The sequence below is a fragment of the Mchenga conophoros genome, linkage group LG15, assembly GCF_057382185.1.
Source record: "Mchenga conophoros isolate Kocher_MC1m ecotype Shallow Benthic linkage group LG15, M_conophoros_male_GT1.1, whole genome shotgun sequence".
In the NCBI taxonomy this organism is placed as follows: Eukaryota; Metazoa; Chordata; class Actinopteri; order Cichliformes; family Cichlidae; genus Mchenga; species Mchenga conophoros.
Window position 1 is genome coordinate 40,791,426 of NC_140540.1, and position 117,250 is coordinate 40,908,675.

General features: G+C 41.2%; 6 protein-coding genes across 14 annotated transcripts; 4 read left to right on the forward strand and 2 right to left on the reverse strand.

Annotated features, from left to right (window-relative positions):
- Positions 1-2,696: 2,696 nt before the first annotated feature.
- Positions 2,697-18,457, reverse strand: sgta (small glutamine rich tetratricopeptide repeat co-chaperone alpha). Of its 3 annotated transcripts, none has more exons than XM_085247057.1 (12): positions 18,318-18,457; positions 16,303-16,486; positions 9,932-10,035; positions 9,437-9,527; positions 7,634-7,733; positions 7,177-7,281; positions 5,872-6,007; positions 5,727-5,789; positions 4,631-4,668; positions 4,388-4,552; positions 4,177-4,300; positions 2,697-3,208 (listed from the first exon to the last, which is right to left on the reverse strand). In XM_085247057.1, exons 2-11 carry the CDS (start codon positions 16,400-16,402, stop codon positions 4,189-4,191), a joined length of 1,014 nt encoding a protein of 337 aa, XP_085103183.1. In that variant the 5' UTR covers positions 16,403-16,486; positions 18,318-18,457; the 3' UTR covers positions 2,697-3,208; positions 4,177-4,188. The 3 variants fall into 3 exon arrangements, with proteins under 3 accessions (XP_085103183.1, XP_085103184.1, XP_085103185.1); XM_085247058.1 differs by having other exon boundaries at positions 18,398-18,454; XM_085247059.1 differs by lacking the exons at positions 16,303-16,486; positions 18,318-18,457 and adding an exon at positions 10,192-10,370.
- Positions 18,458-19,558: 1,101 nt separating this feature from the next.
- On the forward strand, positions 19,559-27,983 carry reep6 (receptor accessory protein 6). Of its 5 annotated transcripts, none has more exons than XR_014888475.1 (8): positions 19,559-19,762; positions 23,083-23,176; positions 23,734-23,872; positions 24,087-24,255; positions 24,344-24,486; positions 24,960-25,040; positions 26,095-26,117; positions 26,565-27,983. XR_014888475.1 is itself a non-coding variant. In XM_085245990.1 (8 exons), exons 1-6 carry the CDS (start codon positions 19,630-19,632, stop codon positions 25,030-25,032), a joined length of 693 nt encoding a protein of 230 aa, XP_085102116.1. In that variant the 5' UTR covers positions 19,559-19,629; the 3' UTR covers positions 25,033-25,040; positions 26,095-26,117; positions 26,565-27,983. The 5 variants fall into 5 exon arrangements, 4 of the variants coding, with proteins under 4 accessions (XP_085102116.1, XP_085102115.1, XP_085102117.1 ...); XM_085245990.1 differs by having other exon boundaries at positions 25,018-25,040; XM_085245989.1 differs by lacking the exon at positions 24,960-25,040.
- An 854-nt stretch (positions 27,984-28,837) lies between these two features.
- Positions 28,838-31,187, forward strand: lg15h19orf25 (linkage group 15 C19orf25 homolog). Its single transcript, XM_085245993.1, has 3 exons — positions 28,838-29,051; positions 29,581-29,765; positions 30,573-31,187. Exons 2-3 carry the CDS (start codon positions 29,624-29,626, stop codon positions 30,752-30,754), a joined length of 324 nt encoding a protein of 107 aa, XP_085102119.1. The 5' UTR covers positions 28,838-29,051; positions 29,581-29,623; the 3' UTR covers positions 30,755-31,187.
- A 614-nt stretch (positions 31,188-31,801) lies between these two features.
- On the reverse strand, positions 31,802-74,261 carry apc2 (APC regulator of WNT signaling pathway 2). 2 transcript variants are annotated; one of them, XM_085245994.1, is made up of 14 exons: positions 73,996-74,261; positions 62,784-62,945; positions 55,282-55,372; positions 53,515-53,869; positions 52,992-53,100; positions 52,736-52,849; positions 51,819-51,893; positions 43,771-43,869; positions 43,222-43,627; positions 42,811-42,909; positions 42,024-42,163; positions 41,519-41,713; positions 41,114-41,328; positions 31,802-40,513 (listed from the first exon to the last, which is right to left on the reverse strand). In XM_085245994.1, the coding sequence occupies exons 2-14, from the start codon at positions 62,922-62,924 to the stop codon at positions 35,002-35,004; spliced, it is 7,551 nt and encodes a 2,516-aa protein (XP_085102120.1). In that variant the 5' UTR covers positions 62,925-62,945; positions 73,996-74,261; the 3' UTR covers positions 31,802-35,001. The 2 variants fall into 2 exon arrangements, with proteins under 2 accessions (XP_085102120.1, XP_085102121.1); XM_085245995.1 differs by lacking the exons at positions 62,784-62,945; positions 73,996-74,261 and adding an exon at positions 57,430-57,493.
- LOC146558947 (uncharacterized) lies at positions 48,033-51,369 on the forward strand. The gene is made up of 5 exons (XM_085245996.1): positions 48,033-48,365; positions 48,945-49,752; positions 50,000-50,156; positions 50,260-50,297; positions 50,631-51,369. The coding sequence occupies exons 2-5, from the start codon at positions 49,029-49,031 to the stop codon at positions 51,188-51,190; spliced, it is 1,479 nt and encodes a 492-aa protein (XP_085102122.1). The 5' UTR covers positions 48,033-48,365; positions 48,945-49,028; the 3' UTR covers positions 51,191-51,369.
- Positions 74,262-79,228: 4,967 nt separating the features above from the next.
- On the forward strand, positions 79,229-93,946 carry diras1a (DIRAS family, GTP-binding RAS-like 1a). 2 transcript variants are annotated; one of them, XM_085246840.1, is made up of 4 exons: positions 79,229-79,448; positions 88,024-88,208; positions 88,719-88,889; positions 89,165-93,946. In XM_085246840.1, exons 2-4 carry the CDS (start codon positions 88,071-88,073, stop codon positions 89,453-89,455), a joined length of 600 nt encoding a protein of 199 aa, XP_085102966.1. In that variant the 5' UTR covers positions 79,229-79,448; positions 88,024-88,070; the 3' UTR covers positions 89,456-93,946. The 2 variants fall into 2 exon arrangements, with proteins under 2 accessions (XP_085102966.1, XP_085102967.1); XM_085246841.1 differs by lacking the exon at positions 79,229-79,448 and adding an exon at positions 79,655-79,795.
- The last annotated feature ends 23,304 nt before the right edge of the window (positions 93,947-117,250 follow it).

Consider the following 117,250-nt stretch of genomic DNA (forward strand, 5'->3'; position numbering starts at 1 on the left):
TCTCTTTGGTTGCAAGCGGTTCCACGAGTACATGTACGGGCGACATGTGACCATTGAGTCGGACCACAAGCCACTCGAGTCCATACTCAAAAAACCACTAGCATCAGCACCACCACGGCTACAGAGGATGATAATACAGCTGCAAAAGTACGACATCAGCATCATCCACAAGCCAGGGAAAGACATCCCGGTAGCCGACACGCTCTCCCGGAAATCCATAGAGTTTCACGACAAATCACTATGTGACGGGATGGATGCGCAGATCCACTCAGTCCTCAGCAACATGCCTGTCAGTGATCAGAGACTCTCAGAGATAAGAAACGAAACAGCCCAAGATCCTCAGCTCAACAGCCTGAGACGGACCACATTGAGTGGATGGCCAGATAAAAGGTCTCAATGTCCGCCTGACATTCAGGAGTTTTGGAACCACAGGGATGAGATCTCACTGATAGACGGGATCATGTTTAAAGGAGAGAAAATGATCATCCCAAAAAGGCTTAGAAAGGACATGATAGATCGGATTCATTCCAGCCATATGGGCATAGAAAAGAGCAAAAACAGAGCCAGAGACCTTCTGTTTTGGCCAGGCATGGGAAAGCAGATTGAGGAAGCAGTCGGAGCCTGCAGCACATGCCAGGAGAGACAAGCTGCTAACCCCAAGGAACCCCTGTTGTCACATGCAATACCAGAATGACCGTGGCAGGTCATAGCCACCGATCTGTTCACTTGGAACTCGGAAGACTACATCATCATGGTAGATTACTACAGTAGATTCTTCGAGTTGGAAAGACTGCACAGCTGCACTGCAGAAGCAGTGAACCACAAACTAAAGTCAGCCATGGCTAGGCATGGTATTCCAGAGTCGGTGATTAGTGATAACGGTCCGTGCTATGCTTCGAGTAAGTTTCAACAGTTCGCAAAGTCATGGAGTTTCACCCACACCACTACTAGTCCCCATTACCCACAGAGCAATGGTCTAGCCGAGAAAACAGTCCAGACAGCAAAGAAACTTCTGGACAAGGCCAAAGCGGAACATAAGGATCCCTACTTGAGCCTATTAGAATACCGGAACACCCCCGTGGACAACTTAAAGTCGCCTGCACAACTACTCATGAGCCGGAGACTTCGCTCCATCCTCCCTGCAACACCAAAACAGCTGGAACCCCAAGTAGTTTGCCAGCAAACAGTGCGTGAGAGGAGAGAGGTCTGCCAGCAGACTTATTTCAACAGAGCCGCCCGACCTCTGCCTCAACTATATCCTGGCACACCGGTCCGGTTCCGGCAAAAAGACGGTTCCTGGAAACCAGCTGTGGTCACAAGTTGTGCCGACACGTCCAGAAGCTACAACATAACCACAGATACAGGACAAGTTTACCGGCGTAACCGCCGACACCCCCGCGAAAGCAGGAACAGCGTAGGAGGTGAGGAGTTCATTCAACCTACAGGCATCAGCGATAACAGCTCTGTGGTATCTCAGCCCCCTGATAAAGACATTACAACACCTGGATACACGACTCGTTATGGGCGTGTTACCAAACCAAGACAGGTCTTGGACCTGTAATATTGTAAAGGGTGCAGGCGGATCGCTGCCCTAGAAAAAAAAAAAAAGGCTGTTTATGTTTGTTGTTCCAATGATGTCACTAAATGCATCTCTTTATTATGTTTGTGATATAGCCAGTATTGAGTCGAATGCTATGTTATCAATGGATGTGCTCAGGATGTTATTCCTGTAATTTCAGTTGCCTTAGAAATTTTACAAGCCTGAGTTGTGTTTTTTTTTAAGAAGGGAGATGTAGCATGTTGACCTATGTTTGTATCAGCCACTAGATGGCACTGTGTCGCTGCAATGTGTGTAATTCACTGGCGAGCAAGAAGCTTCAGGGCAAGGGAAAAGAATAAGAAATAAAGTGGAAGCGGAGCAGAGATCAGTGTGTGCGTGCAGTTAATAAGAAGCTCGGTATACATACAAAAACAACACATCCTGGAGAGGATAAAGAGCTGGTCCAGTGTTCCGCGACCAGGACAAAAACCACATTGTTCCCCCTGTATCCGAGGTTCGACTAGCGGACGAACTCTCCTTTCCAGCACCCTGGCATAGACTTTCCCAGGGAGGCTGAGGAGTGTGATTCCCCTGTAGTTGGAACACACCCTCCGGTCCCCTTTCTTAAAGATGGGGACCACCACCCCGGTCTGCCAGTCCACAGGTACTGCCCCTGATCTCCACGCAACATTGCAGAGGCGTGTCAACCAGGACAGCCCTACACCGTCCAGAGCCTTCAGGAACTCGGGGCGGACCTCATCAACACCAGGGGCTCTGCCACCAAGGAGTTGTTTAACTGCCTCAGTGACCTCGCCCCCGGAAATTGGCGGGTCATTCCTCTCATCCCCAGACTCTGCTTCCTCCTCGGAAGACGTGTCAGTGGGATTAAGGAGGTCCTCGAAGTATTCCTTCCACCGCCTGACAATTTTCTCAGTCGACGTCAGCAGCGCTCCGCCAGCACTATACACAGTGCAGGTAGAGCACCGCTTTCCCCTCCTGAGACGTCTGACGGTTTGCCAGAATCTCTTCTTATTTTAAATTAAATTAAATCAACACTACAACTCGGAGCAGCTATAAGAAGAGACTTCACTGAAGAAGAGGAGCTGCATTAGTTTTGCTGGTTGTAAATAGATAACCACACTTTGGAGGAAAAGAGTAAAATGTTGAGATGGTCTTTTTATTTAAACTGTGTTCAAACAGCCTCCCTGGTGCCTCCTCAGAGCTTCGTGTGACCGAGGAGTCATTAGTTCATTTACACTAAATTAACCCTGACACTCATCCTCACACACATACACACTCATACTCTGACACACCCATCAAAAACAACAAAAATGCATTTACAGGTACACTGTGTAGTTTCTAGAGGATAAGACTTTCCAGGTTTCTACAGTTGCTTAACATCTGGTGTCCAATATCCTATCAGAACTTCTCTGATTATTCTGCATTTGATCTAAAAACCACACAGTTGCAGGAAGTGGGTGGAGTTTTCGGTGACGTGCCTCCTGAAAGACAAGGGAGGACTCGCTTGCGCTCTCTCTCTCATGCAGGAATTAATCAGCGATGGAAAAACAGAACTTCTTTCGAGTCCTCCGAGTTATTATGATCCAGATCAGAAAGAAAAACAGGTCAGACAGTGCGTGCTCCTCCTCCTCCATAAACCCGTCCCACCTGAAATAAATAAGGAAACAAAAATATAAACCCTGCCAAAAGGAGAATCAATAAAGTCACAGCTCCACATTACAGCATGAAATTATGAACATCTTCATGTCTTGAAGAACACATTTTTTGTACTTGAGTGTAAAAGTCTTACACGATCAATATGGTCACGCTGTATTTTCAATTATTAGTTTTTCTGTATCTATGAGGACTCACCTAAACACAGGCTATCGGGGCAGAGATGTATATTTTAACTGAATGTTTTTACAGCTGAAGGTGAAAAATATGTAGAATCCCTTTTATCTCATAGATCAGTGTGCTATAGTGCATATGACTTTTTAAATTCCAGCTTTCAGTGTCCTCCTCCTCCTCAGTATGTTTGCTGTTACAGGCAGATATTCAAAACTTCGCTCTGAGTTCGAGGTGAAGGCACTGCTAGATTTGCCTAAACATTGTGACCAACGCTGAGGCCTCACAGGAGGCCGTCAGCTCTCCAGCAAATTTGCTCTGTATTGTGATCAGTGATCACTGACATGATAAAAAAACCATTTACAGGAAATAATGACAATGATTATGGTTCAGTTTCATGTGTACAGACACAAGCTAAGTTTAAGCTACTGCTCTAAGTTTGTGCTAAGAACAAACTTTAAGATTGTAAATATGCGCAGGAGTTCAGCGAATAGCAGTTATTACCAGGAACAATAGTGGATACATTAACATTACATTAAACTTTGATGTCTTTGTTGCTGTGGTTCCATTTTTATGATAGTTGCCAAAAACGCAAAGAAAGGAAAATAAATCTTACATCACACAGACTGTAATTAAATAACTTCACTGTCTGAGCTTTTCTACGTTGCATGAACTATGCAATCATGCATGACTGGTTGTGACACCATCCGGATGAAGCTCATCTCATACACTGTGGATGAAGAACAGCAGTAAGACCTGTGGTGTGTTAAACTGAATTAGTGTGTATTTACTCTATGCGAGGGTCACGGCTGCTCCTCATTCCCAGAGCTGGGTGTCTGATTGCGCATTTGACTCCTCAGCTGTTCGATGAGTTCAGGGTTCTGCTGCTGCATCTGCTGAGCGAATTGCTGCCCTCTGCAGAAGCAAACAGAAAGGCAAAATCACCTGTTATTCATTGACACCACCAGCTTTAAAATACAGTCCCTGTGCTCTGGTACGTACGCCTGGATCAGTCTTGATAAATCTCCAGGTGCTGCAGCACTAGGAGCTGCTGGTGCAGCACTAGGAGCTGCTGGTGCAGCCCCAGGAGGCGGGGCTGCACCTCCTCCCCCTCCAGCGCCCCCACCTCCCAGTCCACCATACGCTCCAGACATCATCCCGGACATCCTGGAAGATAGGACAGGAAGTTAACTCTGAAAAACCACAGAGGAAGAATGGATTTCAGATGAAGTGAGACAGACTTACAGCTGCTGAACCTGAGGGTTGTTCATCAGAGACGAGGCCTGCAAAGAGACAAGAGTAGGATGGAAAAATTTACCGAGTAGAAACAGAAACTGTAAATACCTAAATTAAAAATAATGAGTTCTCACTGTCTATGTAAGCTGCAATTTAATCACTGTTCAAATGTGTCTGTGGTTTTTTCTGGTCATTTCTGAAATTCTACACTTCTTTAAAGGAGTGTCTTGTAATTAAGAGAAAATAAAAAACATTACTATACCAATGCTATGCGTGGCTGTTGAGTCAACAGAACTCATTATGTTGCTGTGTGCATGTATCTTTTAGAAATTAGTATCCAAGTGAGTTTTACCTACCAAAACTGACAAGACACACACCAGCATTATATGTGCTGTATGGACTAATAGGCATGTTACAGTTTCTGCATCTGAAAGGTCGTTAGATTCTGACGAGGATGCAAATTTGGCCATCATACAGATTTGTGATTTACTATTGAAAATAACCAAATAGCAATAGCATGTGAATGCTATCAAAACCAGATTTTTTCTAGCATTTACAGGAGCAAGCAAGATAAGGTTAGCCACCTACACCGCACCGACATGTTTACTGTCAATTAGGAAAGTTAGCCGATAACGTATTTTGCCAAAATCAGGAGACCTCATTGACTCAAAGAACTATATTGCATGAAACGGGATTCGATTTTGTGTCAGCAGAAAGACAAACAAAGAGCTCAGGTTGGAGTTTGTGTGGCTTCCATGAACTGAGCTTGGCTTCACTGCCCAAAACTGGCTTTCTTTCTGCTAAAGTAAGCCACACTGATAATGTGGTACCCAATGCAGCATGTTGCTGGCTAACCTTCACTTGCTTGTTTATTATCAAAATAATTTCTGAAGTCACATGACTTTGTGCTTTTGTATATTAGAGGCAAACTCTTAGAATGTGGTCTCATCATTTGTACGATGGTTCGATGCAACAGAAAAGGTGATTTAAAGGAAACCGAAACAAGAAAATTAGCTGTGAGCTCTGACGAGAGCAACTGGTTCTGATGGCTGCCAAAACTCCGTGACCGCTTAGAAATGTTACAGGCCAAACACTCAGATCTCACCATGTTCATGAAGCCGGGGTTACTCAGCAAACCAGCTAGATCGACTCCGCCCAGCCCTGCAGTCTGAGAGAACAGAGACAGGTTCACGTAAACACAGTGCTGTCGGGAAGTCGGAAATTTGATCCCTCATCCTGCCTCTTCTCACCGGACTGGACGTGTCCATCTTCTCCTCTGCGATCTTCAGATTGGTTTTGTAGGTGTCGTTATCTGGGTCGAGCTCCAAAGCCTTCTTATAGTAACTGACTGCTTCTGTGTGTTTGTTGAGGCTGGCCAGAGCCAAACTGAAACACAAGACGACAAGTCAGGGCCAGAGACAGCTGAAAACAGAACGCAAGGAGCTTCCAGCTTTTCATTCTTCATGCTCTAATGCTGCATGTTTGTCTACTTAAACAACTGCAAACTCCTGTATAACTGGTTAAAAATAAATAAATAAATAATGTAAAAACTTTGTGGAAATAACTTTGTGCTGGCTGACTTTGGTTTTACGGCTGCAGTCAGCACTGACCTTCATTTTCAGTAAATCTGCCACTTGTGTTTAATAACTGACAGTTTTCTTCCAAAGGCAGTGAAAACACTTCATAAATATCGTAAAACAAGATTTGTTTATTTGACCAGCTTCACAAAATCCAAAGATATTCAGCTTCAGCACAGAGCTTCATTTATGAAAACTGCAAACTTTACTTGTTCCTAAAATACTTTTACAAAGGCAGAGTATAAATACTCATCATCTTAAGAAAACACAATTTTTATATTTTATTTTACTATTCAACAGATAAATCCTGAGATCTGAAGGAGCCAAACACTGTGAAAGCTTTCTTTTCTGATGCTCCAAAGTCACTTATTAAGAAAATAAAAGTTATAGGAAAATTTTTAAGTTGGATCTCTTTGTGGAATCCATTTGTTCGAAGAACCTGGTTTCATTTACGTTCTTTTATCCCCAGTCTGTCTGATTTTAAAGGACATAGAGACAACAATCCTCTGATGAGCCTTTGTTGCTAATTCGTCTGTTAAAAATAAACGTGTATATGTAATGGAGAAAACTACAGCCGTGATGCAACAGTGTCCAGGGTGCAGATCAGAATCAGAAATAGTTTATTAATCCCGAAGGAAATTATAGGTTACAGCAGGCAGCAGGCTAATGGCACATGCGCACTTACAAAGGAACCCTCTGACCAAACTTTACACAAACATGTCAAAGAGTAGGCTGATAGGAAAAAAAAACACCAAGATTTGCTATTAGCTCGGGTCCACACCAGCAGGTGGCGCTGTGAGACGCATCCTTGGTGTAAAAGGAAAGCTCCTCTCTGCTGCCTAAGAATAAAGAAATGCCTTCCTGCAGTTTCCTCTCTGATAAACACAGGACATTTTTTCTACATGTGAGATGTTTTTGATGTCAATGTGAAATCGCTTCACGGCAACAATGAAAGACAAAGAGAAGATGCTGTCATACCCCATCCGCCCATAAGCTTTGCTATAGTTGGGGTCGATGCTGATGGCTCGTTCACAGTCCTGCACGGCTCCTGCGTAGTTCCCCAGCTTACTGTAAGCTGCAGCTCTGCACAAAAAACACACAAAAACTAACTGCTTCACGTGAACGTCAACAATCTGAACACAGCAAAACAACTGCAACAGAGAATTTGCATAAAACAAACATAAACAGCACCAAAAAAATCGTTTCTAACAATATTGTCATGTGACAAGATGTGAAGAATTTGTTTTCTTAAAGGACCAAACTTAAAGGTTTTATGTAACAAGGTATGTAAAAATATCTAAAGTGACAAAACAAGTGAAAACACATGAAAAGTGTTTGTTCTTTTGTTTCTGGTTCATCATCAAATACAATTTTACTGTTTTTAAAATAAAATGAACAACAAATATTTAGTGATGCTGAGGAAATGCTGACCGACCTGTTGCAGTAGTAGACAGCGTTCTGAGGGTTGATGGCGATTGCCTTCGAGTAAAACTCAACAGCAGCTGCAAAGTTGTCCACCTTCATCTGGTCGTTGCCTCCAGTCGAGAAAACAGAAAAGAACAAAAACACCCCACTCACCTGAGCACTGTGCAATAAACTTTATACAGCAAAGTCACTCTAATGTCATCTCTCACTTGCTGTCCTTGCTATCATTAGCATTAATTATTATTACACAATATTTATTCCATTCATTTGGCATCACTGATTTTTCCTAGTATTTTGCTGTGTAGAGATACTAATGCTATAGTATCATGTGAAACATAGACTTTTATATTTACTTTTAAATGTTATCTTTAACTTTCTCTATTTCACTTTTTTTAAGCTATTTATTTGACTTTATTTTTTACAGACACTTTTTATGATTTTTTTTTTACCTTATTAAGTAAAGTTTTTGTCACATTACCCTTTATTTTACTGAGCTACTCTACTATAAGCTTAATTTTTTTATTTTAATTGCATTTATTGTTTTGGCTGCTGGAATCTCCCAACTTCATTTTAATCCTCTAAGTGATGACGTGATGAATCCTGCTTCCAGGTCCAAACTGCTCCGTGTTTATTAAGGCTGTTGTGTTTTTAACATGTTTTAATACTTTGTACCTTGTTCTAATCTCAACAAGCCCATAAAAACAGTCAGTGATCACTGTCGGCCTCTCTCGGTTTTAATCATCACTGTTCATTTTACAGCTCAGTGTTTAAACCCTTACGATGTAACTGCAGCCCAGCAGCAGTATATGAATGACTAACCTCGTATTGTGGATGGATTATCTCAGTTGTTCTCCTGCTGAAGTTTGGTCCGTTTACAGCATCCTGCCATGCGACTGCATTTGTCCCTAACTATCAGGAACCCTCAGGTTAACTTTTATCGAGTGGAAAAAAGTTAGCGTTCATCCTCCAGCTTCACTGTGTTTATGCTAACATAGTTGTGTGGCTAGTGATCACGTAGCACATCATTATATAGCAGCTAGCCCAACTTCAGTAACCCTACAAACGTCACTGCTGTTTAATTTTCTGTCTTCATTTATGTTGGAAGTGACAGCAGAGCTGTACGTTTGAATTTATTCATAAATCTCTCAGTCAGAACATGCTATATCATGCTTAGGTGGAAGCTAGCGAGCTAACTTCCTGCTAACTTCTAACTCTGTTAAATGTAATAAATCCTGTTTTCATGGATGCCTGGATGTTAAACTTCATTGTTACACCTGGTAAAGCAGCAACGCTGATCATTTTATTAAGGATGAAAGAATTTAGACAGTTTTTAACTCTCAGTGATGCTGCAGTGTTCGTTTGACTTTATAACCTGCAGCAGAGTTTGGGCCTGACACAGCTGATGTCTGACGTAAAGACCAGATAACAATAAATACATGTCCTCTTATTTCTATACTGAGGATAGATGATTAGACAGAAGTCAGCACTTTAGCTTTCATCATTAACCTGCCTTGAGGCCACTGTTGTTGCCTGCTTACATCAACAGTACTGCATTTGTGCTTGAGTAAATTATCACGTAACTTTACTTCTGACTGCTGTATTTCCAGTTAATGTATCTGCTCTGCCTCTGTGAGTCTCTGTTATAGAGTGTCAGGAAAACCAAGGGTTACTTCCTACAGCTTTCCAAAAACCTGATTCAAGGAGCTGCAGGTTCATTTGCATCATCTCTTCCTTGTACCAGCTTAACCCTACAAATGAACACAAAGACAAACTAGCTGCTCTAGATAACGTGTTCACACCAGCCTGGACTCACCGTCACTTTTGAGTCTTTCAGCCTCTGCTTTCTGTTCCTCTGTTGGGGAGTTTGGGGTGGAGTTGTTGTTGACCTGCGACTGAGCTGAATACTGTCAAACAAACAAACACTGGGTTAAATGAGACTTCCTGTAAAACAAACAGACAGACGGACTCTTCAGGTGTGCAAGATCACAGAGAAACACTTAAAAAAAAATGCTCATGTAAAATTAACATCTGGTGCAACCTGCACTAAGGCCAGTGCTCCATTTAAACGTTTAAAGAATGGCATTTGGATCTTCACCAGTATGTAATAGCTTACTTTGCCTTTTGTAAGCCACAGCAAATAATACTGATATTTATTATGCATTTCGTTTCAGCTCTGGCTTTGGAAGAACAGTGAAATTAACTCAGACTTGCTGCAGGACATTGATGCAAAGGCCAAAATGTTCAGACTTGTCATCTCTGCAATACAAAACAAACCGTTTGGAAAGTTGCAAGGGTCTTCTGCGTTTACCTTTGCTGTAGCGGAGGTAAAGATCTCCGGTAACGTCATGGGGACCGCGAGACTCTGGTCATCGGTGGAAACCTCAAACGCCGTCTCCAAACACTGAACAGCAACTGAAAAACAATAAGATCATGTCAACAACAAGGTGGTTCTAAAAGATAAAATAAAAGAGCCACACAAAAGGAAGAACGATTCAATCTGTCGTGATCTTTCAACTACTCCAAGATGTGGAATCAGAAACATCCCTGTGTGTCCTGAGGTCTTCTCACCTGTTGGGGAGTTGGATCAGGTGTTGGGGGAGGATAACAAACAGTCTGGGAGCCCGTATGGCCAGGTTTACTACTGCAAACTTGGTTCTGGTGTAAAAGTATTGTTGATATTTACTGCGAGAGCACAATGGGACAATGGGAATGGGAACTGAGGTTTGTTGTGACTGACCCTGTTGCACATCTATTTCTGGAAGTTCAGAGAGGAGAGTATTTAAGTCAAGCACACAAACTGATTTACTAAAAATTGCATGTCTTATTTTTTGCAATTGATAATGAACTGACTGACAGTGTTTAAAAAGAAAGCACAACTTTTGTAAATCACCTGTAAAAATAAACACACCTATGAGTGCTATTTGGAAATTGTGCTCACATGGCATCTTGCCCAATTTAGTACATCTGGCCCACAGTGAGGTATTCTCTTAGAGCATCTGGCAGAGCCTGAGGTCCTTTTCCATCCTCTGAGGGGAAACGTGGATTAACTGAGGTCACAGAGTTAGTTAAAAAACTATTTTGTGACTGGACTTTATGCAGATGTTGTTTGTCTTGAGCTCTTCGGGTGTTGTGAGGGTTTCCTGGTTGACACGTCGATAAAATGATCCAACTGTTTCAGAGGCACACTTGAGGACAGCGACTCTGGAATAGCCAGATATGGTGGTAAAACATTCCGTGGCATAAATGCCTTTCCCTCTCTGAAGCCTTTATTATACTTTGTGTCTAGAAGTCCACTATGGTTTGCTTAGGTCAGAGTGATATAAATTTTGTCAACAGATATTTGCAGCTGTCTTGTGTCCACAACAGAGCATCATAAGAGAATGTCTATGCCAGAGTAACGGAGGAGCCATTAGGTGAACCTCAAATTCAGGAGAAACAATCAGGTTTTCATACTGATTGAGGCGTATTGGACCAACTCTTTATCCTCTCAAGGACACTTTGAAGTGATGGTTTACTCATCTAGACACCATTTGTTTTGTTTTTCTCGAGAAAGTATTCAACGGCATCCATGTAGTGTTATAGCACGTGTTACATGTGCTATGTAGAGCTGAGCAATATAAGATTTTTTCATATCACGATATGTTTTTTTCATTTCAGGCGATAACGATATCTATCATGATATCAGCCAAATAACTATATTTGTAAGATTTAAATGTGCCGTTGCTCACAAGTAAAATGTGAAATAATCAGCAGCTTGTTTTTATTTAAATATTTATTTCCCATAATAAGTTCAACAGGGTAGATGTACTTAAGGAACATGAGACTTTTTCAGATAAATAAAGGCAAATATTATAAACTACACTAAAGGCAGCCGCTAAAGCGTTTAAGTTTCAAAATAGAACAAACGAAACAGACTAAATTGTCAATTCCACTTAGAAACAAAATATTAATTCTACAAATAAATCTTAGTTTGTTTTACAGAAGAACAGACAAAACTGACTAACTTTTGTCAATATCAAATAAACTGAGAACTAAAAGGAAATTCTCAATCTCTCCTTGTTGCATAGCTGAGCTTTTCAAACAGTTTTAACAGTTACTTTAGTCTGACAAAAGCCGAATGACGAATTAGCGCTTCCAGTCAGAGACTGAGGCTACGTCCACACGTACACGGGTATTTTTGAAAACGGAGATTTTCCGTTTTCGTTTTAAAAAATAATCCCGTCCACACATAAAGGCAGAAATGAAGGAAAACACTGCTATGAACATGCCAAAGCAGCAGGTGGCGCTAGATTCCTAACCGTACAGAAATGTTGGCCAATCAGAAGTCTAGAAGCCTCGGTGGGAAAAAGTAAACAAAGCTGGGGCATAGAAGCAGAACCGAGTCGTATGTGTGGAGGGACAGTAACTGTGTGTATATGTAAGCATTTAAACACTGCAGAGAGTAGAATTAACAGTATTGTAGAAATTCATTTCACCGAAACAATAACGTGGCGCACAGTGTGACGCATGCACCAGTTTATTGTATTTCCAGACTTGCTTTCGGCACATTTACAGTGCACGCTACTCTGTTTTTTGTCAGACTTGAAATAGCCGAAATACCTTCACACTACGGAACTTCTATGGCTCTTCCGTTCGACAATCTCTCCGGCGTTGGAACCATCATCTGTTTTCTCTTCGGTCACGCTCGGTTGATTTCTCTAGTCGGCACACTCATTTCCTCCATTATGCGCTGGCTGCTTCCCAAACAAATACACATGTGCGGCTTGGCACTTGTGCTGTACCTAACAAGTCACGCGACGTGACGCTGCGGCTGTGATTGGTTCGGCTCTGCGCTACTGAATTTGGATTGGCTGACCTTTTTTTTTTTTTTAAAGAGGACAAGAGCGGCGAGGTCTATTGCGATAGTTTAATTTCTCTATCGAGTAAAAGTTATATCGCGATACATATCGTTATCGTTCTATCGCCCAGCTCTAGTGCTATGTGAGCTATTTGGTCTCTATCAGGCTACCAGGCACAAGTTTTGAATTAGTGATGGCAATGCAAACTGCCAACCTGCCCTATGTCACAGATTCTATTAATAATCTTTGTGGACAACACAGAGCAACAGCATTCAGCAGGTGAAGGGTGTCAGGTTCAGTGGTCTCTTTGCTCCTTGTTGATTTATTACAATTCAGTTTTATTTCTACAGCACACACAACAGATGTCTTAAGACACCGTATAGTGTGAAATAAAAACAGAACACAAAGAACAAAAAAATTAGAGAGTTTACAAAAGTTAGTGACATGCAATATAAGGACGCTGGGAGTGAAAAGAGGGGGGGAAGAGGATGATGAAGAAGTGCCAGTATCTAAAGGCTCTGGCTGCTATAGTAATGAATAGTTTTTAGGTCAAGATTTCTATTCAAAGACTGATCTAATGTGCACTCTTTGCTGGGCAGAAGTACAGAGACTTGTGTTAAAAAAGTGAAACAAAAGTGAAGTACTGATTAAATTTCACTCAAGTAAAAGTGAAAAAGTACAGGCTCTGAAATGTACTTCAGAGTAAACAGTAGCTCTTTTCTACTTGCTGTTTTTGCCCAAAGCTAAGTAAACCTGTGCTGATCCTTGTAATGACACAATAACAGTATAGTCAGGAGATAAAGTGAAATTTGGCAGATGGGTAAACCTGTAAGCCATCCTTTCTGTGACTTAATACTGATCATAAACAAAATAACTGTTGTGCACCAGCCCAACACAGTGCTTTACAGCACAGCAAGCTAACTTGTTTATCCTGCATTAAACGGCAGGATTTTATGCAACATGCATTCATAGACACGATGCATTCGTGCATCACGTGCATCAAGTGCTTTGAGGGTCTCGTAAAGCACTATATAAATGCAATGCATCATTATTATGTCTATTTTGCAGGAATGTTACACATAAGCTTCACATAAATATATAGTATTTGATTAAAAAATCAAGACATTACATGTACAGTGGGGCAAAAAAGTATTTAGTCAGCCACCGATTGTGCAAGTTCCCCCACCTAAAATGATGACAGAGGTCAGTAATTTGCACCAGAGGTACACTTCAACTGTGAGAGACAGAATGTGAAAAAAAAATCCATGAATCCACATGGTAGGATTTGTAAAGAATTTATTGGTAAATCAGGGTGGAAAATAAGTATTTGGTCAATAACAAAAATACAACTCAATACTTTGTAACATAACCTTTGTTGGCAATAACAGAGGTCAAACGTTTACTATAGGTCTTTACCAGGTTTGCACACACAGTAGCTGGTATTTTGGCCCATTCCTCCATGCAGATCTTCTCGAGAGCAGTGATGTTTTGGGGCTGTCGCCGAGCAACACGGACTTTCAACTCCCGCCACAGATTTCCTATGGGGTTGAGGTCTGGAGACTGGCTAGGCCACTCCAGGACTTTCAAATGCTTCTTACGGAGCCACTCCTTTGTTGCCCGGGCGGTGTGTTTTGGATCATTGTCATGTTGGAAGACCCAGCCTCGTTTCATCTTCAAAGTTCTCACTGATGGAAGGAGGTTTTGGCTCAAAATCTCACGATACATGGCCCCATTCATTCTGTCCTTAACACGGATCAGTCGTCCTGTCCCCTTGGCAGAAAAACAGCCCCATAGCATGATGTTTCCACCCCCATGCTTCACAGTAGGTATGGTGTTCTTGGGATGCAACTCAGTATTCTTCTTCCTCCAAACACGACGAGTTGAGTTTATACCAAAAAGTTCTACTTTGGTTTCATCTGACCACATGACATTCTCCCAATCCTCTGCTGTATCATCCATGTGCTCTCTGGCAAACTTCAGACGGGCCTGGACATGCACTGGCTTCAGCAGCGGAACACGTCTGGCACTGCGGGATTTGATTCCCTGCCGTTGTAGTGTGTTACTGATGGTGACCTTTGTTACTTTGGTCCCAGCTCTCTGCAGGTCATTCACCAGGTCCCCCCGTGTGGTTCTGGGATCTTTGCTCACCGTTCTCATGATCATTTTGACCCCACGGGATGAGATCTTGCGTGGAGCCCCAGATCGAGGGAGATTATCAGTGGTCTTGTATGTCTTCCATTTTCTGATGATTGCTCCCACAGTTGATTTTTTCACACCAAGCTGCTTGCCTATTGTAGATTCACTCTTCCCAGTCTGGTGCAGGTCTACAATACTTTTCCTGGTGTCCTTCGAAAGCTCTTTGGTCTTGGCCATGGCGGAGTTTGGAGTCTGACTGTTTGAGGCTGTGGACAGGTGTCTTTTATACAGATGATGAGTTCAAACAGGTGCCATTCATACAGGTAACGAGTGGGGGACAGAAAAGCTTCTTACAGAAGACGTTACAGGTCTGTGAGAGCCAGAGATTTTCCTTGTTTGAGGTGACCAAATACTTATTTTCCACCCTGATTTACCAATAAATTCTTTACAAATCCTACCATGTGGATTCATGGATTTTTTTTCACATTCTGTCTCTCACAGTTGAAGTGTACCTCTGGTGCAAATTACTGACCTCTGTCATCATTTTAAGTGGGGGAACTTGCACAATCGGTGGCTGACTAAATACTTTTTTGCCCCACTGTAGCTTTTATATCCAGCTTGTCAATTAGTATCAGTTTGTCAGCGGGCAGTCCTTACCTTCAAAGATAACCCCTCTTCCTCCTCTACTGTCCTGTTTCTCCTACATCTTTCTCTATCTCTGACTCAAGTTATCTCTCATTCTTTTCTCTCCCTGAGAAATACAGCAGCTGGACCTTTAGCTAGCAAACACACTCCATGACAAACTGCACAAGAACAGTTTGTGTGTTTACTGATGATTGTTGAGCAATTACAGAAACGCTGCATTTGAAAATAGCTGCTACTTAACATGTTATTCCCTGTATGCTCGCTCCTCTTAGGGATATCTGCACCAAGAACACCACTGGATTGTTCTGCTCCACTTAGCTCTATAAACAAAGCCTCTTTCATTTCTTTGTACATGATACAACCTGGTGATGGATACACCAATAGGACTGTCTTTTATGTGCTACTGGTCCCAACTGGGCTACTTGGCTCAAATCCGTCTGATGTTTGAAGGCACAGACTAACGTCTTAAACCCAAAGTAACAAACCCATTTGGTAAATTTAAGCGGTAAAAAATATAAGATTATGTGTAAAAATGTAGACAGTCAAAGTAAAAATTTGTCATAAAAAACAATACTCAAGTAAAGTACAGATACCTAAAAATGAGTTACTCTGCTTAATTTTGAAGTATTTGTACTTCTGTTTCCTCTGCTGCTCCTCCAACCCAGACTCAGACATATGAAGCCAGGCTATGTGTGCTGCTGTATATATGTTGTGGAAAGAAATATTGAAGTGAACTTTTTTTTAGTGCTGTAGCTGACTCAGTCAGAAGATCTGCTGGCATAACAGTCAGTGATGATTTTGACCAAGATCACAGTCAAATGGAGTCACAGGAAGTTTGAGCTTTTGTAATAAAAACAAATATAATAATAATAATAATAATTCCATTCATTATGATATCCCTGGTCCGTGGTTATAAGACACTACGACACACGGCAGCAAACCACACAAACTCTGAACATCATACTTATTCCCCATGAGAAAGTTTAAGTGTGCATTCTGAGTCAGGAGAGAAATGAACTGAGCAGCTTCATGTTCTTCTTCTTCATGTCTGAGGACTCACCTTCGAGACTCTCCTGAGCATCTGAAGACAGAGTCCCTGACTGGAGCTGGTCATGGAGGAACTGGATGATGGAGAAAGCGAGGCGTTTGTTGTCTGTCATGGCGGCAGAGGTGCTGCGTCTCTGTGCTCACTGAGGGAGAGACACCCTGCAACTAAAACCTTGTTTCCAATAAGAACCGGAACCCTGTAAATGTACATAATGCATGCAATGAAATCCAAATCATTTAAATACCGCTTAAGCATTATATGAAAATAGTGCAGTGCATTTGTTCATTAAAAAGAATATGTGCCAACTTTGAATTTGATGTGAGCAACATATTTCAGCAAAGTTTCAATATGTACTACATAACCTCTTCTTTTAACAACACTAAGAGGAGATCAGAGGGTAAGCACATAGCATATCAGTAATGTGTTCTGAGCCTAAAGCCAGAGTTTTCAAGCTTACGAGTGTGGCTAACTTTAGTTGACTATAGGAATTTATGTTAAACACCTTACACGGTACGGACCAAACCAGAAATGTTGCCGTGCCGGCGTATTTACACTATAAAAACCAGTCTGTTTTCAAAACTGTGCTGCCTGCAGGCCTAAGGGTCACAGGAAAAGGTTTCCAGCCTTTTGCCCTCATGACATTTCTGCTAGCTCTCTAACTCTTTCTATCTCACAAACTGCAGACCCCATCTTTAATTCTGAAATACTCAGCATCAGTAATGCCCTTTTTTACACCTCATTAGGTCAGTAATTAACCTCATTAGCTGTCAGATATTGCAGACGTGTTTGATTTTTTTTAAATCACATCACTCTCTATATGTAGACATGCAGCATGTATTTATATGCATGCATACATTTTGTTATATTTATTACTTTCTTTGGTATCAACCAGGATTGAGTACTAACTTTGATGTACTTTGATCACACCTGCTTATTTTGAATTTGATCTCTGCAGCATGAAGGAATGCCTTTATTGTCATTGCACAAACTTCTTTGTTTCAGCCTCTGCTATATTGCTGTTTTGAGGGGGGCGTAGAGTTTAGTTGTCTGGGTATTCTGCCAGATAATGCTATTAATGATACATTAACACCTTGTATCAACAGTGATTAATGCTCGTCAGGGACATGGAAGTACCTTCTTTCCACCACACCATATGTTTAGCCACCCCCTTTGGTATTAGCATGGAGAATGTTCTAGCAACTCCAGCACTGTGTGAGCAGAGCTAACGTTAAACACCTCTGAACATAAAACCATTACACAAACAGAACAGCTGATGCGGGCTGATAAAGGAGATCTGTCTGTCGTGTTTTAAACTGCTCAAATCAGTGAAGTTTATGAGGAGTCACCGCAGACACAGTGACTCAAGATCTCTGGCTAATTTCTAGCTTGGCGTGCTAGCATACCAGTTAGGACAACTACAAATCAGCACACATCTACGGTTTATTTGGCTCTTGAGGGTATACGTTACGTTTTAAAATGGGTTTCCTGGAACTGCTATGACAAAGCTCGCAGTCTAACGCTATTACTATAATCGGTACTGAATTAGGTGGTTATGCTGTATTGGTGAAACCCTGAAAACTTAAGACTACAACTGACTCGTCGGACACGAATTTATCTCCTTTGAAGTTAACAAGCAGCTGGTTTATCTTCAGACTGAGCATGACTCGAAATGGAAAGAATGTGTCAACAAAAAGACGAAGCTGAAGCTAAAATGCTTGTATTTAGTCAACCCGTGTTACTTTCTGTATGCAACACAGGCCGGATTTGACAGATGATTTCGAGAGTTAAAGATATGTCTTTAAGTTTTCCTCTATTACACCTGAGGGTCGCTCTAGATTCTAGAAGAAAGACCACGATGTACTGCAAGAGATTTGAAAGGAGCGTGACGTGTTCGTCAAACCATAGCGGCACGATGCTAACGGGTGGCTAGCTGATCATTTTCCTTTGAGTACATAGGCGCTGCTTTATAAATAAACCTTCCACGCTGCCAAAGCGAGGCTGACAATACAGCTAAGCGTTTCTCCTACCTGTCGTCTCCGAGTTTCAGATGCGAATCAGTCCTAAAAAAGAGAATTTACGTTGCTTAGCTTCTTTGAGGAACACTCACTCAGTTCGTTCATAAGCTTGTCGCAGAATGATGTCATCATGCGAGGATGCAGTTGAGGGGTCGTAATATTTTTAGCGACCTTACTCACTGCCACTGCATTATTATTATTATTTTAATTAATTATTTATATTAAATTGAACAAGTCTGGCAGAACACACAACTGTGAAATAATAGAAAAATAATAATAAAAAAAAACAATACACTGAGGGTCCTGGGCCATTCTGAAGGAAGCTTAAATTTCCGTCGTTCTTACGCATCTTTACGGACACTAAAATTTGTACCTGACAGGGGCGCCTCCAGAATTCTTTCATAGGGGTGGCCATATGGGGACCACTAAAAATATCAGGGTGGCACGCAAAAAATAGAATTTCTCCTTTTATTATGCTGTTATCAAATATAGGTCACTTGACAGAAAAAAAAAATCCCCCCAAAAGAGAGAAAGTAAAGAATTTTATCCAGTAGACTCGCTCATTTTTCAGGAAGTGATGCCTCCAACTGGTGAGGCATCCTTTTTCTTTGTTTCATTCTTCTTTATTATTATTATTGATATAAAGCTGGCCATTTTCACATGACAGTCACTTTCAAACTTTTTTAGAACTGCATTTTTTTTTAAAGGAATAGAAATGGAGGTGCTCCAAATATGCAAGAACAAAATGTCCCTCAAAGTGAGAAGAGTCAATTTTAAATCAGGTAACTATTTCATTTGTTTTTATTTTTGATATATGGAAAACTGACATGCATAAAGGAATAATGCCACATTTTTACCAGGAAAGGTTAGTTAGTTTTCTTGAAAAACATCAGGTAAGAGTATTAAATTCCCTTCAAACCTTTGTCATGGATCATATATACAGAAACCCATGTTTATTATTATGTTATCATGTTTATTATGCTTTTACACTTAAATAGTTGTTATGTGTGCTTTGGGCTTTATTCTTTTTACAATAGACTTTTGTCACTCCTCTCTGAAGTATTTTGAATTGTTCTAAACTGCACTAAAGTGTTGTGTAGCTGTGTAAAGCCTAGCTGATAATCCTGTATATAGCTTCTTCACTTTTTACTCTGTCTTTAATAAATGAAAAATATTTATAAAAAGAACTTCTCAACACCTCCTTGCGTGCTCCTCCTCCTCATTATAGCAGATTGTGGTTGTCAGAGGATTAAACTTGGCCCCGGACTCACCGCAGGCTGTTGTCCTCCGACTTCTCTGCTGTCTGAGGACCAGATTGAGGACAATGGGCCTGCTGAATATTATCAGCTCTATCAAAGACCGAGCTGAAAAGTTTCTAAATGAGAAAAATGTGGTGACGGATATTCTGGGGAAAATGGAGGAGAAAACTGGGATCAAGAAGAAGGTCATTGCTCTTGGTACGTGTGATTTAATCTTCTAGAATTATTTTTTCCCAACTTGCTGCTTTGTGTAGTAGCACATGGCTAATTCTGGATCATTCTGCTCTCGTTCTAGATGTAGTTGGTTTGTATAAAGCTTGTTGCAGGCCAGTGGAAACCTGAAGAGGATTCAGTTAATCCTCCTGTGATCAGCTACCGTCCACAACAGGAAGCTGGGAATGTTCAGGAGGTTTTCTGCTTCGTTTATTCTGCAGTTAATCCTCTGCACTGATAAATATTTTGTCATACTGAACTCAGATAAACTGGCTCTGCGGCCCTCGGGGTTTTAGCATCGTTAAGCTCCTGGTTTTGTGGCAGTGCCTGCTTCATTGTGTCCAGTTCCTTGATAGGACATGTATCACCCTGAGCTGAAAGCTGAAAGTCTTCTGTTTAGTACTTTCTCTGACTAAGCAGTGATGGGCAGAAGTCTCCTTATCTTCTTATGTTTTAGTTCCTGGATCAACTATGTTAGCAGCTTTAAAGGACTGGTTTTACCCCAGTTTGATGCTGGTCCTACGCAGAGCTTACGTGTAACTTTTTGCCTGCTGCACAGAAGACCAGTCATAAAATATCTGTGTAGGCTTCATACCAGGAGTCCTTCACTCTGAATGGGTAAATATCTACAAACACTAATGTGGTTCAGTGAAACCTGCGGGAGTCTCAAAGCTTTCTGCAGCTGTAACCTTGAATAACTCTCTCTCTTGGGGAAGACAAGATAACTCTTTATTGTTATTGCACAGTCATACGTGGCTCAATAGTACAATGAAATTGGAAAAACTGAAACTGGGACTAGTATCTTGTGTGGAACTAAAGCTGTATTTTAACACCTTTAATTAAATTCTCTGTCACAGTTTGGTTTAGACAAAAAACCCCAAACAAATTCTGAAAGGACACCAGATGTTTGAGGTACCACGATAACTGGCTAATGATCAAAGCCAGTCATTGTTTACAATGATACATTATTTCATAAGCATAAAGGGCACTTTAAACAATGACAGGTGATATAAGAGAATTATAACTGCTTAGAAACAATCAAAAGAATAATCGTACCCACACTGGCAGCTCATCCAGTTTCACACGTTTGCAGCAACAAATGGAGAATCTTTTAAAAGAAACTTTGTTACAGCAAAATACACAAGACTTCACTTGTGACGTCAGATTTTATAGATTTTAAAATGTTTTCACAAATTTAGCAAAACAAAGCTAAACAACAAAAACAACAACAACAAAAAACTCCAAAAAACCCCCCAAATAATCCCCCAAAAACAAATCCTAACCTTCTCCCCATCGACAGATTTTTGGTAATCTTTTGGGTATCAAGAGGGTAACAGAAGCTGAGGTTGTTAACAGGATTCTTTCTTTTGACTTTATTATACATCTTTACTGTCAGTTGTTTCCTAGACCATGTGGTCCCTAACATGGTCACAACATGTTAGCCATTTAGATGGAGGCCTGTTAATTATTTTTAGTCCTGTGTGGACATCACAAACTAATACAGATCCAAATATCCTTCTTGATCCTGGGACCCAATTCCTTTGGTGGAAGGTTGAAACTTCCGGCCTTGGAAGAGTTACACAGACTCTCAGACTGTTCTTCATATTTAATTATTTTGGGATTTATTGTCTTGTTGGGTTTCTGGTTTCAGGAATTTTAATTAGTTTGCACCATGTTACTTCATCTTCATTTCTAAAGGGCAAATCATCCAAATTAGCAAACTAAAAATGGGGTGACTGGAGCTCAGGTGGTAGAGCAGGTCACCTACTAACTGGAAGGTGTTTCAATCCCAGTCTGCTCCAGTCTGCATGCCAAATATCCTTGGGCAAGATATTAACCCCGTGTTGCTCTCCGATGCATGGATGGGAGTATGAATGTGTGTGAATGTTAGACAGTAAGCGCTTAGAAACAGCTACGAACAAAGTGCTTGTGTGAATGTATAAGTTGTGTAAAGCACTCTGAGTGCTCAAACAGAGTAGAAAAGTGCTATATAAGAACCAGTCCATTCACCATAAAAATGGCTTTTCCCTCTCAAACCGCTGCTGATTGATATATTTCCATCCAGCTTTGACAAAGAAAACCTCTGTGGCTTCAGGAGTTCATTGTTTGGCTCGAAATAAAAAACGTTTCTGCCATAAAATCTTAAAGGCAAAACCTCAGTGTGTCCATACTTGATTTGTCTACGGTCAGTTCAGTAAAGGTTATTCAAACATCACAGCAGTGTGTTCAGTGTTAACAGAAAATGGGAAGAGAACAACCACGTTGCTCTACTTCTGCCTTTCCTGCTGAATTTCTAAAGCTGTTGCACATTATATTGTTTTATAAATATGTCGACATTTTTACAAGAAAGTTTTGTTGTTTTCTAAAAATAGATCCAGATCAAACAGCGTATTTTGTTGGTAGTGTTAAAAGGGCTCTCAGGTCCGTGTGAACACAGTGATCCAGTGAGCAGGGAACAGCAGTGTATTGAGAGCACGTTGATGCTGGTGCAGTGGATTTGTAGCACATTAAGCAGGACATGATGTCAGCGTGGTGCCTGGTGCTCGCTGTCTCCCGCTCTGAGCCTTGACGTTAAAGCTGATTATCCACAGAGACAGGCAGCAGAGCAGCGCCGCCTCCATGTGTGAACAGCAACATAAGCTGATCAGAGGTAGGACACTTTTTTACAGTACTTCCTGTCTGTCTGGCTGTCAGCCAATCAGTGAAATTTTGCTTGTTGTTCAGATTTGTTTTGATATTTGGCTGAATCGCCCACACTGTTGGCCTGTGAGCTCTGCACTCTGTGCAGAGAATATACCTTGTTATTCCTGTCTTACATGGATAACGAAACAGGTTTTACTTCCTGTTCATGATGGACATCACCTTTCTTCATTGTAAGTTATGGAAGGCTATGAAATATATGGAAATGTACATTTAGGTGGAACCACAGATCGCAATGCTGCCTCTTAGCAAGAAGAAGTCCTGAGTTTGAATCCAGTCTGGTGCCTTTCTGTGGGGAGCATGTTTCACCTGTGTTTACACGAGTTCTCTCTGGACATTCCAGCTTCCTCTCATAGTCCAAACACATGTTCATTGGATATGAAATCAAATTATGTAATGCTATGGCCCTGTTCTTTTGCCCACGTCTACATTGCTGGTCAGTAAGAAGTCTTTTGCAGGAAACACTTTCTTCTGCATGATTTTGGTTCCAAATTGGTCGAGTCTGTGCTAAACTGGCTGTTTTTTGCAATGCAGTCTAATGAAATAGACTATATTAATAAATAGCAGCAGTACATAGAAAACAAAACATCTGTGTCTTCATCCAGGTGCCGTCTCGCTGACCGGACTCTACCTGGTGTACGGATATGGTGCCTCCCTCCTCTGCAACCTGATTGGTTTTGTTTATCCAGCTTATTATTCGTAAGTTTTTATTTTTAATTTTTTCTTTTTTCTTTTCCTCGTTGTGGTAGGAAGTCATTGTCATACTCAGTGGATCCATGTGGCAGTCTCAGTATAACAACTGTGCCTACAATACACTGAGTTTTCTTGGTATTATTATCTTTTTGTGACATTTTTGGCATACAGCGATCTTTTCCACAGTATATATTTAATGATATTTGGACATTTTATGCATTTATATAAAGACATTTTACTACATTTGGAGACATTTCAAAAAATAATTTTATTAGAGATGTTCAGACATTAATGTCATTAAGCTTAAGGATGTTGTCTGGTGTGTATTCTGGTTTTGCCCTTGAAGAAGCACAACTGATAAAGATGACTTTGTCTGGATAATTTTGACATCATTGAAATTGTGACTGATTTCACTGTTAAAGTTTATGATATTTATATCTGTAATACGGTTCAGTGACTAAAGCAAATAGTCGTGTTACTGGTGCAGAGGCACAGAAGTCTTTATCATATTTGAAGGATCAACATGTTTCTCAGCTCTTTTACAATACTCCAACTTTGTGCAGAGTCAAAGCCATCGAAAGCCCGTGCAAAGAAGATGACACAAAATGGTTGACCTACTGGGTGGTGTACGGTGTCTTCAGTCTGGGCGAGTTCTTCTCTGATATTTTCCTCTACTGGTTCCCATTTTACTACGCTTTTAAGGTGAGATGACATGTAGCAAGCAATGATACATGCTAGACCCCTTTTTGGAGCATACCCTAAAGAACAAAATGCTTCTTTTAGGACGAAATATAGAAACAATATTGCATTTATATCCACTACTACCTTTTTTGAAGGGCTATGACCGTCATACTAGAATTGAGATCAGGTAAAAGGTTTCAGTGACTCCAGTAATCTCCTTCTTATGTGGTTCCAGTGTCTCTTCTTACTATGGTGCATGGCACCAATGTCCTGGAATGGCTCACAGATTATCTACAACAAAGTGGTTCGGCCTGTCTTCCTTCGCCATGAGGCCACAGTGGACAACATGGTCAGCGACCTCGGTGGGAAGGCCATGAGTGCTGCCGAGAACCTCACCAGAGAAGGTAAAACTGGCCCAGGACCACCGCTAGGGCCTTTTACAGAAGATTTAAATATGTACGTACTTCCTCTCTCGCTCTTCTCCCTCCTTAGTCCTGACCACTCTGGTGAAGAATAAAGCCATGATCATACCATCGCCACCTGTTGCTCAGTCTGAAGCTAAAAGTTTACCAAGTACATCAGGAGAAACATCCACAGCTAAAGTTGGTCCATCAGAGATGAACGAAGAAAGAAGAGTATGTAAAATACACGTTTTCACCCTTTACTCAGTCCGTTCACTTTGAATTATATCAGTGAAAGCAGCTCAGGAAACTTGCAGTCTGCTGGTTTATGTCCTCTCTATAAGCTGCTGAGTGATGTGTTCTCACTCAGAAAGCCTTGTAGCATCTCTCTTTACTGTCAGTAACCCAGCTGGGAAAACTGATCAGCAGTCCCTTCAATATAGAATCCCACTAACACTGTTTATGTAGCGGATCAGTACTTGGAGTTCAAGAATTGTTTAGATCAAGTGGCTCTGATGAAAGCTGATTTGTTTCTATAAAAGTTGTCCACATAACTTACAGAAATCCACGGTTATTAATGACACCTGTGGCTGTTAAGTGGACTCCAGTTATGATTTTGTTGCTTGTGTTTGGCTAAAGTGGACTCACAGTTGATGCTGGAACAGACCTGTCCTTCATTTACATCAAGTGTTTATGTGTTCATATAGGAGATGAGGAATAAACTCTGACCTGTTGCTAATACAGCTATCTTGTTACCTGTTCCAGCCTTTCCTGGGTTAACCAGTTTGGTAAGTCAGCTGGTTAAGTGTTAAAAAAGTAGCACAGTGTTGTACAGACAGTGAATGTGGTGTGAAGCATGTAGACCAGCAGTGCTTTTAATGGTCTGAAGCTAAAACAGACAGGATACTTTATCCTAGGTGTGAAGACCTGAACTGACCTTCTAATATTCCCTCCTCAACTTTACCTGCAGCTCTTAGTGGTCCAGAAGAAACAGAAGCACTAGAAAATGATCTGCTTAGTAGTTTTCAACATTGGGTCAGAGTAAAGATCAGGACCAGAGGGTGAACTAAAGGCCCAGTATGAGATAAATATGTTTAGAAAATCTAAATTACTATTATTATTATTATTTTATCTGAAAGTGAGTAAGTCCAGAATTACAGTCTTGCTGCAGCTCTCCTTCCACACTACCTACACCAAAGCAGAACATGTGGGTTGGATGTGTATCAACATACCATGGTGGCAGAAACTTTACGCACACTCATCATTGGCATCGTTTGCATGAATCTCGTGGTATTTTGGGCTTTTCAAGATTTCTTTGAATTGTTCCTCTTCCCACGGTGGAATAACTGTACACCTTGCATGTTTAAAAAAAACAACAAGAACTGGATGCACTTTGAACTGATTTTGGATTTTCTCTAGTCCACACAGTCACATACCCCCACTAATGTTTGGTTAAATGTCCATTATCTAGTTGCACCTGGACCAGACACTTCTGGTATCCATCAGCAAGCTTTGAGCAGATATTTAACCACTCTTCTTGGCAGAATTGTTAGAGTTTATTTGTGTTTCAGTTGTGTTCATGTTTGTATTCTTCTGACCATCTGTGGATTAGTGAAAAACATTAAAATGTCCCAAACCAAGTACCCATGACATTCATGCCCATGATGAGTGTGCGTAAACTTCTGACCACAACTGTACATTCAGAGATTAATTTAAGTATTCAAATTAATCCATGAGGTTGTTTTAGGAACCCCCCCCCCCAAATAATTCACTTTTCACTTCCCATTTTAATGTTTTTTGTTTCTAACCTTTGGTTGTGTCTGTTATATGTCTGCTCATCAGGATGAACTCAGTGTAGACTGATGGTAAGTTACTCACAATAACAAATCAAAGTAATACAGAGGTGATAAATAACTTTCTTTCTAAAATATTTTCTGAAAGTCAAACTTCACATCCAGATATTTGTGTTCTGTTCAAACAGTTTCTACAACTGAGCTGGAGAGTAAAAAGTTAGCTTGAGGGGAGGTGGGGGATTAAATACGTCCTGTAATTGAATTCAATCAGTTTTTTTAACTATTAAAGGAGATGAACATGAAAAGGAAGCAAACAAACACTCAGTTACTTTAAATAACCAAGTAACAGGATTTAGTTTGTGTGTTGAAAACACGCCATAATAAATACATTCTATGTCTATGCTTCTTATTAACGTAATAATTATGGTAGGATTTTACTTTACAAATTAAAAAAAGAAGCAGGAAATCACAATCCGGTAAAATAATAAATGAGACTGTGTTTCTTTGCTGTTTATTCAGTTCTTTAGATAGCAGCAGAGGAAGAGGAGGAGCCTTGGTGAGGAAGAAAAGGAGGGAAAGAGGGTTTTTCCTCATCATCCTGACAGATTTCAACAGGATTGTTACCTCTGTCAAAGAGACTGATTTCCTTTTTTTAAAAATCATGTTGTAGTTGTGCAGCAGGACATTGTGAAAAGATCTTTTTACTTCTTTGTTTCAAGATTTCTGGGAACAATTCTTTTCTTCTTCTTTTTTTTAAGTTATTAAATCTTTTCTATGCAAACCTCCTGAATCTGGATTATAAATAACTCACAGAAGCTGTATTGTTGCCCTGGATTTTACTTGTTTCTACTGTCCTGATTCAGATAGAAGACCCAGAATCTAAATGTCTGCTAAAGTAAATCAAGCTCACATCCACACTTCATAAGAATAAGTCAAAAGTTCACCTTACATTTAAAGATTCTTTATGAAATAAAATTAAGTGTTGGTTTTGTTATAGGCTGGTCTGACCTAAGTTTGTGGGGATTCTACTTTTGCAGCATAACTATGGGACTGCTAGCTGGCTGGACTGTTTAACTGAGTCTGTCAAAGTCTTTGCAGATGTGATCATTTATTTTCAGACCCGGGCAGCTAAAGACTTTTTCCATCATCTGCACTTAAATTTTTCCAAATACTTGAATGAACTGGCTTCAGCAGAAATGATTTCTGTTTTGTCTTATTTGCAGGATCTACTGTTTAGCACAACGCTTGCCGCACTGCTTTTTTTGGTGCCCAAGGATTCCAATTATTTCTCTTCGTGACTCGCTCTGCCCTCTGACTAGTTTGACTTTATTTTTTTTTATTTTTTTTACTAGTTTGACTTTAGATGAGTAGCTTCTTTATTCTTCTCATAGAATAAATGACAATTTTTTTGTGTTGCCAGGGAGATCTGTTATTTAGGTGTATCATGAGCATAACAAGGCAAAAATGGACAGTACTCTAGTAATCAGAAGGTCATAGTCACATTCTTTGGGTGCAAAGAAATACGTCATGTGTTCCTGGATAATACTGTATAATCACAGTAAACAGGTGTACTAGAGTAGTAGACCTGTTCCTATTTGAGATGAATGAGATAAATGAATGCTTTTGTGCTATTGTGAGCTAAGCAGAGTCATGGAGCTGGAAATGAGATCCACTTTACATGAGAACTGTGCAGAATAATTCAATTTTCACTCTTCAGCTAAACGGCTTCTTTAATGTGTTCACATGTTTGCACATTGTTGTGATAGACTGTGACATGCTTACCTGATGGAGTTTGCACTTGACCTTTTTTTTTTTTTTTATCATTTGTTATGTAAGTAGTTGCACACTTGACTTTGTAACAGCAGCAGTTGGCTCTGTACTTGGCTTTGCATGTTTCTCCTGTTCGTACAGTAAAATCTAACCTCACTGTGTCACACATGCTTTAGTTTATTGCACCTTCTGTTTTTATTTTTGAAATATTGCCCACATATTGTTTCTATGTGCATTACTGCCACCTTCTGGTACATTACATCCTGGAAACAAAGACAAATTACATACAGTACTTTAAGATAAAAAACAAACATTCAGGGTTTCCTATGAAAGTCTTTACAAATATCTGAAAATCTTGCCCATCCCTGCTAATGATGACAGTAAGATCATCGTTTTCTTAACACAACTCTCCTCACCAGCTCCTACCAAGCATGCAGGAAAAACTATAAAAACTCTTTGCAAACTAGCAGATTTACTGATTCGTCTTCTATCAAAAGAAAATGAATGTGCAACAGTTTAAACAGTTTCTGACATTTTTCAGCAAATGTACTGAACAACTGCTGGTTTGGTTAATATTCATATATAATTATTGCACATGTATGAAGGTGAACAACATGAGAACTCCTTCCCAGTGAAGCTAAAATATGTCCATCCCGTCATGGTTGGATTCCTCATTTAGGAGGTTGCATGTCAGGAGGTACTGTTCCAGTCATAAGAGAATACATGTTACCGGCATTTTTTTTAAAGCAAACTGTGAGCAAAGCCAAATGGGAAATGCTACACCTGAACTGAAGTGATTTTATTATTCAAGCTCTGATTCTTGATCTGATCTTCTCTTCAGTTCACTTTTTTCTCCACACAAGTCTGTTTGAATCGTGTATTGTTACGTTATTTTCAAATTCATTCTTAAAAGGACAATTTCAAAGGCTTTAATGACTTGCTGGAAAATGTTTGTGACAGAGAATTAATTTTACATACAATTTATGGTGAATCCGGCATCAAAATTCAGAAGAAGAGTTTTTAGCTTCTGACTTGTCATGTGACGCGTCCGACGTGCTGACGTGGCAGGCGGCGTACTGACGTGCGTAGGTTTAAGTTTGTTTGCTAATGTTAGCCGTATTATCAGCAGAATTAGCTTGTTTTTTTTGTGCTCCTTAGTCCGGGTTAACGAACAGTGAAGACGGGGAACGACTGTCGAGACGCACTGCAAGGTTTCACCAGCCAGGACAAACTCTGGTAAGTGCTGTGCATCAGCTACGCCTAATGCAGCCGAACCCTTATTTCATAGATTCAGAAATAATATAGAACCTCTATCCAGCTAAAATAAATGCATGTGTCGTAGTTAAAAATACTTCTCAGCAATTTTCAGAATTTTTTCCAAAATTCGGCTTCAAAATATTCCACCGGTTAATTACAGTTTTATTTTTTTTTTCTACATTTAGCTGCAAATCGTTTTTACAGTGATTAGGCTAGCCGCTAGCATTGCTGTGTTCGGCTCTATAAAGAGAAAGGAATGGATGAAGTTCATAAAGTACACTCTTATGATTTAGATAATTCTTGAATGACTTGCTTTAAGCCGACTTGGCGAAGAAGAACGCAGCAGTTTGGAAATATATTTAAAACGCTTTTTATTTTGCGAAAGATCCTCCACTTTTTTTCTAAATGGAGCTTAAAGACAAACAGTAATAGTTTGGTGATAAAATTGCTGTTGAACACGAGAAGCAGATTTGGACCTCATTAAATAAACTCTGTTACCCGGGGTCAGGTTTGTGTTGCATGCAAGCAGCTGGAGTTCAAACTGTAGGAGAATGAATATTGGCTCTAAAAGTAAGAAGCGGATGGTGCTGCCCAGCCGTCCTGAGCCCCCGACCGTGGACCAGATCCTGGAAGACCTCGACAGAGCTGCTCCTGATGACCCGATCTTCAGCATCCTAGAAAAGACTGGACAAGGTGACTCCACAAGGACGTGTATAGGGTGGGGATGATAGTGAGTGGCAACTTTTAAAACTGGGAGCACTGGGAAGGAGAGACAGAGAAAGAGCAAGTTTGGGATCTTTCATTAAAGCAGCATGTCAGAAGCCACAGTCACTTTTGTCACGACTGATGATGAATATAAGGGGCAGAAATTGTCATTTCACTGGCCATTGTAAGTAGCTTCTTGGTCAGGAAAAAACCCACAAAGTAAACCATTTTATATTATTTTTGAATAGTTCAGCATATTTGAAGTAGGGTGGTGTGATGTTGTCATCTACTCTTTTGTGTTTGAATCCATTTTAGTGATTTAAACTATAATCTCCAAGTCAAGCAATGTGGTTTGACGGGGTGCCACTTTGGCTCGGTGGGCGAGCAGGCAGCCACATGCACTTGCTGGGTTTGACAACAAAACACAATGGGAGTGATTTTGGGGAGACAATAACGTGATGTAATGGCTGCAAAAGTGACAGAAAGCAGTACATGCACAGGATTGGACTGAAACGTGCTAAAAGGAAGTTCATCTTTGAGGCAGAAAAAGATACAGCTAATTGCATGACTCCTAATAATGTAGAAACACATTTACTGTTAGTTTAGTCATGTTACTCTCTCCCCCAGTGTTCAAGGTCTGTTAGTGTGTTTTTGTAGTGTTTTTCTAAGGTGCCGTGTATTTGACCTCTCAGGGACACTGTAGATTTCTTGCTTCAAACTTCATCCGACGCTGCTGCTTTATAGCAGATATATAAACTGATCGAAATCTCAAGGTTTACTCTGTTTCCTCCTCAGACGTGCCCCGTGCCGCAGACAGCGAGGTGGAGCTACGGTTCCAGAAGTGTCGTCGATATCTGGAGCTGAACAAGGAGCTGCAGGAGGCTCGGGACCGGCTGGTGCAGCAGAGGGTAGAGCTGAAAGCAGCAGGAGAGCAGGCAGACAGAGAGGTGGAAGAAATCAGAAGTCAACAGCTCTGATTTGACCTTCCCTGTTGGACAGACTCTCCTTGTCATTCGTGGTCTGGCTCGGTTTCACTGAAGTCTTCTCAAACTCACTGACTCGGCACAAACCTGCGCTGGTGCCACTGCGTCAGGCGCACAGCACTAGCTGACCTCTAACCCTAGAGCAGAAGTACATGATTTTGTATACCTAAGGATTGTTGGAGATCAAGACTACTTCACAATAAGTCTGATGCTGAGCAAAGCTTTAAATGTGAAGCAACATGAAGAGTTTGATGTCAATCATTACTAAATTATAATTAGTATAGTTAATGTCTGTCATGTAGCAGTTTAATATTTCACATTTTTCCAGTTGTATGTTAACTCAGATTGAAATAAATGTTGATGTAATGGATCAAGCAAAAGTGCCAGATTACATATTGTAAAGGGGAAAATAAAATGATCAGAGTTGTTTGGTTAATCGGTATCTTAAAGAAAGCACCTTGTCTTAAGAATTGTTGCCCAAATTACATTTACTGCCAGTTTGTTGTTTCTACGGGTTCCTGTAGGTCATTAAGGCTTTAATTCAAAATCAAGAAAAAGAAGGCCGTAAACCCCCCCCCCCCCCCCCCCCCCCCAAATAAAGTAAAAAAAAAAAATTAATGGTTGTATTTAGAGATGATGTATGTTTGACATTTGACTTTGAAAGTCATTTTTTATGAAGAAGCTGTTGTTTGAATATCATTTGCTCAGAGTTATTTTTTATAAAACGCATTAAGCTTTTAATCATCTTTGGAAAATTGCTGCTTTTCACAGTGTAACCATACTTTTTTAATACATAGTTTGGGAGATTTTGTTTACAAGTTACATTTTGTATGCAATAAAACTGCCATCAGAAGAGGGCAGCACTTTACCAGAACATTTTAGTGTTGGGTCCAAATAAAGTGAAATCCGTATAAGAAAGCTCCTACCGGCTATAAAGACACACTAACCAGTGAAACCTGACATTTGCTCAAAGCAAATTACTACTTGTTACGACTCCGGCGGTGTGGACACCCCTGACTGGACAGAACGTCGACACAGCTGTTTAAGGAAACACATCACTTTTTATTGAATGAAGACATTTAAAATGACATACGTCTGTTTTGCACGTTACCATGATACCTCTGGAGCCTTGTTCATGCTCACGATGCTTCGACCAAGTTCACAGTTAGGTTCAGACCTGCATTAAACTTGTCTCCAGTCACGCATAAACAAGGCACCAGCAGAGACTCAGATGGTATTTGTCTCCCTGCTCATCTTGTTCACACACCATTCAGTCTGGATGGGGCTGCTAATGTGATTCTGCACCCTAAATCTGTCTTTTGAGTGTCAAACACTCAGCTAGTTTCCTCTCAGGTCTACAGTTACAAGCTCAAAAGGTTTTCACTGGATGTTCAGAAATATTTTAATCATTATGTTTGAATATTTTTCCCTGGTTAGGAAAGCTCAGATCAGATTTCTTTTTTTAACCGATTTATTATTGATTAATATTCTACTTATTTACTCAATTACTTGTTAGGTCTACATCATAAAAGAGTGAAAAATATCAAATGAAGATTAAATGTTATGTCAGAACAGGTAATTTTTTTTACATCTTATTGATGTGACTTTTCTTCCTTTGCTTTTTCATGGGGAATATGTCAAGCTAAGGATTTAACAGGTTATTTGATTTTTCTGGTTTGCTAAGTGATAAAGTAGCAAACAGCTGCACCTCTTAACTGCTCTCCTAACAGTTTAAAAGACTAAAACACTGTGACTTTCTCAGCTTTGTTGAACCACACTACTGTAATCATGTGCGCAGTGTTCTGCAGATGTTTTCAGTTACTTCTTCCAGAGCTTTGCACAAAATCCAATCGTGTTTGACACTCAAGAGATAGATTTCTGTAGTGAATCACTTTTAAAACTTTAAATTGGTGTTGGGACTTGAAAGGATTGCATTCGGAAGCTTCTTGGGTTTTATTGAAACATGCTTTGAGAACACAGTAAGGAATTATGTTTTTTTAAATTACCGGCCCCCTTAACGTAGACTAACTTTCATCCCATTCAGCTCAGCGGGCACACATGAAAGAGTGATGGTACAATTACAGAGAATATTCATCGTCTTTGTATTTTCCACCTATCACTACTTTTACAGCAATACAGTTAAGCGGATATTAACACATTATAAAGACTTCCAGAAGATGACTTCTGTGAGAACGCACGTCTGTCCACTCAAAGCCCGACCATCAGTGAAGTAGCAAACAGTACCTGAATCTAGTAGCAAACACAACGTCAGAGGCATGGAGTCGCTTTGCTCATCTATGCTGACAGCTTATATCTTTATAGGTTTTTGCAGCACAACAATACAGATGGCAGGTAACGCTGTTGTCGGGCTTTGGAGAGTATATTAACACTGAATATTATTCAGTGTCCACAATGTTAACAGGTGTGTGTATACAGTCAGTGAATATATTAGCATGCTGTCAGGGAGCGACACCAAGGCTCTTCTACCCACCACGGAGCTGTAGTATATCTGCATATTTACAATACTGATTAAGACACATTAAGAGAACTGGAAAGAGTGAAATCGTTCAGAATCTGCTGATGCTTTCTGTGGAAGATGCTGTAATATTTCTGCATGTTTGGGTCATTGCAATTTTCAAATGACAGAGTAGAACTGTTTTATGGAAATGCTCAATTTAAACTGCTATAATTCATTGCTGTAGAGTAAAAGTTTTGTATAGCAATATACATTCAGACATTCACTAAACACATGTGCAATCTGACTCGACAGCTGCGGCATGATGTCTGCTTTTATGATGCTAATAGATTGTCAGAAAGGTGTTAATGGTATTGTTCACTGTCAAGGTCATAATGGATAGTTCTTATATTTTGCCCCTCTAAGCGAATGGACAAAATGTTAGGAAGATTAACCAACATTTCACTTGAAATAAACATAATTATCACCTTTGTGTTAATGTAAAAAAAAATCCGAAAATGTGTGGTATAGCTGTTGTGCAAGACTGGACAAAAATATGTTTGGTGTGAACAAGAAGTTCTGAGAATAGGACCAAGAAAATCATTTCGATTTACACTTCTGACTTTCTGTCCAAGCTCATCTTTTTGGGCATGTCCAGATAGCGTCTAATGTGGCTTTATTTGAATGATTATGTGGAAGTCCTGTCCTCGTGCACTTGGTGAGAACATTCAGTGGAAATGACTTGAAATGTTGTGCATCAAAAAGCAGGACTTTTAGAGAGATCTAAAAATGATGACCATGAATGTGAGACTGACCAATTGTAAATCAGGAAAGGTTTGTGAATTCTTTTTGGACCTTTTTAAAAGTAACTTTTTGATCACACCTTGTATATTCATGTTGTCGAGTAAGCACGCCCAAAACCTCAACATATTCATTTTCACTTTCATTTTGGTATCCAGATTTTTCAGTTTTGTACTAGTTACATTTTTATCATTTAACGCATTACAAAGGATGCCTTTGAAAAGACAACAATGCGTTGAGTTTTCAAAAAACATCCACAAAGTGTATACACACATCAGGAAATTAATAAAATAGGAAAATTCACAGAAATACAAGTGTAATATTGATCGAGAACAGCGATTTGGGGGAAAAAAGTGCATTTGAGCAACTGGTTTCCTCGGAAATGTGGAAAACCTACTGGGCTCTGTATGTAACAGGAAAGGCTAACATCATATTCAGCTGAGCATGGAAGGAGGACTCCAAGCGATGATGTATTTATGTAAAAAATACTTTACATGTTAGTGTATTTATGTCAGTAAGAGTCTGTCAACAGTCTGCCACAGTTTGAACCTTTTTATGTAGAAGTCCAACCAAGTGATCATTCAAAAGTTTGCATAATATTGGTCTTTTTAATCGATTGTGTCCAAGAGACTGATGATATACGTGCTGAAATTTCTAATTTCTACTAGGCAATGATTATTCTACAAATACAAAAAAAAGGAGTACAAAAATGCACGTTCTCTTCATGTGAGATTTTCCTTAGAAGTGCAATAACTGACAGTTATTGGTGGTTTGTTCAGGTCAAACTTGCCTCAATGCATACATCCAACTTTGTATGAATGGTAGAAGGAAGCCATAATCAATTGCTCAGAGAAAAACTTTGATTCCAGTGAATGGTTTAAATAAGGGTCAATACCCGAGGTATGGGGACCAGCACACTCCTCATCTGTCCATCTGAGTGCTGGGTCATCTGTATCAACCAATAATCCACCAAATACCCCATGGCTCACTTTTTCCCCCCTGACTTCTCAATTATTGTCCCTACTTGGTTCCGGCTGTCTTGTAGACAGCATGTCATGGGGCTGGGGATGTAATTAAATGGAGTGACTCGTGCAGCCTTGCTTGGGGATCCCTGTCGGAAAGTCACAACTCCACCCATGTGGCTATCTGCTGTTCCAGTGGAGATGGTGCTCCTCAGAGAGCCTTCGGAATCTCCTTCCTGGAGGTTACTCCCAGAGGTGGCACTAATCTTTCTGAGGAGGGCCAGTCTTGCTACTTCCTCAGAGATCACTGGAGCTGTTTCGACTGTAGGTGAGGTACTTGAGTTGGTCTTGTTATTTGATAAATCTTCTGTCTGGACGGTTGCATCACTTGTCTTGCGGGATGCAAGTAGAATGGTTGGCAGTTTTCCTGGAAGAGCTGGTGGCTTTGGCTTTTCTCCATCAGGAGAAGGCACCAGAGGTAATGCATTTGCTGGCAGAGTACTCTTCAAGATTTGAGGTACATCTTCATCCCTGATCCTCCTCCAGGTAACTCCATCTTTTAGACGAGATGCGGACCTCTGCCCTTTCTTCTTGGTATCATCCTCACTCTTCGCTCTTCCACTTGAATCAGATGAAGAGGAGCGGAGGGAAGAACGACTGGTCACTCGGCTCAGTATGTTTATGCTTGGTGATGAGGCATGACGTTTAAAGGTGTCCTTGTCTTGCTGCTGCCTGAGTCCAGAAAGTCTTCCAGGTCCATTTCGCTGAGCCACCCTGCAGGGGCTTTCAGAGCTTGTTCTCCTAGCTGAGCGTCTTGAAGATAGGTCCCTTTCACTGGATGTTGCTCTTGATAGAGTTGCTGTCTGCTTGTGAAGGCCGGTGTTTGGCCTCTGGATTTGTTGTTTTTGATCTGGATCTTTTACTTGCACCCTTCTTGGGGGTTGCACAGCAGCCTTAAGTTCCTGACATCGGGATGAGCACAAGAAGACAGCTGAAGCTCCAGGAACTGCTCTGCGAGGTGATCCATTCTGAGATCCTGGTGTATTGCGAGCAGAGCTGTCACGTCTCAACATGGTCTTTGATTCCTTAATGAAAGTTAGCTGTCTCAAGAATCCATTGCGATCAGACTCACTGCCACTTGAATGGACAGAAGTCATCCTAACGAGATCAAACCGATTTGCTGGTACCACCCTTTTCCCATTGACCTGATTTGTTTGTCTACCAGTTGTTTGGTTTGTTACCAGTGGGGACAATGGTCTGGGTTGCCTGACAGAATTTTGCATGAAAGGAATTCGGACAGGAGACTTTTGAGTTTTAGGTGGTGGGGATTTCTCATTTTGATTCACAACAGGAGAGCGTCCTTTTCTTTCAGGAGGACTAGTAGCTGGTGGGCTACTAGCTGGTGTAGCATTCTTTTTCTGGATGGATTTGTTAGTCTGAGCTGGAGAAGTTATCTTCTTCTGTGACTGTTTGGATGGTGTTGAGCTCTGCGATGATCCAGAAGATGAACTTTTTGGTATTCTTGGAGGTGGGGTAGAGCTCCTCTTTGGCAAAGACAGTTCCATATCCTGGGGGTGGCCTAGCCGGTGAAGGCTCTTTGATCTGTGCTGCGCTAGGTTTGGATTCTTTGGAGCATCTGTTTTGGTTGGTACTTTTCTGGGAGGTGGTCTTTGTGATGGAGCCGTCTCTTTTTTCGGTGTATAAATCACTGTCCTGCCTCTGAAAACCACTGGTAAGTTTGGAACTGGCTTGCGCTGTGCAAAGTCTAAAGGTTTATTTGCCTTTTTGTCCTTAGCAAACTTTCTTTCTTTGGGTGTAAAGCTGGATGTTGACATGAATGACAGGACCGACTCAGTCTCTTCAGAGGACGGGTCTTGAGACTTTGAAGCTTGTAGTCCAGTGACCACACAGTTAGCACCTTCTTGTATGGCTCTCCATTCAACACTATTGAGGTCTGACTCTTTATCCCATGCCATGTCATCACTATCTATTTCCTCATCCACGTCCCACCCACCAGAAACCTTGTGTTTTTGTTTTTGAGTATTTTCTGCTTTCTTTTTCCTGGCAGCCAACTTCCTTCTCTGTTTGGGCATGGCAGATGTTATGCACTTTTGAAGGAGATCGTCCTCTGAATCCATGCTGACAGAGCTTGGCGAGCTTTGCTCTTCGTATTGGCAGTGAATGTTCACTGGCTTTGTTTGCTGTACTATGTTCACTGCTTTATTGTGTCTGTTCTTGTACCATATTTGTTGGGCTTTTGATTTATGATCATCATATTCAGCATCACTCAGTGAACTGAGAGAGGAGCTGAGTGAATAACAAGCCATTGATTCATCTTTTATCAGATTCTGTTTTATCCTGTGAAACCCTCTGGACTTTGCTTGGGAATTATCTGACCGGCCAATATTTGTCATGCTTCGGGAAAGATTGCTTTTGCATGGTTCTCTGAAATGTTTTCGATTCATGACCTCATTGTCATTGTCATAGAAGCTGTTGCTGTCCTCTGAAGACAATGTTGGTTGTCGGTACATTTTATTTCCTTTTTGTGAACCCATATTGATGTTACTTTCTGTGTTTTGCTTAATGACAGGCAGTTCCAGTTTTCTGATGGGGCCTTGATCTTGTCTCCTTCTTTGTTGTTTAGGAGACTGTTCACGATTTTTTTGGTTTGCCACTCTATCAGCTACCTCTTTGCTCTGCATCAGCACCTTCTGAGTGGGAACGACATGTCTGGTTGTTCTGCTCATTTGTATCTCAGGTGAGTAGTTCATCCGGTTGGGTTTGTGGAAATGTGAGAATATTCGCAAGTCTTCAATCCTCTTTGCCTCATCGTTCTGTTTGTTCATCCCTTTAGCTGTGCAGTCTTTAGCCCCCCTCTCCCTCACTGGATATTGCAGTGTTTCATCACTCAAAGATGTCGTGCTTGAGAAGTTGACAGGTGTTCCTTCTGCTGAATCAGTAAAAGATGAATCATCAAATTTTAAGTCTTTTTGAGGGATGACAATTCTTCTCCCGGGACACATTTGGGTTTTGCCATTTGGGAGCATCATGTAAACTGGAAGATGAATTGGTTTTCGGCCCTGGGAGTTCAGAATATGAGGAGGGATCGTGGTCATCAGGCAAGGTTTTACTTTTCTCAACTTTGATGGCATTGCTGAGTTGATGCATTCCTTTAAGATTTCTATGTCATCATCTGAATTGCCCTCACTGTATCGCTCCCCATTGTCATGTCCTTGCTCATCCTCCTCAGGGTTGTCGTTTTGCTGGAGCAGGGGAGTTAATTTGAGCTCTACATCTTTCTGTATGTAGTGCTCGTGTAGAGGTAGAGCACTTAAACTGGAAGCACAAGAGAAGTTCTCGGTGGGTTTTTCCACAGTAAAGTAGATCATTGTGTCCAAATCAGGAGGAAGGTTAAACCTCTCCTTAGAGTCTGCAATCTCCATGAACTTCCGCAGACTGCTTTCCCATTGCCCTGCTATTCCTGTCATCTGTGTTTCTGGCCCATTGGGCTCAACACAACATGGAGTTTTACTTCGACTGGGAGGCATGGTTTGCCCTGGGCTATCAGGAAGATCACTTGGGCTTATTGTTCCATCAATCATTTCACTGCATGGATCACTCTGAATTGAGCTGGCAATGGAAGGAGACTCAAAGCTACCCAGTGAACTGACCGAGCTACAGCGACTCATTACCAGGGGTGTCTCATGGATGTAGTTCTCAGATGAACTAGAAGGTGATCGGTCTTCAAGTATGGCAGGTGAAGCTCCTCTTAGGAACACTTTTTCCCTTTTGGCTGGACAGGGGATCTCAATGGGATTTGTCTCTTTGCTTGGGAAGGTTTTTGAATCAGTCATTAGCAGTTGACTGTCACTCAGATCCTCCAAGGTTTCATCCTCTTCAACTCTCTTCACTATTTCTCCATCTTCCACTTCAATTATTTCTAATGATGAGTCACTTTCCAGTTCATTTTCACTTTGCCCATCCAGAGCTCCATCGCCTGAGGAGAGGGAGGACAGCGAGCTACAGCGAGAGAAGCAGATTGGGGTATTTTCCACAGAATATTTCTGGACTGTCTCCATCGTTCCGATGGTTGGGCTTCGGGTTGAAGTGATTGGAGAAAATTTTGCAATACTCCCTCCTGTCATCACAGTAGGTACCCATGCTTGCCGCCTCATTGCTTGGGCAGCCTGGACATTGATAGCAGTCTTTGCTACACCAAATTTGGCTACACTCTGAATGAGAGGGACCTGTTGATAAGTAGGAGAAAGTTTTATTGAAGTCATGCTGACATCAGAGGACACTTTAGTGGATGCACTAACTGGTGTTTGTACAGGTGGATCTTGGTTCTTTTCTGTGTTTGCATTGCTGAGCTCTAGAACTTTTACATTTTTGTTTTCAGCAGAATCTCTCTCTGGAATTTCTTGCTGGCTACTCTCAATCAGGGCAGCAGGTCCTACATTAATATACTCTTGATGGGCCACTTTCAGGTCGAGCTGATTGGGTCGTTGCTGTTGCATCATTAGAGCTTTTGGTGAAGGGCGCATCTGGTCTTTGCTTCCGCAGTATCCATCACTGGTGCTGCCGCTGTTCAGACTATCTGTTGATACACTAGTATGGGCAGTTTTGAGACGCAAGAGGGCATGGGCTCTGCTGAGCCGCTCCCTGTGGGCTAAGCTGCTTGTATCAGAGAGACGGCAGGGGGAACATGACTTTGCCCGGGCTTCATTGAGTTCATCCAGTCCATAAGGCCAGTCTGCCAGGTGGTCCTCAGAGCTTAGGCTTAAACTGTCCTCTGAGGATGTGTGCATGGTGATGTCCTCCACTAACCTGTCAATCTTGGCAACTGTGTTGGTGATCTTTTCTGCTAGCTTCTCTGCAGCAGCAGAGACCACATCATCAGGAGAAGCATGTTTCTTCTCGACAGTCTGAGGCGGGTCTACATCTCGCTCAGGCTCACTATCCCTCTTGCGAAGCTGGTTTTGCAGGAGGTTAGAGTTGGTGAGAAACATGGACAGCATGGAGAAACTCCCAGTGTCCAGGCTACTTGAGATGTTTGGAGCCTCATCATCATCAAAACAACCGGAATCAGATGCGTAATCCTTTGCCAAACTCTCGATGTAACGTAGTGGCTTGTTGAGGGTCAGGTGTTTGGGGCTCTGTTTCTCAAGGGTATCAAAGGTTTCTGCGAGATGTTTGGCATCCAACTCTGCCTCCAGAGCTTTCTGCTTCCTCATGTAGAGTGAGGGCATGCAAGACCCGGGGGATACAACCGCAGTGTCCTTATATTTAAGCGGTCGATTGGTTAGGAGGTTCCTTAAAGCTGCAGCGCTGCCCATGGCTATCATCTTGTGCTTGGAGTGGATAAGATTGCGCAGCATGCTAACTGCCCCGAGGTCCCACAGCAGCTCCTGGTCTTTTGGGCTTCTGGCCGAAAGGTTCCAAAGAGTCCCGCAGGCGTTGCTTACTATGGTCAGGCTGTGGGAGCGCAGGTGCTGCAGCAGAGTCTGGAGGCAGTTGTGGTCCCTGAGGATTTGCCTGCGAAGAAAGAAAGAATGTAGAAGGCACTTTAATAACTTTGCTATATACAACTGAAAAATCCCTCTTTTGTAGTTGTAGGTTTTTATGTTTAGTTCAGATTATGTTATTTTATACTACTGTATGGTTTCTGATCATATATCTGGTGAACATCACATTGTATCTCCTTTCTAATGCATCAACGTAATGTAATACAACAATGTCTGAATAAAATCTGATACTTTTTTCTACAAATGTCTCCAAATTTATTTTAATATAATACAGGAATAGGAGGAAGGGATCTAAAAAAAACAGTGAATAGAAATCGAATTACAATAGAGCCCCGTTTTTAGGGGAAAATCTGCATAATTTATTAATATCCTGTTGCTGCGGCTTCTGTGCCAGCTCCTCTGTGACATCATACAGATCCACGAATAAAAAAAGTGTTAACCTGAGCACTGAGAGCAGTCTGAAGTCTAAGCAATTAGCTCACTGGGATTACTTGTACATATGCTCATGTTTAAAGTTTTTACATGAAACGTTTATCATGAACATGGATGGAAATAATTGTTGTCTGGGAACGTTAGATGAGGGTGAAACCTCTGAGTCTCATGAGCACACCTATAGTCTTCTCGTGTGGCAACCAGACTGGACACATTTCGAAGGATTCCTCCGCCGCTCTCGATGATGGCAAGTGAGTTGGTCTGACAGCGATACGTCAGTGTGCTGACCAGGAAGCCCAAAGCGCCATCCACCGAACAGATTGCTACCTTGTTGTCAATACTGTGAGCGGACAGGTTCCACAGAGCGCTCAGAAGACTCTTCAACGTTGACTCCTGCAGAACCAAAAAACACAAAAACAGGTTTCTTAGGTATGACAAGGAAAATGGTAAAAAACAAAAAGAAAAAAGCTTAAACTTTAAAAGTTGTAATAAATTCTGTTTCATTCTGTTCCTCCAGATTATTCTCTATGATCTTCCAAAATAAAAGCTTCTCCTTCTCTGGGGGGAGATTTGTTTTCATTACCTTGGTGGCCTGCAGCGCGCAGGTCATCAGTGCAGACACACAGCCGATGTCTCGGAGGACTTTCTTACTGCTGATGTCAGCCCTCCAGGACAAGTTCCTCAGGATACTGGAGACCACCTGATGGAGCTCCTCACTGTCGGAGGCCAGCTGGGCCACCAAAGCCTGGAGACAGCTCTTCTTCGAACACAGAGTGGCCTGCAGGAGTAAAATGAATGTATTACTGTAGTGGATCAGTAAAAAGGGCTGAGCCAGATTTAAATGATGCTACTGTCAAAGTAAAGCAAGTAAAAATGATCAGAGAAAATAATAAATTAAAAAGAAAATTTAAGATTTATTTATTTATTGTGTTGACAGCGAAACTATCTGTCCTGATCAGACTTCTGTTGGGACTTTTAAATTAAAGTGATCATTCTGAAAAAGGCAGATTAAGGGAGTGCAGGTGTGAGTGGGGTGCTGCTATTGTTGCACTGCTGTCAGTTAACCTCCTCACAGTGCCTTTCTGTACCTTGTTGACGACATCCCCGAAGGTGAGATTGGTCAAAGCCATCCCTGCATAGCGACGCAAAGCCATGTTGATGGGGTCGTTCTGCATGCCGTACATTTCCTGGTCCAGGTGGATCAGATCTGCCACCACCTGCAGACCGCCTGAAAGAAATAAAAAACAAACTCATGTGAAAATACCGAAACACATACTACAAATCAAAGCTCTGTTGTAGCAAAGATAAACCAAAGTATTTTTAAACTTGATACTTTACTGGAGTCATTCCCAAACTTTGGCCCAAATTCAAATCTTAAATTCTTCCAAAACTCCTTCTAACCTTTACTTTGTCTTAACGTCTTTTATTACTTTTGCCACGCGACAGCCACTGCTCTACTGTGACTCCCCCAATGATGAGACATAAAACAGAATTTATATTCCATGGCTTTATTAAATATGTTTGCTATTTAAAATATAAATATTTTGTGGTAATTGTAAAATAAATTCCAAAATTGAATAATAAAAAAATCATAGGGGGTCATATGTTGAGTTTCTCTCTGTATGTATTATTGTAGGGTCTACCTTACAATATAAAGCGCCCTGAGGTGACTGTTGTTGTGATTTGGTGCTGTATAAATAAAATTGAATTAAATTGAATTGAAATAGCTGAAAAACACATTAAAAATAAAACAGATCAAATATCAAATCTATGCATTACAGGAAATAACTGATACTTTCACTGTATAAGTGCAATCGGGCATAAAAACGAAAGCGTCAAAGAAACTGCAAACTGGTCCTTTGGTGTCAAACAAACCTAATTCGTTCATGGCTCGTCGAAACTCCTCTTCGAAGGAGAGCTTCATGATGGCGCACATGGCCTGACAGATTTGAGGGTCCACGGGTTCAGGGATATCTGTGGAGAAAAACAAGATGTTTAACTTAATCCACATAAGTTTGCGTTATTTTGAACATGTCGTTTTGGTTTCATCAGATTTACTGGAACTTGGATCACTGGTGGTTTTGTCTGTATCTATAGATTTATAGATTTTTGTCCTCTACTGTAGGATACAACTAATGTAACATGTAAGTTTGTTTATCTTTAACTGTACAAAAGATGGATGTAGGTGTTGTGATGTCACCCACCAGTTAGTGAACCCCGTTATGTTTTTTTGCTCGGGTTCTGATGTTCAGGTTTTTTTTGTTTGTTTTTTTAAACATGGCTCACCTGTGGTTCTGGTTCCCCCTGGTGAAGGTGTCCCGGCGTGGCTCTCGATCCAGTCCCAGCCACTGTCGCAGTAGGTCCGGATCTGCTCCAGCATGTGCAGGACCTTCATCTCCCGGCGGGCTTGGCCCTCATCCTGCTGTGAGTAAATGATGTTGTGGAGGGCAGCGCTTGCTCTGGACCTGGCCTCACGGCTGCAGCCTGTTGTGGTACCACCCGCTGCTGTCTCACCAGGACCGCTGCCTCCGTCCGGGCCTTCATGCAGAATCTGGACCAGAAGGGGGACGCAGCCAGACTTTCTCATGGCAATGCAGCTGTCCTGAGAGCTGGAGAGAGCCAGTAGAGTCCGGGACATCTCCTCCTTATCTCTGTTAGCCAGCATGGAGAGCAACCAGAAGACCATCTCCACCTGCGGAGGAAACATCAGTAACGATCTTATCCACTTCCACCAGCCATAGTTACAAACTATACAATGACAGGGTACGCTTTTGTAAGTTTCACTCTATAAGTACAATGTTGTAGACATTAATTGAGTTTTTGGTGTGTTGTTACCTTGCTACCACCGTCTGCAGCTTCTGTTCCTGCTGCTGTGGCTGATGATGAGCTGCTGTTCTCTGGTTCTCCAGCAGGGGGCTTCTCGGCACCAGAGAGCTGCACACAGAAAGACAGAAGAAGAAAAATGCATAAAGATGGTATCTTTGACCTACTTCTAGTCTGATCTCCACCTTTCGCATATACAGCTATACTTTTTGATTTTTTAAATTAATTTCCTTTATCATTATTTAGAAAAAATAAATTATATTTTCAGTTCAGTTTTATTTTTATCATTAACATTATGGGAGATGTTTACCTCAAACAAACCTGTTCAGAACAGGTACTACAATAAACATGGAAGCAGGTGATAAATCTGCAGGTGATAATTTCACATTTTTATTCATGTACAGTAAATATTTGTATACATTTAATTTTAATTTAAGTTATTTATAATAATCATCTTGGTGTGGACACATTGATCGTTGTTTCATATGAAGAAAAATTTGTCTCAAAAATGTTACAAATGCGTTTGGTATGATCCACAAATGTACACAAAGATTCATAAGTGCGTGTTTCAATTCACACAAAAATATAAAGCAATATGAACACATGTAAAACTATTTTACAAATGCATATACCCAAACCTGAATAAATGCTGATCATTTATAATTTATAAATTCATCTTCACAAGTCAGATAATTTTTTCTTTCAAAATGTTTTCTGTGCATACAAATGTCTAAAAAGGTAAAATCCCTCTTGCTCACTTACAGAACCTTAACAACGTGTGCACGAATCGCCTGATATGCACAAATCACATCACATCCCCATGTGGGGTTTTGAGACAAAGTTCACGCTGTCAACAGATCCACAAGTGAAAGCTTCTGTAAAACTGAGACATCTGGGCTTTATCTGTTTTCCTGCGTTTTTCCAAATAAAGCGAGTGTGTCTTCTAAATAAATAGAGCAACTCGTCACCCCTCTTCTTGGAAAAATACATTTACCAATTACAGGCACACGGTGGGCTGTAAATGTTAATATATGGTTTAAATAAGCTGCTGACACATGCTGATGTGTTCAGGATTAGTCATTAGGCTAACATGAATGTTATAATAAGAAAAGCCATTTGTGTAAGACCCTGCTATTCAAACCTCGTGTTTATGTGGAGCAGCCAAGCTGTATGACATGGAGGTTGGCCTTAAAGGAGGAGGAGCTAAAACAGCTGGTTTCAGACAGGGAATGAACTGAAGGGCTGCAGTAAGCTCAGTAGAGCTAAATAAGGATTATTTTGAACCTTGAATCATGCAAAGCTACTCTAGTAGAGTCCAAGAATTAAAAGATTTGCAAGACAGAGATGAGCAGAATGGGCTGAATATCGGCCAGTGTATCAATGTCAAACTCTATTATTAATGCTCTACGAACCGATTAAAATATTCTACACATCTGCAGAATTTATAGTGAGATTTCTTAGGAAACACTAGACAGAGGACATGTGGATGATGTAGGATCTTTGATGTCTTTACTGTGAAATGTTCATTTAAGAGCCCGTATCACAATCTTCTTGCATCCATTTGTTCTAATTTCTTTGTGAGGACCTTTATTTCCTAAGAGCTTCCCCTAAACCAGAGCATGAACCCTAAAACCAGGTCTGACCCTTCACACCTGAGTCCGCTGAAGGTCTGTCCAGCAGTGAAAACCAGACCCTCCTCACCAGGTCTAAACCTCACACTGGTCCTCACACAGATAGACATCCACTCACAAACACACAGCTTCATTTGGATTCACAGACTGAAACCTTCAGAGACTCCCATCAAAGACCCCCCCCTTTCATCCCATCACCATGGTAACGCCTAGGGGTGTGATGTGTGAGCCAAAGACTGTCTACAGACAAAGAGGTGTGTGTGTGTGTGTGTGTGTGTGTGTGTGTGTGTGTGTGTGTGTGTGTTAATCTCTTTTTTCCTCCTGAATATTTTTCCGTCCTCCAGTTGGACAGACTGAATCTTTGGCTCGGATCCAAACATCCTCCAACACGAGCAGCTGCAACGTGACGAGAAAATGGCGGACAGCATGCGGCGGAGATAAAACATGATCACTTTCATTCACTATGAGGGAGGACGACCACCTCTAGCAAGACTAAAACACATAAACACTCAAACACTATTTTGAAACCTTTCAGCCTTAGACCGGCCATCCAGGTGCTGCACAATCATCCACAGAGTCAGAGACTGTGAGATAGGCTACTGCCACCATCAGGTCACGCTGAGCTTTTGCCACAAGAATCTTATTAAAGACGCCTCTCAGAACATTTTTATGGACTGCTCTTTCTGTAATCTTTTTATCATCTGTTTTTAATCCCCTGTAAAGTTATAAATCCTTTTAAAAAGACATTCATGTTTCAAATTTGTGAGCAACACAAAATAAATTCCTTCTGTCTCTACTGTTGTCATGGAGACAGATATCTTTAAACCTGGATAAATAAAACCAGGACAGATCCTGAATCCCAAAGCAGGAGAAGAGCTGGAGCTGTTGTAATTTGGGTGAATTGACCCTTTTAATGAGGTGATATTTGTTAGTACTGTCTGGCATCCACGTATCCATTTCTGTGGTCTCATTATTCTCAGAGGGAGGCAGAGCAGAGAAAAGAAGCACTGATTCGCTCTCTTTATCTCAGACACACTTGCTCAGTGCCAACCCTGCAGCTTGGCAACAGCCAATCGTAACGCAGCTCTGAGCTACATAAAAAAACAGGTTTCTCTGCACAGCAACGAGTGGAAGCTGAAGAGCAGGAGAGTGGAGCTGCTTAAAATCTGTTCTGTCTGTTTTTATTTTTTCTTCACTCTCTGATGCATTTTAAGAAATAACACTTTCTCATAGGAGCCACAAATGAAAGGTTTTCACCTAATTGACACACAGCTGGCAGATCACTGATAAACTGATGGGTCTACAGAGTTTTTCAAATAAGTTCAGGTTTGCTGCAATCACCAACAATCCTTCTTTATAAAGCTGAATTTCTTTACTCATATAATTTTTTATACATTTTTCTAGTGTCAGAAAAAAGTAAAATCAAATCAAAAGGTCCCGAGTTTGTTGTTATAAAGAACCATTAAACGAACAAGTATTTACATTTCAGATAGATATAAGCAGTATCTGCTGGGCTGAAAAATCAGTTAAAATCACCAGCGTGAGCTTGCAGAACCCAGCAGGCAGGACATAGGATCAGCTTTTTGAGTCACTCATTTGGCAGAAGGCTCAGTCCATCTGGACCAATACCTCACAAAAACAGTTTCTTTCCATCTGCAGTTGGAAAGAACTTTTAATTAACATGTTACACTTATATGCACTTATTTTTTAATAATTTTGCACATTGGACACACTTTGAGGTCCAGGCAGCGCCTTCGATTAGCTGATGCCAGCCATAGTGGACAGCTAGCATCTACAGCTGCTTGTGTCAGCATCCAGGTGTGAATAAGAGGCAACACCTCGAATCAAGTTTAAGCCTTAGTCTCATTTAAACAGGTGACTTATTTTTAAAAAACATTATCCCTGGTACAGTTGCTAAGATGGAAAGTTTAGCTGCAGAGACCAAAACTGGCTGTAAATGTGTTTATTTCTGCTGTAAAGTTGGTCATTCTAAAAATGCGTGTTTTTGAGGATTAACTTCCTTTTCAAAGCCGCCACATGCAGCCATTAGAGGAACTGCAGCCTTCCACTCTTAATCTGTGGCTTCTTTTTCCAGCTCTGGAGGCTAATGCTCAGTAAACATGAGCTATCCCATTTTTTAAAAATGCAAAAGTAAGTAATGAAAATTAATATGCAAAATGCTTAGCATCATAAATATAAGATGCCAGGATTTAGTTTTATTGGGAAAAATATAACTGCTACATCTCACTTCACATCTGACCAAATACTAACACTTGACTGATAAATCATTTTTGTTTCGGTTTAGCTGTAAAGCTGCACTGACTGACCTTTATCAGAAATGAGTTTAAAGCACCTTTGAGATACAAACAGTTTTTGCTCAGTTATTGAACTGAATATCTAATTTCTGGGATTTTCTTATGGAGCACTTGGTTCCACATCAAAGACTGTTTATGTGTGAAGAAAGAAAGTCTGGGAAGAAACATTGTTATTGCTTTTTGTATTGCACCCAATGGTCTGCTGTCAAACATTTGTTGTGCATAAGAATGCCGACCAGTTGTGCAGGTAAAATAATAATAATAATATTTTAAATTTCAGGCCATGTTACTGGACTGGACTGCTGTGTACATTGATGGTCAGTGGTAGTCCAACATGTAGTTTCTGCTTCAGGGCACCGGACCATGTGACTACAGCCATGCAACTGAACTTGACTTCATATTTCGTCACAGCAGAAGCAAAGTGGAAGCACTCCCCACAGCCAACCAATCGTCTGCTCTGCAGTAAGGTGAAAACATGGAGACAAACTGGTTGAACCAGAAACCAGTTCAGAAATGCAAGAAAACCAGAGGGAGACACAGATTTACAGCAGAGACAGAGTGTGTGTCTGTGTATGTGTGTGTGTGTGTGTGAGGCCTTGGTGTTTTGTTTTCAAATCTTTTCGTGGTTCGCAAATGAAAAAAGAAGAAACGTGAAGCAGATGTGAGTATTTCAATGAGACGCTGTTGTTAAGAGTAGATTATTGGATTAACTCCTAACAAGCCTAAACATGACCTGAGATTTACCAACTACGTATGAACGCGCTTTCTGTTTCTGTGAAATCTGGATTCAGAAAATCATATGATTCAAGTATTTCTTTAAAAGGACCGAATCAGCTGTTTAGACAGGAAATGGTCGTATTTTTAAATGCAGCAGACTGAATATTAATATCTGTCATTCAGAGCTCAGGAGAAATTTACCAGTTACTTTCTTTCTGTCCAGAAGAAACATTTTAGTTCCTGAAAAATTTTTAGAGAACATGTATTTTGTTATTTGTCATTGTTTAGCTAGAATTGGGTTAGAGAGGAAGTAGTCTGAGCAAACTACCCCGGGTTCCCCTTTCACCAGACCAGAAGGGATTTAGAATCCTTACTTTGACCTGGAAAATCTCCCTTTGGAGGCATCCAGATGGCATCCTGGTCAGACACTTGAAGAGCCCTGCTGTCTCCTTAAAATCCTTTTATTAGCAGTGCTACAGTCAGAAATCAAATTTATCATTTCCACACATGTCTGTTCGTACAGGTGATCCCCACAGCCTAAATATCAATATCTTAAAGATTGCTGTGAACACGTCACAAGGATTAAAGAGTTTCACAGAACAACAAAATGAGCCACAGTGAAAAACCTTCAGAGCAACAGGATGAGACAGAGACTGACATACACGAGGACGACAAACTTCACCTAGAGGACTGTAACGGTAAAGATGATCAGGCGAGAGATTTACTCAAGACGAGTCAGACGGAGAAAAGGTCGGTCAGCCCGCTCACTCTTTTCAAAGAGGACTTGAGCCAGTTCAAGGAAGGACTGTTGAAAGTGTTCAAGGACAAAGACACAAATCCTAAAACAACACAGCCACCAGAAAAGCCGACCAGCACGCTGACTCTGCTCAAAGAGGACTTGAATCATTTCAAAGAAGACATCTCCAGCATCTTCAGAATCGGCCTTTCAAAGGAACATGAAGACAAAGATGGTGCTGCAAAGCTAGATTCCTCCAACGCTGTCAAGATAAAAGCCACTAAAGCTGAAAGAAGTGACGAGTCCCTCCTGAATCTGTTCAAGAGAAGTAATCTTTCAAAGATTACCCCCAAAACAAACGATCGTCAGGAAGTTAGGAAGACACTCCCAGTAAAGGCAGAGGAACAAACGGATAATGGATTTACCAACAAAAACCCAATTAGCACCGAGGAAACTAATAACAATACGACGGAGAGGCTGAACGACTCAGGCGACAGCAAGCTGGATGCAAATGTTTCCCAGGAGGTAACTGAGAGGAGGAAGGCTTCCTCTGAAACACAACAGAGCCAGGAGGCGATGCATGCATCAGAGAAAGGTGCGTCCTGCTTTAAAAAACCCACACATGTTTACAGTCAAACTCTACCACAGCTTCTGGTTTTTATTATTTTGTCATATTCATATGTGTGTTTGTGCGTCTGATGAAAATTGAAGGTAAATTAAATTTTTTTTTCTTCATTCAGCTTCAAATGAATCAAATCTGCTGAAGTTGTTTAAACAATTAGATCAAACAGATGGATCGAAATCTTCATTTGATTATTTTTCTATTCATTTATTTTCTTCAGTTGATCAGTTAAGTGAGAACGGGAAGGGGGGACATGACTCGTCAGCGCCGTCAGGAGAGGAAGAGGAAGAAGATGAACCTTCAGAAACAGTTCAGTGTCCTTTGATGTCTAGGCTCACTTTGATCGCTGTGGGAAACACCGACAAAGCAGACCTCAAGTGAGCCAAACCATTTCAAACATTCGATCTCCAAATAGATGTAATTGCAACGCTGATCAGATGTTACATGTTTTTTATGCTGTGACTGTTTCTGGTCTTTTAGGGAGTTGCCAGGAGGACACCTGTGGGCACTGAAAAACTGTAATTGTACCTCTGCTTCTTTAATGTCTCTGTGTCTTTAAAGGCCACTTTAAAACCCTTTGATTTCCAATACCTTAATTTTTCTATAAAATCTCCTGGTAATGTTCTCCCTGAAAAATAGTTTCAATCTAGCTGTGAGATTTTGGGATATTTGACAGGGTGGTATCGCAGCCTATAATCATTAAGTACTGACTCTAATTTCCTTCAAGAAAAAACACTTTTTAAAGTAAAGACCATTAAATGTAATTACTCATTCTGAGAATGGCTGTTCATGAGGTGGTCATGTCCCAAGCTCAGTCCCGGGCTAATCAGCTTCTCCTGTTTCACCTTCAGTTGCCCACTACCTGACCCTTGACCCCAACACTGCCAACTCTGAGATCCTTCTAACTGACAGTAACAGGAAGGCAACTCGTGTCTGGTCAGACCATCAATACTCGGAGCATCCGGAGCGGTTTGAGTTCTGTCCTCAGGTCCTGTGCAGGGAGGGACTGCTCGACAAGGTGTACTGGGAGGTGGAGTGGAGAGGTGGTGCTGACATCGGTGTCACCTACAACAACATCTCTAGAGATGGAGACACAGTGAACTGCCTGCTGGGACACAACGAGCGTTCCTGGACTGTGGAGTGCGCAGAGGGAAGCTACACTCCGTGTCACAACAGAAAGAGGTTAAAGTCGCTCTCACCTGAGAACTTCACCCACAGAATTGGTATCTATCTAAACTGGCCTGCAGGCGCTCTGTCCTTCTACTGCGTCTCTCAGGACATGATGGTCCACCTCCACACTTTCAGCTGCGCCTTTACTGAGCCACTGTACCCGGGGTTCTGGGTGTGGGCATACAACGGCTCAGTGTCTCTCTGTCATGTGGAGTTGGAGTGGGAACATGCACTAAAGTGACAACAGGACGACCCCAGGATACCCAAATGAGACTTTGCTCATGGCTGAGAGCATCATGTGGAGTTATTCATCAGTGTTACTCATTGTTGGAGCAATGCAGTCTACCTCCATGCTGTAGGAGAACTTCTGAGGGCAAATTTTCAGGGGAGTGGGACCATGGGGCGGGGCTTCAGAGGTAGATTGGGGGCGGGGTTTCAGAAGTTGGACAACGCAGTGAGAGCAGTGATGCAAAAACTATACCCACAGCTTTGCAAATAACACGTTATGTGATGAAACATCAAACTACATCGATATAAACACGACTTCCTTATTCTGTCTGAATTCATGCTGATATCGTTTCAAAAATCACGACACTGGATCACAGCAATCATGAATACTAACCTTTCCTGCTTTTTTCTAGCAACAGATTTTTACACATTTCTGCTGTTGGTCACCCACAAGAAAAAAATCCACCAGCATCAGACACCAGAAGCCTCAGCTGACCAATCACAGCTCTTATAGTCGCCATGTGACATCTCTGCATCCAATTAAAACGTCTACAGAATTCATCACTAACACATTTAATGCACAAATATCCTGTGGATTCACACACTGCTGTGTGTGTGTTAGAGTGTACAGTATATCTGACCTGCAGCTGGCTCTCCTGACTCCCTCGGGCCTCCTGCAGCTCTTTCTCCAGCTGCTCTAGACGAGCAACACGCTTCTGCAACACACACACAGACACACACATTTCAGATGCATCCAGATGTGTTTTTTCCACCAGCAGTTGTCGCTGACACAGCTCATGGGCAGAAATCTCTAGTCGCTGTAGTTTATAATCTAATTATTCTGACATGTCATCATGAATACCGGGACTGATGACTCAAGCTGTGGATTTGCACTTTATTCACGGCCATTTTGTTCCCACGACGAACCCTCTGCGTGGATTAGGGTTCTCACGATAATTCACTTCAGTTATATTACTGTGATATCCAGGGTTAAAAAAGAAAGTAACAACGTTGGCTATTGCATGGCTCATCAAGAGTTACATTTGACATGGGGTTTCTGAGAGATTTGCCTACTATAATATACCCGTTCACAGCAGCTGTTTAAATTCATGGAGGCTTTGACTTTGCTTCATTACACATGTGAACTGTTTGTGATGTGGACGCTAACACAGGTGGGAAAGCAGCTGACTGCCTACTAGGCCTCACATCCACTTGCTGGCAGTTACTGAAGTTGACCTGTTTGCCGTATTCGTACTGTTGATGACACATTTCAGTGCAGTTATGTGACAGATAATCGGACACACTGTGAGGTTAATTATACTAATAAAGATGTGTGAGAAATTCTGGTGGTTACTTAGGACTGACTGGCAGGTGTGTGTTTGTGTGATGAACCTACACGTTTGGGCCAAACTCAGACAGCACTAGCTAGTTTATCCAAACATGACCTACAGCGGTGGCCAAACTTCAGAAACGGACTTCATAAAACTATGGAAATGTCAATGTCCAGTGTTTGGCTTCTTTCAGTTGTTATTAAGGAAACTGAGTTGATCAAACTCACCTGCGTCCTGTGAACCACCTCATCACTGGTGCCGAAGCGTTCCTCCATCACAGACCGGATCTTCTGAGCATCGAACTCCAGCTTCTGCCGGATCATGTCTATCTGTAGTGAAAACTGTAGCAGCAGAAACACACCGAGGTCAGAGGTCAAAGGTTTCTCTGATTACTGGACAAAATAACAAGTCCATGTATGAGTAAAAACACCCAAAGCTTGCATTTCTGTGGTTATATCCTTTATTATATCAATAAACTCTCACCGTGTCAATGCGTGGCAGCTGGGCCAGTTTCTGTGACAGCTCCTCAAGCTGGCTGAAGAACCAGCAGCGCTCCCTCTCTTCTCGGTCAATTTCCCCCAGCAGGAGGTCCCTGTAGATAGTTGTAACCGTTATTATTATATCATAACCATACATCATAACACTGACAGGCTAAAACCTGATTAGCATCAAGTAAGGCGGAGCTTATTGCCATTCGTTTGGTGGCTACATCAGATGAAAAGCTCTTCATCTTAACTACCATGGAACAAGTTACATTAGCCTGCAGGTCTAATTTCCTTTTAGAAAAAGTTTTTTTTTTGGACATTTCACAATTAAACACTACTTATATTGTGTTATTATACATTTCACTATTTAAAATCTTAAAGAATTGCTGATTAATCAGCTCTCTCACACGTTGTGTCATCTGTAAACTCAGATGAAGGCTCTGGGTGAACTTGACTGTACCAGTCCCATGTGACCTCCCACCCTGAGGTGCCTCAGTTAATATTTATGGAAATCAGCTTACCTCTCCTTGCACAGCTCGTCCAGGTGATGGTCAATCACTCGTCCGTCTGCTCCAGTGATCATAGCTATTTTGGGCGGGGCTCCATCCAGGAAGTGATGCGGCAGGATGACAGCGGCAGTCTTCCCGGCAGACACTGTGCTTTGACAGGATGCCGATCGGTGAGGACTCCTACCTCTGCTTACTGCGGCCATCGAGGAGGAGGAGGAGCACGAGGACGGGGCCAGAGCTAGGTGATCATCTAGTTCTGCACCTCCGCCAACACCTGGCCCCGCCCCTCCTAGGCTGCCTGTCAGCAGCCTCAGGTTATGAGGTTGATGTTTGAGTTCGTAGTAATTGGTGAGGTCCATGTGGAGTTCTGAGGGAGGAGGAGGAGGAGGTGAAGGAGGGTCAAGAGCCATCAGATCAACAACTCAGGCTCTACTTTTAAATCTGGTTTATTTAAAATTGGAATTTCTGCCTATGATGTAACAGCAGCCCCGGGATATTCAGCGTTTGATTTTAGAATTACAGCCACTATCTTTTATTCGTCAATAATACTCTTCAGCATATTTATACTCACATTTTTTGCAATATTTCTGCATAAAATTATTTTGTTAAAGGACTTATACTGTGTTTAATCCATTAAGTGTCCGCACTGACAGAGGCGAGGCTCAGGGCAGCTGTGGCTACAATGTAGCTGCCATCACCAGTGTGTGGATGACTGGATGTGTAAAGCGCTTTGGGGTCCTTAGGGACTAGTAAAGCACTACATAAATACAGGCCATTTACATCTGGTCATTTCTATGCAGGTGATAGGCTTGTCTTCATTTTGCTTATTGTGATCTAAAATTATATTTAAGGAAAAAAAACAACAAACATCTCCACTTTTTTCAGACTTTAACAGCAAATCTCTGTTTTTTCTTTGGATGTTTTGGTGTTTAAATGCTAAATTTCTGTGACTCATAAAACGTGTAAACAAAAATATTCTGTCATTAGCAACAATCTATTTTTTATTTAAATGCTCTGTCATAAAATCTGTCATCTGTCTGTCCCCGGCTGGCTTTCACTGGTTACCAGTACCATAAATAATACTAAAACACTCTATTTTTTAACTGGACCACCACTTTTAAGTTTGTATGGTTACATTTGAAGTAAAGTTGTCTAAATTCAGCATTAATGCAGCTAAACTGTTGGTTTTATGTTTATTAATTAGACTGATTTAATTTCAGTTGTGTAGCTGAGTTGACAGACAGCTGAAGTCTATAAACACATCTGTCAGCTGGAAATGAACAAATTCCTGTCCAGACAAAGTAATTGACAATAACTGGCTATTTAACTGAATGAGGCCTGGCTTGCTGGAGCCAATCAGATTAGCTGAATGAGTCAATCTGCTTTCTCTGTAAGTGATGATTAGTCTCACTGGAGGCTCTGAGCTCTGAGCTTCACACACCAGCAGAGTCAGGTAGGTGCAACCGGGACAGAAATTAGAAGGAAAATTACAACAATTAAGGGGGAAATGTAGTCTCCAGATGTACAGTGACTAAACAGACAGTTATAACCTTCTCTCACTGTGATTTTAAAGCAAATTATTGTCAACATAAACCATTTTTTCTAAATCCAGAAAAAAGGGACGAGCAAATCTGAACCTGGTTCTCAAATCGTAATGTTGTTGAGTATGAGGGGAACTTTCTGGGGGTGAACATCCCAAGTTCCTTAAATGGTTCCTAGAAAATGGTCCTCAGGCAGAAACAATCCTCAAATTACAAAAAAGTCAAGCCAGATTTCGACCTTTAAGCTGGTGCAGCACGTCGCTCCTTCCAGACGATGCCAGGGTCCCTGCCTCCTGTTCCAGCTTACTCTGCAGTTGTTTCAGCACCTCCTAAGAAGAAAACAACATGAATGTATCTGGGTGAAACTCCACAAAAGACATTTCCAGGTCAAAAGGTCACTTCCTTGTCAGGGGCTGGGTCTGAGACCCAGTGTTTTGTGTTATCATTCATCTTTGATTTCATCGTGGTTTATCTCTGCTAGTGTTTTGGTTTCCTTTTTGTATTTCTAACTAGTATTTCTTGATTTCTAGTCTTTAGGTTGTGTTTCTGTGCCTCCCCTGTGTTCGGTGTTTCTACTCTGTGCCTTCCTGTCCCACGTTTCAGGTCTCTTGTCTTCCTTGTCATCCTTGCCCCTGTGTTTGTGTGTTTCCTGTTTTACTTTGAAAGTCTGTGTATTCTGCTTTGCTTCCTTTGTCTTGTTATGTCAGATTAGCTCCAGCTGTGCCTCCCCAGGTGTTTCCACTTCCCTCATTATAAACCCTTGTGTGTATTTAAGTCCTCTGTCTCCTTCTCTTCATGTCAGGTTGTCTGTTGTCTTCATGTCAAGTCATGCTCACAGAGTCTTGTTTTCTGCTGTCGTACTTGTGTTTGGATTATTTCACAGTCATGTTTTTGGATGTTCCTGTTCAGTTTCATGTTGTCTCTTGTCCTCATTTTCATGGTTAGTTTTATTTTTCCAGTTTAGGTTTTAGTTAAGTTCTTTGTTTTGTCTCGCCTTGTTTGGCTATTTGTTCATCAGCCTAAATAAACGTCTTGCTTTTTATTATACTTAGTTTCCTCTCCTCAGCTTCGCAAACACTTCCCTCCTGATCTCGTTCTTCTTGGTCTCATCTACTAAAAAAATACACTCGCTACAGTAAAGTGATTAATTGTAACATTGAGTGGTGAGTGTTTTTAAATGAGTGTTAGATGTAATAATTCCTATGCTGGATTTGTATTTAAGGTCAATATAAAACTTCCATAGTGAAATTGCCCATTTAACCTCCTAGGACCTGGCGTCCACATATGTGGAAATTTTGCTCTACAAGGGCCTGATATCCACTTACGAGGACATTATACTGCCTCTATTTTATCAAAATTTAAAACGAATATCCTCAATTAAGCAGTAAAGTATCTTATATATAATAACATAAGCCTTTTGGGGTCCTTCTGTGAGGCGTATTATTGTTGGTCTTGTAGCCTGTAAGGTATATTTGATTTAAAGCGGATTTGATAACAACAAAGAAGCTTCAAACATCACGGAGAAGTCATTTTCCCTCATTTTTAAAGTCCGGTTTTATTCCCACTTTATTCTGTGACCTACTTCTGGAAACTGAAAGAACTGACTAACCCTTTTTTGTGTTTTTGTTGTTGAAGTATACATTAAAACACACTTTCATTACAAACTTGTATTTTAAACGTATTTGTGTCATTTTGGTATTCATATAGATTGAGCTGTGCACACAGAGAAACATGTCTTCTGTGTTTCTCTGTATGAATTAAAGCTTATATTCAAAATCCAGCAAATCCCACTTACATGGACGTTGTTTTTGCATATTCCAGGAACGTGGAGACAAATGAATGAAATCCGCACAGTGCGAGCAGTGCAGGGATTTTTGTGGTATTAAAAACATTTTCTCTTACAGTCTAGAAAGATTATCCTCCGTGTACAAGCAGGAGCGATTAGTCTCAGTGAAAGCTCTGTTTTTCTTCTGCAGTTGACAAAGACTTGGTTTCCCACCAAAATAAATAAAACTCAGCTATTGAATCTCATGAGATCTGTGGTTAAACCACCATGAAGTTACTACTTACAGGTATTAAACTGAATATATTAAAATGACTGCAGTATAAACATTAGTTGCTACATGACACACAGAAATATCTGATGACTGTTAGTGATTTTTTTCAAACTAACCAGACAAAATGATTTTTTGATTTATCTTCATTTTTATCCTGACTGATGAGATTAATAAACATAAAAAGATAATAATCCCTAAAAGCAGCAGACAAAACGTCACCTCATCACTGATAGAGATAAAAAGCAGAATAAAAAGCAGTCCTTCCTTCTCATCAGCTAGTTGTAATCTATCAGTTTGGATATTAAAGGTGTTTTTATCAGTCGACTTACCTGCTACAGGTGAACTTGGTGCAGCAGTGAACTCTGTGTGTATGTCTGCTCTCTCCGTTCTCTGTCCTGGTTCTGACTAAAACCTGCTGATCTCTGCCTCATAATCTAGCTGCTCTCAGCATCTGGACACGTGAGTCAGTGCGTACATGTGTACATGAACATGTGTGTCTGTGTGCCTGCAGCTGATGGGATTTACATCCAGCAGCCTTTGAGTCTTGGCCTGATTCACAGCCTTCTCGCTCTCAGTGTGAATTTATTCATTATTCTGACATAGAAATAGCTGATTTGATTAAGATGTCTTATTACGGGCTATAAAATTCAAAAATATGAAAGAGAATCTGAATTTAAAGGTTTATTTTTTAACATCAGGATTAGCAGTTTGAACAAATAATCCTAAAATAATCTTAATATGAAATCAACAAGCTTAAGAAGAGTACACGTGACCCTGGAACCATGTTATGGACATTTTATGTTCAGCCCAGCTGGTTACTGACATGTCAGATTTTTTATTCTGTTTCGGTGTGCAACTTTGCCAAAACAATGTGGGACTCTGTAGTGACATGTTTAGCCGCATGTTCTCCTTAAATTGCTGGCTGTCTGAGTGGTGTCCCAGAAACGATGTGGGGTTCATAGATAATTGGCAAACCTTCTGGAGGAAACCTGGTCTTGTTAGGAGAGACGGCATCCATCCCACTTTGGATGGAGCAGCTCTCATTTCTAGAAATATGGACAAATTTATTAAACCCCCCAAAATATGACTATCCAGAGTTGGGACCAGGAAGCAGAGTTGCAGTCTTACACACCTCTCTGTAGCTTCTCTCCTCCTGCTACCCCCCCAAAACCCCATCTCCACAGAGACTGTGTCAGCTCCCATCCATCCATCCATTCGCTTCCGCATATCCTTTTCAGGGTCGCGGGGGGCGCTGGAGCCTATCCCAGCTGTCATAGGGCGAAAGGCGGGGTACACCCTGGACAGGTCGCCAGTCTGTCGCAGGGCTAACACATAGGGACAGACAACCATTCACACTCACACCTAGTGGCAATTTGGATTATCCAATTAACCTATCCCCACTAGCTGCATGTCTTTGGATGGTGGGAGGAAGCCGGAGTACCCGGAGGGAACCCACGCAAACATGCAAACTCCACACAGAAAGACCCCGGCCTGATGGTGGAATTGAACTCAGGACCTTCTTACTGTGCGGCAACAGTGCTAACCACCGTGCCACCGTGCTGTGTCAGCTCCCAAGAAGACAAAAAACAAACTAAAAACCATCAACAAACAACTTAAACATAAACAATCACAAAGAAAGAACAATACAGTATCCACATCTGAACCAAAGAGTAACACAGTGAAATGTGGATTATTAAATATTATGTCTCTCTCCTCGAAGTCTCTGTTAGTACATGACTTAATAATTGATCAACAAATTGATTTACTCTGCCTTACAGAAACCTGGTTGCAGCAGGAGGATTATGTTAGTTTAAATGAATCAACACCCCCGAGTCATTCTAACTACCAGAAACCTCGAAGCACAGGCCGAGGGGGAGGTGTGGCAGCAATTTTTCACACCAGCCTATTAATTAATGAAAGACCCAGACAGACTTAATTCATTTGAAAGCCTGATGCTTAACATTGTCCACCCCAGCTGTAAAACTCAGAAACCAGTCTTACTTGTTATCATCTATCGTCCACCTGGGCCTTACACAGAGTTTCTGTCTGATTTCTCAGACTTTTTATCTGATTTAGTTCTCGGCTCAGATAAAATAATTATTGTGGGTGATTTTAACATCCATGTAGATGCTAAAAATGACAGCCTCAACATGGCATTTAATCTGTTATTAGACTCAATTGACTTCTGTCAAAATGTAAAAGAACCCACCCACCACTTTAATCACACTCTAGATCTCGTTTTAACATATGGCATAGAAACTGAACATTTAACAGTGGTTCCTGAAAACCCTCTCCTGTCTGATCATTTCCTGATAACATTTACATTTACAATAATTGATTACACAGCGGTGGAGAGTAGACTTTATCACAGTAGATGTCTTTCTGAAAGCGCTGTAACTAAGTTTAAGAATATAATCCACCTACTGTTATCATCTTCAATGCCCTGTACCAACATAGAGCAGAGCAGCTATCTGAACACTACTCCAACAGAGGTCGATTATCTTGTTAATAATTTTACCTCCTCACTACGTACGACTCTGGATACTGTAGCTCCGGTGAAAACTAAGGTCTCTAATCAGAAGTACCTGACTCCGTGGTATAATTCTCAAACACGTACCCTAAAGCAGATGACTCGTAAGCTGGAGAGGAAATGGCGTGTCACAAATTTAGAGGATCATCATTTAGCCTGGAGAAATAGTTTGCTGCTTTATAAGAAAGCCCTCCGCAAAGCCAGAACATCTTACTATTCATCACTGATTGAAGAAAATAAGAACAACCCCAGGTTTCTCTTCAGCTCTGTAGCCAGGCTGACAAACAGTCAGAGCTCTGTTGAGCCAACCATCCCTTTAACATTAACTAGTAATGACTTCATGAACTTCTTCACAAATAAAATTTTTATCATTAGAGAAAAAATTACCAATAATCATCCCACAGATGTAATATTATCTACAGCTACTCTTAGTACCATTGATGTTAAGTTTGACTCTTTTTCTCTAATTGATCTTTCTGAGTTAACTTCAATAATTACTTCCTCCAAACCATCAACGTGTCTTTTAGACCCCATTCCTACAAAACTGCTCAAAGAAGTCCTGCCATTAATTAATGCTTCAATCTTAAATATGATCAACCTATCTCTAATAATCAGCTATGCACCACAGGCCTTCAAGCTGGCTGTAGTTAAACCTTTACTCAAAAAGCCATCTCTAGACCCAGCAGTCTTAGCTAATTATAGGCCAATCTCCAACCTTCCTTTCATATCAAACATCCTTGAAAGAGTAGTTGTCAAACAGCTAACAGATCATCTGCAGAGGAATGGCTTATTTGAAGAGTTTCAGTCAGGTTCCAGAGCTCATCACAGCACAGAAACAGCTTTAGTGAAGGTTACAAATGATCTTCTTATGGCCTCTGACAGTGGACTCATCTCTGTGCTTGTCCTGCTAGACCTCAGTGCAGCGTTCGATACTGTCGACCATAATATCCTATTAGAGCGATTAGAACATGCTGTAGGTATTACAGGTACTGCACTGCAGTGGTTTGTATCATATCTATCTAATAGACTCCAGTTTGTGCATGTAAATGGAGAGTCCTCTTCACAGACTGAGGTTAATTATGGAGTTCCACAGGGTTCAGTGCTAGGACCAATTCTGTTTACATTATACATGCTTCCCCTAGGCAGTATCATTAGAAGACATAGCATACATTTTCACTGCTATGCAGATGACACCCAACTCTATCTATGAAGCCAAGTAACACACACCACTTAGTTAAACTGCAGGACCTGGATGGCCGCTAACTTTCTGCTTCTTAATTCAGATCAAACTGAGGTTATTGTACTCGGCCCTGAAAATCTTAGAAATATGGTATCTAACCAGATTCTTACTCTGGATGGCATTACCTTGGCCTCCAGTAACACTGTGAGGAACCTTGGAGTCATTTTTGACCAGGACACGTCCTTCAACGCACATATTAAACAAATATGTAAGACTGCGTTCTTCCATTTGCGCAACATCTCTAAAATTAGAAATATCCTGTCTCAGAGTGACGCTGAGAAACTAGTTCATGCATTTATTACTTCCAGGCTGGACGACTGTAATTCATTATTATCAGGAAGTCCTAAAAACTCACTGAAAAGCCTTCAGCTGATCCAAAATGCTGCAGCAAGAGTCCTGACAGGGACTAGAAAGAGAGAGCAGATTTCTCCTGTTTTGGCTTCCCTTCATTGGCTTCCTGTTAAATCCAGAATTCAAAATCCTGCTCCTCACATACAAGGTCTTAAATAATCAGGCCCCATCTTATCTTAATGACCTTGTAGTACCATATCACCCTATTAGAGCACTTCGCTCTCGCTCTGCAGGCCTACTTGTTGTTCCTAGAGTATTTAAAAGTAGAATGGGAGGCAGAGCCTTCAGTTTTCAGGCCCCTCTTCTGTGGAACCAGCTTCCAGTTTGGATTCAGGAGACAGACACTATCTCTACTTTCAAGATTAGGCTTCAAACTTTCCTTTTTGCTAAAGCATATAGTTAGGGCTGGACCAGGTGACCCTGAATCCTCCCTTAGTTATGCTGCAATAGACGTAGACTGCTGGGGATTCCCATGATGCATTGAGTTTTTCCTTTCCAGTCACCTTTCTCACTCACTATGTGTTAACAGACCTCTCTGCATTGAATCATATCTGTTATTAACCTCTGTCTCTCTTCCACAGCATGTCTTTATCCTGTCTTCCTTCTCTCACCCCAACCAATCACAGCAGATGGCCCCGCCCCTCCCTGAGCCTGGTTCTGCCGGAGGTTTCTTCCTGTTAAAAGGGAGTTTTTCCTTCCCACTGTCGCCAAAGTGCTTGCTCATAGGGGGTCATATGACTGTTGGGTTTTTCTCTGTATCTATTATTGTACAATCTACTGTGCAATATAAAGCACATTGAGGCGACTTTTGTTGTGATTTGGCGCTGTATAAATAAAATTGAATTGAATTGTTTGTGTGTGTTGTGCTAGGGCAGACCAGTTCATGCATGGCTCGGGACTTTGTTTCAACCACATTATTATTGTGATAAATCTTAAAATCAAACTCATTAAAAATATTAGATATAGTTTAGCAAGTTTAACTCTGTAATTTCATTATTAAATATAAGTTTACAGTAAAGAATTATTTAGCAATAAACGGAGGAATATGAAATTAGGTGGAACCACAGATAAAAGATAAAAGACAAAACCACCTTAAAGTCACCAGCTGGTGAGGGAAGTCTTATTTTTATAAATCTCCACTTGGGCATTATAACAATCACCATGTTGCCTGTTTGGAAATAGACATGAAGAGCAACGGGAATATTTGACATGGCAGCACCCTGTCGATCCAAAAACACCCTACATCATCTCCTGCTTTATGGTCTTTGTTTACTCTAGCATAATTCATTTTATGTTAAAATTTTTGAAACCATAAACTCAGCTGGTAAGTGTTTAATGAGGTCACACATTATTTCAGTAGTATGTTTGTTTCCTGTAGTTCTTCAGCACAATCAGACTTCTTTTACAGCCAGAGGAGTCGCCCCCTGCTGGCCATTAAAACGAGAAAAGTTTCAGACACTTCCTGCTCTGCCTTGACTTTAACTACGCCCATCATTTATATGCAATTTACGGGTGGAACCAGCGGCTGCAGAGAGGCTCGAAGTGCTTCGATCGTCACTGACCTTCATGCCGAATGTCTCGGTCTCAAGCTTGGACAGGTGGTTTGAATTATCCTCCAGCTCCCTCCTCAGGTGGGAGTTCTCCTTTCGGAGCGCCTCCACCTGGTGGGCCAGCTGGTCGTAGGAAGCCACGGTGTTGGCCATCTTCACACTCTGCAGCGCCTCCTGCAGGAACACACACACATAAGAGGATGGTTAAAAGCTGGAGGCAGGTCTGATGACATCACACAGGCAGCAACTACCTGAAGCTGAACGGGAGGAGTGTGTGAAAGTATGAGTGATAGGTAACTTTGCTTCCTCGCCTCCTCCGGGCAGGACGCTCTTGTTAGATAACATATTATCTAAGTTCTCCTCGGGCTTTTTCCCCTTTCCAGTCAGCTGATCCTGAAACAGCCCGAGCTTCAAATTTTCCACTCAGTCACGTCTCATATTTCTGCATTAGACTTCCGCAGTACTCTTCACAACTGTGTCGCACATAAAACAACCACGTCTCCTAAAAACGGCCTCAAACTCAATTATGTGCAGCTACAAATATCTCATTAAGGAAACATCATTTTTTTACATTTTCTTTTTGATTTTTAAAAAAATGATGTTTAGCACTTTTGAGTTAAAAGATTTAAATCTTTCGCTTCAACAATAATGATTTTCAAGCGGTACAAATAAAGCAAAATGCGTTTGTTTGACTTAAGGGTGTAATTTTCAGTACCTAGAAATAATTACTGGTTCTTTTACTTAAAATGCAAATTTCATTTAAGAATACCTTTTTTTAAAGTACCAATTTAACGTAGTGACTTTAGAGGTAAAGAAAAAACTATATTTCCCATTCTCACACTTCTGTTATTATAAAGTGTCAGAACTGCATTATTTATAAGACAAGAGAAGATAATATATATTGCTGCAGTAACACAAAGGCCAAAAAATAAACATAACCTTTGAACAAATTGCTGAAATAACATAGAGTAGTCTGATGAAATAGATTTATATATTTACATCTCAATGAAAAAGGTTAATTTAGTAATAAAATATATATTAAAAAGTTAGATACAGAAAAACAGTAAACGGGCTCTGTGTTTTCTTTTACTGTACCTACACTTTAAGTATGGGTAGGAACTGGTATTAAACATTAATGCCAGTATTTCAAGAAGCTACATTCATAAAAACATTGAGATGTGTGACATGTAAGTGTGCGCACACGTCACTGAAACATCTAAGTTTGAATATTAGGTTAACAAAGGTCTTAAAGGTAGCCTGATATCAGCTCCAACTGCAGGAACACACAAAGAAGAACAGAGGAGTGTTTGGTGACGCAACACAGATAACAAATAAATTGAATAAAAATAAATCGTATTTGAAAGGCACAGATGCCTGAGTGCTTTGAGCTGAGCCCAAGCCTGAGTTTTGTGATCTGCTTCATAAAAATAACCATTTCAGCGACAAATCGGTGCATAAATATTCATCAAAATTCAGGAAATCAAGCTTCTCAAAATTTCCCATGGGAGACCACTGTTTAAAATGTCAGGGGTTTGGGAAAGACAATTACGAGAGTTGTGCATCATGAACACATTTGTGCACAACGCATAGTTAAAATGATGAAGAAACAAATGTTAAAACCAGATGAATGCATGAATGTCACACTGAGGCGTGACAGTTAGGGTCAGAGCTGCACATGCTCAGTGTGGTTTTTAGTCCAAACCAGGGTGTGACCTTCACTGCAGAGAAGTGGCAAACAGAGACGCACACTGCCGTTTGTTTGTGCTGTGTTGTGAATAAACTGACGCTACTGTCCTGCGTCTGGTTCCTATTCAGATGTTTTCAAGGATTTTCTTTTGTCAGGTTTCTGTCCAGCTCAGCAAATGTGGAGTCAGTGCACCAAATGTCACTCCTGCATTCATTATGAGAGGCTGACCTCCTCTTCTCCTCTACTCTCCCTCCTCTGCCTCTCAGGGGATTGTGGGTAAGAGCTGCAGGTCTGAGAGAGGCAGCATGATCCAGATTTTATTAGATGTGATCTCGTGTTACAGGAAGATTGCAGAGGACTGAGGCTCTGTACCACCCTTTGATTTGATCATGGACCGCATGTGCTGCACTTTGCTTTTTTTATCAATTTATTCACAAAGTAATAACTGTACATTTGGCGAATGGCAGCTTTCACTCTGCTGGTTTTATTAGTGGATGGAATAACAGACAACGGGCTCCTCAAAAGAGAGACACCTCAAATCTGTTAATAATCATTTGTCTCCAAGAAAAGATAGTTTCAGTCAGTTTAGTCGGCAGGGCAGTACATTAGCTTCACCCATGGAGCACAGAAATGCTCATTGTCTCTGACAGTGATGAATGACTCAGCATCCTAATCCAATAAATCTCTCTAAATCCATCTGAGAGCTGAACTCTTGAAGAGTAGCAGAAGCAGCAAAAACCATCATTCTGGTCCTTCATTTAGTTTTTACGAAAAACTTTCTGCTGTAGGAGGCCACAAAGACATCTACAAATCATTACTAAGTAACATACAAATAATATGATAGAAGTTCAGTCACTAAAAAGGTGAATTTTAGCGAGTGACCTAAACCTACCCACATATTATTTGTCTGACATTTCCATTAAGGGAATTAAAGATAATCCAGAGGTCCTTTTCAAAGTACTGCAGCCGAGGTGAAGCACAGCAGCCAGCTGGCCACACCCGCCAGTGTCATCACCCAGCTTTCCATCAAACCTCACGTTATGCCATAAAAAATTTCAATGGGTTAAAAATTATACCCACTGTAAAGTTGGTATAATGGTCACAAAGAAGGAAATTTAGCACTAGGCTATAAACATTTTTTTTCTTTAAATTTGGACATTTTGCGAGTCTCTGGGAATTTACTCGCTGTTGGACACGGCCTCAAGTAGCCATTAGATGAACTACAGTTTTTGGCACTTATACTGACCTATGCTGACAATCGGTGCTGCCATAAGTTGATATCACTCTGATGAACTCCATTAATGTCCATCATCACAACAAGCAAAGCCCAGGTCCGGATCACTCTTTGGGTGTGTTACCTATTTGGATACTGAAACCACTGCACATAGTAATAACTTCAATAACACGCTATAAAAGGAGCTTATTATTATTATTAAATGTCAAAACAAACAAACAAAACAAATCTGTTTGAAAGGAGGCTATTTTGAATCCAAGACGTCACACTTTGTGCTGTTCCTTGATTACTTTGGTTTCTTTGAGTGGAGACATTCAAATTATTGTAACTACACTATCACTAATATTCAATTTGTCACACACAGAGTTTGCCCACAAAAACAAACCAATACAGGTCGTAAGTATAGCAGTCTAAATGTGTGTGAAGGTCCCCAGACAGTACAGACCTCAGCTAGTGTGTGTGTGTGTGTGTGTGTGTGTGTGTGTGTGTGTGTTTCCCCATCAAAGTCCTCGCATATATGGTTATTCCCTTTAACAGGGTAACATGCTCATCTTCACCCCCCTCATTACCATGGTGACAGATTTGCATGGAGCGATGGCTCTTTCTGCCTCCCTTTTCATCTCACACACACACACACACACGCACACACGCACACACGCACACACACACACACACACACACACACACACACACACACACACACACACACAGACACGCACTGCCGCAGTCAGTGCAAAGCACTGACTGCAGAAAGAGCTGCTCTGGAGAGGCAGGCCAATCATACAGAGAGTTAACGAGCGCTAACGGACCCCCTGTTAAAGGTACTGTTGCTATGGAAACAACTGATTCGATGCATGTGACCCCAATATGAGTCGACTGCATGAGATGAGAAAGGATGAAATAATCACAGTGAGTAGACAAACCTTTATTAAAAATACAACTAAACCAACAAAAAACTAAACAAACACCTCCGCCAGTAAACCTTAAACCATCACTGCAATGCCAACGCGCACACACACACACACACACACACACACACACACACACACTAATCCAGTCTTGCTGGATTCGAGGAGAAGGCTGAAAGTCATTAACCTTCACAGAGGCCTGACAGGACTGATGATTGACTCGGAGAGAGAGAGATGCTAAAAGAAAATCCTGTGTCAGCATTTAGACCGCAAGAGAGGAAACAGAAGGAAAGGAGGAAGAAAGAAAGGACGTTTAAGAAAGACCAGTGAGAAAGACACAGAGTAAAGAAAGGAAAGATCAATGACGAATGAAAGACAATGGGAAAATCTAAAAGTCAAAGTCAACCAACCACGTGGTTTAAAAGCAAACACCGAATGATGGGAAATGAGAAACAAAAAGCTTAAAATTAAGCAAAACAGAAAGAAAGAAATACACAGTGAAAAAAATTACTAGAAAGACAAAAGGCAGAAAGAAAAAACACAGAGTAAGAAAGAATGGAAGGATAAAGGAAAAAGAATAAAAACTAAAAACGATCAAATAACAAACAAACGCTGAAACCTGCTGACATGGTAAAAGCTGCAGCTCAAAAACACATGAATGAATTCAGATGTACGTCATAAATCTTCAGCATTTAAAGATTTCCAAACTGAGCCACTTCTGTCTTCACAACACCTGGAGGTGACTGAATGTGACAAAATGTTGCTGATTTTTTATGCTGCACGTAGGAGAGTGCAACATTACGAACACCAGCTGTCCCATTTTCTACAGAGGAAGCGTGTTTGTTAGCTTGTTTCAGTCTAAACAGCTGAAACAAAATAAATCATGTTGGTTTAATAATACAATCTGGTGCTGATTGAATATGCAACATAAAGTAGTTTTAAACCCGCAGAAAAACACTGACAGGATGCTGGCTCCATTTTCCTCCTCTTTCTTTCACCCTTTCTTTCATGCCTGGAGGATGCGGTTGCCACAGTAACCAGACAGTCCCAGAGGAGACAGAGATGTAGGGAGATGGAGGATGGGAGGATATGGGGGTGGAGCAGGTGGCAGGATTGATCGACTCTCACTTTGTTCACGAATATAAAAATAAAGCAGGTTACAAACCTCGAACTGGGACTTCATGAATAAAAACACATTTTACATCCAAGTGGGTCAAACTCACAGAGGGGAGATTTCTGCACAGAAAGTCTCATTGTTATATATTTACTTGAAATATATTTTACTGTGAAACACTGAAAACGAGTGCTGTTCAGGCCTCTTCAACCCTGATTATGTCTTTTTGATTAACTGTAGATACTTGATGCAAGAAACTGTTGGTTCTTTGTTTTAAATATATTATAAAAAGAGTTCTACATAAACTCATAAAAACACTAATAATAATAAGCCTTGCAGTAGTGCTTGTTGTGATTTGGTAAATAACAGATGACTGCAGTGATCGTTGTGTACGCAGCTCAATATCAGTCAAAACAATGACTGAGCTGCACTGATGCAGGTACTGGAGGCTGTGTATGCAGTGCATGATGTTAGTGTACATACTGTGCACCTGTTTAATGACAACAATGAGCTACAGCTAGCTCTTAAATACCTTCATGTTATGTTACTTATGTGTTATGCTAGTGCGCTATCATATGATTTAGTCCTATTGATCGCTTGATATAGTTTGATATATTTTTATGATTAATTAATTAATGACTCAACTGGATCTCAATTTAAAAATGTACCATTAGGTTATGAATATTAGAAAGTTATGTTGACACTGAAGGAATCACTGTTATCAAAAGTTCACCAGGCGAGGCACAGAGAAAGTTTAATAGATAAGAAGAAAAAAATTTATTTTTTATGTCTCTACCATAAAGGGAAGGATGTTTATCAAGTCCTAACAGCTACTAACTGTTAATAAAATGCTGCTCTGACCGGTTGATCAGCTTCAGGTTTGTCACGTGAGGCCTGGAGGAGGAACAGATGGATGGATGATGGATGAAAATTTTGCTCCAGCAAAGCGAGCGCCTCTTTATTAACCACAACAATCAGATACTTCCTGTCAGCAACACCAAACAGCTCTGCTGCTGCTGTTGTTGATGAAATGTGAGACTGAATGGTGGAGGCTGCTACGGAAGAATAAGCGTGAGAGTGAAAAGCATGGAAGCAGATGCTGATCGAAGAGGTGATTGATTTGATGACATAACAGTGAAGCAGTCAGTACAAACAGCTGCTCCTGTTGTGATGAGCAGACTCAGCGACAGGACGAGAGGACGTGTCAGCGAGCAATAACGCAGAAACACGTTCCTCCATCTTTGTTTTATGCTGCAGAAGTCGACCTCCTACAAATGACCTACATTCTCATGCAGGTGAAGCAAATACAGCAACGCAAAACCAGCTGAATGATGCAGCAAATAAATCTGCAGCACTGTTGATTAATCACATTTTTATGAATCTACTTTCATCTGAGCTCAATTTATTTGCGCATTTTGATAAAATTCTTCTTTTGGCTTTTCGTCCTTTTTCTCAAACTGCAAGAACATCTGGAATGCCATGAATCCAACGCTCAATCACAAAAAGTTCCCTCACTGAGAGCAAATAGCAGCAACAGCTTCAATCCCAAACAGATGATGGAATGAAGGTCAAAGGTCAGAGGTGACAGACTAAACTGATGCCCAGTCTGACAGAAAACACTAACCCCTACATAGCATAAGCTCCTCCTCCAACTTTCCAGCTCAGAGATCTGTCTGCGAGTCTCGCTGAGTCCGAGAAACAACGTTGCCAGAGGTCAGATGACCTTTTCCTCTGATTCAAGGAGGAAAATCAACAGAAATATGACAGAACGAAGAGGAAACAGACTGGACGTCAGCGCATGTGCACTGTGCTCATCAATAACAGTTTTGAGTGACTGTCTGAGAGCATATTTAAAGTAAACAGATAAAATCAGCTCTTCACTTTGAGCAAACCAGCTGATCAGCTCACTGATTTCCTTCCTTTGATGCTGGTTTCCCACAGAAAATTATTTTGTCCCATTATTATGCAGGGATGCTGCCGTTTCATTAGACTTTTCTTTTGATTTGAAGTGGCAGGCGGCAAACCAGAAGTGGGAATAACCCTGTCATGTGACCTACAGGGTTACAAGCATAATGACTCTGAAAGGCGTTTCAGGCTAAAGGCCGTTCAGAATGATCAAACAAGATTATTCAAAAACAGCAATATGCAGTTATTTTGCTATTCACATGTAAAAATGAAAAATAGATGACTTTGGTGGAGGACACAGGCTCACCCGGCCTGGACCAGCAGTGTTTTTGACCACACAGCCCGTCTCACAAGGACGACTGCAGGAAGTCAGCGAGTGCAGGAGGGGAGTCTAGATGACAGTCGCAGCAGACTCTCAGGCCGCAGGCAGCCACGCGGCGAGTGACAAAGAGCTGGAGCTGACATCCAACTGTTGTGTACTACAGAGAGCGCAGCGGGAAGAGACCACGATGCAGAGTCAAAAACAACGAGTAATACTCCGTCCATAGGTCACCGTGGCTTGAGCTGAACTAGACTGTGAGCGACTTTGAGCTTTCAGGCAGGGGCGAAAAAGCATTACTGTAATCATTATAATTAATCATTTGAAGTCAAAAGTCGAATTAGAGCTCAGCTCAAATTCTGGATATGAAATCTGTTTCCTTATAAGATCTTCAGCCCCTTTTTGCCACCTCTGTCTCTTTCTTGTCTGACAGTTATAGATCTGAAATGGATCTTTTTTATTATCTTAATCTTAATAGATTGTTTAATAAGAGTGTTCAGCCTTCCATAACACTTTGGTCTTTAGTTGGTTCATTGTCTTTTAAACTAGTTCACTAAAATAAAATAAAACCCCTCATTTTGTGCATCCTGGGATTTGTAAAACCGTGAAAACAGAGTTCAGCATTTCACTGTAACTTGATGTGCAGCAGAGGCTTCCAGTACGTTTTCTCCTGGTTTATCGGTGTGTTACCTAACACAAACACTGTCATACCCACAACACATGAGGAGCCACTGGTGCAACACTTGGGTAACATAACAGGGGTTTCGTGCACTATAGCTCTGTTTTTGTGTCTTTTAAAGCCTCTGTTTATTTCCTGTAAATGAAAGCTCGATGTTTGTTTCCACTTTTTGGTTGGGGCCCGTGAGCTCGGATATTATGATGAGGACTTTATGATAATCTCTGCGTTCTGTTGTCTTACGTACAATTGGAGGAAAATATTTGGAAACAAATCAGAATTAAGAACATTAAAAAAAGAAAAGGTTCACACAGATTGTGAGACATCAGACTGCGTCTCCTCCTACAGAAGACTGAATGAGACTGACTACATCAACACTCGTGTATTTTGGACCGCTGTCTCTGTCTGCAGTGGTCCTTCTGTCTTTCTTAGTTTTCAGTGTTTTTCATATATTTGTTTATCTATTGATATCTGATCTATTATCTATTTCTGCTTGTATTTTCTGTCTGACTCTGACTCTCAGTCTCTAAACCGGGGGCATCATTGACCCGCTGAGGCTTCTTCACTAATCCTTCTATGCTTATTAAAAAAAGCTTCAGAATGGTCCTTTAAATGCAAACTGACAGCTTTGTTTTGTTATTTTCTGTATTTGAGCTACTTCAAAGTTTTCTTTATTCTCTTTATGTATTCATTTTTTACTGTGAAGGGTGTTTCTGAGCAAACAGAGATGTGAGACAGCAGAGGAGCTGCTGGGAGCCACACCCTCCATCTGTGCCAGCAGCCTCCATCACACTCACTATAACAAAGCTTCAGATCACCAGGAAAAGACGTCTACATACAGAACAAATCCCAGAAAACTGAAGGTACTGTCTCTGTTTCTCATGTGATCAGTCAAACCACTAAAGGGCAATAGCCCCACAGTTTCTCTCACATTATTCTCAATAATGTCTGTGAAGGTTCGCAGTCATCATGGTCGCTGTAGTCTAAGGAACTTGGAAAGAAAAGCGTCTGGACTTCTTTAAGTTTCTCTGAAGACGTTAAGAGAGAAGAAAATGATTCAAAATCCTGTAGAGCACAGCACAGAAATCTTATTAAGCTTGGGGTTTAACTGAGAGCAGTCATGCGCCTTTGTTAGGGTCTCAACAGAACCGTGGGCTGGCTTAAAAAACAACTTGAGTTTTGCTGTGATTTAATCAAAGGAAATATTTTTATGATGAAGGATTTGAAATTATTCATACAGTCAAAGCAGCTACTGAGGATGAGATTTTTACAATAGCTCTCATCATGTAATCCAGGTCTCTCTGATGATGAGGCTGGACACTGGAGAAGCAGAGCAGCTCCTGCAATCATCGCTGTAGAAGGATCACCGCACTGACAGCAGAGATTTATCTGTAAATGTAGAATAAATCCCGCCAGCAGTTTAATACTCACACAATACGTTTCTTAATTTTTTATTTGGTTGTTGTTATTCCTCATTATTCATCCAAAAGTTATAGACCCTCTTAAGCTCTGACCCACTACTGCACTTTGTACGCTTGGACTGATTACCACATGGGCAAATGGCCACATACCCAGCACCCTGCAGCCAGTGGAAGCCCACGACAGTTGTTGTATTTCAAATATTTGCATAAAGGGATTTTTGTTTGAATGTTTTCTAAATTGAACAATCTAAGGATTACGACAGAGGTCTAATATTAACTGTTACGGTGATAGTCGTGGAGCATTCAAGGACTACCTGAGACAAGGAAAGTGAGCTGCATCCTCTGACGTACGTGGAGGAAAACAATTCTTAACTGTGGATTAAATTTTGCTAACACATACAGGTGAGACTGCTTAACGAGTATTGTACTGTACATGGTGAATAAAGGACGTAACAATAATTTAACAGGACAAAATGTAAGTATTACATGTTGTAATTGTGAGCTACCTCACATTTTCCTCTACAACTCTGTGCTTGGTACAAATACCAGACACCCTGTTTACAGAGTAGGCAGGTGGGCCTGTGGCAGGTTTGTGTTCAGGCTCGTGATAAACCGTGATCTCCTTTGTCCTTCCAGGGACACAGATATATACTATTCACTATCTCGATCGGTCTCCTCTTACTTACTGACCTACATCTGCCAAAACAGTATTGTCCCTAACGGTACCTTATTCTTATTCTTTCTATGTGTACATAAAGCTGCAAAGAATGTGGAACAATTACTTCTTCTGATGTTTGAACTTTCATTACATTTGATGTTTCTTATGTTTTTATACTGATTTTATATAATTTGCTATGTGTAATTTTAATAAATGTTAAAGGTCGTAAATACAACTCTGATTAAATGTCCGGCCTAAATTCACACGACAGCATTAAGGTGCCATGAAAGTACCTTTTTTTGCACCTTTTTTCATTCCTTTCAGAATTCTTTCCTGTATATTTCCTGTGAAATATTTTCCCTGAAATGCAAAACTTTCATTCAGTTTTATTAAGAAAAATAGCTCTGCTTTCACTCTTCTTTCTAAGGAAAGTTTAGGTGCTTTATTTATCAGAGCCTGGGCCTATTGATGCTCCCCTTTGCCCAATCCAGCTTGTTCAGTAATCCTGGACCCTCCCCTACACCACACAACAGAAAATACAAACCTACAGCAGCTGCACCCTTCATGTTCACCTTCTGCAGGCCTAATCAATGCAATAAATCATTCAGGAGCATGGCCTGCTTTTCTTCACCAATTCACAGATTATGCATGTGCATTAAAAGGAGCATATATGAAAAACAACCAACATAAAACTTCGATCTGACAGACATAAAAGCAGAAGCAGAGCAGCTCCAGAGGAACAATCACCACCACGCATTTTCTTAAAATCAGCACATTTCAATCACGATGAAGACAAACAATAAACAGAGAAACGCTGAAGAAAGCTGCGACAGCTCCAGCAGAATAAATGAATATTTAACAGAGTGGGGTGATGCATCCTTAACCAGTGAACCCAGTGAAACCAGCGCATACTGGGGGAGACTGCAGGAGACCTTCAAGGCCCAAAATGATCACCCAACTTAAAAAAACACCTCACAGTAAATTTCCATGTGACTTTCAGCTGAATGAATATCCATAGAGGATTTTCGATTTGATTTTTTGTTTTTACGATAAAACAGATATTTTTTCTACAGGACGCTTTCTTGTTATTCTTGAATCTGACCTCCTTTTTAGCTGCTGCTTCTCTGACGACATCTATGATTCATCAGCTCCTCCATCCTCCGCCATCCATCTGCATGCATGAAGGAGAAAATACAGCCCTCCCTTCCCTTCCCAACCCCATCACCTAATACCCCGCATGAATGATGGATGAAATGAAAACAGGGTGGAGGAAAACAAGAACATTAAAAATCCGACTCAAACCTGAAATCTCCGCCGCAGCTTTTAAAATCCGGACACATCAGCCTCCTCCCGTCTGACCTGCGCTCATCGGCGAGTCTCTTTATGTCTTTATCCGCTGCGTTTAGGAAGAGAACCACATCGAGTCGGACCGAACCGGACCGGGAGAGGACAGGAGGGTCGGTACGGTCGGAAAAAGCCAGATTATAAGGGAATGAGGGGTGAGATGGAAGCGACAAACCGAGGAGCGGTCGGTCCTTACCTCATGACTCTGAGACTCCGAGCAGAGCTGAAGATCACAGAGAGAAGAGAGAGAGGGAGAGAGGGGGGGGGAGGAGACAGAGTCGGGGGGGGGGGGGGGGGAGTTATATGGAAATAGAAAAAGGTTTTGTTAAAGACCGCTGAACTCAGTACAAAAGCAAATCATCCTTTTAAAGTTATCCTCACTGTTTACGCACAAATGAACAGACGCATCAGTCTGAGAGGGACACATGAATCACACCTCATTAAATGTGGCTAAAAACAGAGAAAGCTCAGATGATATTCAAATGCATGTGGAATAAAAAATATAAAGTCAAAGCAGTGAGACGGGATCCTTAAGGTGAAGACAAACACATTACATAAAAAAGGAATATCTTTTCATTCACTGTTTGAATCACAGCTGATTTCTATATAAGTTTCCACTGTGTAAAGTTTTTGTGCTTTAAAGATTTAGTTTGATTGCTGAGAGGTTTTAGTTGTTTAGTTGATTATTTGTTGTGTTTGCGTCCTCCTGTGTTCTTGTTCTTCAGTGTAGTTTGTCTCTGTTCCTGTTGTACTTTGGTAGCTTGTTGTCTCAGGTGTCCTCACCTATTTTTTGTTCCCCTTGTGTCTCCCATTCCCAGTCAGTCCTCACTGTATACGTAGTCCTGCCATTCATAGCTGTAGGTTTGCGTTTCCTGTGCTCCCTGTTTGCCTGTTCGTTGTGTTTTTTGGACTCTAATCAATTGGCTTTGTGTTTCATGGCTCCTGCCTCCTGTGTCTACAGTTATTGCACTCCACACACAACTAACGATGGCAGTTTAGGGAAATCAATCCAACAGCTGTTGGAAAAAAAAGTACACGTAAGACTGCAGAATTAATCAGCCCAACAAGCCAAACTTCACAGTTTCAGGACCAGCAGACTGAAAAACAGCTTTTTTCAGTGCAGCATCAGGCTGTTCAGTACTTACAACAGACCAATTACATGCTCACCACTGTGGAATATTCACCTTATGTGCAATAGCCCCAAACCTAAAACACCTCTGTTATGTCCATTTATTCCACTGCCCACCTGTGCCATCATTTGAGCTGGTATCATTAGATTTTTAATCTCATTTATTGTTTTATGTATGATAGAAGAAAATACAGGATATATATTTCTAGGAATTATATTTTATTCTTATTGTATAAATGTTTATCTTTGTATGCACCAAATACAGCAGTGCTTCTAATTTTGATGCATGTATGTTGTTGCTAATAATGACAATAAAACTTAATATATCTTAAACTTTGAGAATCCAGCTGGTCAGGAAAAGCTTACTCGGCTTACTTTATTGTTTCAAACATTACACATGTTCTTTGGTCTTTTTTTTCTTGATATGATTGTTGGTGTTGTTTCTGCATCATTATAATTTACATTACTCCACAGCTATCAGTGTTATTGACCAGTCGTGTTGTTGGGATATCAGGACTGGAAAAACATTAAACATTTAACCTAAACCAAAATCTTAAAACTGTAGATATAACTGTATAATTCAATAATTTACTCAAATGGTATTTAACCTAACTTATGGCTCTTAAAATATTAGTTTCTAACGGTAACTAAGCAGCAAGTAAAGACACAAATAACACTGAGAAAAAAATCAACTATACCTAGAAATAATAAATCAATGCTGACTTTTGTTTTAACACAGGACCACAGCCTCCCAGGTGGAATGAACCCAGTGATCTACCACAACCTGCTCCTCGCACATCACCTCAGCCGACTTCTGAAAGCGGCTTTAAAGTGTTTCTGTCAGAAACGCCTGAAGACAAGCAGCTCCTGCTGCAGCCTTTTCCTTCACAGCTGCAGCGTGATTTGAGAATGTGAGGAACGGGAGGTGCACTGATGCTTCTGCACCAAAATAACAAGAATGTTATATGAGAATGTCACACTGTTTATTATAATAATAATTTATTCATAACAAAATAATATTCCTCACATTCATTATGGAGGCTATGTGCTGTGCACAGCATATTTTAATGCAGTACTTGTGATTCATTCTGTTTCTTTAAATTAGAATTAATTAGTTTGTTGTGTTTAGTTCACTTTACAGTCAGGAACTGAATCTCTGCCACTTCCTCCTGCATCCTTTTCCTTCTTGTTCAGAGAAATGTTCACATTGGCTTTGATTGTAGACATTATTTAATAAATCCTTTTATCAGTTTACATGTGTAATTGTAAAGAGCTGATTTTCTTTAGAAACATCGCTAAGACTATAGTATTCTTGAAACCTGCCTCTCTGTCTAAATACAAAACCTAAATTTAGCTGCATTCAGGAAATATCTGATCAAACTGGGCAAAACCTCAAATGCATCAAACCAGTTTATCAAGAAAAACATTAATTTCCGATTATGAACAACAACAGTCAAAAAACTGATGAATATTGAAATTCACCTGGCTAAGTTTAGAATAATTATTAAACTGTTAACAGAATGTTTGACAGCCTAATTACCTTTGTTTCAGTATAGTAGACATTGACTCATTACCATCACATAAACGTTAGCTTTGCAGTGCTTCATCGTTCCCGCTAGAGGGAGATAAGTGACCGTGTTTCTATTTTACTTTATCCGGGTCTTTCCAACACATTCAGCATTTTTTTTTAAATCCATCCGTTCATCCGCAAAAAAAGGAAAAGAAAAGCAGAAGGCTAAGACCACACATTTTTTTAGCAGTCATTATCAGTAAAAAGCGATTTTAGCAACACAGTAGCATCCCCTGGCTGCAATATCAGTAATACAGACAATATAAATCAGCTGACTCTGACTTACAAACTGAGGGATACTGTGCACCCATCCACCACTTATACATATGCAACTTATCTGGATTTCCCCACCCAACCCTCCAGCTCTCCTGGCAAACACTGAGGGATTCCCAGCAAGCTGAGCGACAAAATCTCTCCAGTGTATCCTGAGTTTTCCCCGGCGTCTCCTCCCAGGGAGAGATGCCTGAAACACCTCACCTAGGAGATGCCCAGATGTCTACTGGGCTCCTTGCAAACCACCAAGCCCCTCACCCCATGTCTAATGGTGAGCGCAGACATCCTTCAGAAGCAACCCATTTAAAAAAGGTGCACATATACTTAAATTAATGATTAAATAATACTATGTATTCTTTGACAATAAATGATAGATGAATAATCAGCTGACTCTCCAATGCTTTATCATCTCTTTATGGATGATCAGGAGATAGGGGGGGAGGGGGGGGGGGGGGGTTGCATCAGCATGTGATTGTGAGTAAGTTAGAAACTAATAAATGTGGCTTACAGTACAACGTGCTTTGAGTGCTCAGTTACAACAGAAAAAGGCTATCAGGAGTACCGATCCCTTTACTCCAGCTCCACCATCTTGGACTGCAGCTGCAGCCTTTTGTTCTCTGCAGCCTTGTAGCGGCAGCAGTTCTCCACCTGCTGGAGGGTCTTATTAGTCAGATCTGGAGCAGATTTCAAACTGTCATCAGCAGCTGCAGTTCAAGACACTGGAGATGGAGTTTGTAAAAGAGGCTTGAGACACATGAGTGATCTTTAGAAATGCCACAACAGTTTAACCTGCAGTCAGGGAAACACAAGACGAGGAGGACCGGAGCCAAGCTGGTTACTACAACTTTGAGAAAAAAAACGGAAACATTAGGAAATCAGTCACATTGTTGTCTCAGGTAGATAATAAAATTAAAGTAAGTCACAAAATATAATATTGCTCTGCCCAAATATAGTCTATTTGTGGGGAACAGTGGACTTGTTAGTCACAAAAGCTTTGTTACACTTCTTGATGGTCCTTTAAGAGTATAAGTGGGACCATAACTTACAGAGTATCATCATGCTGTGTTCAGTAAGACTTCAAACTAACAATTAAGAGCATGAAGTCATCAGGAAAGCGCTTCCAGCCTCTTCACTTTTCCATGACGCAAAATTTAGATTGTAGCCTGTGATAACTCCAAACACTTACACATAACCATATCAATGTAAACACCAAGATGCAATCCCCAAACCTGCAAGCAACACATGCTTCATCTGTTATACCAGCAGCTCTTTGTCCTCATGCACCACGGGACAATAATCAATGCGATATCGATCACTCACTACTGAAGCCTCACTGTAACATTACGTAACATTACACTAGTCTGATTTGCATCTATTGTTTTCCTTTTGATGAAAGAAGGATCGAGATAATTGTTTTGAAGGAAAACCAAAACACAAAATGACTTTGGTACATTTGATCAGACGATCAGGAGTCACACAACCCTAAACAGGGACATTTGATCACTAACAGGTACACAGCTTATATTACAGGCAGCCTGAACAGCCAATACTGCGTATTTCTAATGTAACCTGATAGGATTCAAGCGTGATTTTTACTTCTACTGTATTCTATTTATTCTGCTCATTGCATTTTTTCCTGTCGATGACGTGTCTGACTGACGCTAAAGGAGGTGAAGGTGAAGAAAAATGTATTTTTATTTTAGAGGAGGAGGATGAAAAGAAGACTTCCGGTTATTCTCAGCCTTCAACCTAAAAGCGCGTAATGCTTTGAAAATAGAAAAAAACACAATGAAAGTTATTTATTCACAGAAAGTTTTATAATCGTATTTATTATCGGTGATGTGTACGGGTGAGTGTAACGGGGGGAGTGCGGGGATTAAAAAAGCTAAAAATGTTCAAATTTGGGCGAGGAGGAAAAGAAGCCTTAATTTATTTACTGTCTCTTTTTTCACAGCAGAAAACCTCAAATCTGACGAATGTGCCTTAAAGGGTTACACAGCCAACTACTGAAGGTAACAATTGAAATCTTTAGCATGTTTTAGTGCTACCCATTTATCCTTGAGAATACAGATATTTGGTGTAGCGGATTTGAAGCTTTAAATAATATTGTATGCAGTCTGTAACTTCAGTAAGATCATCCGCAAGAGCCCTTTATTCTGAAAATCCATTCGAACGGAAGTCTTGTCCTGCCAGCGGAGTCGCGGAAGGAGGTGATGGAGGAGGGAGGAGAAGGAGGAGGAGGAGGAGGAGGAAGAGGAGGTCTGGTGTGCGCTGAGCAGCAGCAGCAGGTCTGATGATGGTGATGATGATGATGGTGATGATGATGGTGTGAGTCAGACAGCCGAGGATTCAGGCTGCTCACAGCCGCTCCGGAGTAGACAAACCCCGCAAACACACACACACTCACAGGGAACGACGGAGAGGATCCGCGGAGATAAGGTGAGTCCGCAGGCATCACACCCACACCCGCCACTGCGCTGACACTCACACCGGAAAAAAACAAACGCACCGTCAGCCGGGGAGGATGTCGGGCAGCAGCCGAGGAGCAGAGCTCCACGGCCGGTCTGATTTCACCACCCGGCTCGGTGCTGGTTTGACTGTATTCCAACAATCTGTGCGCGCGCGCATAGGTGTGCGCGTTCATATAATGGTTATAGACGCGCGTGCCCGACTACGCGCACGCCCGAGGAGCAGTCTTACTATTGAGTGCAGTCACAGTGATTAACATGATGTGAGGAGGTAATGACACCGAGGAGCTGCAGCTGATTGAGAGAACAAAGCTGCAGGTCAGTGTGTGTGTGTGTGTGTGTGTGTGTGTGTGTGTGTGTGTGTGTGTGTGTGTGTGTGTGTGTCGTGACAGTGTTTTATAGTCGTGAAATGCCATCACGAGCACAAAAAATAGTACCGTAAAAGCTGCTGTAGTGAAGATGCTTTTTGAGTTTTAACTTAAAGAACAGTCACACGGTGACCGAAATGTGGTGCAAGTCTCAGAACAGAATGATCAGCAGCCCAGCCTTATCATACTCAGTGATGGAAGTCATCATCATTGATAAATGGTATTTGAGTCAAGTATACTTTAGTTAGCCACCTTTATAGTTAAGAAATAGTGAACTGCATTTAGTAATGATCAGTATTTAGATAATAACTGGTTTGGAGAACACATCCAGATTGGGTTCATACTCAGAGTGCATATGTAGGCAGGGAGCAGGCAGTAAATACAGTAGCTTGTTTTAGTGTCTTAACAGCTAATGAAATCATAATCAATACTGTTTACCAATGATTGATGTAACCTTTTTGTGTCATTAGTTTGTGCAAGAAAAATGACTTTGTGAACTATATGTTGCATTATGTGTGATGTCATAGCTAACACGAGAAGTCAACAGTTGCACTGAGATGATATTTACACAGATAGTATTTTGATTTTTATTACATGTTAGTTAAACGATTACCAAACTCACTGAGTCCCAGAATGATTTACTGCTCTTTAGTCAAAGCCGTTGCTGTCTTAGGGATAAACTCAAGTTTTCCTTTAGTGTCGGCGCTGTGACGCGCATGTGACGTCATTAGCCATTTCCGGGTCAGATGCTTCTTCAAGTTCCCAAAAGCAAACAGAGGCAGAGGCGCCTCTGAGAGTTAGAAAAGGTCCAAAGTCTGACATAAAATGGTCAGCGTGGCTGTTCATAAAGGTGTTCAAGTGTCCACGGAAAAGGATTTATGAGGTTTAGTGGAGTTTAGATAACTATCTGGTGTCTGGATGACACTATACTAAATACTACATCTACCCTATAACTTTGGATGTGAGCACAGACAGGAAAAAGAAGTGAACAGCATGCACATCTGGTGGCTTAGAGGGTTGAACCAGTCACATATAGAACCATTGCCAAACGAATGCAAACACATTAACACAGGTAAGATAAGCGTTCAGTTCTTCTCATCATTCCTGATCTGGAGAGAGGAATGTCATCATATGGCATCGAAAACTTTAGCCAGAAGAACATTTGGGATGAGCCCATGCACAGCTGGAGGTTAGTTATTACTATGTTGCTGCATGGTTTGGATATTCGCAGTGAAAAATATAATTCGCAGTTTGCAGTTTGGCAGGAGTCACAAAGATACACTTCAGACCTCATTGCTCTCACTTCTCATTCACTTTGAATGAGTTGACGTCACGTGTTTCTGCTCCATGTGGCTGTTAGCCAATGACAGGCTCACCTGTGCAGTTGAAGAAGCTGATTTTCAGTCTGTCGTTTACAAACAGTTACAGCAACTAGCTGGGATAATGCTAACTGCTGATCAAAGCTTGGCTAACGTGCTCTGTGATAATTAGTTACTCGTGCTGTGATGATTGTGGCGGCATAGACCACATTAAACATGAGGAACACCAAACATTAAAGCAAAGCATAAGAAATCTTAGTTGGCCTGAGACTGATTCTTCTCTGAAGTGTTCGATTGTTTGGCGTTCAGGATGCTGCGTGCTGCCATTAACAGTGCATATAAAAAGCTTTGGAAGTAAGTGAAGTGTCAGCGCTGTGTGCCTGAGATGAGTGTATGAGTATCCATATCAATATAAAAGGACAAATGTAGCTTCCGGGTCTGAAAAATGAAGCCAACACAGATGTGCAGATGTGTTCTTCTTAATGGCCACCAGTGGGCGATGGTTGTGGTCCATGGCAAAAACACAGCGATACACCGACTGTAGTGTTTGAAACTTTTGGCTTTATTTAGTCAATATGATGGATCTTACTCTGGAATGTATCTTACTCTTTTTGTATTTTTGTATTAATAGTCCAGTTATAACATTGATCATCCTCTTACTTATCCTCATATTTAAAAGCCAAAAACAAATTAAAATTAAAAAATAAGTAAGTGGAAATGCAGCGAGGAGCCTCCTTAAGAAATGAGCCAGCTGAGGTGGCTCTGAATGGGATGCCTCTTGTGTGCCTGCTCAGAGACCTCGGGGACAGACCCAGGATACGCTGAAGTGATTATGCCCTGTGGCTGACTTGGGATTGCCTCAGTATCCCTGGAAGACCTGGAGGAGATGGCAGAGGGAGGAAGATCTCTACTTAGACTGCTCCAACCTCCAGCTGGATAAAGAATAGAAAATGGATCGATTAAAGGCTGGAAACAGAAAAGAAACAAACTCACATCTGAGAAGCAGGAGCATTTGGATGCTTTTAGAGGAGAATGTGTGTTTTTTAAAATCCACTTCTTAATCAAATCCTAAAATTTTGATCTGGCAAGCAGACAGGCACAAGTATTTAGTGACACAAGTAGAAGGAAAAAGTACAGTACTGAAATATGAGTTATTTGCATTTTTGTACTCCTCAGTCTGCTGCAAGCTTCCTGTTGGACCGGTATACTCGCTTCCCACATGTTCACGCCTCAAAATCAGATTTTATCTGAAAAGCTTTCAGTTTACGATTCATTCAGATGTTATTCTCCACAAACATCTCAGAGAGTTAACAGCAACTCCAACTCATCTCCAGGAAGAAGTGGCTTTCTGAATCACATTCAGCTCTTTGCTGCAGGATATTAAACACTGAGATTTTCAACAGAGTGTGAATGATGTGAGGAGTTCAGCTGGAGGTGTGAAACTGCAGCAACCTCAGTGTAAGTGTGAGTACTTGGATTTCTCACGATGTGGGGACATGAATGAGTTCATGCAGTCACATTGTGGTGACGCTTCTCTTTTTAGAGAAAAAATAACATTTCTATACCGCCAGTTGTTACATTTTAGAATGAAGACTTCAAGGTTCTGTTAACTCTTCAGGAAGTGACTGAGTGTTACGCGATAAAATGCGTGTGTGAACTTTGTGCTATTTTTTTCAGGTCACACCTTCTTATTTTAGACAGGAGGGAAATTACATAACGTGTTAATAATTTCATGTTTCGGGTTCGTTGTAATCCTTCATTAAATCCTGTGAAGTTTCATTTAAATCACCAAAGCTATAGAAGAAATAGACGAAAACTATTAATAGAATGTCTTATATTAACACACAGTAAGGCACAAAGGGGAAAGGTTTGAATGTGGTAAGAAAAAATGGAAAAACAATAAGAAAGGACCCACAGCTTCCTCCCACAGTCAGACATGGTTGTTCAGTTAACCCATGATTCTAAACATGCTGTAGGTGTGGATGTGAGTGTGAACAGCCCTGTGACGAACTGGCGAGCTGTCCTAGGTGTACCCTGTCTCTTGCCAGGCCCCCACCCACCCGATCCTGAATTGGATAAGAAAAATGGATGGATTTAAGGATGGGGAAAAATAAACAAATACAGAAAAAAGAAAGAAAAAGGACACAATGTGTCACAAGAATCTTAATATATACATTTAATCTCTCTATGTTTGCCAACTCATTCTAAACAGTCAGGAGGTGAGAAACCAAACTTGGCACAGAGTCTGCACACGCCCCCTGTAGGTTCTCATCTATATCAGTTATTATGCTGCTATCGTGTCGTCTTAGCAACCAACTAGCAATAGGCTAAAATGGACTGTTTTTAGCATTTACACACCTATAATAGCTAAAAAAAAAAGAATGCTATCATTTTAATTTCACAACACTAACATTCATATAACTCTGCAATATCTAAATAATACATGATATATTATAATATTGTCATGTTGCCTAGCAACCATCTAGCAACAGGCTTGAATTCATGAAAGGTGACACCCTATAGCAGCCAACAGCATGAACAGGCTAAACAATGCTGCTAACAATACTACAAAAAATAGCATTAATACTATTCTAAAATGTTGATGTAATGTTAATATTAATCACTTCATTAAAATTTCTGTAAAAAGTTAAAGTTACTGGGTAAGGTTGTGGTTTACGTTAAAATTCACCCTTTCAAACCAGTAACTCAGCTTGTTTAAAATTTATGGAGTGAAACTAACAGACCGATGTCACACTGTGTTCACATTGTGCCTGACTGAGCAATGCAGGTGGCTTTGATAAAACTGCATTTTTTATACGGCCTGATACAAACTCAACTTTAGCTCGACACAATAAAAAGAGGGAGGCTCCACCTTGAGTCTTTTTTCAACTCTTACATTTTGAAAGTTAAATATTTATTGAGTTAAATTCTTAAAGAAGCAGGCCACTAAAGCAGCAAAGTAATATTTCAGAAATCCTGAGGCATCTGTAGAAACTTCCTAGCTGGATGATATGCTGGCTGGATATAAGCTCCTCAGTGCACCCGAGGGCATCCTGATCAACCACCTCAGCGACTTCCTTTTTAGTGGCTCTAGGCTGAGCAAAATAACAGTTAGGAGCATGAAGTGGGCAAGTCCCAGTCTAAACTTAGCTCAAAGGCAGTTCAATGAAAATCTCTATCATTTTGAGTAAAGAGTGTTTTTTTCCTCATACCTTAGAGGTAGAGCTGGGCGATATGAGATTTTTTCATATCACGATATGTTTTTTTCATTTCAGGCGATAACGATATCTATCACGATATAAGCCAAATAACTATATTTGTAAGATTTAAATGTGCCGTTGCTCACAAGTAAAATGTGAAATGATCAGCAGCTTGTTTTTATTTAAATATTTATTTCCCATAATAAGTTCAACAGGGTAGATGTACTTAAGGAACATGAGACTTTTTCAGATAAATAAAGGCAAATATTACAAACTACACAAAAGGCAGCCGCTAAAGCGTTTAAGTTTCAAAATAGAACAAACGAAACAGACTAAATTGTCAATTCCACTTAGAAACAAAATATTAATTCTAAAAATAAATCTTAGTTTGTTTTACAGAAGAACAGACAAAACTGACTAACTTTTGTCAATATCAAATAAACTGAGAACTAAAAGGAAATTCTCAATCTCTCCTTGTTGTATAGCTGAGCTTTTCAAACAGTTTTAACAGTTACTTTAGTCTGACAAAAGCCGAATGACGAATTAGCGCTTCCAGTCAGAGACTGAGGCTACGTCCACACGTACACGGGTATTTTTGAAAACGGAGATTTTCTGTTTTCGTTTTAAAAAATAATCCCGTCCACACATAAAGGCAGAAATGAAGGGAAACGCTGCTATGAACATGCCAAAGCAGCAGGTGGCGCTAGATTCCTAACCGTGCCGAAATGTCGGCCAATCAGAAGTCTAGAAGCCTCGGTGGGAAAAAGTAAACAAAGCTGGGGCATAGAAGCAGAACCGAGTCGTATGTGTGGAGGGACAGTAACTGTGTGTATATGTAAGCATTTAAACACTGCAGAGAGTAGAATTAACAGTAACAGTATTGTAGAAATTCATTTCACCGAAACAATAACGTGGCGCACAGTGTGACGCATGCACCAGTTTATTGTATTTCCAGACTTGATTTCGGCACAATTTACAGTGCACGCTACTCTGTTTTTTGTCAGACTTGAAATAGCTGAAATACCTTCACACTACGGAACTTCTATGGCTCTTCCGTTCGACAATCTCTCCGGCGTTGGAACCATCATCTGTTTTCTCTTCAGTCACGCTCGGTTGATTTTTCTAGTCGGCACACTCATTTCCTCCATTACCCGCTGGCTGCTTCCCAAACAAACACACGTGCGGCTTGGCACTTGTGCTGTACGTAACAAGTCACGCGACGTGACGCTGCGGCTGTGATTGGTTCGGCTCTGCGCTACTTAATTTGGATCGGCTGACCTTTTTTTATTTTTTATTTTTTTTTTATTTTAAGAGGACAAGAGCGGCGAGGTCTATCGCGATAGCTTAATTTCTCTATCGAGTAAAAGTTATATCGCGATACATATCGTTATCGTTCTATCGCCCAGCTCTACTTAGAGGGTTACCTCAGCAGCTGGAGCTTGGAGTGAGAAAGAATCGACTTTTTCTGCTGGAGAACAATGGCCTTAGACTGAAAGAGCTGACTTTCATCAGTGCATGCTATCATTTGTGTTCATCTGCAAAAACGGACGCACCTCAACTTCGCCCTGAGATCCTCTCCATGACTATGATAAAACAGGATGACGGATTATGAACGAGGCTGTGGATAGAGTTTTGTGTTTATTGTGTGTTGGCCCATCAGAGGGCGTAATCCACCAAATAACTTGACTTTTGCCTGTTATAGAAGATTTTTCTTTATCAGTCTGATCGATTGGTGAGCTGAGCAGAGTGGAATAATCTTTTTAAGCACAACTTATACGATAAAAATAATTTTTATCGTTCTTGCTTCGTCTCCATTTAAAGCAGGCCTGCACTGTCAGTAGCAATGACAGTAATAATTAGAATAATGAAATTCATATCCTGGTCTCACATTGGTCTGTTTTTTTTAGATTCTGTGTCTGCAGCTCTGATGCTGCTGCTTTAGTTGGAGGTGTTTTCCCTGCTGCCTGCCTCCGCGCAGGAAGTGACATCAAGTGATGTGGGCAGGCAGGTTACCTTGACAACAGCCCTGCTGGTGCCGATGACATGTTTGCTCTCCTCTCTCAGTGCCGTCACCACGGCGACTGGAAACACACTCTCTCTCTTTATCACACACACACACACACACACACACACACACACACACACACACACAGTACATTGAGATGCTGCCATGGTTATATCCAGAAACACAATGGAAGCTATCATGAGGCAGGTGTATGTGTGATGCTCGTCATGCTGATGGATTAACGAGGTGGTGATTGGCTGGTGGTCTGAATCTGTGGCAGAGATAAGGAGGTGGTGACGTTGGTGAGGAGGAGAAGGAGCTCCCTTTAGACTCGCTGTTGTCTTTCCTTCTCTGGGGTTTGTTTTCAGCTCTCCTCTTTAACGACATGGAAAAGTGTCATTTGTGCACGTTAGTCATTCTGAAGGGGTGGAGGGAGGCTCACAGCCTGGAAATCCTGAAATTACTTAAATTTGCCTGTATGTATTTGTACTGTTTCAAGTGATTAAACCAATAATGAAAGTAAGTACTAAAGAAAAACCAAAAAGAAAAATTCTACATTTTTCAGTCATTTCAATGATTTTTCAATAATTTAAAGTCCGGTCATTATACCTGATCATTTTTAGAGGAGTGTTTTTTCTTTGTGAACTTGCGTAAAAGTTACCTTTGAATTATTTAGACACAAAAAGGGACCTAACTTAAGGGATGACAACTTAGCAAAGGACCAGTTTTAATTGTTGGTTATTACCAGCATGTCACAAAAACACATCATTTGTTTCAAATTCTTCAGTTAGAAAGGAATACAATAGAGTAGAATAGCCCTTTATTGTCACTGCATATATACAACGAAAGTGTTGAATCTCTAAATGCAAAAGGTAACACAAATAGATGTAAGATAGTAGTTTTGCACCAGCAAAGTGATTCCGAGGGCTTTTAGCTAAAACTTGCCATGTCTTGGCATTTTTTGTCAGTCTTGTGTTGTGAACAAAAATAGTTGAAAATTGAACAAAATTGGCCTGAAAAACTATCTACATCCGATGAACAGCATCCGAAAGTCCTGTCCTTAAGAAATAGGAAAAAAGCAGCTAAGACCTGACACAGGACATGACAGACGCATCTGACCCTCGATCCATCGACTGTTCGCCAAAGATTCATCAGATATGGTCTCTGTGGAAGTCTGGCTGTCAACGAGACATCGTTAAAGAGGTGAAACAGGAAGAAAAGGCCGAGGTATACCAAATTACACAAGACTGGACTGAAAACAAGTTGTATAGAGTGATGAATCTAAATTGAATTCATTGGCCATCAAATAACTGTCGACAGGCACGTGTAAAACTCGGTGTGGGTGAGCTGTAAGGTGTAAAGCTTTAACAAAACTAAATAAAGTGTTCTTATAAAGGTGAGATGAGCTACACGAGGCACAAGCAAAGCTGGGCTTTTTACTATCTTGTACCTTAGGTGGACCTGGAAGGTGCTCTGCTACCTTCATGGACACCTAGGGAAACAGAGTAGTTGTCCACACTTCACTTTTAGCCCCACACTTCAAATGAATGCAATGTTTAAGGTGATATAATGTGCAGGACATCGTTTTGACCCTTTCATTTTGATCCAGTCGTATTAAATAATCCAGCTTATGTTCTTGTCCTGTCTTCTTTAGCTTACAGATCGTAGAGCCAGAGAAGCAGGTGAACTGTAGTTCCCAGAATGCCAGAGCAGAGTAATGACTACCGGGTGGTGGTGTTCGGTGCCGGCGGGGTGGGGAAGAGCTCGCTGGTGCTTCGGTTCGTGAAAGGCACCTTCAGAGACACCTACATCCCCACAGTCGAGGACACCTACAGACAGGTGGGGCTCTTGAGCATCTTCACGCATGATCAGAAAGTTTGGCTGTAAAAGTTTCTAATACCATGAATGAAATGTGCATACATTTAAGGTTTCTGCAATTACTAACACAGAGTGAGTAAATGAGCCCCAACCATGCCATAGCTTTGCCAAACATCACCCACATCGTTTAGTGTTATTTGGGCTCTATTCAGTCTTCACAGCAAACTATTAAGTGCACCAGGTCTTGACCAAAATTGGCTCAAGTTTGATGTAGAATATTTTTGCTATATTTGGCTTAGAACCATTTTATGAATTATCATAAGGCCATCAGCACTGATTCATTGCTATCTGGGGCATCTCAGATAAGAAGCAGAAAAAGCTGGTTGGCTGAAGCAGTTAAAAAGAAACTGACACTTGCGTCTGGATAATGTTTCCTTCCACACTGCAGTAACAGAAATGTGTAAACGAAACCCTCCTATCAAATCTGCTGTCACTGTTAATACCTGACATCAGTGCCTGTCATCCCTGCAGGTGATCAGCTGTGATAAGAGCGTCTGCACGCTGGAGATTACTGACACAACAGGAAGTCACCAGTTTCCCGCCATGCAGCGTCTGTCTATCTCCAGAGGCCATGCCTTCATCCTAGTGTACTCCATCACCAGCCGCCAGTCACTGGAGGAGCTCAAACCCATCTATCAACAGGTCACACTCTGCAGATTAATTGCACCACTGCACATTAAACTCACAAAAATCTTTCAGAAACTTTGGTTTTCCAACGCCATTGTTATCACAGATGTTGAAGCACACACCAAACACACACCTCCACAGATGATACCGTCAGTCTGGTGGTGCAGAAACAAAGTGAAAAATGCCTCAGTGATATGCAGTTCACTGCAGAAGTCATGCTCAGGACTGACAGCTTCATCTTTGATGACCTAATGTTTAGTCCTAACTGATGTTATCTCATGCCCATTTAGGTTTTGGCCATTAAAGGCAGCGTGGAATCCATTCCCATCATGCTTGTGGGCAACAAAAGCGATGAAACGGCTCAGCGTGAGGTGGAGATGAAGGAAGGTGAGGCTCAGGCGGCTGCCTGGAAGTGTGCCTTCATGGAGACGTCGGCCAAGACAAACACCAACGTCAAGGAACTGTTCCAGGAGTTGCTGGCCCTAGAGAAGAAGCGGGACATGAGCCTGAGCATCGACGGGAAACGGTCGGGAAAACAGAAACGAGCTGACAAGCTGAAGGGAAAGTGCAGTGTCATGTAGAGCAGCTGGCAGCTGCAGAGGACTCACTGCAAAGGACTCACAGACTTTAGAGTCTGTCTGAATGCTAGAGCCCAAATGAACAAAATGACTAATAACTTAAAATGGAATCTGGAATATTTGAATATTTATATCAAGACCTCGGGCTCCTGCTACACCTGACATGGATTGTGTTTATGGTCTAAACTATTTGTAAAAAAAGCAAACAAAAAAACTTTTTACACACTCAACTAACTCCTGCCACTATTAACAATTACATGAAAGAGTAAGGAGTACTTCACTAATGTCATTGTAAATGTTGAGCCAAAAATCAGATTATGGTTAAGCTCGAGTTTGTTCCAGCAGTTCCTACAGGACCAACCCAACTGGTCCTGACAGCTTTATTTTAGAGATGATCTTATTTTCAGCTCATTATGTTTCTGGGACTCGACAACATTAGACTTGCATGATTCTTAGTTCACAGAAACTCATTGTATACTGGCCCTTTATAGAGCCCCTCAGTTCTGTCTAAAACCAGCTCTCTCCTCCATGGTTTGTAAAGGTCCCTTTCTCTCCGAGTCCTTTGTGTGAATTGGCCCACTGTTGGAAGCCTGCCGAGGGGCAGCATGCAATGCTTGTGTGCAGATGACTGTGTAAACAAAAAGAAAACAGTTAAAACCCAAACACACACACAAACAACAACCTAGGGTGGACTTAAAGGACTATAGCCTTCACAGGGTCACCTGTGCAGCCAGGTGAGCTATAGTGGTACCCTGGATATCAATTAATTTAACATGACCTCCTACAACACAAGATGGTACATCTCAAGGAGTTTATCCCAATAAATACATGTTCAAATGTTTATGTAACAAAGTAAGAAAAAGCAGAGTAGTTCCTGTGTAAGATTTTATTTTTCGGCATGCTGCTTAAAATAGTGGAAATAAAACCAGCGCAGCAGGCTTCACACTTAAGCTAAGTTTAAGTACACAACCAGAAAGCACTAGTTTTTAAAATCTAACAGTTATTAACTATTAACCATTAGCTCACAAGAATGATGAAACTCTTTTGGCCTGCTTTCACTTGTCCCCCGTTGACATTCTAGCAACATGCAATGATGAGCAAGAAACCCAGGAACTGGATGGAACATGTTAGCATGCTAAATCTGATGTTGCAGAAAATGAACTCAGTGATACTACATTTACTTTAGTCATCTGTATGACATGCTCAACACTAGTATTTGGGGCTGTCAGGTTTGCTAAAACATGCTAGCATGCTAATATATTAGGCATTCCCAAAAAGAACATTTGTGGCTGCTTGCTGCCCCCTAGTGGCAGAGGGGAGCATGGTTTACGTTTTTGAAATCCTGTGGCACTCTTGATTGGCTGCCTCAGGACTATTCATCACATATATACCAGACATTTATTCTCCGTCCTGCAGATAGGGCAGAAAAATAATTAAATAATCCTTTATCTAAGAAGTCTAACTGCTTTTCTATTGTGATTCCCTCCTTGGTGGCTGTGGCTGTTTTTTATCTTGGAGCTCAGCTTTCTGCTGTGATTAGATCTTCAACATGCAAGCTAACAGTGTTTAGCCTCTGAACTCTCAGCTGACGGACTGCAGTGGAAACATCAGATTTCACCTTAACTCAGCAGGAAACTACAAAACGGCTTCAGTGATTTTCCAACTGGCCTTTTGCACTGTTTTCATTTTCATCAAACACACAGAAAACAAAACATTGTTAGCATTAGCAGGGAGGTGCAGGGAAGCATGCAGCTACTGTATAAGTGATTTAAAGGAACAATCCAAAATATCTGGAAGCACCTTTTGTAGTGGTTCATCTCTGCGTGTCCAGCACAGAGATGGAGCCAGGACGTGTTTAGTCTAGCTTAGCACAAGGACTGGAAGCAGCAGGGGAAACTTCCAGCAAACCTAAGATAATGAACTGTGCTGTCTTATGCTTATGCAATGCTAACTCACTATCTGTTAGTGTTGATAGTTTTTAGATGCTTTTAATTAATTAATTCCAAAACTACTTTTGTGGTTCTTAAAAGATCAGTTATTTTCACACACCAGGGTCAGGACAGAGAGGCAAACATTATTAAAACAGGTCCACTCTGCTAGTTTCTAGCTCTGTATTTTTATTGTGAGCCTCAGTTTCACAGTGATCGTTATTGATCACAGGCCTTGGTGCCATTCCTCAGTTAATCGTCCGTCTCAAATAAGCTGTTTTAGCTCCTTCCCCTGCAATGTAGCTTTCCTCTGATTGGCTGACCCTGACTTTGGATGCTTTTAAATAATTAATATACGTTACTATTAAAATGAAAAGGAAACAGTCATTTCTCTACCAAGGACAGGGTTACATCTTTTACCATCTTACAGTGCAGGATTTTCCCAGGTCTTTTTAGACAGTACTCACGGCCACTGATCAGTGGTCATGACAGTTTACATATTAATAAAAAGAAACTGACCTCAAAGCTCAGGTTAGTCAGTAATGCTAATGTTGGTCATTATTCAAATAGGAAACCTGCGGCTTAGAAGACCATAAGACTCAAATATTATTTTCAATGTGGCAGAAACTGTGAAACAGTTGTCTGTGCATCTCTGAGTGCATCAAACAGGAGCTTTGCATAAATATGTGCACGTAGCTGCACTGCCTGAGCTTGTGAGATGCATCTCTGCCGTCATTTCGCTCCGGGGTCTGACTATGAGATCTGACTCACTCCTATATGTAATATCAAATGTTTGTGCTGACTTTTGATATTCCCATGAAAGTAATGTCACATCTAAGGAACAAGAAGTCCTGTTCCAAAGCTGAGAATGTGTTTTACAAAATTTACCAGCGTGTTAAAGCTAAAATATCACAGTAACTAATTCTTCTTTTAAGCTGACTTCATGTTAACTGACTGTCCTGAAAAAGAATCAAACTAAGCAAACATTTTATTTAAAATAACCAGAAACATGTGAGACGTGTCTCGATCAGCCATGTCACTGGACCTGTTAGAGTGTACCAAACTCCAAAATTTGCATGTCACACCCCTTTTGCCACTCAGATTTTCATATTTTCACCTGAGTTTCTTACTCAAGGTGCTTTTTACATTATTTTATGGTTCAGAATCCAACACACAGATGCAGGAGACAGAGCCACAGGTCGTCTGAGTAAATCCTGAACCACCGTAAACAACATTATTTTTGAGTGTGTCGTAGAGGAGCTTTGTGTAACCAGTGAGAACTATAAGAGTTCGCTTCAGGAGATGTGACTGAAACAGTATTACTGGCACTACTATACTGACAGCCTTTTATCAAATGAATATAAAAAACCCGATGGGTTCAGACTTCTTCCACATGGTTTATAATTTTACACTGACATCATTCAGAAAGCATGTGTAGTTTACTAGTTTAGCCCCCATCGTGGGATTTTGAGTGATTGCTTTTATTATTATAAAAATACTATTAATTTAAGAATGAATATTTGAAGTTTGATACTTGTATCCACCTGTGAAAGAAGTTTTATGCTGCATGATTGTAACATAGTTCCAATATTGATTTTAGACACTATACTTTGGAACTCTTATGGTTACTCGTAATAAACATTTTAGGATGAAAACTTTTAAAACCACACGTTAAACGTATCCAAGTAGCTTTTCTAATAATTACAGTTTTTGCCCCATAACAAATCATCCTGTTTAAAAATCACATCTCTCTGAACATTATGGCAGTCATACTGGCGCATCATTGCAATGACCAGCAGTGACCAGTACAACATCTCTTTGTACATATTTGTGCTGTTCGTGCTACTTTAAACAAACACTATTTTTGCCTGAACAAAATCCAGGCTGACGTAGTGAAAGCAGGTGTAGCTGTGTACAAATGAAACTATAGCAGGACATTAGAGACACAGCTCGGTGGAGCTATGCTAATTCCTTTCATGTATTTCTGTGTTCATACTAGCTCCCAAACAGTGCGGATTATTAACACTGAGCAGGGCAGGGAACATGAAAACGCTGGTGTTGGACTGATTTTATGGGAATCCTCGTTTCCCCACTTTGCTGATCCACAGTGGGAGCTAAACTGGAATTTTGTGTACCTTGTGCTAAGCTAGCCTTTATATTTAATACTCTTGAAGACCTCAGATATGTATTTTCTCATCACACCAACAGGATTTCTAAATGTTGGGCTGTTCCTTTACCTGGCAGGAAAGCTGACCGTGCTACATTCAAAATGCCTTTCCTTCCATTTTACTTGACAATTTATAATCTGAAAATAAGTGAGCTTAAAAACTTTACGAAGCACAAACGCTAGAACACGTTAGACGAGCTCATGTTATGTACACGTCAGCTTTGTATTTAATTTCACTGTATAAAGCTTTTCATCATGCTGTGTTCTTGAACTGTCACCATGCCTCACTGTTAGCTGTGTTCAGCTTTAGCAATATCAGAAACGGCTGCACTTTGTACGTGGGCAGTAGAAATAACTCTCAGCAGTTTATTGATGCCAATAAATTCTTTTATCAGCAAATTCACGATCTTATCATTCCACTACTGCATGTACATGTTCAGGTTAACTGACTTAATCTGAACGCAAGATGCTTTCATTTGTATTTCCTCAACATGAATGACACTCACAAACTATGAATGAATAAAAAGGATATATATTGCACTCCAAAGAATCCGGAATACAGATTATTTTTTAGTGGTAAAGATGGGAGTAGTCCCTCCCCCCGCTCCCACAGAGCCAATAAAAGAGCTGAACAGAAAACATCTGATACAAATTTGACATTGACAGCAGTTTGTGTGGTGGCACGGATCTGATTGTTATCATAGTGAAGGTATAGATACGTGTATATACTAAAACAGCTGTATTGATCTACTTTACTGACCTGGGCTTAAGCTCCACTTTATAATCCTGCAGCATTGTTCTGTTAATGTGCTACCTACAAAATAGCTCTTAAAGTCGCAACATGGAAATACAAATGCCATATGACGGCTGTAGCTCAGGTGGTAGAGCAGGTCAACTACCTAAAGGTTGGTAGTTCAATCCTAGTCTGCTCTAGTCTGCATGCCAGATATCCTTGGGCAAAATACGAACCCCAGGCTGGTCGTGTGAATGTGTATGAATGTTAGTTAGATAGCACTAAAAACTTGTGATTGGGTGAATGAATGAGTTGTGCAAAGCGCTTTGAGTGCTCAGAGTACAAAAGTGCTGTATGAGAACCAGTCCTTATGTTTAGTTTCTTGCCAACAATGTGAGCATTAGTTATATTTTCTTACCTATGCTATATCTCAAATTGCATCCATCAGTAAAAATGAGTCAGTGGTTTGTACACTTGTACTTGCATGAATTTTAAAGAGTGTTGTGCAGTTTTTGGAAATAAACTATAATGAAATTTTTTTTTCTGCAGTAAAGACAACAACACAACAGTACCCCATACATGTAATGTCAGTACCTTAGAAAAAAAGAATAAAGGGGAAAAAAGCCATCACTGGCATCAGTGCCGATGATGGCCTAACGATTGAAGACTGATTAGAAACTAGTTGCTGATTGGTTATGATCACTGAGAAGTGTGAAAAGTGTACGACGAAATACTTAAAACAGTCACATTTAACCGTTTACTTCCGGTCTTCGGTGCCTTTCAAGGACCCAGTCTAAGCAGACCAGGTAGGCCAAGTCCTGTGAAGGATGGATTTTGACCCAGAGCCCACACAGCAACACAGGGACAATATGCTTGTATTTAAGTTGTGTAAACTGAAAAATATTCAAGGCTTCAGGGACTCTTCTTGTTGTTTCTCTTCTCTCTATGCAAACACCAGTTGTTTAGCAACAGTGAAGCTTTTACCCCAACAAAATAATTTGCTGCCATCTGGTGGTCGGCATCTATATATATTATCTATCTATCTAACTAATGAATGACATTTAAATTGGCCACTTTATCAGTGCACATCAAAGGGTCTCATTGACAGCACAGAGATAAATCAGATGTCTTACTCGTGAGGAGCAAACTCAACCTAATTTAACAGTTGAAAAGGGTCAACTTTCTTTATAACGTGACTTTATGTGCTACAGCTTGAGACCCATTGAGTCTGGGTTATCTTGTGAGGCACTTCTGTGTAACCGGAAATCCAGAGAGTGTGAATGTCAGATTATATTAGAGACCTTCTTCGTCCTCCGTAACTCCATTGAATAAACTATTATTATGCACTTTTTGTCCAGAAGCTGCTGTGCAAGCAGTTGACTCAGAGAACATTTGTTTGTCAGCACACACTGTGCGGTACAAGATATGTGGGTTTGTGTGAGTAACTGGTCATTTGAAGAAGAAAGTGTACTTTATTGGTCCCCGTGGGGAAAATCCCTCTCTGCATTTATCCCATTCACTCAGTGAAGCAGTGGGCGCCCGGGGAGCAGTGTGTAGGGACGGTACCTTGCTCAGGGGTACCTCAGGGTAGCTGTTCAGGGGAATCGAACCCCCGACCTTCCGATCATGGGGCCACCACTCTACCTACTGAGCTATCCCTGCCCATTTGTTTGTGCAAACTGCTTGGTGGATTTTCCCCTGCAGCCACACAACACAGTCTAGTTTGTACCTGAATTTTGTCTTTTTATTTTTTTTAATCTAAATAAATAAATAAAGTAGTAAAGTCTGCTTTACTACTGTTTACCTGTTTTAACTTGGACCCCTCTGAAATGCACTTCAAGACAATCAAATTAAGAATAAACAGTCACTGTAACAGCACGGTGGCACCGTGGTTAGCACTGTTACCGCACAGCATGAAGGTCCTGAGTTTGATTCCGGGGTCTTTCTGTGTGGAGTTTGCATGAATCGAGCAAAGCTGCCACTCCCGCACTAACTGTAACCCAGTCAATTCTTGTTATGCTGTTTTGTGGATCACAAGGTTTAAAACTACTTATAAACACACACACACACACACACAAAGTAACTCCACCACAGTGCCTATTTCGGGTCACTTTTGCCGGTCCAAGCCCGGATAAAGGATCAGGGTTGGAGTTGTGACATTAAAAAAACAATGATTGCTAAAAGAAATTTAATTTGTAGTTCTAAATAAATTCTAACTGCATTTAAGACGTGCTTTGCTCACTTTATGTCTCGTTCCACGTTGTTATTTCTCTCTTCAACAAGGTAGGTTACAATTACATTAGCATGACCAATTATGCAAATTAGGCGATGACTTTTAGAACAGCCAATAGCAATTTTCCTTACTGAGGAGTTGGCAACACTGCCCTGAGAAGGATAAGCAGAAGCGAATGGACAGTCTCTGTAACCTAGAAGCATTTATTCACCTCTTCAAAATTTTATTATAGGCCAACTATAAATAAAAATGTATTTGCTTTATTTTAGTTTTGTGATATGAGTTCTTTTACACAATGCTTTAATTTCTCTTATTTATTCATTATTACATGTTAGTCTTTGTTTTGTTTCTGTTTCTTTTGTCTTGGTTGTTGTATTGCTGATAATGTTTACACTCCGTGCTTACTGTCCCTTGTGGTCCACCGTAGTGGCAACGGGGAGTGTTTGCTGTCACGAAAGTGGGTGTGTTTTATGTTGAAATGGACGAGCGGCAATAAAGATAATGGTGGCTCACGAAGCAGATTATGAACACGTTATTCATAAGTTTGAGACAGAATATTTAGTGATGGTGAGATGAAGCCTCATGATGAACTGAAGCTTTCCATCCAATTGGTCGACTCATGGTTCGAAGCATTGTGATGATTCATTTGCTCTACTGCGCCATCAAGTGGACAATTCAAGTGAAGCGGGCTCTTTGATTATAATGATGTGTAAACCTTATGTACATCTGGATAATGACACAAACTAGTGTTTGGTGCTTCACTTTTTAATAAACTAAAAGACAGAAATCAGATTATAGGATGTGTAGTGTTGTTTATTTATATTTTGGTGTTTATCATTTGTGATATTTATTACTGTGTGCATACTTTATTAGGAGAGACAAAATAAAAATAAAAAACATCTCTTCCTTGCTGGTTCCATCGAAGAAGAAATGCACAAGTAACTATGTAGCACGTACACGTATGTAACAACACGGTGTGATGGGGAATCAGCTGTTTTCCTGCCCATGTTATTTCGAATCTGGCGCGAACCGATGAACCAGTCCCTGAATCAGTCACGTGGTACGGACTGCCCGCGAGGCCTCGAACGTCACTGCATACGTAATCAAAGCAAGCCTCGATACGCGCTTCAGAAAAACGCCCCCGCGATTACCCGACGCACGATTCGAAGCTTCGACACACAGGACACATCACTAAGAATATTACATGGTGTCAGAGTAAATCGAACTAAACGCCCACCGACAGAGCGAAATGGATTCGTCGGGAGTTCCTGCACCACGGATGGACTGGGATTCAGCCAATCTTCCCGATGCCTGGCGGAGGTTCGTGCAACATGTGAAGCTAATGTTTAGCGGCCCGCTAAGCGGCAAGCCCGAGGAGACCCAGTGCAGCTATCTTCTTCTGTGGGTAGGAGAAAGAGGCAGGGACATTTATAACACATGGCAGCTGTCTGATGAAGAAGCTAAAAAGCTGACCACATATCTCGACAGGTTTGAACAGTACCTCATGCCGAAAACGAACACCATTTTCGCCAGATACAAGTTTAATGAAAGACTCCAAGGTGAAGGGGAGTCATTTGAGCACTTTGTGACCGAGTTAAAGTTACTCGTCAAGCAGTGTGGCTACGTTAACAGTGATGAAATGGTCCGAGACAGGATTGTCTTTGCAACCAGTTTACCACAAGTCAGAGAAAAGCTGCTGAGCCAAGGGTCAGATTTGACTCTAGAAAAAGCCATAGACATTGCACGCTCCTATGAGATCGCACGAGAGCAATTGAAAGCCATGGTTGACCCACACACGAGCCTGCAGGGAGCAGCGCCCGCGCATGCAGTATCCGCTAAGCGCCAGAGTACGCAGCAAAAAGATAGGAGGGCACCTCATTATAATAAGATGGGAAAAGTGTGTGGAAGATGTGCACGAGCACACAGCCAGAAGGAGGAGTGTCCTGCAAAAGGGAAGAGGTGCAAAAAGTGCAATAAAATGAACCACTTTGCCAAAGCATGCCGTTCACAAGCACCACACCAACCCAACCCAGTGTACTCTATTAACCCTGACACTCCAAGCGATGAAGCGGAGCTATTCATAGATTCCATAACAAAGTGCAACGAAGGGGAGGCCGATGAACAGGCTTACGCCGACGTAGAAGTAGGCTCACTGCATCACACCGTGAGTTTTAAGCTTGACACAGGAGCCACTGCTAACGTCATCCCTGCACGATTGTTTAAGAAGTGTTTTAAGCAGGTTAGCTTGGCACCGCCCACACGCACACTATCTGGCTATGGAGGAGAAAAACTCAACATCAAGGGCACATGCCAGTTGAAGTGCAGGTGGAAAGGCATTCACAAGATGCTGACATTTGACATAGTAGACACTGCAGCACCCCCCATCCTAGGGTTGAGAGCATGCCTGGATTTAAACCTAGTCAAGCTGGTCATGTCAGTACAGATCACAAATGTCATGGAGGAGTTTGCCGATGTGTTCGAGGGCATAGGGAAATTCCCAGGAGAATGCGACTTACACATTGACCCAGACGCCATGCCCGTTGTGTGCCCCCCCCCTGGAGGATCCCTTTCACACTGCGGGAACGACTGAAACGGGAGTTGGATGACATGGAGAAAAACGGCATAATCATCAAAGTAAAAGAACCCACAGAATGGGTAAACGGACTGGTGGTCGCAGAGAAGCGTACTGGGAAGCTCAGAGTATGCCTCGATCCTCGCGAATTAAACAAAGCCATCAAAAGACCTCATTACCCGCTTCCAACATTGGATGACATCACACCAAAGCTGGCAGGAGCACAGTACTTCAGTGTCATGGATGCTCGCTCAGGCTATTGGGCCATCCAACTAACCACCAAGTCATCGCTCCTCACCACCTTCAACACGACCTTTGGCAGGTACCGTTTTCTGCGCCTTCCTTTTGGGATAATATCAGCACAGGACATTTTCCAAAGGAAAATCGATGAGACGTATGAAGGGCTCAATGGAGTGGCAGCCATCGTGGATGACATCCTCGTGTTTGGCAGGACAAAGGAGGAACACGACGAGAACCTCCGTGCCATGCTTGAGCGCACACGGGAGCGAGGAGTACGTCTCAATCCAGAGAAATGTGTCATAGGCGCCACAGAAGTGAGCTACTTTGGACACAAACTCACCCGGGAGGGCATCCAGCCAGACCCAAAGAAACTGCAGGCCATAAAGGACATGCCACCTCCTGAGAATAAGAATGAGCTTGAGACAATCCTTGGAATGGCGAACTACCTGTCCAGATTCGCACCACGACTATCAGAGGTGAACGCACCGCTGCGTCAGCTGCTCAAACAAGACTCAGAGTTCATCTGGGATCAGACCCACGACAGAGTCTTCCAGCAAATGAAAGATCTCATAACCAGAGAACCAGGCCCCATACTGGCATACTACGACACGACCAAGGAGCTACGGCTACAGGTAGATGCATCAAAGTATGGTTTGGGAGCTGTGTTAATGCAGGACGGACATCCAATAGCATATGCTTCAAAGACACTGACCCTAACAGAAGTCAACTATGCACAGATCGAAAAAGAGCTCTTTGCAGTGCTGTTTGGATGCAAGCGTTTCCACACGTACATATACGGCAGGAGAGTCATCGTAGAGTCGGACCACAAGCCGTTGGAGCACATACTGAAGAAACCAATCTCTGTAGCCCCTGCTCGTCTGCAGCGCATGCTGTTACAGCTGCAGAGATACGACACAGAGATCGTGCACCGGCCCGGAAAAGACATACCTGTGGCCGACACACTGTCCAGGAAACCATTGCCCGACCAAGACAGCACGCTGAGTGAAGGCATGGAGGACCAGATCCACTCGGTGATAAACAGCCTCCCAGTAAGTGACAAAAAACTCTCAGAGATACAGGCTGCAACAGGATGCGACCCGCAGCTCACCCTGCTGAAGCAAACTGTGCAGGATGGCTGGCCTGAAGACAGAAAAAAATGCCCCAAAACCCTTTTGGACTTCTGGACTTTCAGAGATGAAATTTCACACTCCCATGGCATCATCTTCAAAGGTGACAAAATTATAGTGCCAACAGCCCTAAGAAACAACATGCTGGAGAGAATCCACACTGGGCACATGGGGATTGAGAGGAGTAAGCAGAGAGCAAGGGACGCCCTCTTCTGGCCAGGCATGGGCAAGGACATAGCTGCCACGGTGGAAAACTGTTCCATATGTCAGGAGAGGCACGCGGCGAATCCCAAAGAACCTCTCATCCCACACCAGATCCCTGAGAGGCCATGGCAGGCAGTGGCCTCAGATCTCTTCACATGGCGTGGACGGGACTACTTGGTAGTTGTGGACTACTACAGCCGCTACTTTGAGGTCGAAAGGCTATTCTCTACCACTGCAGGGTCCGTCATCAAAAAGCTCAAGGCCATATTCGCCAGACATGGTATACCAGAGACTCTTATCTCAGATAACGGCCCACAATACAGCTCTCGAGAGTTCAAGGATTTTGCAGTCACATGGGACTTTGTCCACACGACCTCAAGTCCTTTGTACCCGCAAAGCAACGGCCTTGCCGAAAGAACAGTCAAGACGGCCAAATCAGTTCTGGATAAAGCTCATGCTCAGGGAGTAGATCCCTACCTGTCCCTATTGGAGCAAAGGAACACGCCAGTCGACAGCTTCAGGTCACCCGCGCAGCTCCTCATGAGTCGACGTCTACGCTCAGTGCTTCCTGTTACCGGATGCCACCTGGTACCTCGCATCATAAGCCCGACGGTTGTGCAAAAAACACGGATGGAAAGACAAGAGCATCAGAGGCGTTACTACAATCGCAGCGCCACACCACTACCGAGGCTGCAGCAGGGGGACCACATTCGCTTTCAGCACGAGTCCGGAGCCTGGAAACCGGCTGTCATCATCCGACCTGCAGAGACTGCCCGCTCTTTCGTGATCCGCACTGGCGAGGGACAGACTATACGGCGTAACCGACGGCACCTGAGAGGCGCCAAGGCGTCACCGGCACCTTCAGCACCAACATCCGATCTGGTAACCCAGCCAGATAGTGCGGCTCAACAACAAGCAGAGCCCCTGTCACTATCTAGAGACACTACAACACCAACCATGGACACTAGCCCTGCACTGACCACCAGATCAGGACGAGTGGTCAAACCGAGGGTTATTCTTGACCTGTGATGTAAAGGGTGTAGGCGGATCGCTGCCCTAACAAAAAACAAAAAGGAAACATGTCAAATGTCCATGTACTAATGAGTGCATATCCCACATCGCATTGTTGTTGTTAGTTTAGGCCGCAGTAATTTTACACATGGCAATGTTGAAAAACTGTTCCTTATCCTCAGGTTCGGGATGTTCTATTTTGAAATGTATACCAGCTGTGTCACTGGTGGGCATCTAAAAAAAAAGGGAGATGTTGTATTGCTGATAATGTTTGCACTCCGTGCTTACTGTCCCTTGTGGTCCACCGTAGTGGCAACGGGGAGTGTTTGCTGTCACGAAAGTGGGTGTGTTTTATGTTGAAATGGACGAGCGGCAATAAAGATAATGGTGGCTCACGAAGCAGATTATGAACACGTTATTCATAAGTTTGAGACAGAATATTACATTGGTTACATAACAGTCATGGCTAAGCTAACATAGCTAAGCTAAGTCATGGCTAAGCTACGCTGTGAGAGGGTCTGTTTAAAAGTAAAAAGCACAACATCTGATGGGACAGCCAAGGCACTGCCTGTGTTAAAAGTACACAGTGAGCTTTTCTTCACCAAAAATTCTCATCTTTTAAACCTGAAAACACAGTGAATATAAATTAAGATCATAAAATGACAAAAACACAAGGGACATAAACCCATCTTACAGCGTGAAAGCTGTGATTCCTGTTGTTTTAGTTCATATCTCCACCCTTCCTGCTTCCTTCTCTGACTGTAGACTGAATGTGCTTGTTACATTTATTCACCTAAGTTTCTGTGAGAAAGTTTGTTTTTCACCTTACAAAGTTCTACTTGAAAATAAAGTAATTCAGTCTGTCGTTCTAAACTCAGTTCATATCTGTCAGTTTATTAACTGCATCATTAAAATGTCAGCACCTGGTCATGAACTCTGAATTAACTTCATTCACAGGTAATGTTAGTCTATTGGAACTTTTTAAGTGTGTTTTTAAACATGTTTGTCCAAAGAAAGGTCAGCAGCCTCTAAGTCAGCTAACATGTCATCAGTTTGTCCTTTGACTTTATTATGAAATAAAGTCTCATTTGTAGCAACAGTCTCTAGAATGATACCTGCAACTTTTGTGCAAGGTGTCATTCTAGAGACTGTTGCTACAAATGAGACTTTATTATGAAATAAACAGTGCGGATTATTAACACTGAGCAGGGCAGGGAACATGAGGCAGGGAAAACGCTGGTGTTGGACTGATTTTATGGGAATCCTCGTTTCCCCACTTTGCTGATCCACAGTGGGAGCTAAACTGGAATTTTGCATACCTTGTGCTAAGCTAGCCTTTATATTTAATACTCTTGAAGACCTCAGATATGTATTTTCTCATCACACCAACAGGATTTCTAAATGTTGGGCTGTTCCTTTACCTGGCAGGAAAGCTGACCGTGCTACATTCAAAATGCCTTTCCTTCCATTTTACTTGACAATTTATAATCTGAAAATAAGTGAGCTTAAAAACTTTACGAAGCACAAACACTAGAACACGTTAGACGAGCTCATGTTATGTACACGTCAGCTTTGTATTTAATTTCACTGTATAAAGCTTTTCATCATGCTGTGTTCTTGAACTGTCACCATGCCTCACTGTTAGCTGTGTTATGAAATAAAGTCTCATTTGTAGCAACGGTCTCTAGAATGATACCTGCAACTTTTGTGCAAGGTGTCACTGCTGTTATCTTGCTTTTTTGTACCTCATTCTTGTAGAGACACAAGAAATCAAAATCTGCAAGCATACGTAAAAGATAGGAAGACGAGTTGGGAAAAAGTGAAACTGAAGCTACCTTCATTACACAAAGACTTTGATAAAAACTTTAAAGAATTCAGTAAAATGGCAGGAATGACATGGTGTAATCAGGTGGATTAAATGCATAAATAAAGATTCCAGAGTTTGATGTGACTCATGTTTCCTCTGTTTGTGTTTGATCTGCTGTCCTGAACTCAAACAATGGAAAACACCAGCCTCAAACTCTGAGTCACCTGCAGAACAGGTACAGATGTTCTGGCCTCTGTATTTTCATGTCAGTTTGTGGAAACTCTTAATGTGGTTGAGCAAGTTTTACACAAGATGCTGCTGCAGGTTTAAAAAAGAAGCTTTACTCCAGGGCTCCTAAACATCAGCAGCTCAAATACAGGATTCAGTTTGTGTTGCAAGAATTCAACAACAACACAATGAAATTGAAAAAAAAGAAAAAAGAAATCCAGCACTACCAAGCTGAAACATTTAAAGCTTCATTCATCTTTGTTTTTGGGTTATTTTAAATCTTTACATTTTTAGGTACTAAAAAAACATTTTTTGCTCATTTGTTTTCAGTTGGGGTGATATGAAAATGAAATGCATGTTCAAAAATGTGCTCTTTACATTAGCTGTATTTTTAATGCCATGGTTCGGATCATTTTGATCAGTATTTTCAGGTTCTTGTGTTTTGGTATTATTCTGTGTTATTATTTATGTTCTGATTCTCTAGTTGTGCTGTTTTGATAATTATTATTATCCTATGTTTCAGTTTAATTCTGGTTAAGAGTTTAGTCCTTAGGTTTTGTTCTTGTCCCCTCGTGTTTAGTGTAGTGTTCAGTGTCACGTCTGTGCCTGTCGTGTTTCCTGTTTTACTTTGAAACACTGACATGAGACGCTCCTGTCAGTTTTGCTTCCCTTGTCCCGTTAAGTCTGATTTTTCCCAGCTGTGTTTCCCTCCTGTCTCCCATTCCCTGATTGCTCCGGTGTGTATTTACGCCGTGTGTTGTGTCCTCTTCATGCTGTGTGTTTGTCTCGTGCTCCTGTTAGTTTCCTAGTGTTTCGTTTCACGTTTGAGGTTTTGGTTTGTTTGTGTGTTTATTGTCCTCGAGCGTTTTTCTAGCAATAAAAGCTGTGTTTTGAGTTTAAGTCCCATCTTTGAGAGTCCTGCATTTGGGTCCAATCCTGCCTGCTGCACATCACAACATGAATTTCAATAAATTTGATGTGTCTTCAGGATTTTAGGCTCAGTTCTTGGTTTCCACCAGTTCTGTAAGCATCATTTTCACCATCTCAGCGCTGGTTTTATGTCCATTCAACCCGTTCTCCCTCCCAAAGTGTAACATTTTATGCTACGTGACAAATCTTTGGTATGCTAAGCTTTCAGCCAAACAACACATCCTGTATTAGGAGTTTGGAAAAATTAGGAAACATGAGAACAGCCGGGAGCATCAATCTATTGGATTCTATCCACAACCCGACGCGTATCATAGGAACGCGGAAGGTCAGCTTTCGCATTCCTGAGGAACGCCTCGGGATGTAACAAATCGTCGGTCTATTACATGGTCGGAGTGAGAACAACCTCGTCCATTGGAGCTGGTATTTCATGGTTATTACTTATCACCTCTGTTAGCAGCCCTGCACTGTATTCTGCTAGTATTGTGCTTCCCACTCAGTACACATACAAAATGTGTTACTTAACAGTGTAAGAGAAAGTTTTCAAAGAATCCACCATGCTGGCTCTGGAGCAGACAACCAAAGAAAGGTGTCTCAAATCATCTGTGATGTGTCTTATCCACTTTGTGCTATTTCCAGCTATTTATCTGGAAACAGCTGGAAACACTGAGCCTGAATGTCTTAAGGTTTTCAGTGTCTCCAGAGTGACTCGCCTTTACTATTTTAATTTTAGTAACGCTCCCAAACCCAAACTGGGGAAAACGGGAAAATCTGCAGTATTCTGGGCTTTAACAGGCTTTTCCATGGTGATGGTGACAATATTTCTAGATGTTGTATGCGATTAACGCCGCTGGTGGTCACAGATGAGTCACGATGTGCCCCGTAAACCTGAGTCTGGTCCGAGTTTCCTCTGATAAAACTATAATGAGGCCGGTAAGTGTGAGCTTGCTTTTCTTTTGCTGGTGCCAGACATCTCGGGATATTCCTCTTGGAAAGGATTGAAATGCTTATAAAAGATCCAATTTCAGAGGGCAGACTTGGGTTAGGATGACCTCTTCTACTTATTTTTATCTTCTGTGAAAGTTTACATGAAGCGGGCACAAAGACAGCTTTTGTTGTTGTTTGGATTTGAAACTAAAATACACTGAAACTAAAATTCTATTGGGTCAAATTTGAACTATATTGAGATTAGGATTAGTATCAGGGGCCTGGGAATGCATCATGTTTTCATGTAGGTCCTCAGAAAGGTAGAAGGACAGACCTCTGCCTGGGCTCAGTGTTCATCAGTCAGCAGCAGTTCAACACAAACACATCTGTTATGGTTTAGTGTTTATTATCATTGTACAGGGCTATTCTATTCAAACACATCTGTTATGTTGATATTGGTCTGTCTAATACCACACACACACACACACACACACACACACACACACACACACACACACACACACACACACACACACACACTATCCTCTGACATTGATGCCGGGAAGTCTCTTTTTCCTCTTATCGCTGCCTTGTGTTTCGTTTGTGGACACATCACAGAGATGCTCTCTGATTTGTCCCCCAGAGGCTGGATCCCCAGCAGCCAATCAGTTTTCTCCGGGGCTGTGGTGCGCTGCATCGCGTGAGGGGGGCATGATAACCGGGAAGAGTCTGGAGGATGTGAGCATCACCTCCTTCTGGTTGTTTCCGGGAAGCATGCACGCTTGTGTGTGTGCGTGCGTGTGTGTGTGTGTGTATACATGTGTGTACATATCTCAGTGTGTTAGTCTCTCAGGCTTGTCTTTTCTTGACGTGAAACTGACAGTTTGGATACACTCACACACTTCAGTCCACTGATCTTATGTGGTTATGTGAATGAGCAGCAGCAGTTATTCTCCATTAAATGTTTTATGTCTTTCTAAAAAAGAAGATTCAAAGAACTGTAACTGTGAAATCACAAATTATTACAGCCAAAAACTGCAGTTCCTCTTAAGTCCACTTGAGTCTAACCACAGAAGTGAGACAATTCACACATCGTTCGATGCTAGAAGGCCCAGTATTTGTGAAAAAACGTTTTTGGTCTCCCTGTGAAGAGGTCCTCTGATTGTTGGGATTTGGTGCTATATAAAGAAAACTGAAATGAATCGACAATAATAGATTTTTATTTTATTTTTTTTAATCAGGTTATTATCGGCTGTTGTTTGCTGCTAGTTGTCTGCTCGGCTTCAGCTCAGTTAATTTTTCTTTTTTACAGCCAGCGTCTTCAGAAGCAGTTTAACAGGCAAATGATTGTCATGTCTTAAATTGTACCACCAGCAGATCCCAGAAGTCTATTCTTCAGTTATTATGAGTGAAATTGCAGTATTTTGTTTGTGTATACTTACCACATGTTTGTATCTGAGTGATGCAACCACACTATTGATGTAACTCACTATCCGAGCTAGTGCTCCTCCTGTGTGAACTGGTCATTTGTGCTTGTTTGAATAACTGCTTGAATAACTTCATTAGATATGCTTTCTACTCTGTAACTTTCATTACTGTGAGGCAAAACATGAGGATTTCTTGTGGCAGGAGACTTGAGGTCTTCCTGCAGATGGCGCTGATGGTTCAGTAACGACAGCTGGTCGCTACAATGAGCTAGCAAAATCTGCTAATTCATGTTTTGACCAGCAGAGGGGGCACTGACACCAGGTATCAGCTGCTTTATCAGCTGCAGGTTGTTATGAACAAAACCAAAATCAACATGAGTCACACACAGACAGACAGAGGGACAGACAGTTTAGTCTGTCCTGACTCACATGTCTGCTTCACTGACCACCTCACCGTCTGGAAAGATCAGACTCTGTCTCCTCTCTTATGTTGAACGAAACATCAGTTCTCCCAAAAATAGCTCAAAACGTGTTGTGTTTCCTTCACGGTTGAACGTGACTCACAGTTTTTACTCACACTGAGCTTTTTTGGGACTCCCAGTCTGTTTTCAGACAAAGAGTCACATAATTATTGCGTGTTTCGAAATGCATGTGAAAACTTTTACTGATTTTCCAGCCGCTTAAGGTGACTAAGATCTGCTGCTGACTGTTACTGATTCAGTTTTTTAAAAGGCGGCAGCAAAACATATTTGCAAAGAAGCTCATAAACATTTTCTGCTTGTAAGAGGAAGCTTTGGCAGTTTGTTGCTGAGGTTTAAAAACAAAACACAACAACAAGGCGAACAAAGAAAAAACATTTCATTTGGAGAAAACAATAAATGCATTAAAAACAAATAAAAACAGAATGCTACATGTTTGTATTATCAGATGAAGACATGTGAAGCTCACAGTAAACAGACTGGCAGCGGGCCAGCTCTGGGCTGGGTGTGCTGAGTCATGTTGTTGAGTCATGTTGTTGAGCTGCTCTCCTCTTCTTCTTCTTCTTCTTGTCCTTATTACTGGAATCAGTCATCAGCTTTTATCACATTTTCCACTTTCATACAGTTTTCTGGATTTTGTCATGTCTGTTTTTCACCCGTTTCTTTGTCTCAGCATGTTTTGCTGCTGCTGTTCTGCAGTCGATCTGCACTTTGGTGGATCATGATTTTACCATCTGTGTTTTCTGCGCTGTTAGCAGCAGACAGGACGATGACTTCAGTGCGTTCGGCACGAGCGCGTGCAACTGAAAAATGACTTGTCAGCTTCACGTGAAATTCACTCACGCTGCCCGGCAGAGTGAACTCTGATGGTTCTGTTGATGCTTTCTGCAGAAATCCAGTAAAGTCCTTAATGACAGAGCAAACATAGAAGCTTCGTGCCAACAAAATACTGATGTTTGTGAAGAACGTAGCCTGTGTGAAGCTGAGCAAGAGAGTATGAATAAGAATAAAATGCGTGTCACAGTCAACAGCATACCTGAGATCACAGTTTAAGACACATCACTATTTACAATACAAATAACACAAATGATGTGTCTAAAACATCTGACATTATCCTCATGGGAATTGTGAACACGGATGAGAAAATATCCCCTGTGAATATGTTCAGCTATGGGAAAAACCTGTGCAAACAAGAAAACTTCACATAACTGTTCTGCAAACGTGTTAATTACTCCAACTGAGACGACAGCTTCCGCTGCACAAATCAGATGGTAACTCATAGGACATGTGCACACAAAACAGTAACATAGACAAACAATGTATGCACAGCAAACCTTGGCCTAGTGTGCAAACGTTGTGTACCCCTGCATATACACAGCATGCTTGAATGCCCAGAATCAGCTCAAATAGTCTATCCTGAGTCTGGGTGCTGACAGGGAACCAGATCTTGTGCACATTTTGGTCACTGCATGTGGTGCACTGTGCTGTAAGTAACCAAATCTGGCTGATACTTCAGCGTGCAAACGGGGGCAGCCAGGAATCAAACCACCCGCCTTCTAATTAGAAGACGATTTGTAGATGATCCACTTATCCAACTAGGTGTGGCACAATAAAAAAGTTTAGAAAGTTTACCCCCCTACACACACACACACACACACACACACACACACTTAGTTAGGTGTTGCTATCCTCGTGGGGACATCTCATTGCTGCTTACCCTGACCCTTACCCTAACATAACATAACCTAATTGTAACCCTGACACTAAACCACATTTTGAGTGTGAAAAATGCCTTCAAACTCGTGGGGACCTGGAGTTTGGTCTCCACCAGTATAGTAAATTTCAGATCTTAGTCTCCACCACACACACACTTGCTTGTGTTGTTGCTGCTGCAATGCTCGTTTCATTTTTGACCTCCCGTTGCTGAGACAGTTGCGATTTCCTGTAAGCGAACAGCAGACTCAGATCTGGTCTCAGTCCAGGTCTCGTTCTGCAGAGTCAGTCACAGGTAAACACAGCTGTCACTATGCGTGCAGCATTATCCTCATTACCAGCAGCAGCAGTATTCATTGGCTCTGTTTCCTGCAGCTCAAGGACTTAATGAGGTCGAGCCAAGTTGGAATGTTACCTGGTATCACCTGAACACTGCTGTACATTCCTCTGGGAGGGAGGGGGAGTGGGGGTGAGGCCAGAGGGGAAGTAGAAAGTCAAGCTCATCAAGACTCATACAAAGAAAAGGTGGATTATTTCCCTGAAACAACTTTTTACATTTCTGGAGAAAGCTGACAGAGCTCCACCCGCCTCGTGCCTGTTTTTGACTGAACTGATATCGGGCTCGTTTGTGGCATGTTTGCAACCAGAGAGGGGTGACAACAGGGCTGCTTTCCTCAGGGACGTTTCAGGGAAGTGACACTTTCATACCCACCCTTTCCCCTGCAGCAACAAGAAGCTTGTTAGAAACTCAAGAGACCAGGGAAAGTTCCTGCTAAATGGCCCAAAAGGTGGCCAAACATTTACTGCTGGAGCAATCTGTAATGACCGTGGGAAAAGCAGAACAGAGGTGGGAAAGTCTGTCATCTGAAAACTAGAGACTCCAGACTTTCATTCTGTTCAGTGTGTGAGCTGAGGTTAAAAACCAGAAAACCCGAAAGCACCACTGGCAACAGGATCTCATCACGTAGCGGAGAGAAAGTTCACAGGGGAAACCCCGCCTCTTTGCCCGCCCGTGGCGCTGCTCTCTGGGGGAAATGAAGGTGACGTGACTCATGTAGAGAAATTCTGACTTTCTGCCATGATGGAAGTAAAGTGTGCTGATATTTGACATAATGCAGACTCATACAAAAACAAACAAATAAATATTGGCTCCTAAAAACGTTTAAAATAAACATGTTAACCCAAGCCGTCTAAATTCTGACTTTTAAAACAAACAAATGAAAAACAACATTTGACATTTCATTTAGTCTGTACGCGTATCTCTGGGTATTAGAGATATTTTTAAATGTGTAATTATAAACAAGCTGGTCCCTCTGACAGCTTTCTACTAGTTTATGAATTTTTCAGCACATTTTGTTCCCTTTCATGCAATCTCAGATGTTTTTACTTTTACAAAAAGAGTGAAAAAATGCAAAGCATTGTTTTCTGTTTGACGTCTCTTTCAGCCTTGGTCTGTTAGATGCGTGTGTGCAGGGACCTGCTGTCCTGATCTGTCCACAGGGTCAGTTAACCAACATGTTCTCTGACTCACAGGAAGAACAGGTGGAGTAAAGGCAACATTTACTGAGTCACTGAACACACAGAGACCCTGCATCACAAAAACAATCAAAATCAAAGAGGCAAAAAGGCTGGAAGAAATGACTGCTGTGGCCCAAGAGCAGGAAGCTGTACTGCTGAGCTGATGAGGGTACTGGGAGCAGGTGTGTGGGTACATCAGGCGGTTGTGGAGAATAGCTGATGGGAAAATTTGTGCCTAACAGGACGGCCGTCACACAGTTTGGAAATTCAAGACACAGAACAATCTCAAAGATGCAAATAAAGACCACAATGAACCAAAAGCAGACACACAAAAAAGCCAAAGAAGCGAATAACAAATAGGCACAATGCAACACAAAAAAGACTGCAAAGAGAATAAAACTAAATTTTAGAAATGCAAAAAGAAATTATGGAAATAAACAAAGGTACAGAGGACAAAAGGAGACATAAAACAACTTCAAAGTTGTAGAAAAGATCCTAAAACAGGCACAAAACTAATATGGAAAGTCCAGAACAGGGCAGACGGGCACAATGTGACACTAAAATGACTGCAGTTATGCATACAGTAAAGGAAAGATGCAAAAAGACCACATGTTTCTATTGCAAAGATGACCTCAAAGATGCAAATAGACACAAGAACAAGTACAAAAAGAAGCCCGGCCACTGCAGCCTAATAACACACTCGTGTCATTTGCAGCAGTTTTGAGTGTCGTGTCAGTGTGGTGCTTTTGCTTCTGCACAGCTGTTATTCTGTGATGTGTTCATGCTTTCGCTCTTTGTTTCACATGAACAAGAAGATCAAGATAAACACAGAACATCACCAGAGTTCAGGCTTCTCGTAGCATCAGATCCTTCACATGATCAACATTTAACAGCAGCAGCAGGAGACGCCATCACCACCACGCTCAGATCGTGCTCAGATCTCCCTCCTCCTCCTCCTCTCACTGTACTGATGTAACTCCCACACACTCCTCCTCCTGTGTGTGTGTGGCACACACAGGAGGTCTTACCACATACAGCATTCAAACTGTTACAGACGCACAAATAAGCACACGCACACAGTATGACTGTGACCTTTGCAGGGTGACAGCAGGCTGAATCATCATTAGATAATAGATAAGGAAAGAGGGGAGCAGTAAACATGATAATCATGATTATTGTGGTGCTGAAGAGATAAGACAGTTTCATAAAAACTATAATTACTATAATTACTACTAATAATGATACTAATGAAGAAAGGAACAACACAGCTAGATATCTGGTAAACATGAATTCGCATGGCAAGACTGTGTGTTTGTTTACATGGACACAGGTTGTTCTATATTTTTAAATAAAGAATTTTAATAGGACTTGATTTTGTATCTGCACCATATAAGTTTTCTGTGAGCTGAAGCATCATCAACTCGTGATCTTTTTCTAAACCTAAATCAGAGTTTTTATTGCATAAATCTGACCTTTTATCACTTTATCCTAAACCAGTAGCCTTGTTATCTAAACCTCACCAACAGAAAATGAAAACTAAAGTTAACTAAACTAAATTAAAGTTAACTTGTAAGGCAGCACAACTTAATCAAGTAGTTTTATTGCCCAAACTTAACCAAACAGCAAATGAAAATGAAATTGGACTCTGAATGAAAAAAAGTGTGACACCTAATCCACGCATTTCCACTGAGGAAACTTAGAACCACTGGCATCTTTGGCAAGTGAAGGGAAAAATTCAGTTTCACCCAGAGAGCAGCTGCTCACTGGATATTTTCTCTTTTTCATCCAGACCCTAGAGAGAGATGATAGTTCTCCCAGTAGGTCACAAGTTTTTGAAATACGTTTGCAGTACCAGCCTGTCTGACACCAGCACTCGTGCCATGTTCAAAGTCACGTAAACCACCCTTCTTCTCCATTCTGAAGGTTGTTTAGCTTCTTAACTAATATGTTTTATTCTTTGTTAACCTATTTTATTTTTTAAGTTCAAAATAAGCCTCACTTTTGCCTTCTTGTGGACTGTTTCAAGAATAAAAACACAAATCTGTACAATTAGCTTCTGTCTGAAATGTGCAGCTCGCACCTGAAACTGTAACTCATGCGGTCTCGACTTCCCCTCTTCCAAACAGACTCGTGCTCAAAGACCGGATGATGCTTGATTAGCCAGGTTGTGTACGGTATTCAAGTCTGACGTCATTAGCCGTGTCTGGGCCCAAACTCCGCTTCAGGTCCCAAAGTCAAACGGACCAAACTTCAGTCAGGAGAACATCTGAGATAATCCATCCACAATACCAGGTTAGTCATTCATATACTGCTGCTGGGCTGCAGTTACATCGGAAGGGTTTAAAACTGAGCTGTAAAATGAACAGTGATGATTAAAGCTGAGAGAGGCCGACAGTGATCACTGACTGTGTTTAGGGGCTTGTTCAGATTAAATAAACAAGAAACAAAGTATTAAAACATGTTAAAAACACAACAGCCTTAATAAACTCGTCGTCTGGGCCTGAGAGGCTTTGGGCTCAGGAAGTATTAACTTTCATTTCACTGTTATGCAGATGATTCTTAAATCTATCTCAACCTCAAAAGGAATACCGCAGCCTGTTTGGAAGTCTTGTTGGATTGTCGTGCTGACATAAAATCATGCATGGCATTAAACTTCCTCAGTCTGAACGAAGAAAAAAACAGAAGGGGCCCTTTGTCAAAGAAATCTGATGGTGGTTTAAACAAATAAAAGCTGTTGTTAGATGAGGGTTTTTTCAGCTGGGGTCCAGAACGTGGCAGCTCCTGACATGTACATGAACCAGATTGAAGGACGGGGCCTTTGCTGCAGCTGCACGTGACTTTGGAGCAGCCTTTCCATTTAATGACTTTTTTCACCTTGTTTGAAATCCTCTGTTTCTTCAGAGGGGAAACTGAGCACATGCAGGCTGCAGTGAAGCTCGACCAACCTTGGCCAACATGAAGCTTCACCCTGAAGCATCTTGATGGACTCAGTGGTTTGTTTTATTGTGAATCTGATTAGAGGCAGAAGCACTTAACAGCTCAGATTACTGCTGACTTTCATTAGCATGTTAATGTATCTGTAAAATGAGATGACAGAGCTGCTCATCAGCATTTTACAAAACATTCGATTCAGCCTGTGCAGAGACATCAGTCATTATATCCGACATGCTCGGCTTGCAGCTCAGGTGTGTGCTCACTTTGAACTCTGATTTATGTTGAAGGAAACCTGGATCGATGTGTTCTTACTGACTGAAAACATATAATGTTCCTCTAATGTGCACGTTTTTAATCTTGTACTTTAATTGCCTGGTTCCATTGTGAGCATTGGGCGGTTTGTACAAAAGGAGGCAGGGTATAACTGTGACTCATGTTATTGAGCGGAATCGCTCACATTTGTACATCTGTCAATAACATTAATGAATTATTGCAAATCATGAGGTGGAGAACTGAACCAGCAGGTTGGCCAGAGGGAGATACAACAGGGCTAAAGCTTCATTTAAGGATCTAAATGCTCATATTTTTATTTGTTTCTCGGAGCACAAATGCTGAATTTTCATCTCTCCAGTTTTAGCACCTAATTAAGTTTTTACAGAACAGTTTATAGTTAAAATAGCTGACGTGCAGTCGAGCTTTTTATTTATTTACTTCTGTAGCTAAAATTCTGAAGTTACAGCTGGCCAAAATTAGATTGGAGTACAAACTTTAAAAGTATGACGGAGCATGTTTTCCTTTACTTTCTCTTTAAGACATGAAAGATTTTGAAACCACGTGGCGAGAGTGATGCACTGCAACCTTATAGGCGGATGTCAATCACAATTTGTTAGTGAGTGATCCCCGATAAAACATAGAATGACCAATATTTTCATAGGTTTTGTTTCATAAAGAATATGATCTGAACTGAGTGACTGAGCCCATGAACTCAGCTGGAAAGTATCTTCTGAGGTCAAGTCAGAGAGCTGTTTTCCCCAACAGTCCTTTTGCAATCACATGCTGTATTAAAAAAGAATGCAGGTTTATGGCATTTCCACATTTTTCAGACTCAGAAGCTGCTTCAGTATTTTATACGCCCTTTGATTATTATTAACTATAAGCGACCCCTCTGGATGAATAAAATTACCTGAAAAAGAAATGCAGTGACTCACACTTGGTTTGATGAATCAACAGGATGCTATTTGTTGTACAAAGACACAGACATCTGATGGTTCGATACTACAGAGCATGGAGTAAACAGGAATGTGAAGTATGACAAGTATGAAGCACACACGCGCCACAGGAGCCTATTGAAAACCAACTGTCACTGTTTCTAGTCAGCTTAATTACTGAACTTGACTGACCTGCTGGAAAGAACATTTCCGCTTCAGTTTCACGAGACGACGTATGTGTGTTATGATGCATGCATACCTGGGTTTCATGCAAAGAGCACAGTGTGGCCTATTACAATCACAGAATGACTTAAATGTGCAGAATATAAGTGAAATTAGTCCAAGTCAGGCTACAAAACTGTAACATGGCGATAATTAAAATGTGAACTAAGAGTTATTGGACTCTGGACTCAATACTGTCAATCAGCTGACTTAAAATGTAATATAAGTATATAATCCATACATTTTATTAACTATTTTTCCAAGTCAGAGTCATGAGGGTGCTGAAGCCTGTTCCAGAGGTTCTCTGTTGCTTCTATTACGAGGGGCAAAACGTACAAATTTAAACCTGTAACAGAAACAAATATTATATTTCTACGTGTCACCAGTGCTTAGAAAAGAGCATTCATAGAAATAAAGAGCAAAATGTAATTTCTGAACATTGATGGGACACTTTCAGGGAAGGTGAAGCGCTGAGAGTGTTGCTATCATCACCTGATAAGTTCGTACTGCAGCTGTCTGACCTTCTGGTTATAAACATATATAGTTGGAGATGGAGGCTTTACACCACACACTGGCTATTTAGTGGGCTGAAAAATACTTTAGACAGGTGTCATTGTCTACATCTTATGTTAAACATGTATTAATACTGCTTAATAAACTTTTAATCCTCAAGCTGTTATTTGATAAAGAAGAAGATCAGAAGATTTTTTTTTTTGCTTGATTTTACTTTGTCAGGCTTTCAGTAAATTATATGGAATTTATCTAAAATGATTTTTCATGTTTCTTACCTGTTGGAGTGAGAATGTTTAACCATGAGCCCAAAGCTTCTTAAAGCTGTAAATCAGTATGTGGACTTTTCCCTCAGCTGCATGACGTAAATATAATGACTAGGCAACATGTGCGCTGTTGTTTCAGACTTTTTTCACACTCCACTTTAATCTTTGAGTAAATCTTCTTATGTGTACTCTGGACTTCAACACCTGCATACAGCTGCAGGAAATTCCAATCATTTGTGTGGCGCAGCAGCTAAAAATAATCTCAGAGGCTTTTGAATCTCAGAGCTGCAGCCAAACAGTCTGCAGGAAAAAAGACGCTTGTTTCTAACAACTGGAAATAGTGCAGAGTGTGCTGGGAGGGAGGGAAGAATGACGTGAACACAGGCTGCGGGCCACGTCAGCTAAAAACGGTCAGGTTTTATTTTTATTTTCAAACTGCGTCTGCTGTCAGACCTCCACAGAAACACCTCAGAAGTTCTGGCAAGTGTCTCCATGTAAGGAGACAAAACGGTTGCTCCTGTTGGTGGACAGTATGTGTCATGCAGGCCATGCTCTGCATTGTTTGAATTCTATGGTGGGAGTAAAAAACAAGACACAAAGGGCAGACGTGTGTGTGTGTGTGTGTGTGTGTGTGTGTTGTGCAGGTGTGTATCATTACCAGAATGCAGTGAAGGTTGTGAATGCGCCGACTTGCTGGAGAGGAGATTCAGCTCGTTTTTGAGATGATGACATGATGTCTGGACTCTCACAGCTCAGCCGTGTTAAACTAGTAAACAGATAAAGTGGAGTTTAAACACTTTTTAATATGTCCAGTCTTGCAACATTGGACAGTTTTCTCCTTTAAGAGTTTCTTCTTATTTATTCACTGTAAGTGAGAAACTTAGGGATAGATGTGAAAGGAGCAGAAAGGTGCCTTAAAAGAATCACGTGATCCAACCCGAACATTTATGTTTCATCAAAACGTTTCTACTATCAGCAATAGCTGTCAGAGGATTCAAGCTTGTAGCAAACGTCAAGAAACAGTCGGCTTCAGATACATATTTAAAATATTTTGCATGGTTTATGTGAGGGAGCCAACCGGAAAGAGCATATAAGGCTTAAAGGCAGGAAGAGACTAGAAGTAATGATTCACTGCCAAAGAAAAGCAAACAAATTCAGCGACTTGTAGAGAGGACACCACAAATGGCCACATCCAGAGTTTCTCTGACTACCAATGGGAGCAAAAGCTCACCAAAACTGAGATGTGAGTGGGTGGCACATGCATGCAAGGGTTATCTGCACAACTGAAGCTTGGGATGTCCATTATAGCAGCTGACCGTCCACTGAAAAGAGATGCACAGCAAACTGTTTGCTTTAGAGGTGGATGGGTCTCCAGGTGCTTTAGAGTAAGGACAAAGGCTTCATTCTCACGCGGACC

Excerpts from the sequence above, each read along its gene's own strand:
- sgta (XM_085247057.1), bottom strand. The coding sequence starts at position 16,402 with ATGACAGACAACAAACGCCTCGCTTTCTCCATCATCCAGTTCCTCCAT. Across the intron at positions 6,008-7,176 it reads AAAGCTTATGGGCGGATGGG|TTTGGCTCTGGCCAGCCTCA; the intron begins GTATGACAGCAT and ends CTTGTGTTTCAG. Across the intron at positions 4,553-4,630 it reads AACCCTCAGGTTCAGCAGCT|GATGTCCGGGATGATGTCTG; the intron begins GTAAGTCTGTCT and ends CCTATCTTCCAG.
- reep6 (XM_085245989.1), top strand. The coding sequence starts at position 19,630 with ATGGGCCTGCTGAATATTATCAGCTCTATCAAAGACCGAGCTGAAAAG. Across the intron at positions 19,763-23,082 it reads GAAGAAGGTCATTGCTCTTG|GTGCCGTCTCGCTGACCGGA; the intron begins GTACGTGTGATT and ends GTCTTCATCCAG. Across the intron at positions 23,873-24,086 it reads CATTTTACTACGCTTTTAAG|TGTCTCTTCTTACTATGGTG; the intron begins GTGAGATGACAT and ends ATGTGGTTCCAG.
- lg15h19orf25 (XM_085245993.1), top strand. The coding sequence starts at position 29,624 with ATGAATATTGGCTCTAAAAGTAAGAAGCGGATGGTGCTGCCCAGCCGT. Across the intron at positions 29,766-30,572 it reads CCTAGAAAAGACTGGACAAG|ACGTGCCCCGTGCCGCAGAC; the intron begins GTGACTCCACAA and ends TTTCCTCCTCAG.
- LOC146558947 (XM_085245996.1), top strand. The coding sequence starts at position 49,029 with ATGAGCCACAGTGAAAAACCTTCAGAGCAACAGGATGAGACAGAGACT. Across the intron at positions 49,753-49,999 it reads GATGCATGCATCAGAGAAAG|TTGATCAGTTAAGTGAGAAC; the intron begins GTGCGTCCTGCT and ends TATTTTCTTCAG. Across the intron at positions 50,157-50,259 it reads ACCGACAAAGCAGACCTCAA|GGAGTTGCCAGGAGGACACC; the intron begins GTGAGCCAAACC and ends CTGGTCTTTTAG.
- apc2 (XM_085245994.1), bottom strand. The coding sequence starts at position 62,924 with ATGGCCAACACCGTGGCTTCCTACGACCAGCTGGCCCACCAGGTGGAG. Across the intron at positions 51,894-52,735 it reads AGGTGGTTCACAGGACGCAG|AAGCGTGTTGCTCGTCTAGA; the intron begins GTGAGTTTGATC and ends TGTGTGTTGCAG. Across the intron at positions 42,164-42,810 it reads ACGAGCCATGAACGAATTAG|GCGGTCTGCAGGTGGTGGCA; the intron begins GTTTGTTTGACA and ends TATTTCTTTCAG.
- diras1a (XM_085246840.1), top strand. The coding sequence starts at position 88,071 with ATGCCAGAGCAGAGTAATGACTACCGGGTGGTGGTGTTCGGTGCCGGC. Across the intron at positions 88,209-88,718 it reads TCGAGGACACCTACAGACAG|GTGATCAGCTGTGATAAGAG; the intron begins GTGGGGCTCTTG and ends TCATCCCTGCAG. Across the intron at positions 88,890-89,164 it reads TCAAACCCATCTATCAACAG|GTTTTGGCCATTAAAGGCAG; the intron begins GTCACACTCTGC and ends ATGCCCATTTAG.